Source organism: Hibiscus syriacus, unplaced genomic scaffold (genome assembly GCF_006381635.1).
Source record: "Hibiscus syriacus cultivar Baekdansim isolate YM2019G1 unplaced genomic scaffold, ASM638163v2 tig00003041_pilon, whole genome shotgun sequence".
Taxonomy (NCBI): Eukaryota; Viridiplantae; Streptophyta; class Magnoliopsida; order Malvales; family Malvaceae; genus Hibiscus; species Hibiscus syriacus.
Genome location: NW_024061960.1, coordinates 4,768,944 through 4,913,122, shown reverse-complemented (window position 1 = coordinate 4,913,122; position 144,179 = coordinate 4,768,944). Strand labels below are relative to the sequence as shown.

Genomic DNA, 144,179 nt, shown 5'->3' with positions numbered 1-144,179 from the left:
TTTGATAACTGATTTTATTGGAATATTTTATTCGTATGTTTTTATACATTGTTTGGAGCACACTGAGCTTTTTAACTCATTCTATAGTTTTACCCTTTTTCAGATAACAACAGACTGTAAGCTAGCAGATTTGGCATCAGGGGAGATCAACTACTTATTTTGTACGAACGTATATCTCTATATGTTTTTCAGTTGTGTTTGGTGACATGTATTTGCTATCGTTTTAGATATATTTGTATTATTTATACTTTGTTCTGTATTATATCTAATGTATTAAAAGTTGTTTAAAAAAAATCTCCGAATGGGATATGTGACCACTTAAATTTGGGTCTAACTTATAGACTGAGTCTGGAGGGTTACATTTTTTTATTTTAATTTTAGTATTGACAATTTATGATTTTGTGGGGAAAAAGTAGTGGATTATATTTATTGCAGGTTCTGAAATTAGTTTCTTATTCAATTTAATATTTTTAAACAATTAAAAGATAGAATATTCTTTTATAGATAAGAAATATATGATATAGATTTTTCGATGGACGATTGTAAATCTCGAGATTTCTTTTTCAAATCAAAGAATTTTCTCTAGTAATTAATTCGGAATGAATTACTCAATGTTCAGTAAAAATGATCATATTTTAAATATTGATTCAAATTCAAAATGTCCACCATTTACGACAATGTGTAAGCGACTAAGTACTAATTTTGGGCGTTGGGGGATGTTTATTCTTCCCCGTACGTAATCGATTTTCGAATCCATAAAAATAATTTTTTGGTAAAGCATACTAGTTTTTGTCTTTAAAATTATTTTTAAAATTATTTTAAAAGATACTTTTTGGTATTTGATCTACCTAACCCAAAGGTCGATGGTGACTCCAATTCAAACTAATTCAAAATCCAAATTTTCTTTAAATAAGGCATAATTATTTTTTTAAGACATAAAAAAGATTTTTGAAAAAAATGGCTATGACAAAAAAGATTGTTCTTTTGGAAGCATTAAAAATATCTAAATTTATTATTGTAACTTATAAGATATAGATTATGGTATTTTATAAAATTTGAATGTAGGGATTATTTGAATTTATTATTTATGTTTAGTTAGATTTCAATTTATTTTCTAAATTATTTAAATTGATAAATAAATAAATAAACAAATGATAGGATTTCAAATATGAATAATAATAGTATCCCAATTGAAAGGTATAATTATTATATATTAAAATACCCCTTAAAACCAATACACTTTTTTAAAAACTAAATCTGTTATTTTATTTTTATTATTGATGAATAATTTTAATTTAGGTGTATTTTTCACCTTTTAACTTTCCAATCTTTGAATGTAAATGCAATTTCACCTTTCATTTTTTGTTCATGGATCTTGTATATAAAAATATGATGTACTTTTTTTTAATTAAATTTTTGTCCTACAACTAAATCTGAAACCCTAAATCTTAAATCAGTAAGCATTTAACCCCGCATATATTTTAGGACATATTCTCGAATGTCACTTGACTTTTCTCTTTTCTAACGGAAGAACGAAACGAAATAGTATGGTTCGCAAAAGAAAAATTCATGGTCAAATTGAATCAATTTTCTAATACCAAAATGAAAATAAAATATAATTTTAGGAGTTAAAATACTATTTAACTCTAGTTTTAATAAAATATAATAGTTAAAATTGTAGATTAGTTTTTTTATCAATAAACTCTTTAATATCTAAAACTAGAAAAGATAAAAACTTTTTTATGTTTGTTAAAAAAATTATCATTTTAGTTTGCCACGTTAGCATGAATTGCCAGCTGTTTTACTTTAAAAATAAAAATATGTAACATTTAATTTAAAATAAAATATTTTTTATGAATAAAAATCGGAAGAGTAAGGTATATTGATGATGAACATTGGAGTCTCTTTCTTTGGTGTGAAAACTTACCAATATAGTCTTTGTGCTACGCCCGCAATCTAACTGGTTTGTTTTCTGGCTGAAAGAAGACCACACTGTAAAATATGATTTTATTATTGTTTGTTTCTTCTTAAAATTTAAATTTACTTGTATTTTATTTTTAATTTTCCTGATTGCATCTAAAAGTTTTGGTGTTGCGTTCTCATACTGCAACAAAAAATTGTGAACAAATGTTGTCGCTATAAGTACTTCCTTCAACGTAATTGGTTGTAAAGACATTTTATCATCTTCAATTTCATTCTCAATAGGATTTTCAATAACAATAGTTACAATTTCTTTTAAATTTTAGACCTTTGAACATGTATCATTTTCACCCGGGTGATCCAATAGGTGATTGACATCCATTTTGTTGCGATATCTATCATCGTATCTAGTGCATGAATGTCTTCTTCAATAATTTCCTTCATTCAAATTCCTTGATGCTACCTCATTTTGCGACCAAATTTTACAATTTCGAAAATAACTTGTTATTGTCTCTTGTTGAACATTAAGTTTTAACTAGTACTACAATGAATTTTATTTTTTAGGGGTATGCATTATATTTAATTAGTCACGTTGTACATAAACATCATTCAATTAATTAATACAATATATATATATATATTATTCATGAAGAATGATGTAGGTTCGTTAAATAAAAAAACTCTTTAAATTAATTAATTATTAATTTATCAATTAATTAATACCTCTTTAAATTAAATAAAATTACGTAATCTTGACATTATTAATTTATATAGGTTTTACTGTATAATAAATCCTAAACCCCATCTATCTATATTTGATATAAATTTTTTGAATAAATTTGTGTTATGGATATATTAAATATTAATTTTGTTAAAAATAATTAAAAGATTATCATAATAATATTTTTCTTATTTAAATAAAAAATTATTTAAAATTTGAGCTTAGGAGTCGTCAAAGTGTTGTGGAGATAACCCTATCTTTACCCGTCTCAATTGTTTGGCTTATTTTTTTAACAAAAGAAAATGAAATAAAAAAAATGCTAATAATACATAAAAAATAAAAAAATAATGAAAAAATAGTTGCTATATTGACAATAGAAAATATATATTTGAAACTATAGATAAAATTAGAATTTAGGACATATATGACAACTTTTTATATAATTAAAACCATAAAAATAATTTTTAAAAAATATATTGACAATAGCCTTTGAAAATATTAATTAACTTGGAACTTTTATGACTTTAATTACTATAACACAGCCAGTGTTTCCATTGTTTACTTATTTAATCTGGAAATAAGGGTAGAAGATCAAATGAGAACAAATCAAAGAATAGTCACTGATAATTAGTGATGTGAAGAATTTTGCTGAAAATTCACATGACAAGTGATCCTTTCAAAAATATTATATTCATCGTTCTCTTCATAACCCTAGTACTTTTTTTTTCTTTAGAGTTTATATTATTTTCTGATCAATTTTTTCTTCTTTAATTTTATTTAATTGACAATAACATCAGTTTTGATGTTAGTTGCCCATAGTTGGTTTTCTTCTCTTCTTGTTTCTTTTTTAATAAGAATAATTATGCCTTTATAGCACGTTTTTTGTCTTCATTCTTGGTATTTTGGTTGCTCTTTTTATTTTATGTTGTCACACCCTAAATTCTAATTTAAAATTTATTTAATTTAATTAAGGAACAAAAATAGAAATTTTGAAAAATTTTGGGTCAATTTCGAGCATATAAGAAGTTCATGGACTCATCCCTGAATTTGTCCATTTTGGTCAGTAGAGAAAAAATGAAAAAAAATGAAAAAAATATAGCTAAGGTGGTTTTAACCCATGACTTAAGGTGTGGGCAACCATGCCTTAGCCATTTAAGCTATATTACTATTTAAGATGTAATTAATTAAAATATTTTTTAAAATTGTCAGATTTAGGTTATAACCCTAAAAACCATTTCCCCTATATCATATAGCCAAACCCAAAATCCCCAAAATTTTTAAACCCTAGCTCCAACCCATCGCTTCCCTTCCTCCACCAAATACTTCATTGTCCGGCCACCGTGGTGCGCACCGCCACCCCCTCGTGATCGTCGTCTCGCTTCGACCAAACCTCGAGCACCATCACAGCGAGATTCATCATCGATCGGCATGAATCGACTTTCGAAGCGTTTCCAGAAAGGTCTAAATCCCGCCACTATTTTATTCATTTTTCGGCCGATCCAGTGGATGTTTCATCTCGTCGCCAGCGTTAGTAGATTTCTCACATCATTCCGAGTCAACCGGTGTAGTCCGTTTCATCACCATCATTGTCGTAGACGAGCGTGGTGGTTTCGAAGATCGATCGTGCGATGAGGATGCATTTTCGATGTTCTCTGCCACTCATCATTGCAAACCAAGTTTAGATCAAGGTTTAAAATCACGTGAATTATGATTCTTGAAGTTTTGGTGGTTATTCGACCATCATAGGCCGTCGTATTCTTCGACCCCTACGTGGGGCGTTGTCTGCCACCAAGGGAACATGCTAACCAGTTGAACCGGTCTGGACCGAGCTGCTTGGGTGAGCCGTTGGCCGTTGACCGTTGACCCAATCGTTAACTGTTGACCGATCGTTGACTTTTTTCGAGACCACTTATCGTAATGTTTATCGACGTCCGGAGTCCATTTTTAGGTCCGTTTTACCAAATTTAAACCTGGTAAGATGTTTTCATCATTTTACCTTTTGATTCGACCCATTTTTTGCTATTAAGTTTCGTTCTACTGTAATTTATTTTGTTTATATCTGAGATATTTTTGGGCATTAGATTTAAGTTCGAAAGCGATCGAATGGAGTTTATGTGATCGATCAAAATGGCTCAAAAATCGAGGTAATATATTACTACAATTTACATGCTTTACAAAACATGTTGGTTTTTGTTAATGCATGAATGATTATCTTTGGTCACATGTGTGTAGTAAATCATTTCTAAATTTGATATGAATGCAATTAAAAGCAAGTAAACTGAATAAGGTTGGAATGATTCGGATAAGAAACTAGAATACTAATAAGAAATAATTTCAAGTTCCATGATTAACCGATAAAGCAATCAAACTCAAAATCTTATTCTAGTTATTCTCGCTAAAAGTTTTAATGCTGAAAATACTTGGATAAGAAATTACAAAATTACCCTTAAGAGGTAAAAATGGTCCAAATTGATCATGATAGTGAAAGTATCCTGAGAATTCGTATTTAATCCGATAAATCACTAATTCACCTGTTAAATTCCTAATTTATTTAGCAAATTATTTATAAGTAATCCTTTAGAAAGCAATATACCCTGAGTTTTTGATTTATGAGCAAACACTCGAAGGCTAACTTATCAGAAATACTCTTATTGTTAGAATTGTTTGAAATGAATGGAATAAATGACAAGTACCTCTGGACTGTAAGATGACCAAAATACTCGGAATGCTGAAATGACTGAAATACTTCTAAACTCCAAAATGACCAAAATACCATATAAACCCTAAAATAATCTGAATACCCTTGTATTTCAAAATGAATGAAATACCCTTGAGTCTTGAAATGACTAAATTAACCTCAAGTACCAAAATGACCTAAATACATTCATGGTCTAGAATAAGTGAATGTCCTCGGACAAATTTTAGACATACTGATAAAAATAATAAATAAAGGTTGTATCGCCCCTAAGGGTCAAAACACGTACCAAGCATATATGACATGCTTGCTACTTTTACAATATGAGAATAAATTAAATATAACCTGAATATATGTTCGTCTTCTCAAGATTCGTCCAATGATGATTATGAAGGTGATCAGTTCAACTTTATAGTGCAATCAATAATAAGATATGAATATTCGTGAAGTTACTTTACCTGCATACTTGGTAAGTATAACATTTACTGGGATCGATATAGTTCGATTGGACTTGGAAGCCTGATAAGATTAGGGGTGAGCAAAGCTTGACTCGAAAAATTGAATTTTTTTAAGTTCGAGTTATTCAAGTCAACTCAAAATTTTAATTTCGTTTTTCTAGTTTGAGTCGAGTTCAGATTTTGCCAACTTAAAAAATCGAAAAATCAAAATTTAAAACATCATTTTTCTATTTAGTTTAAATATTTCAAAACTATGACATTTAGTTTTGTAAATCCCTTTGCAGACCACCTTGACCTAACTGGAAACGACCAACAACACCAACATTCACATGAAAGTCAAAATCCCTAAAACTTTTCTCATCCACAGTAATTGATATCTACATTTTTGTTAAGGAAGCCTCACGAATTCAAGTAAGTTGTTGGATGCTTTCCTTTGTTGATTATTAATTAATTTCATTTATATTCAATATTTAATGCCTTTATTTTTTGTTCTCTCTCCCTCTCGCAAACAATATTATGAATCTTTAATATCTCTCGGACATAAACTATAAATGTATTTGATTGTAAAGTAATAGGATAGATAAAAATGGGGTGGAAACACAAATTTTTAAGCGTGATAATTGGGATTAGATAGCAGTTTGGAAAAAAAATTCTGATTTCCATAATGATTAGTTTTTACAAATTGAAAATAGCATATATTCCCCAAACAAAGTTAACTGCACAATTAGTCTTGTATATATATCACAGAATAATTAGCACTAATAATATCCATTATAAATTGAAAAAATTATAAGTTTTTGCTAAACTGGGCCATTATACTATTAAAAGCAAGAGCTCTGCAATATTTGTTTTGTTAGAAACTTTGTCGATATTCACATGTACACACCCAAAATCAGAAATTGTAAAAAAAACTTCCACAAACATATGATTATTGAAGTAATGTGGTTTCAATATTTAACAGGAATATGAATCATTATGATTATGTGAAGTCGTTGGTTGCCTTAGACGGATTTAACCATTGTCCAAACTTAAATTTCTTTCATTGTATAGAGATGTTATACCCCATAAATAAACTAAAAAAGTTTGAAAGTTCAATTAATTGTTATTCTTCCATGAAATTGTTCTTGGTGTGTCCATTGTTTCAAAGAAAAAATTTTGTACAATGTAATTTGATACTACTTTCTTGTTGACGACATAATTTCATATTTTCTTTTATGAATTTCTTGATTCTTTTCCGTGTGTTTAATCATTTGGTTTTATCCTTTTATGTTTTGTATATTCATCACAATTCTTATTTTTTATGATATTGTAGATGAGTGAATCACAAGGGGCTCAAAGCTCACAACCATGTGGTCATAGTTCAACTCAAAGTTCACAAAGTTCCACATGTAAAGTCAATGATCCAACGAGTAATAAAAATGTTCGAAAGAGAAAAAAACCAAGAGCAACATGTTGGAATCATTTAAAAAAATATGCAACTGAAGATGGGAAAATATGGCAAAATGCAATTATTGTGACACAACTTGCTGCATGGAAATTGGGGGTTCTACAACTAGTTTGAACAATCATTTGAAGACATGCTTAAAAAAACCTCAAGGCAACACTTCAGATTCTAGGCAATCTAAAATAACAATACTTCAGTCTGACCTTGAAAGTGAAGTGACAAAACTTTCAACTTGGAAGTTTGAAGAAAATGCTATTAGAAAGGCATTGATTCACATGATAATCGTGGATGAGCCACATTTTCGAATTGTAGAGGGTGAAGGGTTTAAATCATTTCTTTCTTTAACATGCCCAAGATTTCATCTCCCTTCTCGTTTTATTATTAGAAGTGATTATCTCGATTTATTCAACTTCATGAAGAGATTAATGAAGAATGGTTTTGAAAAAGATGAAAGCAAAATTTGTCTGATAACTGACACTTGGACTTCATTGCAAATGGTATCTTATATGGTTCTAACAACACATTGGATAGATGATGAATGGATGTTGCAAAAGAGAATCATAAAATTTTGTCCGATGTTTTCTCATAGAGGTGAAAACATAGGTCAAGCCCTTGAAAAGTGCATCCAGGATTGGGGGATTGAGAGAGTATTCACTATTACAATTGATCATGCATCTGTTAATGGTGTTGGCATTGAATATTTGAGAAAGAAGATGAACTATTGAAATACTTGTGTTGCAAATGGGAAATATATGCATATGAGATGTGTTACACACGTTATTAATCTCATCGTGCAAGAAGCTGTTAAATATGCTTCTTTTTCTGTTGATAAAGTTAGAGCTGTTGTAAGGTGCATAGGAGCATCACCATAAGGATGAAAAATTCTATGATCGAGCAGAAGAAGAAATGATAGACACTAAAGCTCATTTGAATTTAGATGTTCCTATTAGGTGGAACTCAACGTATATGATGTTGAAGGTGGTTGAAAAATATGAGAATACATTTGATTCATATGCTCGTGATGACAATAGTTTTTTTTTCTGGGAAAATGTTCGAAGAATTTTAAAAGTTTTAGATCCTTTTTATGATCTTACATTGAAGGTGTCCGGATCATTACATGTCACCTCTCTTTTCTTTTGAGAAACATTGATAGGCATGTATTGTTTACTTGATGAATGGATAAATTGTGAGGATTTAGAAATAATCTCTATGGCTTAAAAAATGAGGGAGAAATACAACAAATATTGGGGTGATGTCAAGAATATCAACTTCATAGTTTACTTATCCATTATATTAGATCTGCGATGGAAAATGGGCTTTGTGAATTTTAGTGTATACTTGTTTTTTTCCCTAATATTTCTAGCGAGGTTATAAGATGATTGATAAATAATTGCATTGTTTGTTTGATGAATACTATTCCATTGTCGGGAGAACTGTGAGCTCTCATGAAAGTCAATCAAGTATTCCGACAAAAGTGTTCGTGTCTATGGACTTGCATCAATCAAAGGCGAGTTTGGTTGTGCAACAATATTTGTTGAAGAAGTAACAAGCTGGTTTGAAACAAAAGTCTGAGTTGGATAAATATTTAGCTAAAGAGGAAGATGAAAACAACTCGAGTTTATTTGATTTATTATTGTGGTTAAAAATGAATAGTCCAAGATATCATGTTCTTACACAAATGGCTTGAGATGTTTTCTCGATTCCTATTTCGACAGTTGCCTCAGAAAGTGCATTCAGCCCCGGTGGACGTGTTCTAGATGGTTTTAGAAGTTCATTAACTTCGAATATGGTTGAAGCTTTGATTTTTACTCAGGATTGGCTTCGAAAATCTAAGGATCCCATCAACTTGACGAGTATGTTGTGGAACTTCAAGACATGGAAAATGGTAATGTTTTTTTTGATTCGTAATGTTACTTTTTTTTACTTTATTTATAATTTAACTAACATGTTTGTTTTGAACTTTTTTAGATTTATCAAGAATAGTCGATAAAGAAGAAATTTTTTCAAAGTTACCGATAGTGCATAAAGAAGAAGAAGAAGAAGTTTAAGGTCTTTGACAATATAATTTGAGAACTCAAGATGTTGTTTGTTGTTTGACTTTTTAAACTATCATCGTTTTTTTGTATCATTTTGTGATTTTAGATTTTCTAAACTCTGCTATGTAATTGTTCAATTTAGTTATTAACATATTTTAGGGTACTCTTTTCCCTCTTTCCGCTGTCTTTGGTTTTGCTTCAATATGACTTGGATAAGAAGGGGGTTTTAATGAGGCCCATTTTTTAAATGGAAAAAATATTATTTTATAGAGAAACTCAAATAAATCGATTCAAATTTCTTAAACTCGACTCGAAAAAATTCCAAGTCAACTCCAAGTTGTAAAACTCGAAATGTTTTTACTTGACTTGACACTAGTCGATCGAACGCTCATCCTAGATAAGATACTTGAAATTTAAATTATTGTAAATCACTGCTTACCTTTATTATAATCAATTGACTAAAATGCCCTTGTGATTCTAATGGATGGAATCACCCTAAGAATTTATGAATCTTAAGTATTTCTGATGTAACAGTTCCTGAATATCATTTGGATATATCTGAATATTATATGATCATGATGTATCACTTTTCAATAATTAATCTATTAATTATCGATCTCTTTAAAATGGGATCTTATTTCTAAAGTTTGATCAGTTTGTAAAAGTTTCGTGTTTTTCCCGCCTGATAATTACCAAGTACCTCCGGAATATAACTTGATCATCTAATGTGTTCCCTGTGTGTTATATGATTGTTTCATCTGTTCTGAAATGTGATTTGTTATCTGGTTGGTTTACGAATATTTTAATTGTTCGATATTTTGATTTACTAGTTTATTGATTTACCGTTTATGAACTATGGCCATTTGATATATGCTTTTTGGGTACATGTTTCACTGGAAAATATAATTATGTCTGATTTTTGGATCATGGAATTTACTGTTTACCATATGAACTGTTTTATTGGGATACTGTCTGGGTAGGATTCTGGAGTATGGAGCTTCAGCTCTAATCAAGCTGGTAAATCCTTATGGACCTAAGGTGACCCTTGGGTAGGCTCTCATGCCCCCAAGATGCTCTCTTAGGTTGGTTTCTACGCCCAATGGGCCTAGGGTAAGTCCTTATGGATGCAGTTTTGAAAAACTGAATATCGGTGTTCGGTTGGAGGGTATTACTGTGAGTTTAAAAAATTATTTTTAACTACTACTATTTTTAAATGATGGATGCATTTTTCTATGGTTTTGTTGGAACACACTAGACTCCCCAACTCAATCTATTGAATCTGTCTCTCTCAATATTCCTTTGGACTGAAATTTCCTAAGTTACCTTAAGAATTACTTAATGGAATCTGAACTCACAACTAGAACATGTATACACATGAATTACTAAAAAAAATCATGTTTTACCATATGTCTGCTTGGTCTTTGGCATCATGTTTTACTTAATGGAATCTGAACTCACAACTCTATTACTTACTGTTTCAGGTTAAATAGATTGATCGTGTGCCTTTATCGACAATAGTTAGGGGAGTTCCTTCGGTGTTGCTTGCATAGTACGGTGCTCATGTAATTAGGGGGTATGTAGATCACATTTGTTTTTATGTCTGAGCTTGAAACTTGTTTTAGTATTGGATTGAATTCTACTTTTAATACATGAATGAGTTTTTCTGAGTTTGTATTTTTATTTATAAATTGTGTACAGTTCTAAATGGAACAACAAAAAATTAAATTTGTCCAAAAATTTTTAGTGTGGGTCGCTCCGGTGGCCCTAATGTGACACCTTGGATTGATATGATCACTTGTATCAGTTTGAGGGTGCTACAATATTTTCTCAGGGTTTGATTTGACGATACCGCGACTGATCAAGATGACACTAATTTGTAATCCTATCGATCCTCCCTACTATGGACCATCGGATTGAACTTGAATACGTGATTTTGCATTCGTTGATAGTTTCTCATGATGCTCGACTCTGATTTGCAATTCTCAATGGTCTTTCAATAGCTTAATCTCCTTTTGTGGTAAGTTTGCCGATGCAATCAAATTTGTTTATATGTATTTTTTGTTCGAGTCTTTTGATTGAGTTTTTAATCTTTTTCATGTATGGTCCTTATATGATCTAAAGTAACTACTTTCAATATTATAGAAAAACATCCAAATTATGTATTTAGTTTACAAAGATAAATTATAAACCATTTATTGTAATTTTGGAATTTTCCATAATTTTAATAAGACTAGCCGCTTCTATTAAAAAATATTATATTCCACCATTTTATAAACCACGGATTTTACGTAGAAAGAAATATACAATAAATTATTTTAATGCAGATTTTTGTAAAAAAAAAATATTGAAATTAATAGTAAAAATTGATAAATATATTTTAATATTTTTAACTATATATCTATAAAAACTATTTATTATTTCGATTGAATTTAAGATCAGCTTTTAAATTCCTCGCGTTGATGATTGATCTGTCTCCCAATTATTTACTTTGGAATTTGGATGAATAGACAAATATTTTGTCATCGTTTGACTTTATTGGAAAAATAGAAATAATGGGAAGAACCATTCAAATCTTGGCTAATATTGATTAAGATATAATATAACCCCACAATTATATCGCAAAATGTATAATTAGTTTACAGTTTTGGACTGTCTATTAAAATACACCCATGCATATTGACTATGGATTAGCTAGGGTTGAAACTATTATCAAATATTAATTTAAATTAAATTATATAATTTCAGGAAAATAAAAATATTAAAATAAATTAAATTATTTATCTTTTAAAAAATAAAAACTTATTAAATGTTTAAATTTCATAAGTAGAAGAAGAATTAAATGAACTAATATTTAAACTCACATGACCCCTCTTAATGGATACATGGTTCCATCTCTGGTAATGGAGAGTTACGAAATATTCTCTTGCCCGTATCTATTATTTTCTTTATAGAAACAGCTAGTTCTATTTTAAAAAATATATTTAAAATTACAATAAAATTTACAATTATAATTATAAACTAAACACATAACTAAAATATTTTTTTATAATCATTGATACAAGAAACTAATCACTTCAGATCATATAAGGATCATACAAGTAAAATATTAAAAATTCAATCAAAATTACATAAAAAAACTCAAACAAAAGATATATAGATAGATAGATACAAAGAGATCTGACTATATCGGCAAACAAACTACAAAAGATGATCAAACTATTGAAAGATCACCGACAAATCGTAAATAAGAGTCGAACGATGTGAGAAAACTATTCACGAACACAAACCATGTATCGTAATCCTATACGATGGTCCAAAGTAGAGAATATCAACAAGATAACAAATTAATACTTTCTTGATCAGTTGAAGCAATGTCAAATCGAATTCTAAAAATAAGATAAACAAAAATAACAAACAAATAAGCAGAAAATGTCAACATGATAATAAATAAGTGTCTTTCTCTATGGTTAGTGTAATGATTTTAGTTTTATTGATGTTATAAAATAAAAAAGTTAGAGTCACTCATAAAAGAAAATCCAAAAGATTAATTGTATTGAGGGATTTGAGGATTTATGAAAATTATATATACGATTTTTATTAAGATATGTGAAGTGATAATAGATAAAACAACTTATATTAAGATTATTTTATTACTGTAAATATTATGAAATTATATTATTTTATTAGTTCTTAAAAATACTTAATTGAAAAAATTGTTTGAATATGATTGATAGTATGATTACAGTAGTAATAAAATTTAATTTGATTTAAATCACTTCTTGTATTGAAAGTGTAATAATTGATATATCTATAAGTAGTGAAAATTATATATACGATTTAATTGATATTTCTTATTTATATGCATATTCAGTTCTTTGTCCAGTTACAATTCATATTATAACTCAATTTATGTCCGACAATAATCAACACCAATTTTAATTGGTATTAGAGCTTTACAATAGATATATTGATAGAGATCTTATAAGTTGATTCGTGAAACATTAAACAAACTTAAAAATAATGATTAAAAGTTAAAAAGAATATTGCTTTCATAATCGAGACTTCAATTGTGACGGACAATGAAATAAATATGAATATGAGTGTACTGAAAGAGCAAATCATTACCAATGAGGTTGAGTCTAAAAAAAGAAAAAAATCGTGATCAAGATCATATAGATATAGGTTTTGTTGTGGAATTCGGGTTAATTTCCACCAATAATAACAAATTCACCTTGAAAACTATTATCTAGGTGACTAGTGTGAAAACGATTGTACTAAAAATCACACCAAGGTAGATTCCCTGGAAAGATGAGGGGTCACAATGGTCCCTCTTAAAACCCACTTTCCTTAGACAGAACTACCAAGACAAGTAATTTTAATAGGACAATAATTAACAACAATTATACCCGACAATAGCTATTAAATAGACATAAAGAGAACACCAAAATTTAACGAGGTTAGCCCAAAATTTTGCTTACCTCCTCGAACAATACTAAAATAATATTTCACTAATAGAGGAAATATTACAAAGAGAAAGAAAGAGTACAAATTGTAACACCCCCAACCCGTATCCGACCCGGATACGAGTCCGAAGTGTCACATTGACTTTTCAAACATTTATTCATATAAAATAGTGAGTAATTTAAAAACTTTGATAACATTTAACTTATTCAAAACGTTTACAAAATATATCAGATTTCATACAATTTATATCTTTAGACTACATGCCAACTACACTCTATAACCAGTACATATATTTTCTGATCTGACATTTGGTAAAGAGAACTGACATGTCTTGCTCCGCATTACTCTTTACTCTTCTTGAAACCTACGTGTGAAACAATCACACGCTAAGTTGAAGACTTAGTGAGTCATAACAACTTATAATGCACTTATCACATATATCAATACATGCATGTTCTGTTCTATCATGTTATACCAATTCCATGCTTTCTTCGTATCATATAAAATCATATCATTTCTATAACATTTATCATACCACTAACATATATTTGTTCATATCTTTGGATTAGCCCATGTACATATGTGAGAACTATCGATATGTGAGTCTATAGAGGTTGTGCACTAATGCTGTCACCACAGCTCGTATAATTGCACCGAAGTGCCGCGTAGAATTGCACCGTAGTGCCATATAATAATGTCCATAAGGACCACATATTATTCCTTAAGAATCATATACATATACTAGGGATCAAGTATGTGTCTTTCAAGACTTCACACATATTCCACAGAATATATATATATCCCGAAGGACCGCTTAGAATTGCACCGTAGTGCCATATAATAATGTCCATAAGGACCACATATTATTCCTTAAGAATCATATACATATACTAGGGATCAAGTATGTGTCTTTCAAGACATCACACATGTTCCACAGAATATATATATATCCCGAAAGACCGCGTAGAATTGCACCGTAGTGCCATATAATAATGTCCATAAGGACCACATATTATTCCTTAAGAATCATATACATATACTAGGGATCAAGTATGTGTCTTTCAAGACTTCACACATATTCCAAAGAATATACATATGTCCCGAAGGACCGCGTAGACCCTCGACTCTTGGCATGCCAACTATACCCCTAGCTCTCATGACACATAACATGGGCGTTATCATTTATTTCATTTCAAATATTCACATAAACTTGTAATTCACTTTCACATATCACGTATCACATAGCTTCTTTTCATATTATCACATAGTCACATAGTTCACTTACACGTAGATCATTTCCATATAATTCACATGTCACATATATCATGTTTTCATATAATTTCTATCATTTCTCACCCAATCACATTTATTCATGTAAACATACTTATCATATCTTGTTCACATAAGATCATATACTTCATATAACATATAGAAACACCTAGAACACTTTCACGTAGCTTATATCAATTTTCAGAGTCCTTTCATATTACCTGATGACATATATTATATAGATATATAATAACTGATATCATATTATCTACCTTATGCTCCATTTCTTTGTATTCCCTTTTTCATATCAGCATACATTTAAATATTCTTATATGTCCTATCAATATCCTATAAACTTACTCATATTCTCATATATCATATTTTAATATAATTTGTATAGTAATACTCTATAATTGTATCATATAATGATTTTACCCAAGTACTCCTTTATAAAGTTTATATTACATGTTCAATTAGTCTCATGCTATCTTATAAATAATTTCCATTTATTTTATATCATTTTCCTTTTCCACTCACATAAACCATCTATTTATTTAGTTCAATTTCTCATGACTTCCCCAATACTCTTTAATAAAACTTTGTAGCTCTTCACTATAATACATAAACCATAGTTTTCTTTAATTTATCAATCTTCCCTATATTACTTATGTATCCTTATTTATGCCCTCGAATTCATACTATTCTCTTAGAGTCTCCTAACATTTCTCGTATAATCACTTATACCATATCATATAACTTATACTTGATTATCTTATTCTCTCATGTTCATTTCATTTCTTATGACTCTATCATATAACTTATCTCATGTTCTTCCATTATTACATATTAAAGTCTTACATACATCATATAGCATATACAAAGCATATCATTATCTTTAGTCATGCATACATACAATCAATGTAATACAGATAATCACATATAATTATAACCACACATAATCATGTCCATAACTTCATGCATATTACTCTAGGAAATAGACTTATCGCAAGTCTTATTTTCATTAAACACTACATATCACTAGTATGCACTCACCTGGCCTCACTAGTCCATTCCAATCTCTTATCTTCCCTTTTTATCGATCTTACTTGTCAATAATTCCGGAACTCGTTTAGGCTCGATATCTATATAGTAATTCATTGATACTTATCAGTATACTAATTAGTATATTCTAAACTATCATTTCTTAGGCTAAAAGAAAAGCCATTTTCATCTTTTAATGGAGGCATGCATCGATGCACTCCTGATGCATCGATGCACTGAGGGCATTCGATGTTTATTTTATTAGAAATGCATCGATGCACTCCTTATGCATCGATGCACTGACGACATTCGATGTTTGTATTAAAAGTAATGCATCGATGCACCTTCAACAAATTTCTGGGATTTATCATTGATGCATCGGTGCATAATGAATGTACATCGATGCACATTACCCAGAAATGTCATTTAAGCACGAAAATCTCTTCTTACCCTACTTGACACTTTATATTTCCCCTCTTTTAATATCCCTAACTTGCATACTCTTACTTAAACTAATTATTATCCATTAAATACTTCTAAAACTTATAAATCTAATTCTCCATGTAGAATTTAAGAATCTAACCCAAATTCCAACATGTTCTAATTTGAATTCTAACACCTCATACTTCTTAGTTAGCTTACTGACAAGTCAAATTTCACTTCTAATTCTTATTAAGAACCCTATTCCAAAATTTCACTTTTCTACTTCCTTTATTTAATTCTTCATACACTCCTCATCTTGTGGTTTTAAGATAATCTAAGCTTTCCTTAAGCTTAGTTATCAACTAAAGATCAATAAGAAACCTTAAATTCATCAAGAATTTGATCACAAGAAAACTCACCTTTGCTTGGCTTCACACGTGAAGAAGAAGAAGAAAGAAATAAGAGAACTCTGGAAACCTCTAAACTTTCTTTTCCTTCCTTCCACGTGTATCTATATATACCATATATATTATTATTATATTTTTCTTTTCCTTGCAAATGACCATATTATCCTTTCATTCCTCATTCTTTTCAATTTGATCTTACACCTCATTTCTCATATAAGTCTTTAAACCACTCAATTATTTTAATTTAAAATTACCAAATTTTGAAACCTTACGATTTAGTCACTAACCCGGTATTGAGGATGTTACAAATCTCCCCTCCTTATAAGAAAATTCGTCCTCGAATTTTCACTGCACATCTTAATAGGAACATATCTTCTAATGTTCTTATGTTGCTTCCCTGACTTATTCTTTCTTGTCATCATCAGAAACTTACTTTTCAATCCTTTAGTTTTCCAACTATCTTTTTCGTTTATACATTCATCTCTATATCATAAATCCATCTATTTCTTCATAACTCTCTAATTACCTTATAACCATACCAAACTTGTATTTCGTCATCATTTGACCAAAACACAACTTTAAATCTTCTTCAATGTGATTAAACATATACTTTAAGGAGTCAAACAATATTTTCACATCACCTTGCACACTTGTCTTATTTATATATCAAAATTGTCCTCTGTACTTCCATATTTATCGTATCTGATCCTTTAAATCAATCCGTTTCATTTCTTTATTCCTTCTTCATTATACATAAATCATATATTTCCTTTCATGTTCACATACTCTTGTCTTATCACTTATACTCATCTTTATGTACCAATCTTCATTGCATCCTCATTACTCTAATAACCCATTTCTTATACATAACTTCATTCTTTATCATTTCTTATACTTGTATTTTCCTTCCTGAAGGTTCCATGCAAATACTTATCTCTGTTTCTACATCATAGCTATCTGCTCAGAATATACAACTATATTCAAATTCACATCATAATCAATTAACTCCACTTTATCTTCCCTCCAATCTTATAACTCTAGCACCTTTACTCTAACAGCTAGATAATAACTTTTGTTCAATCTAGGGTACAAGCCCTATTATACCAATCATATACATCCTTTCCAATCTAAATTATCTCAAAATTCGCTTACTCAACTTATCAATTTCACCTCTATTCTCATACATCCTGAAATTTCTTTTGCTCAAACTCAACATTCTGACTTCTTGTGTCCTATAATCTGATCATCGATATACACATTCTCAAACTCTTCTTATCAATCCTCAGCTTTACTTAAATATACAAATTCTTACTTCCTTTTCCTTTACTATACCACATTACTATGATCCAAATATGCAACTATATCCAGATCCATTGCAGATCTGGTTATCATATCCTGACAATATCTTATAATCTTATAATTCCAGTACATTTTTATCACATACTCTAGTTAGCCAATGCTAACTCTTTCCATCTTAACTGCAAACCCTTATCATAAACATACTCTTGTTTATGCGCAATACTATCACTTCGTTTCAAACTCATAAGCTCTGACTTTATACATCTTATACACTTGTTACTGATGCACTTATCCTTGAGTTCTTCTATACGTACTCATCACGTCATTAGATCTTTTTAACATTCTTATGGTGACACCTGTTCACCATATTCTATCTTATCCACATAATAACAAAACTACTCTATATCGTGTTTCCGATTCCAAACGATGAAAACTTTCTATCATTATTCAGATATGATTTCAGCTTTCTGAAATCAACTTTTGATCTTACTAGGCATTTCATGAGGTGTCCGCTCTTCATCCTGCCTGGCCAGGGCAGGTGAATAGCTATCACAATCAGGAATATCACCTTTCACTTACTTCGAAATTATCACGATCGGATTTCTACTGTATTAAATTATTCTTATTCTATTAGCACGACAACATATTCCTTACACTATCAGATCAGAAATTTTTCAATCTATGTTGGCATGTACACCTTTTATGACACTTTGGACTTCAGTTTATGCCGAGAATCGGCTAAACCATAGCTCTGATACTATTAAATGTAACACCCCCAACCCGTATCCAACCCGGATACGAGTCCGAAGTGTCACATTGACTTTTCAAACATTTATTCATATAACATAGTGAGTAATTTAAAAACTTTGATAACATTTAACTTATTCAAAACGTTTACAAAATATATCAGAGTTCATACAATTTATATCTTTAGACTACATGCCAACTACACTTTATAACCAGTACATATATTTTCTGATCTGACATTTGGTAAAGAGAACTGACCTGTCTTGCTCCGCATTACTCTTTACTCTTCTTGAAACCTACGTGTGAAACAATCACACGCTAAGTCGAAGAGTTAGTGAGGCATAACAAATTATAATGCACTTATCACATATATCAATACATGCATGTTATGTTCTATCATGTTATACCAATTCCATGCTTTCTTCGTATCATATAAAATCATATCATTTCAATAACATTTATCATACCACTAACATATATTTGTTTATATCTTTGGATTAGCCCATGTACATATGTGAGAACTATCGATATATGAGTCTATAGAGGTTGTGCACTAATTCTGTCACCACAGCTCGTATAATTGCACCGAAGTGCCGCGTAGAATTACACCGTAGTGCCATATAATAATGTCCATAAGGACCATATATTATTCCTTAAGAATCATATACATATACTAGGGATCAAGTATGTGTCTTTCAAGACTTCACACATGTTCCACAGAATATATATATATCCCGAAGGACCGCGTAGAATTGAACCGTAGTGCCATATAATAATGTCCATAAGGACCACATATTATTCCTTAAGAATCATATACATATACTAGGGATCAAGTATGTGTCTTTCAAGACTTCACACATGTTCCACAGAATATATATATATCCCGAAAGACCGCGTAGAATTGCACCGTAGTGCCATATAATAATGTCCATAAGGACCACATATTATTCCTTAAGAATCATATACATATACTAGGGATCAAGTATGTGTCTTTCAAGACTTTACACATATTCCAAAGAATATACATATGTCCCGAAGGACCGCGTAGACCCTCGACTCTTGGCATGCCAACTATACCCCTAGCTCTCATGACACATAACATGGGCGTTATCATTTATTTCATTTCAAATATTCACATAAACTTGTAATTCACTTTCACATATCACGTATCACATAGCTTCTTTTCATATTATCACATAGTCACATAGTTCACTTACACGTAGATCATTTCCATATAATTCACATGTCACATATATCATGTTTTCATATAATTTCTATTATTTCTCACCCAATCACATTTATTCATGTAAACATACTTATCATATCTTGTTCACATAAGATCATATACTTCATATAACATATAGAAACACCTAGAACACTTTCACGTAGCTTATATCAATTTTCAGAGTCCTTTCATATTACCTGATGACATATATTATATAGATATATAATAACTGATATCATATTATCTACCTTATGCTCCATTTCTTTGTATTCCCTTTTTCATATCAGCATACATTTAAATATTCTTATATGTCCTATCAATATCCTATAAACTTACTCATATTCTCATATATCATATTTTAATATAATTTGTATAGTAATACTCTATAATTGTATCATATAATGATTTTACCCAAGTACTCCTTTATAAAGTTTATATTACATGTTCAATTAGTCTCATGATATCTTATAAATAATTTCCATTTATTTTATATCATTTTCCTTTTCCACTCACATAAACCATCTATTTATTTAGTTCAATTTCTCATGACTTCCCCAATACTCTTTAATAAAACTTTGTAGCTCTTCACTATAATACATAAACCATAGTTTCCTTTAATTTATCAATCTTCCCTATATTACTTATGTATCCTTATTTATTCCCTCGAATTCATACTATTCTCTTAGAGTCTCCTAACATTTCTCGTATAATCACTTATACCATATCATATAACTTATACTTGATTATCTTATTCTCTCATGTTCATTTCATTTCTTATGACTCTATCATATAACTTATCTCATGTTCTTCCATTATTACATATTAAAGTCTTACATACATCATATAGCATATACAAAGCATATCATTATCTTTAGTCATGCATACATACAATCAATGTAATACAGATAATCACATATAATTATAACCACACATAATCATGTCCATGACTTCATGCATATTACTCTAGGAAATAGACTCATCGCAAGTCTTATTTTCATTAAACACTACATATCACTAGTATGCACTCACCTGGCCTCACTAGTCCATTCCAATCTCTTATCTTCCCTTTTTATCGATCTTACTTGTCAATGATTCCGGAACTCGTTTAGGCTCGATATCTATATAGTAATTCATTGATACTTATCAGTATACTAATTAGTATATTCTAAACTATCATTTCTTAGGCTAAAAGAAAAGCCATTTTCATCTTTTAATGGAGGCATGCATCGATGCACTCCTGATGCATCGATGCATTGAGGGCATTCGATGTTCATTTTATTAGAAATGCATCGATGCACTCCTTATGCATCGATGCACTGACGACATTCGATGTTTGTATTAAAATTAATGCATCGATCCTTCAACAAATTTCTGGGATTTATCATTGATGCATCGGTGCATAATGAATATGCATCGATGCACATTACCCAGAAATGTCATTTAAGCACGAAAATCTCTTCTTACCCTACTTGACACTTTATATTTCCCCTCTTTTAATATCCCTAACTTGCATACTCTTACTTAAACTAATTATTATCCATTAAATACTTCTAAAACTTATAAATCTAATTCTCCATGTAGAATTTAAGAATCTAACCCAAATTCCAACATGTTCTAATTTGAATTCTAACACCTCATACTTCTTAGTTAGCTTACTGACAAGTCAAATTTCACTTCTAATTCTTATTAAGAACCCTATTCTAAAATTTCACTTTTCTACTTCCTTTATTTAATTCTTCATACACTCCTCATCTTGTGGTTTTAAGATAATCTAAGCTTTCCTTAAGCTTAGTTATCAACTAAAGATCAATAAGAAACCTTAAATTCATCAAGAATTTGATCACAAGAAAACTCACCTTTGCTTGGCTTCACACGTGAAGAAGAAGAAAAAAGAAATAAGAGAACTCTGGAAACCTCTAAACTTTCTTTTCCTTCCTTCCACGTGTATCTATATATACCATATATATTATTATTATATTTTTCTTTTCCTTGCAAATGACCATATTATCCTTTCATTCCTCATTCTTTTCAATTTGATCTTACACCTCATTTCTCATATAAGTCTTTAAACCACTCAATTATTTTAATTTAAAATTACCAAATTTTGAAACCTTACGATTTAGTCACTAACCCGGTATTGAGGATGTTACACAAATAGCCTTTAATAGTGAAGAAGACTTATATTTGTGGGATGCTTAACTAAGGAGGAGAAGGGCTATATTTATAACAAAAGAATTTCCCCTCCTCCTTATACAAAACCAATGTGGGATATTTGCCAAAAACCAACAAATCTCCACCTTGGCAAATTCCACACACGTCTCTCAAAAAATCCAATCTTCAGTAGTGTCTACAAATTCATCTTTCAATTTGTAACAATATTGACCAAGTCTAAACAATGTTTAAACTTGACCACGGTTACCACTTTTGTCAACATATCAGCAGGATTCTCAGTGGTCCGAATCTTCTGGATTATGACTCCACCTTCTTCTAGAATCTCTCGTACAAAGTGATATCGAACATCGATGTGCTTCGTCCTTGCATGGTAAACCTGGTTCTTTGCTAAATGAATAGCACTCTGACTGTCACAGTGCATTTTGATGTGCTTTTGTATCATTCCCAATTCACCAAGCAACCCTTGAAGCCAAATTGCCTCCTTCACAGCCTCTGTAACTGCCATATACTCTGCCTCTGTAGTAGACAAAGCCACTGTTGACTGTAAGGTGGACTTCCAACTGACTGGTGCTTTTGCAAATGTAAACACATAACCAGTAGTTGATCAACGCTTGTCCAAATCACCTCCATAGTCTGAATCACAATACCCAACAACACACTGACCATCTTGTTTGTCCTGCTGAAAGACCAAACCAACATCTACGGTGTTCAGAATATACCACAGAATCCATTTCACAGCTTCCCAATGCTCCTTTCCAGGATCATGCATATACATGCTCACAACCCCAACTGCCTGTGAAATATTGGGTCTCGTACACATCATTGCATACATTAAGCTACCAACAACACTTGCATACGGAACCTTTGACATGTATTCCCGTTCTGCATCATCCTTAGGTGACATGGATGCACCGAGATTGAAATGAGGAGCAAGAGGTGTACTAACTGGTTTTGACTTCTCATTCATGCCAAAATGTTTTAGTACCTTCCTCAGATATTCTTTCTGAGACAAACAAAGCCTCCCCAATTTCTTATCCCTTGATATCTCCATGCCTAGAATCTTCTTTGCTTCACCAAGATCCTTCATCTCAAACTCCCTGTTCAATTGAGTCTTTAGTTTCATAATTTTTGTCTAACTCCTGGAAGCTATCAGCATATCATCAACATAAAGAAGAAGATATATATAGGATCCGTCTTGTAGCTTGCGTAAATACACACAATGATCATATTTGCTTCTTGTGTAATTTTGCCCTATCATAAACTTGTCAAATCTCTTGTGCCACTGCCTTGGAGATTGCTTTAATCCGTATTGCGATTTTTCTAATTTGCACACCATCTCTTCTTTTTCAGCAACTTTGAATCCATCTGGCTGAGTTATGTAGATTTCCTCATCCAAGTCTATGTAAAAATGTAGTTTTTACATCCATCTGAACTAGTTCCAAATCCAATTGTGTTACCAAAGCCAACAAAATTCTGATGGAGAAATATTTTACAACTGGAGAAAATACTTCATTATAATCAACTCCCTCCGTTTGGGCGTAGCCTTTAGCCACCAATCTTTCTTTGTAGCGGATGTTATTCTTGTTAGGAAATCCATCTTTCTTTGTATATACCCACTTGCACCCACTTGCCTTCTTTCCCTTCGGAAGACTAGCTAGTTTCCACGTCTGATTCTTTTGAAGGGATTGCATTTCTTCATTCATGGTGATCCTCCATTTTTTATGTTCTGAACTTTGGACTGCTTCATTAAAAGTGGCAGGAACGTCATCAATTGCAATTGGTGATGCAAAAGAGACCATATCAGCATAACGAGCAGGATGTCTAATGGTCCTCTTTCCCTTTCTGAGTGTAATTGATTCATGTTGCTGTGGAGGTTCTTAGGTCTGAACATCTTCTTCATTTGACTCTTCTTCTACCATAGGAGAGTCAACATCAGTTTCTTTACTGGCTGGGTCAATTCTGCTTCCTTCAAACTCCACCTGTTTGGGAGTTCCATCTGTCTGCTCAAATTTTTCTGAAGTCACCTTTCTCAACATGGTAGATTCATCAAAGGTAACATCCCTACTGAAGATTATTTTCTTTGTTTCTGGACACCAAAGACGATAACCTTTCACACCAGAGGTGATCCCCATAAAGATCGCCTTCTTTGCTCTTGGATCCAGCTTTGACTCCTTAACATCGTAGTATGCAGTGGAACTAAACATATGTAAGGAATCATAATCTGTAGCAGGTACTCCAAACCATTTCTCTAATGGTGTTTTACCACCAATAGCAGTCGATGGTAAACGGTTGACAAGGTAACAAGCATAGACCAAAGCCTCAGCCCAAAATTCTTTGCCTACTGCAGCATTAGATAACATACACCGAACTTTCTCCACTAATGTTCGATTCATACGCTCTGTCACCCCATTCTGTTGTGGTGTACTTCTGACAGTGAAGTGCCTAACAACACCTTATTCTTCATATACTTTCAGAAATGGATCATTTTTGTACTCTCCACCATTGTCTGTATGGAGACGTTTGATTTTTCTGCCTGTTTGAGTCTCCACCATCTTTTTCCATTTAAGGAAAAATCCTAGCACCTCATCCTTTGTCTTCATTGTATACACCCAAACTCTCCGGTAAAAATCATCAACGAAGGTGACATAATAGTGTGTTCCTCCCAATGAAGTTGTCTTGGAAGGCCCCCATACATCTGAATGAACATAATCCAAAATACCTTTAGTATCATGAATTGCTGTTCCAAATTTCACCCTCGTCTTCTTCCCTTTGATGCAATGCTCACAAAAAGCTAATTTGCAAGCCCGAGCACCCTTCAATAATCCTTGATCTATCAGCAATTTCAAGTATTTTTCACCAATATGCCCCAAGCGTATATGCCATAAACTGGTTGTTTCTGACTCCTGTTCATCAGTAGAAGCTGCCACTGCTGCTGTCCCAACAATTGTACTACCCAGAAAGTAATACACATTGTTTCTTTTCCGGATTCCCTTCATTATCACCAGTGCACTAGAGATAATCCTCATAATCTCATCTTTTGCCCTCACTTCTAAACCTTTGACTCTAAGGTTCCCACAGAGATGAGATTTCTCATTAAATCTGGTACATAATGGACACCTGTTAAGGTTCTGATTGATCCATCCTGATTCCTCAAGCGAATTAAACCAATTCCAAGTGTGTCAAGAGGGGAATTATTTGATGTGTAGACAAATCCACATTTTAGTTTTTTAAAATCAAAGAACCATTCTCTATTGGGGGTCATATGGTGGCTACAAGCTGAATCTAACAGCCATGAACTGGAACAGCTGGTTGATGGCGTAGCAGCGAATGCGAAATCTGAATCTGTATCATCATACTCGACCATATTTGATTCTGAGATAGCCTTTCCCCTTTCAGGTTTGCCTTTATTCTTTAGCCTGAGACATTCTTTCTTCCAGTGCCCTTTTTCTTGACAAAAGGCACATTCATCTTTGCTCAATCTAGACTTTGACTTCGATCTCCCTCTCCTTCCTTTATTCTGACTCTTCGAACGGCCTCTAACAACAAGATCTTCTGCTTCGACACTTGTGTTTTCTTGTTTGTCTTTCTTTCTCAATTCATAACTACACAAGGCAGCAGTTACTTCACTGAGAGACACATCAACCTTCCCATGAAGTAGAGTAGTTTCAAGATACTCAAACTCATCAGGAAGTGATCCCATCAACATCAGAGCTAGATCTTCGTCTTCAAAAGTCACGTCTATATTCATCAGATCAGTCACCAGCTGATTAAAGCTAGTAATGTGATCATTCATAGTGGTACATGGTACATAGTTGAAGCGGAACAATCTCTTTTTCATGTAGAGCTTGTTCTGACCGCTTTTCTTCAAAAATTTCTCCTCCAGTGCCTTCCACAATTTACTTGCAGAAGTTTCTTTAGAAAATGCATACTTCTGCTCTCTAGAAATATACGATTGAATAGTACCACATGCCAATCTATTGATCCTCTTCCATTCTTTCTCTTCAACATCATCTGGTTTCTCTCCTTCAATAGCAATGTCTAGACCCTGCTGAAATAGGGCATCTAGAACCTCACTTTGCCACATGCCGAAATGACCGGTGCCATAAAAAATCTCCACTGCAAATCTAACATTTGTCATAGCATTTCTTACGGATGTTTTTGTGTCGTCTTCCATTTCTGCTACAAATTCTATTTAATAGCTGTCAATGCGGAATGTCAATTACCCCAAGGAATTTTTTTCTGATGTGGAAGATCAGCCTAAGCCGCAACCACAGAGCATACTAAAATAAACCAAGAGCGCTGATACCAATTGTTGTGGAATTCGGGTTAATTTCCACCAATAATAATAAATTCACCTTGAAAACTATTATCTAGGTGACTAGTGTGAAAATGATTGTACTAAAAATCACCCCAAGGTAGATTCCCAGGAAAGAGGAGGGGTCACAATGGTCCATCTTAAAACCCACTTTCCTTAGACAGAACTACTAAGACAAGTAATTTTAATAGGACAATAATTAACAACAACTATACCTGACAATAGCTAATAAATATACATAAAGAGAACACCAAAATTTAACGATGTTAGCCCAAAATTATGCTTACCTCCTCGAACAATACTAAAATAATATTTCACTAATAGAGGAAATATTATAAAGAGAAAGAAAGAGTACAAATAGCCTTTAATAGTGAAGAAGACTTATATTTGTGGGATGCTTAACTAAGGAGGAGGACTATATTTATAACAAAAGAATTTCCCCTCCTCCTTATACAAAACAAATGTGAGATATTTGTCAAAAACCAACAGGTTTGTTAAACTGTGTGAATAAACTTTTGATGTCACGATTTTTATTTAATTTTATTGTGGATACTGTTATGAGCACACATACTTTCCACAACTCACCAGAATTCAATTTTTTTAAATAATACATATTTTTAAAACTTCAAGTTGTAATTAGAATCAATATATTTGTATGATTATATTTAGAGTTAATCAATACAACATATACATGAAATGAAGATTACAATCAATACATTCGTATAGTTGCTGTCAGAATCAATTACTATAATAATTGAAGTATATTCAAATTTAAACAACTTTAAAATAAAAAAATTAATATTTATACACAATCAAACCCTAAAGACTAGAAGTCCTAATACCTCAAACTTTTCCGAACACATCCAAAACTCTATTGAGAAATAAGAAGTTAATTTATACAATATAGTTTCATGAATGACATCTTATTCAAATGCTACCAGCTCATGAGTAAATTTGTAAGAGACCAATGCAATGAAAAAGTGTATTCAAGATGGAGATATTGCTGCGGTAATTAAGAAGCTTAACTTATTGTGTCAAACTTGCTTTTTTTAAATAAATAAAAAATTGTTAACAAAATAGCCTGAATAGAGAGAAAAAGGTGACTTATGTGTGTACGCAAACGCAACATGTTGGAGTTTCTGGTTTTCATAATGTTGACGTTGAATCCTTGAGTCTCTTTTGGGTTAAAATTGTATGACACCTGTACAATTAGGCCTAGCTTGTATGAAATCATAAATAGATTGACTTTTACTATAAAATTTTAAGTTTTACTATTAAATTATGTATATGTTTTAATACCAAACCATAATTATTTAAATATCTTTGGGGATAATGTGTTCCGAATTTGAAATTTATAGAAAAATAACTAATTTTTAATTATTTGAGCTAACTCAATTTGTATAATAGAAAACTATAATTTTATACAGAGAAGCAATTATGTTATGTGTGTAATATATAGAATTTTATATTATTTTTAAAAGCAGTCAAGCTTAAGGGATGGAACCAAAGGAAACTTCCTACACTTTATCATTTGAGTACAGTTCATAGCATTTTATAGCGTTCTCACTCGCCCAATAATATTCCCAGTCTTAACATTCCCTAAATAACCCAACGAATTTTTCCACGGTCTTTTCATATATATATATATATACTGCATCTTCATTTTTCTAGTCTTTTCTATAGCTTACCTGAGGGACACAGAAGCCGAAGAGACGATGAGTTGCAGGAACAATGGAATAGTGGAGACGGCTCTCAATAGCCTGGGCAAAGGCTTCGATTTAACGTCGGATTTTCGACTCAAGTATTGCAAAGGCAAAGAGAGGCTGATTTTACTCAACGAAAGCGAGAAGAGAGAGATCACCATACCTGGTTTCGGAGCTTTTGAAGACGTTTCCGTCGATATCAAATGCGATAAAGGCGATCGTACTCGTCATCAGTCCGATATCCTTGATTTCATTCAGGTATGCTTTCGGTGTTGATTTTCAGCGTGTTTGGTTGTCTGTTTTGATGGATGGGAATTGTGTGATTGTAGATGGCGGAGTTTTTCAACCAGAAATGTGGCGTGGGAGGGAAGATTCCATCGGGGGAATTCAATTCAATGTTCGGATTCCAAAGCGGATCGTGGGGGAAAGATGCTGGGAAAATCAAATGCTTAGGACTTGATGGGTATTTCATAATATTGTTCAATCTTCATATCGATCGGTATCCTCTCCTTCTTTCTCATGAAGTTGTCAATGATGTTCCTTCTGCTTGGGATCCTCCTGCCCTAGCCAGGTAACTTTTCATATCACGTTAATAATTATTTAACGATAAGACATCAGCATATAATTTTAAATATATAATTTTTTAAAAATTAAATAACCGAAATAGAAATATGAAAATATATATAAAATAAAATAAATAGTTCACCCTAAAATATAATGACTTTAGTATGAGTTAGATTAACCAAAGAATTATTAAATTCAAGAAGTAATTAATGCGTTAATTGCGTTTTTCATAAATATCATCCTTAGTCAATGCATTAGAAATTAGACAATTTTATAAATTTATTTTTCATTTTAAAATGTACTGATGTGTTTTTTAAACTTAAAAGAATATTTCGATTTGATATGATTTTTCAAAAAGGAATTACAAATGTGATAAGATAATAGGATAATAATAATAATAATAATAATAATAATAATAATAATAATAATAATAATGGATTCTTATTTAATATATATTTGGTGACAAAATAATTTTATAATCAATGTTAAGATGATATTAAATATTATTTTAAATAAATTACAAAATAAAAATAAAACATTTAACATCATCTCAATATTATTTATACAATTATTTTTTAAATATCAATGTATAGATAATAATTTTTTTTAAAAAAAATACATAAGTTAGCAAAAGGGAAAAAAGAGAGAATAAATCATGAAAACCAATTTTAAGGCTATTTAAACGTTTCTAAGATAGAATTCATGAGTTTCAACTATTGCAAAATTACTTTATAGATAGGATTTCAATATTTTATTTATTTATTTAGTTAAATGGGAAGGAATAAAGAGTGGAAGTCTAAGAATTATAAGATTTTAATTAATATTGTAGATGGTATTATACTAATTAAGGATACCCCAAACGAAGACCAACTTCTAAGTAATTTCTCCTTATAATTTTATTTTACTTTTTAACTTTTGGTTTTGCTAAAAAATATTTGTTATTGCATTTTTGTAGTTACAAAGCCTAACCATTGGACAACATAAAAGGACTACATGTTACTGTTTTTTTTTAATTTTGTATTTAAATTTGCATCGTTTTATTTACTTAATTTTGCTTGCCTAATAATAATTTTTTTAAAAAGAACTCCAATATTTTCAACGGAAAACCCCATTTTATTTAGTCTTTTTTTCTGCTCATAAAAAATCGATTTTTTAAAAAAATTTTGGCTTCTAGAAACTAAATAATGCATGAGTTGTTTAGAGTTGCTTTCATTCTAAATCATGAAAATGGGACGTGAAACAACATTATTATTAGCATCATCATTATTATTTTTATTAATTGGTGAAAATTGTACACTGGGTCGCATTAGGTTGACAATTTCAAGTAGCCCATAGAAATAGTTAGTTTATCAATTAGGCAGAATGTCAATGATTTTAATTAATTAATTAAAAAATCAAATATGAAATTGTTAAAATTTGTTGTTAAGCGATGGATGTGCATTTACATTAAATTAATTAGTTTTATTTGAATTGGCAGATTCATAGAGAAATACGGGACTCACATCATAGTGGGGCTAAGCATCGGTGGGCAAGATGTAGTTTTGGTTAGGCAACACAAATCTTCGGATTTACAACCTTCACACCTCAAGAAACATCTCGATGATCTTGGTGACCAATTATTTACCGGCACTTGCTCCTTTAACCCCAATTCCAAAGACCCAAAGCTCAAGGTTCTTCTTTTATCAATTTTTTTAATTCCAATTATTATTATTGTTTTTATATTTATATGCATTTTTTATTCATTTATTTATGTATGGTGTACAGGTACCACAGGCTTTCAATATCTTTGATCAACTGCCTCTTGCTCTCAATAGCTACCCCTCCATCAGTACCAAAGAGGTAGGTTATACCATACTTAGTTTTAGCACAATTAAAAAAAAACTCCTAATATTTGATTAAATAAATATTTTTGTCTATGTTTTTAGAGTATTTGACCCTAATATTTTATTGAGTAAACTACATGATTGATCACTTTCTTTTAAGTTTTGTTCATTTTTCCTCACTAAATTTAAAAAACATAATATTTGATTATTTTTATTTATTTTTATTAAGATTTGATCACATTCATTTTTATTTAATTAAGATATAGTCATTGATGGTTATACCTTTAACAGATTGCTGACGTGGTATAATGAATTTATAAAATTAAACATGGTAAACTACACAAATGTTCATTAATGTTTAAGTTTTTTGTACACCCTATTAATGTTTCAAAAGTAACAAACTGGTCACTAAAACATCAAATAGATCTTTGAACAATAATATTATATCTAATTTATCCCAAAAACTTTCTAATTTTTTTGTTTATGATTCAAAATATTTGATTGCTTCATGTACAAAAAAAGCTAATTTATAAGTTTTATTTTAAAATTTAAAAAGTATAAGTATATATATATATATTGGAAAAAAAAATAGAAAGCTTTGGGTAAATTAGATATAAAATCATTGTTCAATGACCTATTTGATGTTTTAGTGACCTATTTGTTACTTTTGAAACTTCAGTGGAAAAATGGAAATTTACTCAAACATTAATGAACATTTGTGTAGTTTACCCTTTTTAATTTTATAAATTCATTCAATCACGTCAACACTCTGTTAAAGGTCTAACGACAGTTAACTCTAAGTAACCACATCTTAATTAAATAAAAATGAATGTGACAAAATATTATGTTTTTTATTTCACTAAGGAAAAATGTACAAAACTTAAACAAAAATAATAAATCCAGTATTTTATCCTATTTTATTTTAGGGCAAAAATAGTCAACAAAATATTTAAAATATGCAAATAAAATGTTAGATTAGATAATAAAATGTTATTATTTCATCAAATGTCAGTCTTTTTTTGCTCTTAATCAATCCTATAGTTTATCCTATTTTTTTTTAGCATTTTGACACCAAACATTTTATTTTAGAACAAAAAGAATTCTAATATTTGATTAAATAGTCATTTATATCAATTTTTAGATTGGATTTATGAACATATCTATTTACGTATTTAGATTAGATACATGTATGCAAGATGTAAGTATTAGGTAGGTTATAATTATGAAGGTAGAAAAGAGTAAAATAGAAGGGAAGGGTTTTTGCAGGGAATCAGTGTAATATGTTCAAAAAGGGGAGGTGACACAGAAGCTAACAGCCATTGTGAGTGGCTTCCAACAGTTGCTGGAAGGGCCGATGCCATCCACTTTAACTTCATTCCCATTACTTCTCTGCTTAAAGCTGTCCCAGGCAAGGGTTTCTTGTCGCATGCCATCAATTTATACCTTCGATGTAAGTCTACAATACTTTAAGGGTAAACCACACATTTAGTATCTAAACTATTACTTTTATTCTATTTTGATACTTATTTATTTTCTTCAAAATCATATATAACGTTTAATTTAGGTTTCAATTTGGTATCCACCATTAAAAAATTAGCATAACTACTGCCATAACATTTTTAATTTTTTTCCAATGATGATGTAGCAGTATCTTATGGTGGCATGTCAATATCACCGTTAAGTTTTTAACGGCGGGTACCAAAATGAAACCTAAACTAAATGTTAGGTATGATTTTAAAAAAGAGTAAAGTTTAGGTATTAAATTGGAACAAAACTAATAGTTTAGATACTAAATATGTAGTTTACCCGTACTTTAAATACTTGAAAACAAAAGAATAAATAATTAAAATAACATATTCCAAATTAATGCAGACAAGCCACCTATATGCGATCTACAGTACTTTCTGGACTTCCAATCACACAATATTTGGGCTCCCATTCACAATGACCTTCCATTGGGTCCTTCCCCTAAAAGGGCTTCTTCTTCACCAGTCCTTCATTTCAACTTAATGGGTCCTAAGCTTTATGTCAACACTTCTCAGGTACATTATAGTCCCATTTATTGACATTTTCATTCAATTTTTCATGTTTCATATAATGCAAAACTAAATTATATGGAAATCAATTGAATCGAAAACTAATAATCTTATAACTGGATGGGTGTTATTATCAAGGTCATAGTAGGAAGGAGGCCAGTCACTGGGATGCGCTTGTATCTTGAGGGCATGAAATGTAATAGGTATCTTTAAACTAACACTTTTTTTAATGTCAAAAACAAAAATCTTTTTATGTCTTACTAAATAATCATTTCGACTTTTATTCTTTTTTCTTTAATAATTTTTATCTCAATATTTTATTTTAAGGTAAATATGTCTATAATATTTTACTAAATAGTCATTTAACCCTCATTTTTATAGAATATTTTACTCTTAACCTTTTATTTTAGGGAAAAAGACTCGTATTTTGAAGTGTCGACTGTTTGCTGATTAATATTTTCTATTAACGGAAGAGATTATTTTACCCAAAACAAAACGTTATAAGCTAAAATACTCTATAAAATTTATAAGCTAAAATGATTATTTAATCAAACTATAATATTATTTTTTTTGTCATTGTACTTATTTTTTTCAACAGTAAAATTCTGATTCTTTTCTTTAATAATTGCTCAGGCTGGCAATTCACCTTCAATATCTATCTAATCTACCAAAGACATTTGAAAACAAGATGGACGACATCCAATACTGGCATGCATCAGAAGATAGAGCCGATAATGTTCGATTCTTCGAAGCCATTCATCGGAAAAACTTCTCCCATGTTTGCACCGCCCCTGTCAAATACAACCCCAAATGGGCCGCCGCCGTCAAAGACGTCGTTTACATCGTCACCGGCGCTCAGTTGCACGTAAAGAAACACGATTCCAAGAGTGTTCTACATCTTAGGCTGGTGTTTTCAAAGGTGTCGGACTCTTTCATAGTGCAGTCTAGTTGGGCGCAAGCCGAGTCAGGGTTCTCGCAAAAGTCTGGTTTACTTTCAGCGATAAGCCAATCCTTAACCGGAAGTGCATTGAAAGAAAAGGAGGAGGTGGCGGTTGTGGTGGATTCCGCCGTGTACCCAACCGGGCCGCCGGTACCGGTCCAAACACCAAAGCTATTGAAGTTCGTAGAAACGTCGCAGTTATGTAGAGGGCCTGAAGATAGTCCAGGGTATTGGCTGGTAACGGGTGCAAGGTTACAAGTGGAGAAAGGAAAGATAAGTTTGCATGTAAAGTTTTCTTTGATAAATATATGTTCAGCTAAAATATTATAATTTGGCGATTAAATTTCGTATAGAAAAGTATATTTCAATTTTTTTTCATTTTCTTAATGATTTTATTTTTTGGAAAGTTTCTGGTTAATTTTTGTTTTCGCCGCATAAAATTGTATGGAAAGTTGTATATAAACGTGGCTGTGTTTAAAGCATTTAGTAAGACACTATGTTAAATTATCAAGAACAGAAATTAGATTTGAAAATATATTTGAATTTATGGTAAATAAAAAAATCTTAAATTTTTATTTTTGATATTTCGAATTAGCACGAAAATATGTTAGAGAAAGCGTTCTCAATATTTTGAAGATGAAATACAAAGAAAAAAATGTAGTTTGAGGATCATAACCCTAATAAATAATCTAACTCATTAATTTTAATTTTTTGACAGGAAAAATCAGCTAATTTTATTAAGAAAAAATATCTAAAATATAATGAGGGCTTATAATTAGAATCATAAACTAAACACATAATTAGGATATTTTTATATAATCATTAAGACAAAAAGAAAAACTAGCCAATTAAAATCATATACCATACAATGAAAAGGTGAAAATCCCATTTAAAAGACATTAAACAATAGGGATATATGAATAGATCTAACTGCTATGACAAACGAACCACAACATGATATTAAATTATTGAAATACCACCGACAAACGTAAATTAGAGCCAAGCATCGAAGAAAACCATCTATGAATGCTTTTTACGTATCCAAATCTAAGTCGAGGTCCAAAACAGGGAAGATCAGCGGGATAACAAATAAGCTCCATATTGATCAGTTGCGACAACGTCAAATATAACCCTGAGAAAAATAAACGACCAAACGAATGAAAAATAAAACTAAAAAAAGACAGAGAAAACCATGTCATGAAGACAGAAAAAATGGTGTCATAAAAACAAAATTATTAGATTAAAAAAGTAAAAATAAGAAATAAAAATAAGGCAAAAATATTACCTTTGCCCCTGTAGTAGACTCAATTTATCATTTTCACACATCGTATTTTAACCCTCGAAGTTGTTCAATTGCATCATTATATACCCTTTCCCTAACTTAAACCCCTAAATTAAAGGTTTTAAGTTAGGATTTAAGGTTTAGAGTTTATGGCTTAAAGGTTATGGTTTAAGGTTATTAATTTAGGGTTTTAAGTTAGGGATAGTGTATAGAATGATAATTAAACAACTTTGAGAGCTAAAACAACAACAACAACAACAACAACAACAAAACCCTATTCCCATATGCAATGGAGTAAGGGGGAGGTAGGGTAGTAGGCTGCCCCCAACGCCAGGTTGAGAGCAACTTCCGTGAAAGACCTCCAACAATAATAAAGATAAAATGCAATGCATGTATAAATAAATAAATACATAGTTGAAACAGTCTTCATATGCAGTCTTCATATGCTCGTCTGTAATGGGGGTAATCCCTGCAAATAAATCCCTGCTTAAAAATCTCTGCATATATACAGAAAACGTAAGACCCAGCTAAAATTAAAAAGAGAAAACCTGAAGATGAGGATACACAGTAGTCAAGATAGCAAGTTACAATAAGAAATAAAGTCAGATGAGTTAACACCTAAAACTAAGGCAACACTACTCTGCTACCCTGGTTCTAAGCCTTCATAAAATTCAATGAAAGAAACGTATATAAAGTAGAAGTCATGGAAATTACTACAAATGCATTAAAAAGAGGACAGAGATTGTTACACCCTATGGCAATGACCCGTACTACTCGGCTACCCTGGTCTTAAGTCTCCATATTGTCCTATCAGAGGTCATGTCCTCGGTAAGGGCTAAATCCTTCAAATCAGATCTCAAGCAGTCTTCCCACTTTCGCCTTGGTCGTCCTCTCCTTTTGGCACCGTCGACTGTAATCGACTCTACCCTCCTGACTGCATCCGACGGTTTTCGCCTAAGGACATGACCAAACCACCGTAGTCTTCCCTCCCTCAACTTTTCGGATACCAACACCACCCCCAAAGACATCCTAATAGCAGAGTTTGGTGCCATGTCCAACAGCGTCCTACCACATGCCCATCGAAGCATTCTCATTTTTACAGCCTCCATCCTCCTTACATGATCCTTCTTGATTGCCCAACATTCTGATCCATACAGCATCGTTGGTCTTATTGCCATTCTATAAAATTTTCCCTTAAGTTTTTGAGGCACCTTCTTGTCACACAAAACTCCAGTAGCAGCCCTCCACTTTCCATCCCACCTTTATATGGTGTGTAACGTCATCATCTACACCCCCATATTTATGTATCATAGACCCTAGGTACTTGAAACAATCCTTTGAGGGGAGAACGTGTCCTTCTATGCATACTTCTACATCTTCATCGTTTTGGTTCCCAATAAAGTTTGAACATAAATACTTTGTCTTTTCAATATTGACCCTTAGACCTTTTTCTTCCAAAGCAGTCTTCCAGGTAGTCAGTCTACTATTCAGCTCAGTTTTTGTTTCAACAACTAGGACAATTTCGTCTGCGAAAAGCATACACCATGAGACACCGTCTGGTGTCGCAAAAAAGATGTCATCCATAATCAAGGCGAAGATGTAAGGGCTAAGAGTCGACCCCTGGTGGAGTCCGATTTCCACAGGGAATGCCTCAGTGTCACCAGCTGTTGTCCTGACGTAAGTAGTAGATCTACAGTATATATCACGAATCGCCCGGATATAAGCAGTTGGGATCCGTCTTGTTTCCAAGGTATTCCAGATCGTATCGTGTGGGACGCTATCATACGCCTTCTCAAGGTCAATGAACGCCATGTGAATATCTCTATTTTTTTCCCTATATTTCTCCATAAGTCGTCGAAGTAGATGAATCACCTCCGTAGTCGACCTGCCTGGCATAAAACCAAATTGGTTTTCCGAAACCCTAGTAACCTGTCTTAACCTAGCCTCTATCACCCTTTCCCATAGCTTCATGGTATGACTTAGTAGTTTAATACCTCTGTAGTTGCCACAACGTTGGGGATCTCCTTTATTCTTAAAGATTGGTATCACCGTAGACTCTCTCTCCACTCCTATGGCATCTTGGCAGTCTCTAAAATAATATTAAAGATGTTTGTCAACCACTTAACTCCCTCTTCTCCTAGGGTCAACCACACAATGATAGGAATTTGATCTAGGCCCACAGCTTTATCCCTCCCCATCTTTCTAAGAGCCATTTTGACTTTCTCAAACTCAATCCTACTTGTAGGGCAATTATTGGTCGTAGTATAATGGTTGGCTGACCCATCAACGACCATATCTCTACAGGGCGAGGCACCGTCATTAAATAAGCCAAAGAAGTAACTACTCCAAACCCTCTTAATATCATGGTCTTTCATTAAAAGAACACACCATTGTTGTCCTTAAACCTAAAAGTAAAAAAAATTTAATACAATGTCTCAAACATTATTTAATTATTAAAATCCAATTAATCTTAACAGTATTATACCATTTTAATATGGGCTAGTCCTTTTATAATAATAAATAACATATAACTATTGGGCTCAAAAGTTTATTATTACAACCGAAAGGTATATCGAACAATTTTATCTCAGTCATGTGAACATAGAATCAAGACAACTTTTATTATAATAGAAAATAACTTCAGTGACCGAAAATGTCTTATAATATACGATTTTAACCAATTTTTTTTGGATTTGAGAAAATAACTAACAAATTGGCAACGGGAACTCCAATTTCTCAACCCAGTTTCCAAATTCGCAACGCGAATATGTAAATCGTAACACAGAAGTCAAATTCGCAACGCGATTTCCAAATTCGCAACACTGAATTTCAAATTCGCAACTGAATTTCAAATTCGCAACTGAATTTCAAATTCGCAACTCGATTTTTGAATTCGCAACACGAATTTAATTTCGCAACAGGTTTTAGTTTCGCAACACAAATGTTTTGAGTATATAACTACGCAGCAGCAACAACTCATAACCTAAATCCCTAAATCACAACTCATTCCATCTCCATCTATCACTCTCTCCGGCGACATCCGTTCCTATATCCAACAACATCCTTCTCCATCTCTAATTTTTTTACATAATTTTATTTATATATAATTTTTCAATAATTTCTCTCCCAAATTATCAACTATCAACTTAATAAAGGTATGTTTTTCTCTAAGTTAGTGATGATATGTAGTTTATAGCTCGTTTGTTTAGTAAATTAATTTACAATTTGTAGAATGAAATCATCTAATGTTGATCATGTTTGGATAGATTTGTGTTTTGGAGGGTCATGAGAGAATGTTTATGGTGTTTTACAATATGTGTCTTTACCCATGAATCTTCAACTAAAACTGTCATTAAAAAGTTAACTTATAAAACTCTAATGTTACGTGTTGCAAAGAAATTGAATTTAGAGCCTCTAAGTGGATTTAGGCTATCTTATCAGAGAAAATGTAAAGTTTATTTGCTAACCGACAATGAAGATGTTGAACGATTCATTGCTTACATTAGTGTTTCGCAAGAAGATGATGTTACATTGTATGTTGTTGAACCTAGAAGTAGTGAAGTTGTGTCAGTAGCGGGTAGTAATCAACTAAGTTCTTCAACCCCAGTTTATGGTGCTCACAATGTACATTGTTGTTATCAACCTCAAAATTTAATGGTTCCACCACAATTTCATCACCAAAAAATTTTTGTTTCACCACATTTCCAATACCAAACACAATATCAAACATAATCTCAAAACCCACAACATTTCCCTAATCCAAATCCCAATCAACTTTCAGCACCAAATTCCGATTTTCGTATTGACCAGTTAGACGATGATGAGCCAACAGAAAAAATTGTGAGTTCTAGTCAGTATTCGAAATTTGATCTTGGTCAATACCCGGACTTTGATCTTGGTCAATACTCGAATTCTGTATTGCGAATTTGACTTTTGTGTTGCGAATTTAACTTCTGTGTTGCGATTTACAAATTCGCGTTGCGAATTTGGAAACTAGGTTGCAAAATTGGAGTTCGCGTTACGAATTTGTTGGTCATTTTCGCAAATCCAAAAAATGTTGGTTAAAATTATATATTATAAGGTATTTTCGATCACTAAGGTTATTTTCTCTTATTATAACTATCGCAGCTAAATCGTTTCCAATAATAATAATAATAATAAACTCTATAAATGCTCAATTAGATACCTTCTCCCATTGAACGTGGAATATAAGTCCAACCTTTACGTTTCCATCCCCATAAACTTGCCAATCTTTCATATAATTACTCGTATAAGGGTCAAACTTTTTAAATCGGTCAAATAAGGGTCTAATATTTTTCGTATTTACTCAAATAAACACTTAACCTTTCAAAACAGTCAAATAGAAGTCTAACATTTTCGAATTTTCTCAAATAAAAGCCTAAGCTTTTGAAAATATTTTTAAATAAAGACTTGCATTTGAACATACATGAAAAAGTTGGATCCTTATTTGGTCAGACTCGAAAACGTTATAGGTAATATCAGACCCTTATATGAGTAGCTGTTGTTCGATTGTTTTGAAAGATTAAACCCTTATATGAGTAGCCCCTAAAAAAAGACCTTATTGCTCATCTAGATGAATCTATATCATATCAAACTTGATATTGGAAAATAAGGAGAGAAGATTGACCACTTATGTTGACTATCAAATTAAGAAAAGAAGTTTTTTCTTTTTGGGACATAACCTGCTAAGTTTAGAGACTAATAATATTAGTGAAACTTTGAGCATACAATCAACAAAGCAAATCATGTAACATTGCAAAGAACAAAAGGGAAGTTTCCAACACTCTTTCAACAATTCATCTAGTTTATGGAGGAGAAACAATTGGAAATGTAGATAAACCAGAAGATTATGCAAATAAGCAACAACAGCCAACATAAGTTGAAATCATATTAATGGGAGAGAAGCAAGCTTTAAAAGTTCGGGGAATCCGAGTTTTCTTCAATCGCTTTCACTGAGAAAAATAAGCAGCCCCTCATCTGTAATTGCTCCCTTCTCCATAGCCCTATCTAATGAACTAAACCCCCCACCGTCTCTAATCGAAGACCGTGCACCTCTGCACATTATTGACAAATTAAAATCATTTATCCAAGAGACATGAGTGTATGAGACTAAGTAAAGCACTGCATTGAATTTTAAAAGGGAATCTGTATCCTATCATTTCATTAAATCCTTTTATCAAGCGCTATAGAAGCAAAGTAATCATAAATCATGTAATACTTTGACACTATGAAATCATAAACTGAATCCTGAAACCGCCAGACCCCGCATGGTGGTCGTCTGATAAGGTTGTCAAAAATTGGCCAACGGAGCTAGCCTAGAGCAATCTTCGACTTGTATATAGGATAATCACTTCACCTAATAGGTTATTCCTTTGGGTTGGGAAGTACTCTTATCATTTAGGCTTAAGACATGCTTAGATGGTGTCATCTATTTTCATGAAGTACCAGATTTCTTACGGATAAGCAGAAAAATATGCAACTTACCTTCTCAGTAGATGCTTCGCCATTGTGTTCTTGCCTGTAGCAATGCAATGGTGCAAAGGAGTCCTGCCGTGGAAATCGCGCATATTTATATCGGCACCAAATAGCAGCAACAACTCAACCATCACAGGGTTGTCACTTTGGCATGCCAGATGCAATAGTGAACAACCTTGTAGACAATTCCTCGGGTCACCTGAATTCTTGATTCTCTGACAGGCTGATGGATCATTTTGTATCCACTGCTCAGAAAGGGTGTCAATTGGTTTTTCGGGAGCATCAACATGGTGATACCACTCGATGCTGAAGACATCATCAAAGGTGATATTTACAATATTGATGTTTGACACTGCAATTAGACGATATACTTCTCGTAAATTTTCAGTCTTAACTGCTTGCCAGATGTTTACGTAGTTTGGAGACATTCCATGTTGCTCTGGATCTCTGATGATTAGCAATTTCTTTACATACTGGTTAAGAGAGGAATAATGTTAGGCTTTGTATTGGAAATCACAGCATTTCTAAAATTAGCATTGTGAGAGATAAAAGACTAATCTAAACAGCATGAAATTTTGCAATCATGAAAAATGACAATTATGTAAATGGGACAGATATGCATGTGTACAAGTACACCTGCTTTTCAGCCTTGAATATTACTTTGGGCATAAAGAGAAAAAGAAACCAACAGGAAATGATCTTTCTATATGAAGAACAGCACATCATATCCTGGAGTGATCTATTCCCTTCTTGCATCAGAAGCTAAACAATTCGCTGATCAATTTAGAGAATGACTAAAGGTAGTAGAAGACTAATATAGTCATAATTTCTCAAAGGGGGCAACAATAATAATGTAGAAGGATGTTTCCTGCTTAATGAAACGACAAACCAACTGCCCCATGGGACAATGCAAGGAATAGTAGGAATGAAGAAATGCATGGATGGTGAAATAATGCAATTTGATGCATGAACATCAAGAGAAAAAAATCCAACTAAATACCTTAGCGTTAATATATTTATCTTTTTCGCAAATTGAATCTTTGGGACATGGTTTTGTTATTGATGTGCTAATAGCGTTTGATTCATCCACTCTGCAAATACATTGCATTGAACAGGAAAGAGAGAAATTATCGTAGTGCTAGCTACTAGATACAAAATTAAGCTATCAGCTTAACCACTTATAGATCATCAGCTCAATTCTAGAACTGCTTTCAAATTTATGCATTTGGAACTTATCGATTATCATGCTAAGTATACTGTTTTCTTGGGGGGGGGGGGAAATGGCACAAGTGTGCAACAAGGGGAAGAATAGGACAAAAAGAAAGACCACCAAGTTTTAGAGGATTTGTATATGTCCTCCAAATTAAGACGTTACATTAACCTAATTTAAACTATTTAGAGATGATTTCGAAATATCACATAGAACATACGAAAGGCTAAGTACAAATTTCATTTCCGAGAACAATAATTAGATAAAGACAAAGCCTCAATCATACTCAATATTAACGAAAGCACATTGTCTTCCTTACCCGGTCTTCTATAGGTACCATATATGCTAATGAGAAATCAAAAATTACAGTTTAGCGTACAGAAATGGCATTACAAATTAACAGAGCACCTACTAGCAAACAAGCACAAACACATTATTTTCAACCTGTGGATCTCTTACCTCTCGTCCTGAAGGAGCGAACCTTCCCATATAGAGTTACAATAAGAATTGCCCAGAGTACGAAACAATTCCACAACTGAAGGTTCCCACACTTTGACATCTAATGTCAAAGATCTCACCTGCAAACAGAAGTATTATTTTATTGAAGACGCTTAAAATAAAGGAGAGATCATGATATCAATTTCTATCTACCAGTTTCCTCCCTCTTAATTGTTCTTTTGGCTCTTAAATTTTCTTATTTCACTAAAGTAAACTTTCTTTCAACTTGTACATATTTTCACAGGCAAAACTACTTGTAAGTCAATGGCAGCAAAGTCATACGTAAGTATAACAGTTGGTATGAAACGGTACAACAGATTCTCCCAATAGCCTGCTGCTGCACCCATAATGAAATGAAGGGAACTAAATGTATTTTCTGAATATATATCATATGGCGTCAAAGCTGGTTTGTGTTGTACAACAGACTGGTGCAACACCCAAGTGTTGGAAATGAAGGGAACTAAATACTTTAAGAGAATAATGAGGAATGCAATTCAACAATATAATAGATATAATCTGAAATGGAGGAATTCTTATCTGGGTGCAAAAACTGTACAGCTACTAATAATTATGCATGATTTACAATCCATCATGCAGTTTAATGAAAATTGAGGTGGCAAGTATTAAATGTAAACTAAACAAATAGTAAGAAACCCTTGCTGCAACGTAATAGTCTTGAATGTAGACCTTAAACTGGCTGAAGACCAAAAATAGATTACTAACTAATTACAATAAGCTTATAATCGGGGTGGGGGGGGGTTAGGCCCATAAGGTCTGTCTCTTTTCTGAAGAATAAATTGCACCTTTGAAATGTGTACACCGAGATTACGGTGAACACCAGAGCATTCGATGCATAATAATATGCCTAGATTAAGAGATGCCCAGTCAGGTTCCTGGGCATTGCACTCTGCGCAAACATCATTTCCAGGAATTTCTCGGAGGACTGCAGAAACAGGCTCTGGTCTGTTGCCTATCTGATTATCTGAAGTACCTTGGTTATTAGGTAACAGAACATTAGAAGAAGCTCTGTGAGCATGATCATTATTCTCCACATGCTTTTTTTCCGGATGCAGACACAACAGACAAACAAATCACTATTAGTAGAAATTTAATGAGAATTGATATTTCAACATTGCAAACATAGGAAAAATACGTCTTAGAGGCAAAAAAGAACCTGCTGCTGGATATGATTGTTCAAAAGTGATGTAATAACTGCAGTTATTTTATTAACCCAATCCATTCTATCCCCCGAATTTTCAGCCTGCCCAAACCAATGAAAAAGTATCAGCACAATCATCGTGAAGAAAATATTATAGTCTAGCTTAATTTAGATTTTAGACAGTTTGAAAATATTGCCCTTTGTTCGAGCAACATTCTCTGCAAGGTGTGCATCAGTTTTATCCAGGGTTAACAAATAGTACCGTATTAAAGATGTTCAAAAGAAATTATCTAATACAAATATAACTGTAATAATTGTTTCACACTTACGTTTGTACAAGAGAATTTGACACATGCTTCGTTCTCTTTCTAGGGGCTAGATAATGCAAAGTAGCGAGTGCAAAACTATAGGCAAGAATGAATAAAACTATTGGTTTCAACTTTGATTTTAAAGGGCATGTCATTGTTGGAAATAGAATGTTGTGTTTTGGGAAGTTTCATTGCTACTTTTTCTAGGTAATTATTCGGATTTAATTATACATTAAAGTACCCAATAATTTAGTGACAAATATAGGCATCAAGAAATAGCTACTCCAAAAAACTTTAAATGCCGCTGCCTTATCATATTAACTAATTTATTTCAATAGATTTCAATATTTTCAAAAAAACACACTCACAGACAGCTTTACATGCATTTATAAATATATAATGAATATTAATTATCTTCAAAAGGAAAAAAGAAACTGGCGGAGAAGAATGGAGGAAGCCATGAGACTTGAAACGGACCCCTTAGAAAAGAATGGGACATGAGAAGTAGTAAATGGAAAGAAAGGAGTTGGGTGTAAAAGGGTGTTTTCTCTGAAATTTAAAGTTGATGGCTCATTGAAATGTTACACGGCAAGATTTTTTGCTAAGGGATACACACAAACATATGAATTATCAAAAAACTTTTGCAATGGTTGCAAAAATGACATGGTGAGAATCTTGTTGTCTCTAGTAGCCAGTTCTAATTAGGAGTTACGATAGTATGATGTGAAGAACATTTTTCTTCATGGAGACATAGAGGAAGAAATATATATGAACATTTAACTTATATTTGGAGAAGTCACAGGGATTAAGGTATGAAAATTAAAGAAAGACTTATATGGCTTGAAACAATCATCTCGTGTTTGGTTTGGAAGATTTACAAAGGTTATGCTAGCTACAGGATATAAACAAAGCCAAGGAGACCACACCTTGTTCATCAAACATTAGACTTCAAGGGGAGTAATGACTTTGACAGTCTATGTAGATGACATTATTGTAGCCAAGAATGATGAAAGAGAGAAGCAAATCCTTCAAATATGTCTAACCAGACAATTCGAGATCAAGATTAAGGGTGCTTATTCTAAACAAAGGATCTTTATTTTACCGCACAAGTATGTCATTAATCTTCTCATGGAAACAAGAATTCCTAGAAGCGAGCCAGTCAACACCAGTAGAGCTTAATCATAAACTTGGAGAGGCTATTGAAGACCAAATCGTAGACAATGAAATGTATCAAAACATGTTGGAAAACTCATCTATCTTACTCACACTCAACCAAACATAGCACAACTTGTAAGTGTTATAAGTCGATACATGCATAATTCCAAGAGAATTCCTCTTCAAGTTGTCTATTGTGTGCTACGGTACCTGAAAACTAATCGTGGAAAAGGAAGATTCATAAGATAAATTCTAAACTTATCCTTGAAGTCTATACAGGTGCAGATTATGTTAGGTCTCTTATATATTGAAGGTCTACTTCAAGTAACTATATGTTTCTTGGAGGTAACTTAGTGACATGATAGAATAAGAAACATAACGCTGTGGCTTGATCAAGTGTAGAAGCTTACTTTAGAGCAATGACACAAGATATTCGTGAGTTGTTATGATTGAAGAATAGAATGGACCAATGAAGTTATAATGTGACAATAAATCAACCATTAGTATTACACGTAACCTAGTGCAACATGAGCTAATTAAGCATATTAAGGAGACTATTTTGTCAAAGAAAAGCTAGAGAGTGAGCTGATTTGTACACCATATATTCTTTTGAAGGATCAACTAGCAGATGTCTCTGCAAAAGGACTTGACAATAACAATTTCCATGGAATTATCACAAAGTTGGAAATGGATGATACCCATTCACTAGCTTGAGGGGAATGTGGAAATTCCATGTATTATTATCTTTCCTTTTCTTGTGTATATCATGCAAATATCTTTCTCTTAAAGTTAAGAGGTTAGATCAATTATTTTTTGGTAGAGTTTAGTTCCTTCTTTTTTTATCCCTTTATCTATGTACTTTTAGTTTATAAAATAGATGTGTAACTCAAGAAATAATATTGTTGTAATGTAAATAATCTTAGGATTTGCTTGAGCTTAATATTATACTTAAAATCATGATTTATTGGCCGTAAATATTTTTGTAGATTGTAGCCAAATAAATTAGAGTTTGATTGTAATTTAAATATTAGAGTTTTATTATTTACTTTATACTCTGCATCTTATCTTATTAAGAGATTAGATTAGATAGAATATTAGTTCAATTAAGTTAACCTTTAATAAGACTCTAAGTTAGAGTTGTATACCTATTGTAAATCTGCCTATATAAGGCCTAATCTATGTAGTCATTTTCAATGAGAAAAATTACAAAGAATATATTCTTCTCTGTTCCAAACCGTTTTATCTATTTTCTACATAGTATCAGGCTAGGTTTCACACCTAAATCTACTCCACGATGAATCCTACTACCTTATCATCGAAAGTCAGTTCAGGATCTGAACAAAATCCTTTCCAAACCAGTCTAGTTGAGACGTCACCCTCCCCCTATCGCCTGCCACAAACCTAATAGAGCAAGGCAGGCGAGGGACAACCACACAAACTTCACTGACGTTCCAAATGATGGTAGTAGCAGCACGATCTTCAGCAAATAACATATTGAAGAACTTCAGAGAATATTTGAAAACATGAGAAGTGATCATCATACTTATCTAACAACCTTCTCCAAACATGCCTTGAATCCTTGATTCAGGTGCTTTCAATCATATTTCTAATAATAAAATCTTTTTTCTATCCTTACTTCCTCTAAAGTTATCTTAGTTAATGGATCTCAAATAACGGTTAAAGAAATAAGAAAAAATTGTCATCTCTCTTCTCTGTCTTTAATTTTAGTTTCATATGCCCAAAATGTTCATATAACCTTACTTCCATTAGAAAACTGTATAAACGAAGATGATTGATGATGGAAATGAGTCACATAGATTATAGTACTACCTATACATCCTTACTACACCAATAGTCATAGATTGTGCTACTTATCTATCCTTACTACACCAATAGTCATAGATTATACATTTATACTACCTATCTATCCTTACTAAACCAATAGTCATAGATTATACATTTATACTACCTATCTATCCTTACTACACCAATAGCCCTTGCTTATTCTATTTCTGTGTATCTTTTCCATAGTCATCTCAGTCATTCCAATCTCTCTAAACTTTAGAAGACGATTCACGATCTTTCAACTTTCCATTGAATGTGAGTCTTGTCAACTTGAGAAACATAATCATGCTTCTTTCTCAAAACGAATAAATTCTAGAACTTCTTTATTTAGTTTTGTTCGTTCAGACATTCAAGGTTCAAGTCGTATCAATATGGTATTTATGTTAAAATCTAGTGCATCGATGATGCATGAGAATACAATGTATCCCTTCCTTTACAAGAATTTATGAGTTCTCAAGGAATCATCCATTAAACTTCTTGTTCTTATACATCACTACAAAATGGTGTGACCGATCGTCATCTCATCGAAGCCGCTCGCACTGTTCTTATTCATAATAAAGTATCAGTTTGTTTTGGGGAATGTTTTGACTGCTAGTTACCCTATGAGTCGTATGCCACCTTCTATTCTGCAAAACCAAAGTCCTCATTCTATTTTTTTGGGGTCAACGACTACATCTTTCTACATGTGTGTTTGGTTGCACTTATTTTGTTCACAATCACACTCTAGGAAAGACAATCTTCTTCCAAAATCCATTAGATGTATCTTCTTGAGGTATTCACATCATCAAAAAGGGTCAAATGCCACGATCCAATTACCAATAAATACTTTATTTTTGAAAATGTAACCTTTTTTAGATATCTCCCTAATTTTCTTCTTAACCCGTGTATCAAAAAGATGTTGAAGAAACACTTTTGGTTCTTATCTTTCCTATTACTAATAATGCACCTTCAAAAACTCTTTAGGTCTACACCAAATGATCCTCTATACATCATTCTACTAATCCTACTACAAGTACAAAACAGGAGTTTGGTCCGAGTAACTCGTTTCCCCAACTACCACCTCATCCAACTCTTATCATGCCTCCAGCAAACAAACCTAATGCCCTTATAAAAGGAATTCATTCTTCTCGTAATGCACATCCTATTTATACTTTTTTGAGTTATAATCAACTGCCATTCTCATATTACGCTTCTACCTCAAATTTATTCATTGTTCATTCCTAAGATTGTTAGTATAGTAAAGACAGATCCTAGATGGCAACAAGCTATGGTGGAGGCACTAGAATCTTCATCAATTATAACCACTGAAAATAAATGTCACCAACATAAGGACAGACTAATATCAAGCTTAATGTTTCAAAAAATTCCATTCTAGAAATTTGGTAGAAATATTGATTGCATTATCCAAAATATTTTTAAATCCTAAATATATTGAAATGATATATTGTAAATTCTTTGACACCTTGCAAAAGCTAGGTAGCAGAATATTGTTAAGTGCCTAATATACCTTCATCTACCTTTATGAATCATAAAATCATGAGTTCAAACTTTAGTCAATCTTAAATGGCTAGAATTAAGGTTTCATAAGATATTAATAGTACATAAAGTCCCAAGCAAAAATCCAATGGGTCATAGTAAGAACACAGAACTAACCTCCTTTCATACTATATGTAGTCAACTAAATGTGTGATATAGAGACTTAGCAGTAACTTAACCATATTGTTGACATTTTAAGAAAAAGTGAAGAATCCAATGACAAGTAAATATCACCTGAAATGTGTAAGTTTTAAGTGGAGATATGATCCTAAAGCAAAGTCGTAAATCTGTATCTTCAGCATCCATCTTTATTGTTGAAGTACAAAGATCAACAGTATGACAGCCCAGATTTTCATTAGATGGTGACTTATACTTGGAACGAAATCTAGAAAATACACCGCTATTATGGTCAACTGCAGTTACTGCACCAGTATAGTGATGGAGAAAACTCTGGAAGTAAAACATATAAACACTTAAGTATCTCAGTCGCACACCCTCAAATATGTCAAAACCAAAAATTAGCAAGCACCAAGACGAAAATCCAGTAATAATTATGTCCCATCATCCATAATCATAATTAGGAAGCAATATGTTTCAACCTATATAATTAAACTTGAACAATCAAGAACAGGAAAAAGTAATACTACATACCGTTGGTTTGATACCCTTATTCCTATAATAGTATAGTGTTCCTTGACTATCAAGTACAAAGAACCTCCTCTTCCAATCTCCCCTCAAACTTGAAGAACGTTTCAATAAATATCCTTGTTTGATTGTCTGGACCTGTAAAATGAATGATTTTATCATCTCTCCCAGAGAAAAAATAAATACAATGCTTAAAAATACCAGCACAACAATATATATATAGTGAGAGAGACTAGTTTCAATGGCAGTAGCTACGAAATATTATCAAAATTATAATATAGTATATTAATTTAAAAGTTCTAATAGAAATATGATAAAATTAAACATATATTTTTAGTATAAAATTTTAGATTCAAAATATAAACAAATTTGAAAAGTTAAGATGCAATATCAATAGAAAAATAAATATATAATTTTTCTCAATTTTATTTTTATCTAAATTTACACATAAATTTTTAAAATATGAATACTAGAACATTTTAAAATAAATTTTAATAATTAATTTGATGTATAATTTTAGATCAAAATATGTTGGCAGGCTCTACACTTAGACAAAGTATGAGATTCAATCCATTTACTTGAAAAGTTTAAAATTAAAGTCTTACTTTTTAGATTTAAAAATCTTAGTCCAATGGTAAACAACGTTAGTATTTACAGTCAAAATTATCAGGTATGCTTACTGAGTTCATAATGATTAGCTTCTAAAGTTGGTAAGATTGCATGCATGTACTGATAACAAAATTTGACGAAAAATACTTATAGTGACAATGATTGAACTAAGTATTTCAAATTAAAAAAAGTAAGAGGATCTAGTTTTGATCTTTTTAAGAATAGGGACTAAATCATGATTTTATTCAAGTATAAGGACCGACAGTATATTTAAAACAAAAAATTTAAATTATATAATTGATAACTTAATTGTAGGTTATTTTTCAAAATTATAATTGAAAAGGTAAAAGAATTTAAAATGTACATGTGATATTATCAAATTATACTATAGTACATTAATTTTAAAATTCTAATAAAAAGAAATAAACTTTATTATATTACATTAGTACAAAATTTTAAAATATAAATAATATAAAATTAACACTTTATGTCACTAGAACATAAATATATATTTTTTCTCTAGTTTATTTCTTTCTATATGCAATTGCACATATATTTTTTAGAATATGAATAGGCTTATATTATCAACAGAAATTCTCAAAAGAAAATTTTGAGATACCAAAATGTAATTTATTTATTTTATAAAAATAATTAAAAAAACCATAATTCTCTATCGACATTGTCACAACATGTTATCTTGGTAATGTCATTTCACGTCTGATGGGTTTTGTTACATAGTCATGTCATCTAATAATTTGTAACTAAATACTAAGTAATCAAATTTCTAGTGTTCTTTACTTTAGTGCTGAAATTGATCGTTTTAATAGTTAGATGGTCAAATAAAACTTTATGCATAATTGAATGATCATTATATATGTAATTTACTTTTTCAAGCATATGCTACTCATACTAATTTATCAGTAGGTTTACCTCTAATATTATTAATGGCTTATCACTACCATTTTTCTATTATTTGTTAGTTATAGAAAAATGAACTAGTACTTCTATTCTCAATAGATTTACAATATTAGAAACATGCAATTTAATGATCTGTATGTTTGGGGTTTGATTTGTTAACTTGATATAGCTTAAAATCTAAATTGATGTTACAATAATGATTACATTTGTAAATTTATAAATACTTATTAATAACATGTATATTTTTACATTTTAATGATGAAACTTGTAACTATTATCTTATCTGTCACAAGTTACTACTATGGTATGAATTGTTAATTATCATGTCATCTATTATTTATTACAATATTATTAATATGACAATGTAATATTTTTTAAATTATTTATTAGTATATTAATAATTTAATGAAGTTTTATTAATTTAAATCTTTTGGCTTATATTTATTTCACATGTTGATTGGGACTTAATAATATAAGTTGAAACAATTTCAAAACTTAAAAGTATAATAATGGAGTAATATTTTGCTATGAACAAATTGATATATGTAAATCTGAAAGTTGTTCTATTTTTATTAATATTTTATATTACTTTTACCATTATAATTATGAAATTGAAAATTATGTTGTCAATTATTTAATATTTTCTTGTATATCATTTTAATTAATAATTTTTATAATAAAGGAATTTTAAAACAAGTTATGTAGACTTAATTATAAATTATCCTACTAAATTATTAACTTAAATATATAATGATAATTATATACTAAAGATGATTATGTTCTATTGACTGTTTATACAAAAAATTTAAATTATAAATAATTATTTTATTATGTATTCATTTATTATCATTTTACATAAGTATTAAATGTCCAAAAAAATTGTAACAAATTTGATTTTTTTTTAAAAAAAAAATCAATCTAAAAGTTTAAAATTTAATGTCTTAATTATAAGTTAACCTAATATATTTTAATTACAATTATGTACTTTATTTTTTATATTTATATAACTTTAAACAAAATAACAAAAATTGTAAACTTATATTGAGAAAAATTAATTAATTTTAAATTTAAATAAACTAATAAGAAGTACATATTTAAATACTATTAATTTTAACATAGTTTAACATTACATGAACTCTTTTTTTTTAAATATTTATTAAATCAATAAAATTACATATCTACATATAATAACTTAGTCAATTTTAAAAATTTAAAGAATATTTTCGTAATTCACTTTTAGTAGTCAATTTGCTGTATATATATGTGTGTGTGTGTATTTGTGTAGATGAAATGAAGATCACTCACTCACCTCCCCTTTCATTGAGGACTGCATGATGGCTTCTATGTTTTTGTCTGAATTCATGCCCTTAACACCAATGGCACCAGAACTTGTTGAAGGGTCTATGTTACTTGAAGCTCTTAGAGTGTCAATCTCAGCTTGGGTTCTGAATTCTTGAATACGTTTTTCAAGACTACACTGCTCAGCATTTGCTAATTCTTTTGCTTGTTGAGCATATGCATATACCTATTATAAAAGAAATCAATTCTGCCATCAAGTGAAACCACATTAACAATCCAACCAAATCAGATTAAGTTAAACTTAATAAAACGGACGGACAAGGTAAGGACATGGGATCCCAAAGCCACCTGTTTTAAATGATAAGTGTGCACACAATCTGCAGTCAATGTCAAGGTCTAACAGAGATACACCTTTAACCTGAGCATTTATATAAGCCAGAATATAGATGCATATATCATGTTGCAATCAGGAGATTGATTTCTTAATTAAAAAATCTCAAAGGATGAACTATGCAACCAGATGGTTCTTATGATATGATATATTCATATCGATTGGCATGACAATAAGAAACTCTTTGACATGGTAACTCCAAAAAACACACTGAATATCTCTTGTATGTGCCTGTCTATCTATTTATACTTTGTAATTGAAAATACTTGCACCTAATAATATGCTAGATAAAAAAAACGATAATAGAAAGAGGTGTGCAAATTATATTTATACTAAAGAATCTAAAAGAATACATAATATTCCTATAACTGCATGGATTATTTTGGCTGATCAAAATACTTTTTTAATTGCCAACACTGAGGTCATAGGATCAGTAATTTGCAATGCCAACTTCTCTGAGGATGAAACTTCTAGAAATTATTAATTCCACTGATTAAACGTCAATAACTTGTTTTTAAAATCATGGGGTAGATCAACCTTCATTAAATATTTAATCCAGTTAATCGGACAGTAGTAGTCAACACCTTTCTAACTTCCTCTGATTCACTTTTTTTCTATACACAAAAGGGGAAAAAGTGTGTAAAATATTACCTGGTGAATAAATGGTTCCAACTGCTTCAATAATTCATACCCCTGTAACGAAAATCATATTCAGTTTACACAAGACTTGTCAACTATATCATCTAATGAAAAAAATTAAGAAATATATCTTAAAAGGAAATACAAACCAGCTTAAAATATTTAAGATGGCTATCCATAATTGCACTTATAGATTCCATAAACTCATACTTCTTTTTTGCTTCAATATTCATTAGCGCATTTACCTGTGTTCCTTAAACCACAAAGAAAAGTCACCAAATGAAGCATGAAATAATACAGAAACATAATCTTAACAGAAATAAACAGGGATTTGCAGCTACAGCAAACATACTAAATTGAAGCGGCTTCTCTCAAAAGTAGATTTTGAATTTTGTAGATCCTGTCACAAAAAGTCCAAACTCACCCAGGGATTTGCAGCCAGGTAAGTTTTTTTTTAAAAGAAAAATAAATAAGACAACTGCACCCTACAGACAAGTTAGAAACTGGAAAGTGTCGATAAAATATAAGAGATGTGAACAACGATATGGTATAATCTGGACAAATGATGCCTTCATTAGCCCAAAAAAAAAAGACAATTCCATCTTTAATATAAGCCTGACTAGTTAGTTAGATTCTCAATTCTTCAAGCAAATGAGGTAATTACACAACTACAGTTGTGAGTTTGTGACGTGTTTGGACCACCATTGTAATTAATGAGTCCCACTGAATTGATTGTAAATGGAGGCCCCCCAATTACACTCTTCAATTCCAATATTAGGAAAGGGTAGTAATTACATTTTTATGCAATTTAACTGTGGTATCCAAACACATCCTTATTCTTCTTCGGAGAAATTAGATAGGACACTTAATAAAAGAAATTGTTTTATCATTCTTAGTAGAAGTTAATTGTTTAGAACTCTTAGAATAGAAGTTGTGTGTTTTTAGGACTTTTTTTTAGCGATATACTTCCTTTAATTATTGTAATATCTTTTTGAAGGGACAAATGGAATAATGAAAGAAGCATAATTTTTATCAGTAACAGAAACGAAAGAAATGTTTCATTATTCTTAGGAGAAGTTAATTGTTTTAGGACTCTTAGAATAGTTGTGTTTTTGTAGGACTTTATTAAGCGATATACTTTCTTTAATTATTGTAATCTCTTTTTAAAGGGACATATGGAATAATGAAAGATAGGAATAACTTTTATCAGTAAAATAAGAGATCTAAGTCTCTCTCTAACAAGCCCTAAGGTTTCAGTCTCCCTTCAACGAGCTGAATTATCAAATCCCAAACGCACAGGCATAACAGATATCTAAGCAGATGTAAACATTCCATACAAGTGACTCAAAACATACTCTCTTCAGACAAAGGTAAGTGAAGAGAATGAATGAGCCTCATAAGTTTTCAAGAAAAAGGAACAGATCTGGATGTACAGTTCAGAAACAAAGAGGAGTATAATGACTACTGGCTAAATTAATATCAGATCCATGGTTCCATGGTCCAGAGAAACAGGTTTTGTTTCTTTTTGATGGTTCTGAAAGAGGTAAATATTTTCTAACAAGTGAACCAGATTCCATACAGCAGAACAATGAGAAAACTAACAAAACATACAGAGCATAGTATAAGAATGTCATCTCTCAGCCTTCTTATAAACATGAGAGAAGTCAATAATTACATAAGGAAAGAGAATACCTCTTCTAGCTCAGCAACAACATCTTCTGGTGTATTCTTCTTCAAAGACACATACTTTTCACGTGCCTGCTAGTAAAGAACATTACGGCATTATATTTTACGGGAATCAAGGAATACGATGCTGTTTTATTATGCTTTATAGGTGACTTTTCATAAAATGCTAGGAAATATCAGCACTTGTATTAAAATCAATTGGAGAACAACATTTGAACTGTGACATCTTCAGCAATGTTTTCAGCAAGAAATATTCAGGTTTCAGGACATGTCATCAACTTTCTGATTTGAATTCTCTGCTACTCATTTCTATTGAATAGCTCTTGATTCAGAAGATTTCTGAATGGTATCATATACAGCAATAATATGTTTTTACCTAATAATTGGATAGTTCAAAAGTTTACTGCTGACGACCTCACAGGCAAGAGAGAGGGAGAGAAACAATGAAGGAGATTCAAAATGTCATTAAGACCCAAACCCAATAATTATCTTCATGCCAGAAAGTAAGTTTACATATTATTTAATACCTGGTCATATGCACTTATAGCTTTGTCAAACCGTCGACGAGACTCCTGCAGAATTCAGAGGACAAAAGCAGCGGGACAAATTGAGAAGGGATGAATAGAGCTAAGCTTTTAACTCTAACCTAATTAGAAAGAAAAAAAAAAACTATTAAAAATGTTGAGCTCTTCAACAATGAATTGTAATGTTATATTTTCTCATCTGATTTATTAACCACCCAAGCTCCCATCATAAGAATTTATTATATTCTAAGGAGACATCTCATCCTATCTTGCAATTATTTGGCTTCCACAGTTATCAACATGTAGATTCAAAATGTTCATCCACAATGAGTTCTTAATAGGGTGATATACAATCCCTCCAGAAGACTTCATAATGTCCATGACTCAGATAAGAAAAACTGCAATATGTCCCATTCAAAAAGGAACATGATATGGTTCCACGTTTGATTTTCTACTCATTTGAGGGTCCTATATTTTCTAAACATTCTGAATTTCAGATTCCAAGATGCACTACTCGGTTTTAGTAGAAGTGTGGCAATCATTAACAACCCCCTATTGCAAGCACTCAACCAAGTTTTTTTTTTCTTTTTCCCCTGCTCAGTAGCACACAACAAAGTTTCATAGAAAAAACTCTACAAGGAGTGATTGTATTTGTGTTCATCTCTCAGTAACTCAGTTTCAGTTAAAAAAAAAAGAGCTGGAAGTGGGCTAGTTAGTAACAATTTCAATAAACTGATGAACAAAACAGCCACTTTCGAAAACAAAATTTAGAGCTAGCTCCTAAATTGTATTTACCTTTGCATCTTGCAGATCAACAGTCATAAAGTGCATTAGCCGATCAATTAACACATGGTCCACCTGTAATTGATATTCAAATCTCAAAAAAAAAAAATTGAACGTCCAAAATAAAATATGCAAAATATATGTTCCAATTCTCTAGGTCGTGTAGATGGCCAAGAGGAAAATGTTAAAGTTGACTCTCAAATATATGAAGTTTTTTTAAGAAATTTTGCTTATCTGAACTTATGCAGCAGGTAGCCTCGAGATTGTTAGCGTTCACGTGCAACAAATATGTTAACGTTTACTTATGCTATTACATTAAAAAGTAACTAACCAGGTTGAAATAAAAGCATATGATAGAAAATGAAGAATTTATAATTACCTATGCAGAAATTAAAATGTTAAATGCTGTCTTGGGTAAAGCTACTTCCAATGTCCTTTAAGCTACTTCCGTAGGTTGAAAGTTATGAAGGGGGTTTTTAATGAGGCCTTTTATTTTTATCAAAAAAAATGATGTCTTGGGTAAAGCTACGACCTGGTCACGTAAATCTATTTTCAGCAGAAAATCAAATGTCATAAGACTGTTTGCAAAAGGTGCACCTGTGTCAACTTCAAAAGACAAATTGCAAAGGTCCCTGGGTTCATTATATGGCTGCTTATTTCCTTATTAAAAGCTGGTGAAAGGGGTCGATACCTTGATTTGACAAATATTCTATGCCATTACAAAGACACAGTTTTAATAGTACATGATATCTACCATCCAGAAGCTCGTCTTCTGATCATGTCTTTCAAACTCATTTTATGAGTAAAGGTAAGGTGATTATGATCCGATACAAATATTTTCCGATTGATAAATTCTTCATGCATGGTTAACTACTTCACGCAACTTAGAAAAGAGTCATGCATATCCATTCATAGAGATGTAAATATGAATAAAGCAACAAACACCAATGGTCTTATATTAAAGTTGGGCCCTCCACCTATTACCAACTAGATTTAGGTTGGATGCTTAACATGGTATCGAAGCTCAGGTTTTCCATATTATCTCATTTGAGGTTCAAAAACCTTAGTGAGGTTGTCCACTGATAGGTATTAGGTTTTCTGTGATCTTAAATTAAAGTTGGCCCCTCGACCTACTACCAATTTTTTTTTTAGGTTGGATCCTTAATAAAAAGGAATTTTGTATGGGGGAATAGAAAATACCATTTAGTAAAGTGTCAAAACTGGTACATTTACAATAGGCAATAAGAAAAATGCTACTTATCCCCGTCTTATTCAATTGTATAAGAAAAATTTGCTTTCTTTAGATGGTAAACTGACACTCACTTGTGAACGTAGCAACTCTTTATAGCTGGCCAGCTCACGAAAAGCTTTGATGAACTTGGACATGATTGGCCCTACAAAAAATTTTACAAGTACCACCAGGAGTTAACCCAATTATTCTAGCTTTATTAACGAGACTGTAGCTTCTTACATGCAAAAAAGAAAAAAAAAAAGACCAACAACAACAACACAAGCTTCATTGGTAGTTAATAACGGTATAATAGGTTTCTCTTCCATCCTCCAGACAATATGCAATCTGTATATAAGAATCAGAAATGCAAAATCTAACTTTATAGAAGCTTCTCATTATTATTATACTCACCCTATAGTTCAGCTGCATCACAGCATGTCTTTCTGTCACATATTTTAAACAAGTCGCACAACTCCATGACAAATTACTAGAATAATTTTCTAAGTCTAAAACCTCAATTTATTCGCCTAACTTTAAGTCAGGAGTGGGAGACATCTTTAGTGAGCTAGAATATTCTGAGATGAGTGGAGAGCTACATGTATCCATATATTGTCTGGTCTTGTTCAGACTTCAGACCCAAGGCCTCTCCTTTTAAAGTAAAAAAAAATTAAAACATCAAATATGTTTTTCCTGTCTACATCTACTACTCTGACTAAACATAATTACTTCTAAGTATTCACCGAGTGACCTGAATAACTTCATATTCCACCCAATGAAATCTCCAAACACTATTTCCTTATGTCTTAAATACACAAGACTAAATAAGATTAATATAAGACCCTTTAAAACCATACAGGGAAAACTCAATTGCCACTTGATAGCATTTGTTCTGCAAAAAGCAAATTTCTCGAATAGTTAAAGCTTTCTACCATTGATTGAAAACAGGAATTTGCAAGACATATGTTAAATGCACATATGTTATTTGTTTCATCTACAAAAATTCGCAAAACTTGCAAGTTGCAACACTAGAACCAAATCACTAAACCTAATCAAAATTCTTAACATTAACTAGTAAAATGGGTTTTGTAGTTAAAAAAAGTTTAAGATGACACCTTGGCAACCTCCTACGGATAAACTAACAGGATCATCCTTCCCACTACCAAATGCTTCTAAAGAGTCAGCAAAGCTATTTTCTCCATTATGTGCTTCTACAAGGGCTGCCCTGCAAAAGCAGCAGAGAGAGAGCAAAATAAAAAAGCATGCATACATGGAATGAAAGAGGGGAAGAGAGATAAAGAGAGTCAGATCTTCAATAATTCATTTTTGTATTTTACAACTTGAGTTACTAACGAGAGTACTTGCTCTCTGCCTTCTTTTATTGGGTCTCGGGCAATTAACTTAATCATACCCTATGCATTATTGGAGCTGGAATTATGTCATAGTAGGGGAGAGAGCAAATTCAAGGTCAGATGTTCAGGGTCCAAGGCAAAAAGATACATTTGCATTAGAGATCAAATTTTGAATCCAAGATCTTGCTACAAAGCTGATGAGCATGGAGAGTACAACATACTGAGAACATGTTGTCGGTTAGTTCTGAGGGAAGCAATAATATATTTAACAATGAAAAAACAAAGAATAAAATTTCATATTTTAAAAAAAACTTATAGTCAAAAAACTTTACCTCAATAAATCATTATTAACAATAACTGAATCTAAGCATTTACATTATGAGTAAAAAAAAAGAATACGTAAATTTAGAAATAGAAAGATACATACAGAAACTTTTTGCTTCCTTTGTATAGTATTTGACATCGGTTTTTCAAATCGTCAGCCGTGAGCTCTAAAGAAAATATCTGTTCAATTAACCAACGTATTAGAATCATATTTTTTTAATCAATTAAACAAATATAAACATAATCCCAAAGAACATGGAAATATAAAAATAAGTCATAAGTTCATGCAATGCATATTTTCATGAAATAAGATTCAAACGAATTTTGATCCTTCACTATTCAGTAAAACAAAATGGAATATATATATATATATATATATATATATATATATATATATATATATATATATATCCAAATAAAACGGTAAGCCGAGTATCACATTTCGATTCAAAAAGGAAGAAGAATGCTTTTCAGGCAGCATTGGATAAGGAATCAACCGGAAAAAAAATAATGATCGGGAAACACAAATGTAGAAGAGTGAAGATGTAGAGAATTTTGGAATTACCTGCTTTTGAAACATAGGCGAATCTTCAAGCTTCAAAAAGGTCGCCATTGCTAATTTGCTTTCGGTTTCTTCTTTATTTTTCGAAATTCAATCCCGTGAGATCGCAAGGACTCTGTCTCGGATCCAAAATGATAATAATGGAAACCAAATGATTAATGAAGGTGTTTGATTTATTAGTTCCTTCGATTAAAGACAGGCTAATTTTAGTGGCGCGCCACGAACTGGAAATCTATGCCAACTACGCACTAGCTGGGTTCGTGGGCGACCTAGGGCCAGGGGTATCTATCTGGGCTCTCTGAGTTTGACACTAAAACCCACTAAACTAGATCCAACAAAATATTTATTTCCTTTCACTACTTTTTGACAATTATAGGGGAAAAACATGATACCATTTTTAGTTTTTGCTTATAATTTTTAAAATATCTTTAAATTTTATAAAAAAAAAATTAATTTTTTCATAGTTCCATAAAAAACTATAATTATCGAAAAAATTTGACAAAATCGATCAAATAAGGTAATGGAAAACATTCTTCATATATTGCACCCTTGAGATTATTTTTATAATCTCTTAAATAAGGTACTTTAAATAATAACACAGGAAAAGCGGCAAAACTGCCCAAATAATGCGGTTTGGAATATTTTTTTCCCCAGAATAATCCACTTCCCATATTATTTCCCCATCTAGTGTGTTTTCTACAGTATAAGGCTAAAGTCTCCACGAAATCTCGGCGTCTTCAGGCAAAACCAGGAAGACTCCAAGATTTCTCAACGTCTTCAGGCCAACCAGGAAGACTTCATGATTTATCGATTTCTCGGCGTCTTCAGGCAATCTTCAGGCAACTCAGAAGACCTTGGGAAATCATGGCGTCTTCATCTTTATTTCATTCTGAACCAAAGCAACAAAATTTGCTGCATGCCATGGAAAGCAACGCTGCATGCATGCGTTGGGTTCTTTTTTATCTTCTTTTACCCCAAAAGTGATCGTTCTGACAGGCCACGTGAATGGTCTCCATTCTAAAAGCCGGACATTAACACACAGCAGGTTAAGTTTTAAACGTTTCGCATGGTGCTGCATCATACGCATAGTAGTTAGCATGCTATGTTATTGTTGCGTAGAAGACTTTTTTGTCTATAATATGAGCTTTATTATCATTAGTTGGTGTTACCATATAGGTCATTGATCATGTAGTACTTTTTTTGCAAAGAAATGAAAGCATTCAACTTATTTGGATCATATATTGAGTTGCCTGATAGTATTGTGTTTTAGGCTTAACTGAAAAATAAGTGTCAAAGTTATCTCTTTTTTTGCTTTATGAACTTCAGGATGTCATTTTAAACGTAATGTCTATAATAGACATTTTATCTTTTCAAACTCATTTTTGAAAGTAATTATAAAAAAAAATTAAATGTACTTTTGTACAACACTTTTGTAAATACATGCCCACCACCACTCTGTTATCCCACTTGAGGACAAATACTCATATTTGACATCATAGATGTCATCTGATCAAAATCATATGTTGCTCCAAACATGTGAGATAACATGGGTGATTGATGAGGAATAAGCTGAGTGTAGGACGTAACACCAAAATCACCAAACACTTGATGAAATGATCCTGTACCACCAAAAGATTCTGGTGGGATAGTATCTATTGCCGCTTGTTCTGCTTCATAGTGAGATGAACTCCCACTCTCACTCCTTCTTGGTTTCTCGACTTTACCAATTTTTTTCTTATACTGTATAAATTATTGTATTTCTCTGTTCGTTGTCAATAACAGCTTTCTATGTTCCCAATAATAATTCAGCTAATCCGAGTTCTGGAAGTCAAAGTCATCCGCTTGTATGAGAGTGAGCGTTGGCAAGTATGAAGTTGTTGTTCCAACAATTGATATCGTTGGCATGCCTCACAGCCCAATCCTCATCGTGCCTACCCCGCCCATCTAATCTGTGGAGAGAGTCACGATTCTCTGGAATTCGCAGAATAGGTTGGTGGAAGTCGAATTGCCTCAACACTTTATCGGAAAATTTGAACTCATTAAAAGTGAAATGGATCAATGGTGTAACAGCACACCAATAATTGACAACCCTCGCAGACACATTGCAGTATACACGACATAATTTCTCCATCATCGTACGACCTCCAACTTCTTACTTTTAGCCTTAAGACGATCAATTGACTGTCTCAGCTCCTTCACTCAAGTATCAACTTTGGAAATCATGGACTGCAAAAACAAATAGTAGGATTATAACATTTGTATGGACTGAAGTGCTCCATTTTCGGGTGTAAATAAAAAGAAACAGTAGGAAAAATATAATAAAGCAATGATTAAAAGAAAATAAAAATAAAGAAAACCATTAGAATTAGAAGAGGTATAGAAGTATTACATTATATTATGTTGAATCTAACTAAAAATCAAAATTTGCAGGGCCCACAAGCAACAATGTCCATCACTGGACATTAAAGAATATGGAATTGTTCAATTGCAAACAACAATACAATAGAAGGCATATTATTTTCTAGTAGCAAGAACATGTTAAATATCGTACAAAGCTTAAACTAAACTTATATGGAAAAAAACCACCATTTCATGTAAGTAAAAGCTTCAGTCATTGAGAAGCAATAAAACGTAATGAAATCAATTAAAAGAGAAAGAAAAAGTGCAAACAAGTGGAAGTCTTCCACAAATGCATATTCTAAAAATAAGAGGAAAACTTAAGACCCCAACAGGTGGTCCACACAGTTTCAATAGCTGTAAACAAAACTTGCCCTTAACAACCAATGTACAAATTCATAACAGAAAGTAATTCTAACACTTTTGTATCTCAAAAACCTTCAATGGAGACAAAGAGAGGGTCAAGTCAACCAACAAATTCAGTAAATGTGTTGCGGAAGAACACACTATAAGCATCATAACCTTAAAAACAAACAAATGTAATTTTTTTTTGACAAACCCAAAAAAGTAGAACATAGTAAATGAAGCAAACAACACAAGTTTCAAAGTGGGGGAAAACTTTAGAAGTAAATATACCAACATGAGAAGGCAAGCAAGATACATTCCAGCCAGAACTAAAGTCTCAGCTAACAAAGCTTTATTTGGTGCGTAGGGGAGGGATTGACCTTTCTAACGCATATTCAGTCGTACCGGCATTGCCCCACTGATTTGTTTTCGATCGGAGCTTCATGCATCGCCACCCGGTTCTACTTTACTAAGCCCCGTGCTCGTCCAAGGAGGGAGTTTGCTTTACCCAACTCTTTCTGATAACAAGGCAGAAACCCCCGACCCGAAATTCATTAGTTTCGAATGAAGAATGAAGAATTCCCTGCCCCAACAGGCACCTACTCCTATCAAAACAAAATGAAAAGCTTGATTTTACTAAACAAGCAAGAATAGCCCTATATATTCTATTAGTAAAGCCTAAACGCCCTTGTTGCTTTGTGATAATGTCCGGCTTTTAGAATGGAGACCATTCACGGGCTGTTAGAACGATCACTATTAGAGTAAAAGAAGAAGAAAAAAAGAACCCAACGCATGCATGCATGCAGCGTTGCTTTCCAAGCCATGCAGCAGATTTTGCTGCTTTGGTTCAGAATGAAAGATGAAGACGCCATGATTTCCCAATGTCTTCTGAGTTGCCTGAAGATTGCCTGAAGACGCCGAGAAATTGATAAATCCTTAAGTCTTCCTGGTTGGCCTGAAGACGCCGAGAAATCTTGGAGTCTTCCTGGTTTACCTGAAGTCGCCGAGATTTATTGGAGACTTTAGCCTTGTATTGTAGAAAACACACTAGATGGGGAAATAATATGGGAAGTGGATTATTCTGGAAAAAAAATATTCCAAACCGCATTATTTTGGCAGTTTTGCCCAAGAAAAGCATATGGAGCGGTCGACGTTTTCTACATTGTTCGAAGACGTACAAAATAATGGATGTCTTTTACATAAACTAAGAAGATATGAATATGCATCGATTATGGGAACATGAGAAAGATATCACGGTTTTCCATGTATTTTATGAAGACATAAGATGATACAATCGTCTTCTCCCATTCATTACTTATTTAACTCTAATTAAGAAAATAATTTCTCATACAACTGAGACTATTCACTTTTTCCCGCCAGGTTATTTCGGCAGTTTTACTTGAAAAAAATAAATACACCCATCAGAAAAGTGCGGGAGGCGGCGCCTTGCTGCGGTGGCCAAACAGAGCGGGAACACCGATCGATTTCTCTTACAACTCCAAATACCCAAATTCAATCAATACATTAACCAACATCATCCCAAAATCCATCGGAAATAAAAAAAAATGGCCAAAACACTTACCCACGCCGGCGACGGAGGGAAATCGACGACGTTGACGTGACCCACCAGTCGGGTTTTGAGCGGAACCCATCAGGGAACACGGTGCTGGAGGCAGTGAGGTTGAACAACCACCAGATCGGTTGAAAATTCTCGACGGCGATGGAGATTTTCAACGGGTTTTCTGGCAGTTTTTTACGACAAACAGCACCGATTTACGATGGGATAAGGGGCAGGTTTTGTTCACCATTCAATGGTGAGTCTTTTAGTAGTGGTGTCTCGAGCTGAAGTGATCGGACGCCGGATTTGGCCGGTAAAGGGGGGTCGGTGGGGAAGGGAATTGGGAGTTTAGTGATTTTAATTTTAGTTTTTTTATTCGAGTTGTTAATGGGGTTTAATTTTTCATTGGGTAACAAAATGGGTAAATTCAGGTTCACGCCCCTTGATTTTCCTATAACTTCTTAAAAAGCCTATAAATTTTGGAATCTTTCATTTTGATTCCCAATTTTTCCTTGTTACTACCTTAAATCGATACTTAAAATTAATAAATTCTTGGCCCTAATTTAGGGTGTGACTAAAATAATTCAATTTGCAAAATTCAATGAGTAAATTAGAAAAAAAAAATTAAAAGTTCAATAAGTTCAATAGGAAAAAAATAAAATTAAGTGATAAATAATGTAATTTACCTAATTAATAAATGGCTTGTTCAAATGAATCTTCCCTGACAAGAAAGAAAAAGAAGAAACCGGAAACGCTCGTTTCCTGATTAATGTAAGAAAAGGATACCCCATTTGCGCCGAATTCTAAACGACTGACCGGAGCCGTTTGATTTTGCTTTTGGATGTTGTCGATGGAGAGCCTAAGGTACGTTAAAACCCCTTAACCAGTTTCTTTTTTTAAAAAGAAAAAAATCCTGATTTCGTTCAGTTTCGTTATATATAATCCTTCTTATATTATTGTTATGGTTTGATTCTTGATCAACGCTTTGAATTTATTCAGTTTCCCTCCCTCAAGTGTAGGAAGAACTTTTAAAAGAAGAAAATGAAGGAATTGAATCGTCGTACTAATTTGAATTTTGGGGTTAACTATTGTCATTTTTAATTGGCGTCTAATTCTATTAATTTTCACTGCCTTACTTTTTTATGTTTTCAGTTGTTAAAAGAATCAGTTCTGTCAGAAAACTGTTCCTTAATTTTGTTCCATTTTTTTTTGTTTTTAGTGGAAGTCATTTTGTTGGTTTCAAGTTTCTCCCTTTGGGGAAGTTAGTCAACAAGATGCACCATCTGATAATGGAGCTGCTTCTGCTACAAAATTGAGTACTTGTCTTCAGGAAAAACAAGTTCGGGAGCCTTCTCATCGGCGAAAAAGGAAAGCAACAAATGGTAGGTCGGGAAGTGGCAGGGACAGTAAAACCCTATCTCCATTTGACGATGGCGAGGAACTGACTCCGGAAGATTTGGTGAGCATTGCTGAAGAGGTAATCAGCTTGCTGAAAACGTTCAGGATTTCTTCTTGTCTTTAATCTTTAATAATCTGTAATGAAGATCTCAGTTGCATATTGTTTATGTACAGTATGTCAAAGCTGATAAGAACGCAGGGCTGCAAGAGTTATCAACTAGGGAATGTGATTTTGCAAGGCAATTATCAACTGCAGCCTCTCCCAAAGCCGATTCGGAAAGTTCTCTCATTGCCATTGATGGTAACCAGAAATCACCGGCTGATGAAACAACTTCTGATTCAACCCGAGGTCCAAAAGATGACAAATATTTTATCAATACCAACAGAACAGGAGATCCTACTCAGGACATGCTGGATCTGTTTTTAGGTCCTTTATTAAAGAAAACTGTGGAGGAGAAGATGAGTGAATTCGTTCCGAGGACATTTTCCAATGAATTGGAAAAGGGAAGTCAGAATGACGTTAAAGAAGAAACACTCCCATTGACAAAGAAGAGGTGCACACTCAGGGACAAGGTAGCCATGCTACTTGATTAGTAAGAACTAAAGGCCTGTTAATAATGATCATATGGTGAATTAAACATGAAATTCAAGGCTAATTCCGATCTTCTTGATCTGTAACTTATGCAGCTTGGTATTCTGCGTTTTTCTATTTAGCTGATGTACTGGAGTGATTGTGTATAAATTTTCCGTTTAGAACAAGCCTTTTCCAGGTATCATTGTGTAAGATCTGGTCATTCATGCTGCTAAATCTTGTTTCAATTGTAAAGATTTGATGAGAATAAAAATATGGTCATGCCCAATATGCAAAGAATTGATCATTTTCCCCTTGTAGTATGTTGGGTTCACTTCAGCTAATCATGGAAATGATGCCTTCAAAGCTTTTTTTTATTGCCCTTTTAGTTCCTTAGAGTTTTATCTTGATTAATTTAGATCGATTCGTGTCGCGCATCTGATTTTGGTAGGTGAGTCTCTCAACATACATTTTTTACATGCACAAGTTTTGACTTTGTTGAAACGTGGCTGAATATAAATGATTCAATTGAATGGGTTTTCCCCCTCCCCAAATATGCATGTAATCGAATTTTGTTAAGTGAAATAACATCAATACTTGTCTCGAAAGAGATATTAAGTGGAATAATACAGATACTTGTTTCGGAGTAGATGTCAACTTTGTTATCGTCTTCAAAACACAAATTTTTATTGGTAGTTGTCGGATTAAAAAAGTTGTGTAATTGATTTTGTTTTTTTATACTGGTGATTGAGTAAATGTCCGTTGAATAAAAGCACTAATTAGATTATAATTTTTTAACACTATTTTATTGGTTATCAAAATACGAGTTTTTTTAGAATTATTTTATCTTGAATAACGTGCTTTTAAGATAAATATAAAGTTTATTTTATAAAATTCTTATTGATTTGGAAATTGGAAAGTTTGGGTTAGTCTATCACGAAGTTTATTTATTTGATTAAATTTTTATTCAAAAATAATAAATTTAATACACTTTAATGAGATCTTTCTAGAAGATAATTATAATATATTTGTTTTTCAAAAAATATTATTCGATAAAATAAAAAATTATCTTGTAAAGTTTACTTATTTAACAAGCAACAACATTTCCTTGTTGCTCATATATAGAAAATTTCGGGTTCGAATTGGAACTTGAAAGTGGATTTTAAGGATTTTTAATATATTATTTGAGATTACTTTATTATTAAAGCACATATTATTCATAAAAAACACATATTAGTTTAATAAAAAATATTTTAAGTGTGAAATTGGGGGTTTTGCAATTTGTGTTTATAGTTAAAGTTTAAGATTTGTGCCTCTTGTATTGAGTATATTATGATGATTTTTTTTTTCTTGAGCAAGAATCTATAGAGATAAAATCATTAATCGATCCATATTATATAAACAAATTCTCTATCTTAGTTAACAATTTAATTTTTTTTCAATGATTCAAATAGCAACAGTTACTTGAGCAACAATTAAAACTGATTAATTAATGGTCAAATCAACCACTCTAGTTAGTTCATACAGTAACTGAAAATTAATAGTCAAAACGCTCATATAATTTAACAAATACTGAAATGTTCACGCACACACGAAAATAACCTATAAATACCAGAGAAGTTTTTTCATTCAAGATTAAATCTTTTAGAAAATCATCCAAATTTTCGGAAAAATATTACATTTGCATAGTACATGTCGAAAACACATAATCACTACGAAACCACATACTCACCGACGGTGACGGTGCATACTTACAAGGAACATATGCACCAATACTCGACCCAAAAAATAATAATAATAATATATAAATTATCACATCTTCCTTTTCTTATTCCATAAGATTAAACTTTATAAATTCATTAGCATTTTTAACCAACTAAAATTGAAATACTAAACCATCGCAAGTTTATAAGTAATTTGCCTACCCAGTAATTAGGCCTTATTAAGTGCCATATTGAAATAAATGTCGATCATTGGTGTACTGTGCCATTAACTAGAAACCTTGGAAGGCCAACCTTGTAGCCGGTTTTTCTTACATCTTCTTGAACTTGGTCTCTGTATTCCCCGAAAGTAAATTTCCGGTACATCGACGGTTGTTCGAAGCTCCCGATCACAGAATCGTACGACGGGCACAGGAAATAAGCTATGGAATATCTCTCCATCTTGGCATTAGTCACCACCTTGTGCTCCACGCTTTTGTAAACACCATTGCTCCATGCCTGTAGAATTTTTAGTGGTGAATTAGATAACTATATACATACACAAGTGATTGAAATGTTGATTACACTCTCATTGGATATTTTTACTTTAGTTTTTTAAATTAAATTCAAAATAATTATATCTCTTATTTACTTTAAATATTAAACTTTTTTGTCAATGCATGTGTTTAATGTTTCAAAATTATCATTTAAGTTATCTAGCCATTAACAGTTAATTTTTTTTTATTCAATCCCTAAATCTCAAATGTCACATCAAAATCAATCATTATTGACCATTCATTCTATCATCACACCCACTAATCGATCGTACCCTGGTCGCTAACTGAAATTGCACGTCGTCGCTAAAATCCATTGGGCAAAATTATTTTTTCACTTGGTCATAATCTTTTCGTCATTGTCAGTGAGACTATATCATTACTTGAATCACCGACCACTGTTTGCCTCTTGATCTCCGATCTTTAAGGGAATTTGGAGATCTAAGAATTTGTGGATTAGAGATTTAACTGGTTTGAGAAAATTAAAAAAAAAAGTTTTTTAATTTTTTTTTGAAACTAAGTGCTTCTTTTTGTTTTGGATATTTAATATTAATAAGAAATAAGTGTGAGTGTCACATGTCAAGTAACTATTCATTTGTGGGGTTTTTTAATGGTAGTGGAACGAGTAACCTTAAATTATAACAAAATGAAATTATAAGTACCTTAAATGATAATATAATGAAACTTTATGTACCTTAAATAGTATTAAAATAAACATTAAATATTTTCGTTCACCAAAAAAAACTTTAAACTTTAAATAAAAAATAAAAAATATAATTTAAATATTTATTCTTTTAATTAAAATTTCTTTTTACCTGGAATAGGTCGCCAATGTTGACTATAAGAGCGTCTTGGTTAGGTTTGACAGATACCCACTTGGAGTCCTTCATGACTTGAAGTCCTCCTACCTGATCTTGACATAGAATTGTTAGGAAATCACTGTCGGTGTGTGCCACTAAACCCAATATCCCCGGAGATATCAGACATGCCGGGTAGTGATTCAGGCGAAGGAAGCAGGTGTTTTCGTCGCATAATTTGCTGATCACTTCTTTCCCGTACCCCAAATTCTCTGTCAAAACCCCTCCTAGTAGTCTAGCCAACTTTGACATCTCAGCCGCAAATTCCGTCATCACTTCCCTGTATAAAACCAGAGGAAAACATTTTATCCGTTAGCACTTCGGGCACGACATGGTGTTACGGTCGTTATTTTATCGATGTTACCGTAAAGATATAAACTCTCCATAACAAGCTTCATCCGAAACCTTGGTAAGAGGGACATGGAAAGCCTCGGACCAGGAGAATTGTTTAGGACAAGTAGCCCTTGGATTTCCCCACCTGTAGGAATTATTCAATAGTCCACTACTAGCTTTCCTTTCAAAGGGTGTTGTGAACAACTTCACTTGTTCACTTCTCATTTTCTCAATTAGTCTAGGGCTAATCCCATGGTTCAACACTTGGAAGAATCCCCATTCCGATGATGCTCGACAAATGGTAGATACACAAGCTCGGCGAACCGTTCCGTCTCGACTACTTAGACCACTCAAGTCGATCGAAGGAAGTCGGCATTCTTCGATAACGAGTCGGGTTTGAGGTTCGTCACATCGAGTCGAGTGGCTCGAAGGTGCTACATAATGGTTAAGGAGAGGTGGGTCTGAGTTGGTCATTGCTATTGAATTGAAGATATATGGTTCTTAAGCTTGAAGGGGAAACTGTCATTATATATGGTTAGTGGCGAGAATTGAGGGAGAAGCTACCGGATGTTGACAGATGTCGGAAGGAGAGCGTTTCACTCTCTAATTGTCTGAAAGAGAATCACAAGTCCAAGTTGATTGAATTATAGTATTAAGCTTTTGAGCAGGTGGGATAAAGATCGTCACTCTGTTCTCCAATTGGTGATGGGAAATTTTTAATATGTTGTATCGATTTTTTAAAACATTTATTTATGTCATATTTTCGAGAATATAATTTTATCTCTCGAGATATGGTTTCTCCATCAAACTATTAAGATCACCTCTAAAGGAATTCGATAAAATTCAAGAGTCCTTGACAAGACTCTCGATGAATTTAAAAGACTTATCTAAATCAAATCTTTTAATTTATGGTTGTATTTATATATTTGTTAGTCTATACGTAACAATCATGATATTATACTTAATAAAAACATATCTAAAGAGTCTGCATATAAATTTTAATATCATACATAAGAGAGATTATTTCTTAAACTACTTTTTCTTTTACTATTTTTTTTTTGATAAAATAAAGATGAAGAAGTTACACAAATTAAAACTCTGTTGTCAAAACACAATCAACAGCTTCCTGTTGCACCAAGTTGACGACTTCCATTGGCGAAGTGGTGAAAATCATGTGGACTTCGCCCCTCGCTGTAGCTAACTTCGCTAACGTATCAGCCACCTTGTTTGCAGACCGATGAATATGCTTTAAAACATTCCAATCCCGATGTAACAACCCCTTAACACAATCTAGGAGCATGATGATTTAAAGCTCTTTTATAACTTTTCTGCAACATTCGAACAACCTCCAAACAATCAGTTTCCACCATTACTTGCCTCTCCCCAAGATTCCAAGCATGACAAAGTCATTCATGAATACCCCACAATTCTGCTTCAACAATAAAGAAAATTCCGATCGCTTTAGAGAATCCAAGCATCCAACCACCATTCAAGGATCTAATAACACCCCCACATGTAGCAAACCTGTCACCTATTTTTCAGGAACCATCGATATTAATCTTACACCAATTGAGAGGAGGCGGAAACCAAGGATCAATCATATTCAACAAACGACGAGAAGATTGAGCTAATGATAAGGCTGAGTCTAATGCACTACTAGCTTCACGGCTTAATCGCCAACCCCGCACTAGTATGGAATCATTCTCAATGTACTCTGGGTAAAAAATCCTCCTATTCCGATCCTTCCAAATTAACCACAGAATCGAACCAAACAATAAATCCCATTCTCCTTCTTTTCTCGCATTAAACCCCGAGGAAGCGATATTAATATGCACCCATTCTATAAGATCTATTGTGAAAAAATCATCTAATTTTTTGGGTTTAATTAAAGATGCCCAAATTACCATGGATGATTGACATTGGCGAAATAGATAATCCGTTGTTTCACCTGAACGCCCGCAAATTCCATAGCAAGAATGAGTGGCCATATGTCGTCTTACCTTTTCTGTATTCGTAAGTAATCGATCATTAACCATAAGAAGATCTTAGTCCTTTGTAGCCCTCGATACTTCGCTATAACCTCCCATACCTTGTGCGTATTGTCACCTTGACAATCTCGCTTTAACTCGTATGTTGATTTGATTAAGAAGTGTCGATCAACACTCCAATTCCAGCCCAGCGTATCTATTCTACAATTCTGCTGAGGAGGCATCGTTGCTTCCAGTCTATGCACAATATCGCTTGGTAATTTATCGATAATATCCTCCCATCGCCATTTCCCATGCCTTTCGACCATAGCAGCTACCGGCCTATTTGGAAGATTAGCTCTCTTTGTTTGATTCACAATATACTTTTCCAAAGGCCCCACATCGCTAAGCCAATCATCCCACCAAAAATTCACATTACGCCCATTACCAATATTCCAAACCAAACTCTGTCGTACATCTTTCCACACGTGAGAGATGCCCCTCCAAAGATGCGAACTGCCTGTACGGTTAATGGTTTCGGGAAGCAAATCCACCCATTTATACTTAGCTCTTAGCACTCTAGCCCACAATTGGTCGGGATTAACTACCAATTTATAATCTAATTTCATGAGAAAAGTATACTTTTTAATGCTTAATTTCTTCATCCCGAGGCCACCATTGATGATTGGATTACAAACATTCTCCCACTGAACAAGAGATACTCCTCCTCCGGACTCAGTACGATCCTAAATAAAACCCTGAATTAGTCTTTCGATCTCTTCACAAATCCCTTTCGGAAGTTTATTTGATTGCATGGAATAAGAAGGGATCGCCGATAGTACTGCTTTTGCCAATGTGATCCTTCCGGCCAAAGACATAAATTTTGCCTTCCAACCTGTGAGCTTATCTCGAACTCTCGAAACAATATAACTATACGAAGCCCTCGTAATCCTAGAGTACAGAAGAGGTACTCCAAGATACTTCCCCAAGTTTTGAACTTCTTGGAAACCGAAAGCTGAGTTGAGGGAAGTTCTCAAATCTGATACCACATTCTTCGAGTAATATATAGTAGATTTCTGGATGTTTATTCTCTGACCCGAGAACTTGCAGAATAGGTCCAAAATTTCCCGAATAACATTACATTACTCAATTGAAGCCTCCGCAAAAAGCACCAAATCATTCGCAAAGAAAAGATGAGAGAGAGCAGGCCCATGTAGGCATAGACGTATAGACTTCTATTCCCCATTATTGACCGCTCTCGATATCGCATGTGCCAACCTCTCCATGTACAACACGAACAAATAAGGTGAAAGCGGATCCCCCTGACGTAGTCCTCTTGTGGGAGTAAAAGAATTAGACATAGCACCATTCCAAAGTACCTGGGTCGAGACAGAAGTTACACAACGCATAATAAATAGCCTTAGGTTATCCGGTATGTGAAGCTCTCTTAGTATATCTTCGATGAAAGGCCATTCCAGGCGGTTATAAGTTTATTCTAGATCATTTTTATGGCCATATAGTCGATCCTTCATTTCTTTAATCTCATGGAGTGCACTACCTCTTGCGCAACAATAATATTATCAGTGATTGACTTGCCCGAAACAAAGCTCGTCTGGGTCTCCGATATCTAGTGGCTCATCAGAGGCTTCAGCCGATTCACAATAATCTTTGTAACCTACTTATATAATACAGAGCATAGACTAATAGGGCGGAATTGATTAAAATATTTTGGTGCTTTAACTTTTGGTATTAACACCAAAAGAGTGCGATTGAGTTCATTATCAAACTACCCTCCTGCAAAAATATTTTGAATCAATTAACAAACATTGAAATTGACTATATCACAATTCTTTTGGTAGAAAAAAACATGTAACCCATCTACTCCAGGTACCTTTAGCTGACTCATGCTAAAAAGGACGTCACAAATTTCTTCCTTGAATAATGGTCTCGTAAGGCCGCTCAACTTATAATCAGAAATTATCGGGAAATACCCCTGGATCTAGTACTCAACCTCATATCCATTGGTACTAGTGAATAACTCCTTATAAAATTTAACCGCCATCGAACAAAGCGTTTGTTGATCCGACACCCAATTATCATCCAATGTTCTGAAAGCACCAACGTAATTATACCGATGTCTCATTGTAGCATCCTCAATATCGGGTTAGTGACTAAATTGAAATATTTTCGAATTTTTTGTCAAAATAGATAAATTGAAAATTTTGGGGACTTATATGAAAAATGTTGTGTATGATTTAATTATAAAGAGGGAAGAATTAAAGGACAAAATGGTCATTTGGTAGGAAAGATAATTTAATTGAGAGAGGATATATATATATATATATATATATATATATATGATTCCACGTGTAGAGGGGAAGGAAAAATATCAAGTCTCCAGAGCTTTCTTTCTTCTTCATTCTTTCAGCCGTGAGTTCAAGCTTGATAAGGTGAGTTTTTTTATTACCTAATTTCTTGTTGAATTTAAGTTTGAGTTATGATCATTAGATGATAACTAAGCCTAAGGAAAGCTTAAGTTATCTTAAAATCAAAAGATGAAGGAGTTAGGAGAGATTAAAGATTAGAAGTTCTTGAGTGAAATCTTGAAATAGAGTTCATAATTAAAATTTGAGGTTGGATTTGACTTGTCATCAACTTAATTAAAAAGTATTAAGTGTTAGAATTTAATTTAGAACATGTTGAAATTTGAGTATAATTCATGAATTTCATATGGAGGATGAGAGTTGGAAGTTAAAGAGGTGTTGAATGAGTATGAAGTGGTTTAAGTAGGTGTATGTAAGTTAAGGATATGAAAGGGGTTGAAATACGACACAATTACGTTAGAATGAAGTAATTTTCGTGCGTAAATTGGAATTCTGGGCTAGTGTACATCGGTACACATTCAACATGTACCGATGCATCAAGGGTAAATTTCTAGAAATTATTCAGTGTGTATCGATGCACAGGAAGTGTATTGATGCACCCCTTAAAATGAAAACATTGAAAGTAATTTGTGTATCGATGCATAATTAGTGCATCGATACACATGTTAAGGAATGTATCGATGCACTACAGACTTTACCGATGCCTACCTTAAATAAAAGATGTAATCAACCTTTCTTTTAGTCTAAGGAGTAAACAATTAGAGTATATCAATTAGAATACTGATATGGATCCATGTATTATTGTGTAGATATAGAACGTAATCCCGTTCTGGAACAATTGAATGACTAGGATTGATTCAAAGGAAACAAGGCTAAGGTGAGTGTGTAATACCCCAAAAATTTAGATAATTACCAAAATGCAAATTTTGGAAGTTTGATGGACAAAATAGAAAATTGGGAAAAAGTTTAGGGAATTAAGTGATAATTTCATAAAAATAATTTATTTCATAAATAGATAGTTTACTCTTGAGAGTGGGGTTTTATAGAAATCATATTTTTGGATTTGGAATTTTAGTGAAGAAAAAAAATTAGAAAATAGTTAAAGCCGATAAGGAATTGATAATTCAGATCGAATTGGAATTTTTCAAAAATTTGAAGGATCTTATAAAATGGTTGGAAATATTATTTTAATATTTTGGATAAGAGAAATTTGGTTTGGAAATGTGCAATTTTTCAGATTTGACTGAAACAGTGGAATTTAGTGACTAAAACACAATTTTTGAAAATTCATGGTCAATTTCGTGAGTCAAAGTCAAAATAATTCATCTTTGACTTTGAAAGATGATAAGGATGAGTTGTCATGGTTTTATGGTGAATATGGAGATTCATTAATGGCAAAAATGGAATTTTCTATTGAATTGAATAAAATATTCCATTATACTATATTAAGCCATGTGCTAGATTATTTAACATTAGAATATCAATGATGGTGGAGCATTTTCAGCTCATCTTCTTCTCCAAGCTGCCGTGGGTGTTCTTCAAAGGTGAGAGAAAACTTCAACTCAATTTTCAAGCAATCTACTTAGAATTTTGAGTAAGTTGTAAAAAGAAAATTGTTATATGCGAAAAACGCTATCTTTTGGTACCAATATTGTATGATAATCTTGTTGGTGTTCAAAGATCCCAAATCTAAGGGTTTGTGTTCATATAAGGGATCATGAAATTGATGATGGAACTTGATGTTTGTGAGGTAGTAGATTCATATTTAAGAATGTGTGATGATTAGAACATGTTTAATCTTTCTAGAACTTGTTCTTTAAGTTTTGGCCATGGATTGTTTGAGTGAGAAAAATTATGGAAAAATTATATATGGGTTGAAAATAAGGAAGAAAGTATTTTACAAGTCTTAGAAAAATTGGGGACCATTTCATAAATTTTGAAAAGTTGGGAGATCAATTCATAAATTCTGTAAAATTGATGGGTTGTTGTGTAAGTGTTGTATAATTGATGTACTATGCTGGAAATTGTTGTTTGGGAATTAAAATGAGTGTTAGAATGTGAAATATGACTATTTTAGAAGTTTGAAAAGATTAGTGATTTAAGTACAACAATTTCATAGTTGGGGTACTTAAATGTAATTATGCTTTTGTAAAAGCATTTGAATGGAAATAATTTCAATGCCGAAATTATTAGTATTAAGAATTTAAGTGGTAAAATGATGAATGACCATTTTGTGTAAATTGGAAAACTTGGTTCCAATGTTAAAAGGAATTATTAAGTTTTGAGTATTTTGATAGAAAATGAGTTTCAAGTATGATTATGGAATTTATTTGGAAATGTATTTATGTTAGTACAATATTAACATATATATGGATATGAATCTATATTTTGTACAGATCGTGATTTACCCGGTGTTCAAAACGATTCGAGTATAAAAGAAAAGAGTTATTGTGGATAATAGTGAGGCTCATATTTTGGAAAATTATAAAGTGTCAAGGTGAGTGCAATACATGCATGACATTATACATGGATGTTTTATACATCATCAGGAAGATTTGCGATAAGTCGACCTTGTTTATGTTGGCATGATATTTATGTTATTTATCATATATTTGATATATTCTAAATATGTCAAAGGTTGAAAATTAAATGCATTGATCACTGATTTTTATATATGATGTTATCATGAACATTTATGATTTTTTATCATGAATGTTATTTCGGGTATGAACTGCCCAATGTTAAATATTGATAATATACTTTGTCATGGATGGATCAAATAAAATAGACTGTACGCCCAAGTAAGTCATTGAGGGACAGGGTATAGTTGGCATGCCATAGAGTCTAGCAACAGACTGCATACGGGATACACTAAAGGATACCTAGTGTATAAGGTGGGTACAACCTTATGTGCCATACATGACTGTACTTAAGGATACCTAGTACAGATGGTGGACACGACCTTATGTGTTATACAGGTTAGCACTAAGGTGCTTATATTTAACTCGTGTACCCAGGGTCCTCAGGGTTGTATATTGGGCTATTGTCTATGGTATATGGTTATAAAAAAAATGGCAAGTGTATTGGTAAAATAAGCTTACGAGCTTATGGAATAAATGGTAAGTATATTGGTACAAATAAGCTTACGAGCTTATGGAATAAATGGTAAGTATATTGATAAAATAAGTTTACAAGGTTATGGTATTAAATGGTAAGTATTTTGGTAAAATAAGCTTACGAGCTTATGGGATAAAGGGTAAGAGATTTTATATTATTTTGATCATGGTAAAATATTGGATATGTTAGTAACATGATTTTATGGCATTTTGATTTGGACATTGAAATTCATGCATGAATTGTATTTCACTGTTTATTGTCTTAAAGTGTCTTACTAAGTATATACTTAGCGTGTGATGATTTTCACGCTTAGGTAAAAAGTCAGTAGTAGAATAAAGAGTTCGGAATGACATCGAGCATCGAGGAGTATATTTCAATATCAATAAGACATCCTATGGTGTAATGTTGATTTTATTAGTGGCATGTATTTATTAATGTTCAATTTGCTTTGTTGAATAAATTTGGAAACAAAATGGTAAATTTATAGTGATGAAAGGTTACTTTTTATGAATTTATATGTATTTTCGAAAGTTATTGTAGTAGTTATTGTAGCAGTTACAGTAGCAGTTACAGTAGCAGTTACTATAACAGTTATTGTAGCAATGAACAGTTCCCACGTTTTAAGAAAATTTCCAGATTGCTTAAGGGGTACCGATTCCCCTGCTACAGGAACCGATTCCCCCACTGTTCACTCTTCACTGTTCACGGTACTATTCATAAAAAATCTTTTGAATTAAATTTGTTTATAACGAAATATAAATTATGTGATATGATATTTTTATAATATCAGTTACCATTTTAAGAAAATAAATTTTAAATCGATTTTGAAATGCAAATGGTTTTAGAAATTCGGGTGACATCTATAATCTGTATAGGTATAATTATACAGGTTATGGGTGTTACATTTATTGGTATCAGAGCTACAGGTTTAGCCAATTCTAGGACTAAACCGAGTTTGTTTTGAGTTAAAAAGTATATACTTGTCACTAGGATGTCAAAAGTTACTGATAGTTGTATATATATTGTGATGATGCTTATTGAGAGTAAAGTTACTCTTTAATAATGTATGATGATTCTGACTATGTTCAGATGTTGGAACTAAAGAAAAAGGTTGAGATTGAAATCGACCAAAATTGGGACCCAACATGACTTATGTAAAACACCTTAGAATGGTGGATGTTGTTTTTTCTCCATTTTGTGGAAGAAATGCTCCAACTTTTAATGAAGATTTTGAATTAGAAAATCGATTAAAAAGTTTAAATGGATTACAAGAAAAGTCGAATCGTATGAGGATCTTGGGGAGATTTCTGAATCTAGTGATGATTATGAGGTTCTCCAGGTAAGCTTAAATAATTGAGAAATATTTAAGCTAAGCATTAAATTTTTTAAATCATTGTTGATTTGAGTAAGAGAAATTGAGTAAGCGGTAAATATGATTTCCGCTAAAAGTTTACAGAAAGTTGAGTTAATAGTGAATCAAATGGTTATAAGTTGGATTGAGAATAGATATCAAGTCTATAAAATTGGATAGAGTTACCTTGTGAAGGTAAATATGCGAAAATGGATTGTCTAGCCTTCCATGCTAAAATGAATTATTGTTTAGATTGAGATGGATTCTCAATAACTTGAAAAGTTTCAAGTTTGTAGTAAATTGCTTGATAGTGTGATTTTAGCATTAACTGCTATGAAGTTATTGCTACAAATTTATCAAGTTTTCTTATTGAACGATGTGGACATTTAGACTATCATTTGAGATAGAAAATGTTTCAACTGCTCGAGAATATTTTCTATGGATCTGGATAAATTATACATATTTCCTTAAGATGAAATAAGGAATTCCAAAGTAGAAATATTCATTTCTACTTGATATTGAGTGATATTATAGCGGAAGACCCATAGGTCACGGTCATGATACAAGTGTTAGTCGGATAAATAGTAAATGTCCGATAAAGATGTTGAGTTAATCTATCGTCGGAATCGGCCAAGAGGGGGTGAATTGGCAATTAAAAATTTCGTGGAAGCTTTTGCAGAAAAATTGAAAGTAATTGCACATCGATTTACAGTGGTTCGACTTTCTCAAACAAAGTCTACGTCCACTACCTTAGCTATCCACACTAAGGATTTTCCAACAAATTCACTAATTTGTTCTTTCTTTTGAGGCCAAAGGGATAACCTTACAAAATCCCTCAAGAGTATACCCCAACTCTTGAGAACACTTTTTTTCCCAAAGAGAAGATTACAAATTTGCAAACTTACAAGAAAACCTCACAAGGTAAGATGTTTGCACAATTCTAGAACAAGAAAAGAACACTCAAAGATAATTACAAATGAGCACAAATGGTGTTCTTGAAAGCAAAATGAATATTGAAAGGAAAATTGGCTTGATTTGCACAAACTTGGTGTTTGATGCTTTCTCTCTTGTTTCTATATGATTTCTTGTTGATCAAGGGCTTCAGAACTTGTTTAAATAAACCTTGAATCTCTTCTGAACGTTGGGGATGATTAGTGAAGATCATATAGCCGTTTTAGTGTGAAAACAATTAATAAAACAGTTTGGAGCGTGGGGGGAATCGGTAGCCCCTATGGGGAATCGGTTCCCTAAGTGTAAAATTCAAATATTTCGACCTTTGAACAGGGGGGAATCGGTACCCCCTATGGGGGAATCGGTTCCCTCCGAGCATTCTGGAAATCTCGGAGCCAAACCATTCAGGGGGGAATCGGTACCCCCTTGGGGGGGAATCGGTTCCCTCTGAGCAATCTGGAATTTTTGGCTTTGAAATGGTTCGAAATACTTTGAAAGATTATTTTGAAATTGTTTTCAGATTAAAACTTAATTTTACACTTAAGTAAGGATTAAAAATGATTTTTGAAATATTTTGAGTAATGTTTTGATATTCGAATAATATATCGAATATACTTAGAAATCATTTTGGAAAATCTTAAAATTCATTTAACTTAATTTGTTATATCGCAATATCAAAATGTTTTCAACAATCTCCCACTTTTGATATAAAAAAAATTTTAGTAATTTTAAGATTTTGAAATCAAGTTTTGAAATTCCCCCTTACTTTAACACTTCTCCCATTTATCATTTTAAAAACACACTTAAAACACACTTCTCCCCTTTTTGTTAAATCAAAAAGATTCAAATAAATGTGAAAAATATTAAGCCAATTGATTAGGTATATGTATGCATAAGCTGCTAAGATCACAATTAAGAGAAACGTTAGCCATTAGTTCCGTAATCAATATTCATAAATAATGTGATATGGCAAAATTGGTCATATTACTAATAATGATGTAAATGATGCAATAATAAATAAATCACACCAAACATATAAGTTCAAACCATCCATAAATCCAAACAAATTCATAATCCTCAAATTCAAACATCCCAAAATATTCAAAATGTTAAAACAATAAGTTTGGAAAACAAAGTAAAACATTTAATCATATATCCGGATTAGGAGGAGGAAAACGAGCTCGCATAGCGGCCATTTCGTTAGTGAGGTCATTAATACGTGCGCTGGTTGCTTCATTATTTGCACGCATTTCCCGAAGAATTTCTAATTGTTGAGCTCCCATTGTGGATAAATGGGACTCTATAGAAATAAAGCGCGAATCCATGGTCGCATATCGGTAATCAAATGTCTCCATAAAAGATTGAAAATATGGAGGCATTTGAGTCGATTGTTGTGCTTGCTCTTCGGGCTGCTCCTCGGCCTGCTCAGGTTCAGCTTCATCGATGTCTCGCATTAGTTGCTCAAGCTCAAGATCTTCGTCAGCTTCGGGTGGAGCTTGTGAAGAACTAGCTCCCGGAGTAGTTGCAGAAGTTCGAACCCATTCCCGGTTTCCTTATCCTTAATCCATCCCGTTCGTTAAGGAAAGAAGGTTAATTGTTCTTAAGAGGAAAAACGGCATCTAGACTGACTCTAAGCCCAGCTTTGGAAAACAGATTACTCAAAATACAACCGTAAACAAGAGATGAACAAAGTTTTTTATTAGGAACAAGATTACGGTTTCAACAATTTCAGCAAAATAATCTGAGGTAGGTTGATTTTAATATTGTTTTCGAAACAATGTAACCACCAAAGATCTAAGGCTCTAAGAGTAGAATAACAACCTCCAGATGGTCGAAACCACCAAGAAATCATTAGATGAAGAAAACGTTCATGAAGGTCTAGGACACTTGCACTATCCCTTCTTTTATAACGAGATCCTAAAACCTGTTTTTCATTTGAAATCGCTTCATTATCTAATCCGAATGTATTGGCTATGTAAGCCGAGTCAATATATAAGAATTGTCCTAGAAGGTAGGAACGAATTCCTATGGTTTCGGTTTCAGTTTGGTCTTTAACACAAACGGCATTAGAATAGAAAATACGAACAAGTTGATGGTAAACGATGGGTTCAAGGTCAAAGAGTTTATCAAATTTCCACTCTTGTAAAAGAGGAAGATATTTAAAATTGATAGCTAACATAGCTTGACGAGAAGGAATACGTTCTTCCCGGATTTTGTAAGAGTCGAAATATTGATAATACCAAAAATGATGATTTCTAGGACCAGGATGATTGAAACACAAATTTTGGATAGTCAAATTAGGATCAATAGGATTAGGATTAGAAATTGGAATAGGTGGAGGATTTGGAGGTGGATTTGGTTGTCGGTGTGAACGACTAGATGAAGACCTAGCACGTTTAGGATTAGACATGGTGAAGGAAATCGAAATAGATTGGATAACCTGCAATTTAAAAAAAAAAATGTATGCAATTCAATTAATCCCAAAACTCAATTGAGTCCTAAATATTTCAAGGTTCTCTAAATCAATCCTAATGGGCAAAGTTTTTGAAAACCTTTTGAAAAAATATGGTTTTGAGAAACAATATATGTATAGTTTTCATAACAATAACATAATTTAATCAAAACACAATGATTTGAAAAACAACAATTGTTTTTTTTTTAATTTCGAAAATTTAAAATTTTTGGAAAATTTTTGTGTTTTTGATGAAATTAGTTGTAACATCTAGTTTCTAATCACTAAACAATCAATGCCCGATCACTATTTCAACCTAGAACTAATTAAAACTAATCCTATGTTCAAAATCAATGAAATAGAGAGTTTAGAAAAATTTACCTTGAAAGATGAAGATTGAGGGGATTTAGATGTTGTTTGCACGATTTTAATGATGATTGCAAGTTTAGGAGATGATATTTGAAGTGATTTCCGATTAAAATCAATGATTTGAGGCAAGAATGGAGATTTGAGTGTTTGAGGGAGAGAAACGGCGGAATAGGTTTTGAGGTTTTGGGGTTTTAGGTGTTCTTGCCCGATTTTAATCGATTCCCCTGTGGGGGGAATCGGTTCCCCTTCAAAGGGGGAATCGGTTCCCTCATGGGGGGATCGATTCCCTCTACACCAAAATGCTAAAATCCGACTTTTAAGCACATAAAATGCTAAATTAATCTTCTCTAGTGGTATAGGCAACTCATATATATTGAAAAATAATTATGTTCAAACAATTAAATTAATCTTTAAACATTATTTGAACATAAAATTAATTTTCACTAAGAATCATAAACTCCCCCTAACTAATAGCAAGAATGCAATCAAAAATTATTATTATAAGCATTTTTCAGTATTTATTAAAAGTGCTAAATTATTTTAAACACTAAGTGAAGATAGGTTAGTTAAACCTAATTCTCTTCTAAGTGTCCAAAACCTTTCCTTGTCTAAGGGTTTTGTAAAGATATCCGCTAATTGATGCAAAGTATCAACATATTCTAGAACTACATCTTCCTTAGTGACATGGTCTCTAATGAAGTGATGTCTTATTTCAATGTGCTTAGTTCTAGAGTGTTGGATGGGATTTTTAGTGAGACAAATAGCACTAGTATTGTCACACTTGATAGGAATGGTACCTACTTCAATTCCATAATCAAAAAGTTGTTGTTTCATCCATAAAACTTGTGCACAACAACTACCGGCTGAAATGTATTCCGCTTCAGTGGTAGATAATGCAACACAATTTTGTTTCTTTGAAAACCAAGAAATCATCATATTTCCAAGGAATTGGCAAGTACCGAAGGTGCTTTTCCTATCTAATTTGCATCCTCTATAATCCGCATCAGAAAAGGCATGCAAGCTAAAGCTAGAGTCTCTAGGATACCAAAGTCCTAAACTAGGAGTGTCCTTAAGGTATCTAAAGATTTCTCTTAACAGCTAGTAAATGTGATTCTTTAGGACATGATTGAAACCTAGCACACAAGCAAACACTAAACATAATATCCGGTCTACTTGTGGTTAGATAAAGCAAAGAGCCAATCATTGACCTATATAATTTAACATCTACACATTTACCTCCTTCATCTAAGTCAAGCTTTGTTGAAGAGCTCATTGGAGTGTTATGAGGTTTCCCATTTTCCAGTCCAAACTTCTTGAGCATATCTTTGACGTACTTAGCTTGATTAATGAAGATGCCATCTTTTCTTTGCTTGATTTGGAGTCCCAAGAAAAATGAGAGCTCCCCCATCATGCTCATCTCAAACTCACTTTGCATTAGCTTAGAAAATTCTTGGCAAAGAACATCATTAGTAGAACCAAATATTATATCATCAACATAAATTTGAACTACTAATAAATCTTTACATTTTCTCTTTAAAAACAATGTAGTGTCAACCTTTCCTTTTAAAAAACCTTTTTCAATTAAAAAATTTGACAATCTTTCATACCAAGCTCTAGGAGCTTGTTTTAAACCATAAAGAGCTTTTGTCAATTTTAAAACATGATCCGGAAAATTGAATCTTCAAAACCTGGAGGTTGTTCCACGACTTTTCTTTTATAAAACCATTTAAAAATGCACTTTTAACATCCATTTGATATAATTTAAATTCATTGAAACATGCAAATGCTAATAACATTCTAATTGCTTCCATCCTAGCTACGGGAGCATATGTTTCATCATAGTCTATGCCCTCTTCTTGAGTATAGCCTTGAGCAACAAGTCTAGCCTTGTTCCTCACTATATTACCACTTTCATCAAGTTTTTCTAAAAACCATCTAGTACCTACAGTAGATTTATTAATAGGCCTTTCAACTAATGACCATACTTTACTTCTCTCAAATTGATTTAATTCTTCTTGCATAGCCATAATCCAATGTTCATCTTTTAATGCTTCTTTGATGTTGTTAGGCTCTATGCATGAAATAAATGCAACATAATTACAGATATTTCTAAGAGAAGATCGAGTAGTTACCCCTTTTGATGGATCACCTATAATTTCACCATCCTTGACATAGTTGTACTCTCTTGGAAAAGATACTTCCCTTTCTTCACTGGTTGGATTCTCGAGGGGATCATTAGTTTCCTCATCTTTTGTTTCTTCCTTTGATGATGATTCTCCAACGTCATGTCTAACGTCATTTGCTTGTACAATACCTACATCATCATTAACAGAAGAATCCTTCCTCGGAAGGGGATTATCATCGAAAACATGTAAACTCTTACCTACATCATCATTAACAGAAGAATCCTTCCTCGAAGGGGATTATCATCGAAAACAACATGTATAAACTCTCTACAAACTAAAGTTCTTTTATTAATACACGATAGCTTTAGAATTTAAGGAATAACCTAGAAAAATTCCTTCATCACTTTTAGCATCAAATTTGCCAAGGTTTCTTTACCGTTGTTTAAACAAAACATTTACATCCAAAAGGATGAAAATAGCTAATGTTAGGCTTTTTATTTTTGAGAATTTCATATGGAGTTTTCTTTAAAATTTGCCTAATCATTACTCGATTTACAACATAACAAGCGGTATTCCGCCCAAAAATATTTTGGCAATTATTTTCACAAAGCATGGTTCTAGCCATTTCTTCTAAAGTTCGATTTTCCTCTCAACAACTCCATTTTGTTGAGGGTTCTAGGTGCTGAAAAATTATGGCTAATACCATTAGAATTACAAAACTCATAAATCCAGATTTTCAAATCAGTTCCATGATCACTTCTAACACTAGTGATAGAGTAACCTTTTCATTTGGATTATTTTTGAAAATGTGATGAAATTTTCTAATGCTTCATCTTTAGTACTTAAGAATAGAACCCAAGTGTATCTAGAATAGTCATCTACCAAGACAAATGCATATTGTTTTCCTCCAAGCTAGTAGTTCTAGTTGGCCCAAAAAGATCTAAATAGATCAATTGTAATACTCTACTAGTTGATACATCATTAATAGATTTAAAAGAAACTCGTTTTGTTTCCTTTAGCACAGCATCACATATTTTATCATTATCAAATTTAAGCTTAGGCAACCCTCTTACTAAGTCTCCTTGAATTAACCATTGCAAAACACTCATACTAGCATGACCTAGTCTCCTATGCCATAACCAACTATCATGCTCATCCTTAGCAACTAGGCATAAATTAGTCATATCAATAGAATCTAAATGCACCATGTAGTTTCCTATTCTATGACCACAAGCATAATCCGATTAGATGCAATGTCAATGACTTACAACCATTAATTTCAAATAAGACATTGAATCCTTTATCGCATAATTGACTAATACTCAATAGATTATGCTTTAATCCATTCACATATAAAACATTCTTAATTTGTATGGAAGAGGTATTACCTATTGTACCAATACCTTCAATGACCTTTTGAATTGTCTCCAAAAGTCACTTCTCCTCCATTTTTGGCGTTAAGCTCAAGAACCGGCTTTTGTCTCCGGTCATATGTCTTGAGCATCCACTATCAGGTACCATGAATTTGAATTTGTTTTCCCGTGCCTTGTAGCAATGCTCCTTTCCCTAGAAACATAGATTAATTTTTGATTTTTGGTACCCAAATTCTTTTGGGTCCATATTCATTAGTTTCCAAAATCCTAGTCCCATTTGTGTAGGATATTTTTATCTTTAGTAGTAATGAGTTCTTTAGGAACCCACATCTTCTAATGATTTTTCCATTAGAGGTTCTTTGGGGACCTCTATGATTGTAGTTTCTAAAACTTTTTCTAACAAAGTTGGATTTTGAATTTCCACCTTTTTCAAAATGTTTTGTTCCAACTTTATCAAAAGAAGTTTTAAGATCATCAATTTTCTTTTGATGATCATCATTGATCTTTGAAAGTAAATTTTGCAAATCTAAAATTTTCTTTTCAAACTCTTCTAGTTTGATTTGCAAATCTTTGATTTTACTTTCAAGATCGTTGTTGGTTTTGGATATGAGTTTGTTTTCATTTTTCAATTTTGAAACATCATTTTTATATTTTTAAAACAATTTCTCATAATCCGAAGCCAACCCATTGTACTCCTCAAATAACTCATCATAAGATAAATCATCAAAATCGGATGAGTTAGAGGTTACCTTAGAATCTACCCCGAATGCCATCAAGCACAAGTTTGCTACTTCTTGTTCCTCTTCATCGGAACTTTCTTCTCATCGCTCCATGTAGCCACATGAGCCTTGTGCTTATTCTTTGATTGACCCTTTTTCTTCAATTGGGCAATCATATTTGACATGCTCCGGCTTTTTGCATTCATAGCAAATGATTGGGTCCTTCTCTTTTGGTTCATTTTTGAGGCCTTCGTTTCGTTTGAATTTTCTTCCTTGGTAAGGTCTCATCATTTTTCTGAACCGTTTGGCAAACAATGTCATTTCCTCCTCGTCATCATCATCATTATTAGAATCACTCTCATCTTTTGTGGATTTGAGAGCAACTCCAATATTTTTCTTCTTCTCCTTTTCCTTTGGTGTCTCTTCAACTTTATCAAGGTCCACCTCATCTTCAAGCATCATCTCATGAGTGAGGAGTGAACCGATAAGTTCTTCAAGAGTTAAGGACGATAGGTCCTTAGACTCGATGATTGCCGTCTTCTTTGATTGCCATGATTTTGGGAGGGAGTAGACTAACTTCCTCACAAGCTTTTCATTTGAGATGATCTCTCCATATGATTTGAGACCATTGGCAATCGTTGAAAATCTATCCGTCATAGCTTTGATGTCTTCATTTGGTTTCATCCTGAAATTTTCATAGCTATGCGTTAAAATACTAATTTTTGATTTCTTTACCTCATCTGTACCTTCATGTGTGACTTGAAGCTTGTCCCATATTTCTTTGGCGGTTGTACTCGATGAAACTCTTCCGTATTCATCTGGTCCAAGAGCACAAAAATAATATGCTTTTGGAGTTGAGCTGGAACATTCTTGTCTCTCCTTCACTCCACAACCTTAGATGAGTGAGAGGTTTGATGTATCCTTCTTCTACAGCATTCCATGCTCCCATGTCACTTGCTTGAATGAAGTACATCATTCTATTCTTCCAATAGGCATAGTTAGCTCCATTGAAGAAAGGAGGCTTGTTAACGGGCATCGAATCAAGACCGGAGTCGAAGTTTGAAGCGGAGGCCATTGATGACTTTAATAATCGATATAACTCTTCCCAAATCGACTCAAGAGGCGATTAAACCTTCAAATGAGTTAGGCTCTGATGCCAATTGTTGAGTTAATCGATCGACGGAATCGGCCAAGAGGGGGGGTGAATTGACAATTAAAAATTTCGTGGAAGCTTTTGCAGAAAAATTGAAAGTAATTGCACAGCGATTTACAGTGGTTCGACTTTCTCAAATAAAGTCTACGTCCACTACCTTAGCTATCCACACTAAGGATTTTACAACAAATTCACTAATTTGTTCTTTCTTTTGAGGCCAAAGAGATAACCTTACAAAATCCCTCAAGAGTATACCCTAACTCTTGAGAACACTCTTTTTCCCAAAGAGAAGATTACAAATTTGCAAACTTACAAGAAAACCTCACAAGGTAAGATGTTTGCACAATTCTAGAACAAGAAAATAACACTCAAAGATAATTACAAATGAGCACAAATGGTGTTCTTGAAAGCAAAATGAATATTGAAAGGAAAATTGGCTTGATTTGCACAAACTTGGTGTTTGATGCTTTCTCTCTTGTTTCTCTATGATTTCTTGTTGATCAAGGGCTTCAGAACTTGTTTAAATACACCTTGAATCTCTTCTGAACGTTGGGGATGATTAGTGAAGATCATATAGCTGTTTTAGTGTGAAAACAATTAATAAAATAGTTTAGAGCGTGGGGGGAATCGGTTCCCTAAGTGTAAAATTCAAATATTTTGACCATTGAACAGGGGGAATTGATACCCCCTATGGGGGAATCGGTTCCCTCCGAGCATTCTGGAAATCTCGGAGCCAAACCATTCAGGGGGGAATCGGTACCCCCTTGGGGGGGAATCGATTCCCTCTGAGAAATCTGGAATTTTTAGCTTTGAAATGGTTCGAAATACTTTGAAAGATTATTTTGAAATTGTTTTAAGATTAAAACTTAATTTTACACTTAAGTAAGGATTAAAAATGATTTTTGAAATATTTTTGAGTAATGTTTTGATATTCGAATAATTATATCGAATATACTTAGAAAATCATTTTGGAAAATCTTAAAATTCATTTAACTTAATTTGTTATATCGAAATATCAAAATGTTTTCAACAAAAGATTTAGGAGCTTATGTTCCTGGTGAATTTTATGGGATTATCATTAATGAGTTTAAGATCATTTTGATCATGAGTTGGTTGTCTCTGCATTAAGGTTGGGTTAATGGTCGCAGGAAGCGATTAATTTAGAAAAATGCAGAGAAATTTCAAATTTTAATGATTGATAAAAAAAGTGAAATCATCACTAACGTGATATCAACAATGGTTGCGATTTAGATGAGGCAAAAAGGATGAATAACTTTTGTAGCTAAGGTGATAGATGCTTAAGTATCTAAAATAAGATCATATGATATTTCCATAACTCGGGAATTTACATATGTCTTTCTAGATTTATTATTTGGGTTACCTCTAGATTGAGAGGTGGAATTTAATATTGATGGTTATCAAGGCATTAATTCTGTATCTATAGGTTCGTATCGAATGGTTGTGATTGAGTTAAGAGAATAAAAAACTAATTGCAAGAATTAATAGATTGAGGATGCATGAGATCGAGTAGTTTACATTAGGGTGAACCGGTGTTGTTTATAAAAAAAATGGGTAGGTGCGGTTATGCATAAATTATCGATAGTTAAACAGAGTAACTATAAAAAACAAATATCCTATTTTGAGGATTGATGACTTGTTTGATTAGCTTAAAAGGAGCATCAATGTTTTCTAAAATTGATATTCGAATGGGATATCACCAGTTAAATATTAAAGAGGAAGATGTTCCAAAGATAGTTTTCAGAAACTGCAAGAATTAATAGATTGAGGATGCATGAGATCGAGTAGTTTACATTAGGGTGAACCGGTTGTTTATAAAAAAAATGGGTAGGTGCGGTTATGCATATTATCGATAGTTAAACAGGTAACTATAAAAAACAAATATCCTATTTTGAGGATTGATGACTTGTTTGATTAGCTTAAAAGGAGCATCAATGTTTTCTAAAATTGATATTCGAATGGGATATCACCAGTTAAATATTAAAGAGGAAGATGTTCCAAAGATAGTTTTCAGAAACTGGTATAGACACTACGAGTTCGTAGTAATGTCGTTTAGGTTGAAAATGCTCTGGCAATATTCATGGATTTGATGAATCGACTATTTCAATTTTATTTAGATCAGTTTGAAGTGGTTTGTATTGATGACATTCTGGTATACTCGAAGACAAAGATAGAGCATGATGTTCATCTTCGTATTGTTTTGAGATACTTAAGGATAAAAAGTTATATGCTAAACTATCAAGGTGTGAGTTTTGGCTATCAGAAGTTGATCTTCTTAGTCATGTTGTCTCGACATATGGCATAAGAGCTAAAAAATATAATATAAGAAAAAAAAAGAAACAGAAAAAGAAAGAAGAAAAAGAAAAAAAGAAAAAAAGAAAAAGAAAAAGAAAAAAAAAAAAATAGAAAAAGAAAGGAAAAGAAAAAAAGAGAAAAAAAATGAGAGATGAGAAAAATAATAATATTTCATTTATGAAAAATGCGAGACTAAAGAATTTGAAGTCAATTATGATGAATGTCTATTTTACCGAGGAAGAACTTGTATTCCTCATAATGATGAGTTGAAGAAAAATATTCTTTCTCAGGTATATTATTGTCCACTGACTATGCATACAAGTGGGAACAAAATGTATCAGGATGTAAAGAGTCATTTTGGTGGCCAGGTATGAAAATACACATTACTGAGTTTGTTGCTACATGTATGACATGTCAACAAGTAAAAGCTGAGCATAAAGTGCTTTTGTAATTATTGCAACTGATTTATATTACGGAGTGGAATTAGTAAAGAGTCACTATGGATTTTATTACAGGGTTACCTTTGACATGTGTGATAGATTCCAAGGAATCATGGGAAAAGAAAAGTATTTGATGTTAGTAGAATTTATCTACAACAATAGTTATTAATTGAGTATCAAGATGGCTCAGTATGAAACTTTATATGGGAGAAAATACCAAACACCATTGAATGGGTTCAAGTTAAAAGATCAGAATCTTGTTGGCCCAGATTTATTGAAAGAGGTTGAGGATAAAGTAAAGATAATCTCAAGATGATATTTGATCGGAAAAAGTCTTATGTAGACTTGAAGTGAAAAGAGATTGAATTTCATGAAGGTGATAAAGTTTTTTTCTTAAGGTATCGCATTGGAAAAAAAATTTGCACCCAAAACACAAAGGGAAATTAAATCCAAGATTCATTGGATCTTATGAGATATTAAAAAGAGTTAAATTGATGGCTTATCAGTTAACATTAACTATGGAGGTAATTGAGATCTAGAGTTGGACAAAGTATGCATATTTTTCATGTGTCGATGCTTAGAAAGTATCGATTGGATCTTTTATATGTCATTTTATCAGAGGAAATTGAGATCTGACCAGATTTGATTTTTGAAGAAGAATCAATTCGGATCTTAGCTTGAGAAATCAAAGAACTGCGTAGCAAGACGATTCCTCTAGTCAAAGTGATTTAGCAAAATTATAATGTCGAGGAAATTACTTTGGGAAAGAGCGAATGATATGAAAATGTGTAGATATTTTCATATCAAGTTGAAGATTTGGATTAAACATGTTCAAAATATAATGATTTGCATGATCTTCACAAAATTCCCAAATGAAGGAGGAAAAATTGGAATTCAAGAAGTGGCAAGACCAGAAGAGGTTTTTGTATAAGGTGTAGGCACGGATTATTCATTTTGAGCTATCGCAGAAGATGTTTATGGTTAAGGCGTGGGTATGTCTTACCAGTTCGTACAACCACATAAATTATGGTTATGAATTTACAATGGAAAGTGCAATCCTTATAAAAGGGAGTTAGGGTTTTCATAGAAAGTTCTAAAAATTCGAGGACAAATTTTTTTAAGGAGGGGAGAATTGTAATACCCCAAAAATTTAGATAATGACCAAAATGCAAATTTTGAAAGTTTGATGGACAAAGTAGAAAATTGGGAAAAAGTTTAGGGAATTAAGTGATAATTTCCTAAAATTAATTTATTTCATAAATAGATAGTTTACTCTTGAGAGTGGGGTTTTATAGAAATCATATTTTTGGATTTGGAATTTTAGTAAAGAAAAAAATTAGAAAAGGGTTAAAGTGATAAAGAATTGGTAATTCGGATCGAATTGGAATTTTACAAAAATTTGAAGGATGTTATAAAATGGTTGGAAATATTATTTTAATATTTTGGATCAGAGAAATTTGGTTTGGAAATGTGCAATTTTTCAGATTTGACTGAAACAGTGGAATTTAGTGAATAAAACGCAATTTTTGAAAATTCATGGGCAATTTTGTGAGTCAAAGTCAAAATAATTCATCTTTGACTTTGAAAGATGATAAGGATGAGTTGTCATGGTTTTATGGTGAATATGGAGATTCATTAATGGCAAAAATGGAATTTCCTATTGAATTGAATAAAAAATTCCATTATAATATATTAAGCCCTATGCTAGATTATTTAACATTAGAATATCAATGATGGTGGAGCATTTTCAGCTCATCTTCTTCTCCAAGCTGTCGTGGGTGTTCTTCAAAGGTGAGTGAAAACTTCAACTCAATTTTCAAGCAATTTACTTAGGATTTTGAGTAAGTTGTAAAAAGAAAATTGTTATATGTGAAAAACGCTATCTTTTGGTACCAATATTGTATGATAATCTTGTTGGTGTTCAAAGATCCCAAATCTAAGGGTTTGTGTTCATATAAGGGATCATGAAATTGATGATGGATCTTGATGTTTGTGAGGTAGTAGATTCATATTCAAGAATGTGTGATGATTAGAACATGTTTAATCTTTCTAGAACTTGTTCTTTAAGTTTTGGCCATGGATTGTTTGAGTAAGAAAAATTATGGAAAAATTATATATGGTTTGGAAATGATGAAGGAAGTATTTTACAAGTCTTAGAAAAATTGGGGACCATTTCGTAAATTTTGAAAAGTTGGGAGATCAATTCGTAAATTCTGGAAAATTGATGGGTTGTTGTAAGTGTTGTATAATTGATGTACTATGCTGGAAATTGTTGTTTAGGAATTAAAATGAGTGTTAGAATGTGAAATATGACTAGTTTAGAAGTTTGAAAAGATTAGTGATTTAAGTACAATAATTTCATAGTTGGGGTACTTAAATGTAATTATGCTTTTGTAAAAGCATTTGAATGGAAATAATTTCAATGCTGGAATTATTAGTATTAAGAATTTAAGTGGTAAAATGGTGAATGACCATTTTGTATAAATACGAAAACTTGGTTTTAATGTTAAAAGGAATTATTAAGTATTGAGTATTTTGATAGAAAATGAGTTTCAAGTATGATTATGGAATTTATTTGGAAATGTATTTATGTTAGTACAATACTAACATAGATATGGATATGAATCTATATTTTGTACAGATCATGATTTACTCAGTGTTCAAAACGATTCGAGTTTAAAAGAAAAGAGTTATTGTGGACAATAGTGAGGCTCATATTTTGGGAAATTATAAAGTGTCAAGGTGAGTGCAATACATGTATGACATTATACATGGATGTTTTATACATCATCAGGAAGACTTGCGATAAGTTAACCTTGTTTATGTTGACATGATATTTATGTCATTTATCATATATTTGATATATTCTAAATATGTCAAAGGTTGAAAATAAAATGCATTGATCCCTGATTTTTGTATATGATGTTATCATGAACATATATGATTTTTATCATGAATGTTATTTCGGGTATGAACTGCCCAATGTTAAATATTGATAATAAACTTTGTCATGGATGGATCAAATAAAATATATTGTACGCCCAAGTAAGTCATTGAGGGACAGGGTATAGTTGACATGCCATAGAATCTAGCAACAGGCTGCATACGGGATACACTAAAGGATACCTAGTGTATATGGTGGGTACGACCTTATATGCCATACGGGACTGTATTTAAGGATACCTAGTACAGATGGTGGACATGACCTTATGTGTCATACAGGTTAGCACTACGGTGCTTATATTTGACTCGTGTACCCAGGGTCCTCAGGGTTGTATATTGGGCTATTGTCTATGGTATATGGTTATGAAAAAAATGGCAAGTGTACTGGTAAAATAAGCTTACGAGCTTATTGAATAAATGGTAAGTATATTGGTACAAATAAGCTTAAGAGCTTATGGAATAAATGGTAAGTATATTGATAAAATAAGCTTACGAGCTTATGGTATTAAATGGTAAGTATTTTGGTAAAATAAGCTTACGAGCTTATGGGATAAAGGGTAAGAGATTTTATATTATTTTGATCATAGTAAAATATTGTATATGTTGGTAACATGATTTTATGGCATTTTGATTTGGACATTGAAATTCATGCATGAATTGTATTGCACTGTTTATTGTCTTAAATTGCCTCACTAAGTATATACTTAGCGTGTGATGATTTTCACGCGTAGGTAAAAAGTCAGTAGTAGAATAAAGAGTTCGGAATGACATCGAGCATCGAGGAGTATATTTCAATATCTGTAAGACATCCTATGATGTAATGTTGATTTTATTTGTGGCATGTATTTATTAATGTTCAATTTGATTTGTTGAATAAATTTGGAAACAAAATGGTAAATTTATAGTGATGAAAGGTTAATTTTTATGAATTTATATGTATTTTCGAAAGTTATTGTAGTAGTTATTGTAGCAGTTACTGTAGCAATGAACAATTCCCACGTTTTAAGAAAATTTCCAGATTTCTTAAGGGGTACCGATTCCCCTGCTACAGGAACCGATTCCCCTGCTACAAGAATCGATTCCCCCACTGTCACTCTTCACTGTTCACTGTTCATGGTACTATTCATAAAAAAATCTTTTGAATTAAATTTGTTTATAACGAAATATAAATTATATGATATGATATTTTTATAATATCAGTTACCATTTTAAGAAAATAAATTTTAAATCGATTTTGAAATGCAAATGGTTTTAGAAATTCGGGTGACATCTATAATATGTATAGGTATAATCATACGGGTTATGGGTGTTACAGAGTGCATACTAGAGATGTAGTTCAAAGGAATTATGACTTGTGATAAGTCTATTCCTATGATTAGTAGTTATAGTATAGTCATTATGAACATGCATACATGATGGTTACTATAAATATATGCCTAAGTCAAATATGTTATATATATATATATAGTAATTGTTAAATGTTATATGATTCATATGAATAGATGAAAGTACATATGTTATATGATACGAAATGGATAATTATATGTACATGTGCTCTGTGATAAAAGAAAAGACATATGTGAATACAGGAGTAATGATATGAATCCATGAACGTATGAATAATAACAATAATGCCCATGTTATGTGATATGAGAGCTAGGGGTATAGTTGGCATGCCAAGAGTCGAGGTTTCATAGGTCCTTCGGGATAAATTTCACATGCACCTAGTGGGACCCCATACAAGCTGTGGTGACAGCATAGTGCACAACCTCAATGTACTCACATACCTTAAGTTCTCAAGAATATACATGGGCCTATAAAAGATATCAAATGTATTTACATTAGTATATGTTACTACATTATTATTGTTTATACTGTATCATAATTGTGACATGATTAATTTTATTACATGATTATTACATGAGTAATTACTTCCATGTTCATATTCATAGGAAATGCATTATTATATTATTCTATGCCTCACTAAGTCTATGACTTAGCGTGTAAGTGACTTACACGTAGGTATCGAAAAGCAAGAGATCAGCCTTAGGATTGGCGGAGTAGCATATCTTCACTCAAGGATCAGATCAGAAGTAAATTAATAGTATGTGTTTTGTTAAGTTAAAAGTTTTGGCATGTAAAATGAAAAAGGGTAATTTACGCATGCTCTGATCGATTTTGTAATGTGTCGAACTCAGTCATGTAAATATGGTTTTTATGTTAATAAAAGTTTAAAATTTCGTATAGTTTTTATGGATGTACAAGTTTTGAAAAGTCAATGTGGCACCTCGGACTCGTATCTGGGTCGAGTACGGGTTGGGGGTGTTATATTCATCATCGTGCATGCATGAAAGAATTTTGTGTTTTTATCCCCATGGAGAACCCATTCATTTCTAGACTTCTAAAACCACAAACTTTTCTTATTTTGAATGACCTCTTCCAGTTCACTTTTCAACTTGAATTGCAATTCCACTAATTGCCGAGAATAACCCGAGTTTAGGTCTTTATCAATACCTCGTATTCATGCTAGTAGTTCTCTTTTCTTCCTCTCTATATGCCCAAACACCTCCAAGTTCCATTCGGTAGCTTTTCTCTTGAAAGAATTGATATTGGTTAAGACATCTACATCTCTATTCCAAGCTTCTGAAATAAGGCTCTTGAATTGAGGATGATCTTGTCATGCGACAATAAAGCAAAACGGCCTGATCCCATGTATCCTCGTGATACTCTGTATATGCAGAAGGAGGGGACAATGATCTGAACCCACTCTGTCAAGGTGCAACACCATAGTACCCGGGAATCCATCAGCCCAACAATTATTCATAAGACAAAGATCTAACCGTTTACCAAGATTGCATCTCCTTCACGTAAACGGAGATCCCTTATAGTCCACTTCGATTAATCCCATATCAAAAATAAAATCTGCAAACGACTTATTAACTCCTGATCCACGACTAGAGCCTACATCCCTCTCATCAAGGCGAAGAATGGAATTAAAATCACCGCCCATGATCCAAGCTTCATTCTCTCCTTGAGCAAGGTTCCTAAGATGCCTCCATAATAAGCGTCGTTTCTCCACTTGAGGTCTCGCATAAACTGCCGTAAAATATAACCATCGGGCTACTTCAGCATACCAACATCTACCATGAATAGATTGATGCGAAACTGTTATAATTTCAACATCTATCATGTCTTTCCAAAGGATCCAAATTCCAACACTAAACCCATGAGCTTCAACTCTAAAAGAATTTTGAAAACCGAATGCCCGAACAGCTTTATCTGCAGTCGTTCCACAAATCCGAGTTTCCAGCAAAGCAACAATTCCAGGTCGACTTGTCCGACAATGTTCACGAAAATAACGTCTAATATTAGAGCTTTCAGCTCCTTGACAATTCCAAAATAGAAACTTAACCATTAAAGAAGAAAAACCAAGAGCACACCATATTATCTATTGATCGTCATTATCTGGTAATTAATTGTGATTTTACATCTAAATTAAAAGAAATAAATCGTTCAAAATTGATATAATTAATTAATTCGAAATAATAAACTTTTTCAAATAAATGTATTATCATTTGGAATGGAGTTGATTTTTTTTATATACCTACGCCTACCCCACCAAAGCCGACATTCATGGAATCAAATAAGAATAGAATTGTATACTAATTCTTGAATGAAGAATCCAAGTTACGAGTATCACACAATAGAAAAAGCAAAGGATTTAATATAAAAGATTTTTGTTTCTGGGGTTGATTCTTGCACCACAAGGAAGAATATTTAGGTTCTTTATCAATTTGCAATAAAAAATTATGTACATACCACGACGGATATTATCAAGTTAGTTAAATGTCGATATATATGGATTTTTTAGAAACGTAAAGTTTTCATTTAAAAATGCGTTTTAAATGTCGATATTATCTAAGGTTATATATGATTAAACACTTATAACGTAAACTTTTTTTTAAAAGAAAAGTTTTTGAAAGTTCTCTTCTAAAAAAGATTATTTTAAAGTCTACGTTTGAAAACCAGAGAAAAATTAAACCGAGTTCGAGAATTAATTGCACATAAGAAAGAATGAGCACCCTCACGACGTCTAAAATTAATATCTCATTGATTACCTATTATCTTTATATTTGAAAATTACAATTTTGCATTTAACTATAAATTATGATCTTTTTGATATATGGATACATATTTAAATAATAGAATGAATTTTATTTGAAAATAAAATATTTAATAGATTTAAACAAAAAAAAAAGTTTAACACCATAATTCATTTTTGCTTTCTCTCTCATTAATTCATTTACTTTTAACACTATTTCGAGCAAGAATGGTAACATGGAAGTTTTACAGTGCGACACCTTTAATATATAATTAAAAAAGGTATTATCGGTTTTGTTGTTATTTAAATAATAAAACTGATAAAAAATTACCTAAAACATTATATTTTTACCTAAAACATCAATGTTTTTTAACATTTCCGGTAAAATGCCAAACAATAACAAAATCAGTAGAAAAAAATAACAAAACAGGTAGAAATAATAATATTTCTAGTAATTTTTTTACCGATTTTGTTATTTAAATAATAACAAAACCAGTAACGCCTTTTTTAAACTGTATATTAAAACTGTCGCACGTTATCATTTCCAATAGTAACATGTAAAAGAAGTTTGAGAAATATTAGAGTGATGTGAATGATATTATGGATGATGACACATTTCTAGACCAAAGATGCAAAATGACATTATTGAAATACTACTTTAATAATATTTATATTACTGAATATAAATTTCAAAGAATTATATAATTATATTGGGATTTGATTATACATAAATACATGTTAGTTTTTGATGTCATAATTATACCAGTATTATAATTTAATTAATTTTTTATTATACTAATATTTATGTAATCAAACGAGAAAAAACATGGAACAGAAAAGTAAATATAAAAGAAAAATAGAAGGTATTAAAAGGAAAAGAAAATTAATTTTGGTTTACTTTTGCTAAGAAGTTTTACAGTGTGACACTTTAATATAAGGTTAAAATAAGGTATTAACCGTTTTGTTATTGTTTAAATAATAAAATCAGTAAAAAATTATTTAAAATATTATTATTTTTATACCTAAAACATCAATTTTTTTAACATTTCCAGTAAAAATGCCCAACAATAATAAAACCGATAGCGTCTAATAATGTTTCTGGTCATTTTTACCAAATCCGATAAAACACCCAATAATAACAAAACCGATAGCGCTAATAATGTTTCCAGTCATTTTTTATCGATTTTTTATTTAAACAATAATAAAATCGATATCACATTTTTTTAATCGTATATTAAAACTACCGCACGTGAGCATTTTCCACTTTTGCTTCTTCATACGTAGAAATATAGATAAGATGGGCTCTTGGTACTAAATGTTATGGCCATTGTTTGCTTCTTCATATTTAGATTTCAGCCCATCTGAAAAATCAATATCATATACTATTTTAAGCAATGGAATTATTAAAATTATTTTTAAAATAGGGGTAAAGTACACAAATGCTCTCCGGATAATAGGATAATGGTTTGTTGAGTCTATCGACTATTAAAAATTATAAATAATCCCCAACTATAGGGAGTTACTTTGTTGAGTCCCTCGACTATTAAAAGTTACAAAATGGTCACTGACTTTTCATTAGGTTTGAAACTCATTATTTTTCGTTAAAAAAATTAACAACAGTCTGAACTAGACGTTAACCTGCTAACTGAGATATGATAAAATCTGATATCATAATCTCAAACGACTAACATACCTCAGTTAGCGTCCAACTTAAACGATCGTTAATTTTTTAACATAAAAATACGACTTTGGAATATAATGAATAGTCGGGGTGGCCATTTTGTAACTTTTGATAGTCGAGGGACTCAACAAATCAACTCTCTATAGTCTGAGGACTACTTTATAACTTTTAATAGTCAAAGACTCAACAAAATAATATTATATTATCGGAGGACTATTTTTGTACTTTATCCTAAAAAAATACAATAAAGTATTATTAAGGGTCGACCTAATTTTCATTGTTAAAAAAAGTTGAGAAATGTACTATTTTAACAGTATCTTCAACTTGAACTTTTTTTTGGGGGTAATATAAACCAGGCATTCCATGCAACTTGAGATGCCTGCTTTTTCTTTCCATGGAAAATCAAACCTAAAGTAAAATAACAATGAAAAAGAAGTTTATGCAAAAAAAAAAAATTTGAAAAGTTTTAAATATTCTAAAGCTATTTATATTGTTTTAAAATTTATAATAAATATTATATTATATTTTTATAATTAAATTAGATTTTGTATATTATTTTTTATTTAAAAATTTTATTTTTCTCTTTTTCTTCAATTCAATTCAATTCAATCCAATCATTAATGTTTAATCTAACAACTATAAAAAATAAAATAATTTTTATTAATTATTTTAAATTATTTTAAGCTTAGACAATTAAAAAGATATATTATCCATCTAATAATAAATTTATTTATTTTTAAATAGTAAAAATTAGAATAATTAAATTGCACAATCGGAGTGAAAATCGTGAAGTTTGGTATTTGGTTTGCTGGAATGTTTATGAGAGAATTGGAATCTGTGAAGGAATTGAAATCTGTCAGAAATTAAAATCCAATTCCATATTCTGTTTGGTTGACAGGAAATGGAATTGGAATCCAATTCCATATTCTGTTTGGTTTGCAGACATGTCAGATGAATTTGATTTCAGTAATGTAAAATGACAGAATTATCCTTCTTGTTTTTTTTGCTTTATTTTAGTTTGTTTTACAACTTATATGTAGTAATATATTATAAAAAATTAAAAAATATTAAATTTTCATTTTATTGATTGATTATTTATTTTAATAAATTATAAAAATCATGCTAATAAACATCATAAGTTAAAATCATCGCAATCAAAATATGTTAATAAGTTACAAAAAGATAGAGCAATATTTCGATACATTCCAATCGGAGTATGTTAATTAGTTACCAAAAAATATACAAAAAACTATTTTTATTCAATATATGAATTAGAAACCCGACCCGACATGAAACAAAATAATAATAAAATATTTTTATTCAATAAAAACATTGACTTAATTGAAAAAAATATAGAGGGTATTATTGTAATTATTCTTAAATATATAAGGTAAAATTATATATTTTTTCGGGTCGGTCCGGTTTTTTTCACCCTAAACCCGAACCCGACCCGACCCGAATATCACACTTAAAAAACCCCGACCCGACCCGAATATCACACTTAAAAAACCCAACCCGACTTGAACAAAATAAAGTTTCACCCGACCCTACCCGAATATATGAATTAGAAATCAAACCCGACCCGACCCAAAATAATAAAAAATTATTTTTATTCAATAAAAACAGTGACTTAATTGAAAAAAAATATATATAGAGAGGGGTATTATTATAATTATTCCTAAATATATAAGGTAAAATTATATATATTTTCGGGTCCGGAATTTTTCACCCTAAACCCGAAATCGGCCCAACCCGAATACACACTTAAAAAAACCGACCCGACCAAAATAAAGTTTCACCCGACCCGACCCGAATATATGAACCCGACCCGACCCGAAATAATAAAAAATATTTTTATTCAATATAAGAATAAGTTATCAAAAGATTGATGAGTGTAGCATGGTCAAATTTCAATTCCCTCCAACAAGGGAATTGAATTCCATCCATTCTTGGATGGAATTCACTTTCCCTCATTTGATGGAAAGTTGAAGCCATGAGGGATTCCAATTCCGTTGGAAAACTTGAACCAAACATGGAAAAGTGGTGGAATTTGATTCCAATTCCCCCCAATTTCAAAGGATTCACCTTAATCTTTTTCTTGACCGCAAACTTCAATCATCTTCCACCGTTAAAAGTTATATCTTCTATTATAAATCAAATTATATAATTAATATTATATAAAATAATTCACTTTAATTTAAAAATAAATTATATAAAAATAATTTTAATTTAAGAATTCTACATATTTAAATCAAATTAAAATAGAAATATAATAAAAAAGAAAGGAAAAGTGGAAAGTCTACAATAATTGGCATCAAATGCTTACACGGATTCGCACTGTTGCTCAATTCCAATTTCAGCAAATATGAATTACATATAAAAATTAAATTCACTTTATCAAAAAAATATCCCCGAACTTCTTTTTGTTTTGCTTTGAATCCCTTTCATTGCTTTGCTTTGCAAAACTTTGCTTTTCCATTGGGTGGAGCCATGAAGGTGTAAGCTAATCCTTTGTTCTCTCCGCAAGAAAATGGTGATATTAAGCAAAACCAAAGAACCCCACACCCAAAAAAATAGCACTAATTGGCTAATTGCAGTAGCCTAGCATATTGTGAACGAAAGAAAAGCAAAACCAACTCTCGAAAAGGTAACCTTCCGCCCTCTCTTTTACTTTTGTTTGTTGCTGTCATTTCTTATTGATGTGTTTTTTTTGTTTTCAGGATTCGGTTTTGGTTGAATTTTCGAGATTGATATGCTATTTTGGATTCTCCTTTTGGATTTGTTCTTCCGAGCTAAAAATGAACCATGATGAGACTATGAGGCATAGTGGAGTTATGAGTGAAATCGTGTGAGGAAAAGAAAGGGAAAAAAATGAAAACAGAAGCGCACAGTGGGTTTAATCCTGAAGATAGTTTAAGTCCTATAATGAATCGACAGGCTGTATCTTTCCAGTCAGCTGCTATTGACAGTAGCTCTGAGGTGATTCCGATGAGTGGATACTTTGCACCGCCGGCCATGATATTGCATGGGAATTCCGGTGTGATTACAAGTCCCCCTTCATTAGTCCAACCCGGGTCTTCCCTACTTGTTGATTCAGTTTCAGGGCACAAACATGATGCAGGGTTTGCTGCCGAATGGTCTGTTGACGAACAGTATATACTGGAAGACAGTCTTGAAAGGTATGTCTTAATTAATTATTCTTGCATTTTATTCGAAGCCTTTTGTAGACGTATTCAGCTTCTTACTGTATATGCAAGTGTTATAAAATTGTGCTACTAATATAGGTAAATTAATCCAAGTTATCATAGTTAATATTATGTAGTAGCTAGTAGCTACCCTGATGATTTTACTAGAATTGCTGTGTGTTTTTGCTTATGCTTGTTATGGTAGAACCTGTTTTTGAGGAGGTACTCATCAGGTATGTCTTCTTTTGGAAATGAGATTAAGTGCTGATTTTTATTTTGATGTACATGTATATAGGTATAAAGACGAACCAAATATTATCAAGTACATAAAGATTGCAGCTACCTTGCCTGATAAAACTGTACGTGATGTTGCGTTGAGGTGTAGGTGGATGCAAGTAAGCTCCTTTATTTAATGATGCCTTTCTTTCATTGTTTGTTCTATTTTTGATCTTTTTTTCATGTGGTCTAATATGAAAAAGTGGCGTGCAAAAGTATTAGTTTTGGTATGCTGGCGGCAATGTTCAATTATTTGTTTTGGCATTGACTTCAGCTAGTTGAATCCAACCAATCTGTTAATGTGCTTCTATACATTTTATTTTATAGACATTATATTTGTACATTTAAAATCTGTAAATTCATCTTCTTTAAGAGATAAAGTTATATTTGGAATTTGGCAGAGAAAGCGAAGGAAACCTGAAGAACTTAATACAGGAAAGAAGGTGAACAACAGGAAGGTACGGTGATAAATTATGTAAATTTATACAATACTTAATATTGATTTCTTTCTTCTTTTTCTCCCTATGGTTTTAAAAATGTTAGTTAAGTTTATTGTGAAGAAGTTCATAGAATGGTAGGCTCCATGAGATTCCTTAGTTACTTTGTATAAAATGCTTTTTTGTCATCAGTATCAGCTATAACAATCTCTTGTTCAGAGACTGTTCTGTGTGTACTGTGCTCACTGGGCCCTAAGAATATTGTCTTAAGCTCAGTGATGCAGTCCTAAGTGAAGCTACATTCTGAGAAACCCATTTCTATTCAATCTTGTTCACTAATCCATTGAGCACTTCTCTCACACCTCTGGCTGTGAAGCTTTATCCGTTTTTGTTGGAAAGAACTACAGTTTCTCTCAATTCCTTTCTTTCCTTCAAGTCAAATTACAAACAAAACCGCTAATTATGACCAAAAATCAACTCAAGTAAATTCTCTGTGCCTGAAATAGCTAAGATGAATCCCATAACTGGAATTCCTGTTTTGATTCCATGATAATACCTTTAGGATGTAACGTGATTGAAAAACCAGTATTCTAAAGTTCATTCTTCTTCAGGGTAAGCAAGTAGAATCGTCCTCAACTGTGAATATAACTTCAGCACTGCCACAGAACATGGCTTCATATCCTCTCGTGATGCACCATCTGGATCAGAATGGAAGAATGCCTTCTGAAGGTTTGTATTTTATATTACCATCTAGAAGCATTGATATCTTTCTTTTGGTGGTAATTGCTTTTGATTATACAAACTTTTGGGGCAATCTTCCAAGATGATGTTTATGATGGATTTAGGTTGAAGAAATTATGATTTTGAGGTTGAGTTTTAATATTTAGTGGTTTACAGTTATTGATGAATTAGATGGACATTAGCTATCAAATTGGTGCTTAATTATGAGATTGATATGTAATCTTCTGAAAAAGCTGGCAAAATTTGGAAATGTTACAAGCATATGTGCTGATAAGGTTTACCTGGGAAAAAGTTTCAATTCTTGTCTCCATGAATATGGGACTAGGGGTCAATGAGGTTGATTATTTGGTATTTAAAGTTAACAAAGTTGGGGAAATGAAAAAGTTGACAAGCAACATAATTTGATGAAAGCAATCTAGATAGAAAAGGTTTTGGTTGGAAGTATTTAATCAAATTGTAGCACAATATGTCAAAGTCAACATTTGTATTCGTTATATCTTTTCTTTCTGGGATATTAACTATATTATTCTAAAATGAGTGTGGTGAGCAGGCCAGTGCATTTAGAACTTGATTGAGGAGTGACTTCAAACACAATAGAGTTCACGAGACAAGGTAAAACAATTTTTCTGGAGGATAAGCTTGAACTTAACAGCATTGCTATGTGTTTGTTGTGAATTTTCAGGAATAACTGGCACAACTATGCAACTTTTGAAGCAAAATTCTCAAGCTTTTAGTCAAATCACATCTAACCTTTCTGCATATAAGGTGAGTATATCATGCCTTAATTTACAGCAATCGGTCTTTGGAAAATATGAAAGCATACAGTAAATTATAGGTGTAAGATGAGTTGAATACCTTGTCTTCTTGTTTGTCCTATATTTCAATGGTGTCTGCTGGTTATGTCAGTTTTTTGTGTCAAGTTCAAGAGATTAAATAAGGTGACAACTATTCCTTTAAATAATAAATATTAGGAATTTGCATATAAAAAGTAATTATTCTTGTTCAAGAGGTTAGATAGATTGACAACTATTCCATTTAATGATGAATGAAATAATTTGCACATGATAAGGATGTCACAGTTCTTATTGAAGAGGTTAAGTAAGGTGACAATTATTCCCTTAAATGATGAATGGATTTACATATAATAAAAAAGTCATGGTTCTTGTTCAAGAATCAGGATAGACACCTTTTAAAGCTGTCTTACGTATAGATAGTTCAATTTATTCTTGTTCTTTTTACGTGCTTATGTAAATCTTGTATGTGATCACCTCATAACATATATGGGCTCTTTTTGAAAGTCTTCTGAGGCTGGCTCATTAAGTACAGTTTGTATGAACAGTTGCAGGAAAATATTAATCTCTTTTATCACACAAGGAACAATATTACCGCCATTCTAAATGAGTACGTGGATCTTTATAATTATTAGTTGGTGATTGATGCTCTGTGGCAATCATTTTGGTTTTGTTTTGTGTTCATTGTTGCCTAAGCTTCAGGTTTTTAATTTCTACAATGACTTTTTGCAGCATGAGATGTATGCCGGGTTTAATGAGCCAGATGCCACCATTGCCTGTATCTGTTAATGATGATTTAGCAAATTGCATCTTGCCTGCTGCAACTCAGGTAGGTTACATTTAAATTTATATAGTTTTCATTCAAAGCCTATATATGCTGGTTGAGAGTGTAACCTTTCTACGTTGACCTGTACTTATATGTAACTGCAAATAGAACATCCTGTATGCTCTTCCAAAATGATTAAAATTTAACTCCCCTACTCCCATTCTAGTGAGGATCTGCCATCTTCATCGCTTGTGTCCCTTTGTCCTTTCTGTTGCAGGTATCTTCTATTTCCACAAGAATTCACTTTCAATTGCCTATTCACCGAACATCTTGGCATGATCATGAACGTGTTACCCTAGTGTGAAGCAGTCTATCCCTTCATATAAAATATCAATATTGTTTAGTGTTTTATTGTCTTGCATTCAATTTTGCATTAGCCTGTTTCTGGCATTCAAACTTCATTTCTGAGCATGACTACTATTTTGACCTTGTAGTATCACCTTTCTACCTAAGTATATCACAGGTATCTGGTTAATCCTTTTCCTGGTTTTATATCATGTTACTGCAAGTGCTGCAAATCTCGTTTTCCTCGACCAGCTCATTGTTCTATAAATTCTTCTAATCAAACACATATAGTATTGCATGCCATCTCAATTGTTACATCTGCAACTGCAGTATCTTCTAATTGTTGGCTAGCATGTCAGCTGGCAAAGTATCCTTCTTGTCATTCCCCATCGTTCCAGTAGCGTCATGGTTTTGTCTCTTTGTTGATGAACCTGGCATCTAGTCATCTTAGTGTGTAATTTGATCAGATAAAGTGGATACTTGACTGCATTATAGAATTTTGTTGTTCATCTTACATTTGAACAAAGGTGTAGGGGGTGGGGTTAAATTTTAAATCTCGAGTTCAACCCTCGATTCGGTTCCTCATAATCATCTATTATTAGATTTAATGTCTGGAAACTAGTTGCCCTGCAAATGTTTGAGAAATTAAGCAATGATTATAAAATGATCTACTCAATCCCTAAGAGATTAAAAAACTGTATTTTATGATACATACTTGTCTACATTTTTGTGTTACCTTGTTTTATTTTTCTCCTATATCCAGTCGAGGATTTTTAGCTCACCAAGCGGGATTGATCTCATGCCGGAGTCAAGATGATGTAGGGGATAGTTGAGATTGAGGTTGGATATATCTGATCTATATAAATTACAAACAATTTTCTGATGATAGATCCATAAGAAGCTGGTAGGATATGTTCTTCCTTTTGTGTACACAAACGCTCATAACACTGGATGCCACGATGGAAAATTTGCAGACTCCATTTTTGGAACCCAAAATTTTCACCCTCCAGATTTGAAATCCAAGCAGCATATAAGACGAACTCAGATACTTATAATCTCTTAACAGATTCGGCTGAATTGTGCATTGAAGCTTCATGCGTATAATTTTTATAATTTGCTATACCTTGGGGTAGATCCTATTTGTTTCTTGATTAATCAGTGTTTGAGTTAATATCTTCCTGTACCCGTACTAAATCAATTAGAATGATTGATCAGATCAATTTCAGCTGGGCTTTCGTTAATCAGTAGGCTTCATTTTTGTAGTTTCTTACATTCTACATCCATAGCTATGCATTATACTCATGAAACCTGGAGATTATAGCAAATTGAAAACCAAAGCTTGGGTTAAAGAGGTGGCAAAATCTGGCTAGACACGAAAATAAAAATCTTAGTTCACCATAACCTGCGGTAGCATTTAGAGGAAGGCATTTTCTACTACAATGCACAAAACCTTGAACTGACAAGCGTAAGATACCACAATTGTCTGCATATGGGATTTTCATTCAGGGCAATGCACAAAAAAAGGGGGGGGGAAGGAAAAAAAACAATTATAGTTGACAGTTAACAGTCAAGCTGAGTGCAAAGAATGAACTCTGGCTGCAGCTCTTTCTAGTGCTTTTAACCTATTAGCTTCCATGCGAGCACGCTGCTCTTCTGTGATTCCAACACTAGAGGCAGCTGCAGCTCTCTCCCGTGCCTTAACCTTGTTAGCTTCCATCCGAGCTCTCTGTTCTTCTGTAATATGAATTTCAGTAGAGCAATTAGTTTCCTTATTTGGCATTTGCTCATGTGGCCCGGAGTCACCAGCTGCAAGTGCTTCAGCGGCAACCGTAGGGGTGTGTATGTCATGAGATGGTTCCTATGGTCAATGACAAGAATATAGTATCGTTTAACATTAGCATCACATCCAGAATTAAAAAGATAGCAACAGTCCATAACATATCATTATTAAACTAGGATCTTATAAAATGAATTAACTCGTCCACAAGCAGCAGCATCTTTAAATGACCTGAAAGAATTGTGAAGCGAAATGGCCGTGTATATATATATGGCAAGATCCACTCGCACGGTATAAAACGTTTTTACACATTTTTAAGGTCGTTAGACGAATAAAAATAGATAACTGAGATTAATAGTAAAAAATGAAAAAAATATTCAATGGAAAAAAAACAGAGATAATCTCAACCGTCTATTTTCACTCATCCATCGATCCAGGTCCGTTATATTTAACCATTAGGTAGAATCGTGAATTAACCTAATAAAACATTTCTACTGGCAGCCAGGTCGTATTAGGCACAATGATGTATATTCTCAGCATATATGAACATAAATACTTCCTTATAGCTAAAAGACTACTTCCATTTAATGTAAAAATTGCATTGATATACGGGTATTCTGTATACAAATTCGACAATTAACAGGCTTGACAAACACAAATCTCAAAGCAGCAATCTAATAAAAGAAAAACAGTCACCAAAGCCATAGGAAGCATACCATCAATTATTGCTTTATTAGTATTTTGCTATTGATATCTAGGGTACATAGTAACGATTTTCCTTTATAATTCTTCAATAAAGAGCTCAACACTACTAACTATGGACTTGAGAAGTGACTGCACAACTATAACTAGAAGAACCAAAGCTAAAAGCAATATGGTTACCTCAGAAACCTTCTGGTAAATCTCATTAAGCATACTCATACTTTCTTGAATCTCATCAACATGATCTCCTTCATGGTGGTCATGAGTTTGTCCCCCAGTCCGTCCGGCCACTACAACTAAAAACGGATGCTTAGTTTGTTCCCTTTAAGCACAATATAATATTTATGCCTCGAGCAATGAAATAAGCGACATGGAAATAGAATGTGTTAAAAACAAAAGAATTGCTAGCGTACCTTGCTCATCAGTGGGAGGGTTAAACTCATCTGGACTTTCATGCAATTTTGTAGGATCCCTTCCTCTAGCAACTCGTTCTCTCAAGTCTTTAATACAATTCTGCCCAAAAGATATGCAGCAAATGAAGTATGTGTATATATGCTTCAGAATTAACTCCGCTACCAGTGTAAGCGGATCCTAAAGCAAATTCCAACACATAATGATATTTAAGTTTACAGTTCATCTAAGTCTGCCTATAGCTTAGGAGAACTCTCAATCGGTAATATTTCAATAACCCAAAGCTACGAGGTAGATAATCACGTAAATTTTGGCACTTTAAACCCTTGAAACAAAAAATTAAGTACCCTAATTTCAGTAACAAGTCATTAAACACTACAATTAAAGGTTGAATGATTTACCTTAACACGTTTGGAAGAAGCAACTTTATCCACTTTATGTACAAACTGATCGAAAGAGTAATATGGGATCAAATGCTTGTGCCATTCTCTGAACAACTCAATTAAGTTTCCCAAATCACTGACCTAAAAACAAAAAACAAAATAAAAGCTTAATTAAATGTCCCCCAAATTTGGTAAAATGAAGAACAATCATTTCGATTTAATAGAAAGACGATTAATCTAGTATTCTACCTCGTGACCGCGACCACGATACCTAAAAGCCCGAGGGAAGTGGCGAAGGAGGTAACCGAGACCATCATCGGAGAGGAGAAGTTCGGGTGTGAGCTTGGGTCGGGTTCTGCTTTTGGCTACTTTCTTGGGCTTTTCGGGTCTAGGAAGCGGATTCGAAGTAAAGTCGGTGCCGGAGGAAGCGTTGAGATTGGGTTGATCGGGTTTAGCGATACCGGGGCAGTCACGTGCCCAGTGTCCCGGTCTTCCGCACTTGTAGCAACCCTTTCCGACGGAATTTGGATTGTCGGAGCCGACTCTTCTGGGATTGAGATGGTCCGATTTGAGGGCGTCGGGGCAGTCATGAGACCAGTGGCCGGTTCTTCCGCATTTGTAGCAACCAGTCGGAGCTGAATTCGCATTCTCCATCTGGATCTTCTCTACAATGTTTAGGTTTTCATTTGGTATTATATATTTACTGTCTCGTAAGTGGCGGGAGAAATCGGAGGGAAAGTCTCGGCATGGTCCGAAAATACACACTTTTATGCCTTTTTTAAAATATTTTTTAAACAGTAAAGCCTCACACCTTAGCATCTTTGTCACTGTGGAGGCTCCCATCCGGTGGAACTAACACGTATAGATGATTTTGGTGATAAAGAAATTATTATTTTTTGAAGTTTTGGGTTCGAGCATCATGTATGTTAAGGGTGTAAGTGTTTAATTTCAAATGGTTAAAATTAATCTTTGAATAGACAGTCTTGTATTTATCAAGATTAATAAAAAAACATGCACGTACGTGGATAATATTGAGCAGCCTACAAAGTGTGGTGACTTCATGGTTCAAGGAGTTGCTCAGCGGGATGAAAATAAGGTCTGCCAGACTTTTCAAGAACATGATGCAAAGTTGATTTTGGGCATTATTATCACCCCCAAGTGGGAGATCAACTCTTATGGGAGCATCATAATTCAAGCCTCTACTCCTCTAAATCCGGGTACAACTGGTTGCTATTGAAAGCTGGAACCGAAAAGAATCGATCTCTGATATGGAAGATTATTTCGAAGTTGCCCATGTTGTCGAAAATCAAACTTCTTGGATGACGTGCGTGCCATGAAGCACTGCCCACTGGCTTCAAACTCTCGGCAGAGACAGTGAGGTAGAGACAGTAATCTACGCTCTCAAAGATTGCTCAAAGGTGAAGGAGATTTTGGCACTTTTGGGGTTAAACCGTGGAGATGTGGAGATGCAAGCTTCTTCAAGTAAAGCATGGCCTGAAGGCTTGGTGCTCATTCTTGATAGGGAAGGGTTTTCAACGCTTCCCAGCTCCTGGGGGAGCATCTGAAATCGACATAATAAATGAGTGCATGACAAGGAGCTCTCTAGAGATGTGGTGAATATGGCGTGGACTTTAGGAACCGAATTCAAGAAGGCACACGACAAAGCTCAAAATTTCAGCAAGATTCAAACGAGACCACATAGACTTTGGACAAAGCCTATGACTGGAACCGTTAAGATAAATGTTGACGGGGCTTTTCTTTCGGTTACCGGTGAAACAATCATTGGAGTGGTCGCAAGAGACCGTCACGAAATGATTATTTGTGGGGTGGCGCAGAAGTTAACTGCTACTCACACAGCTGAATCAGTGGAGGCTGTCGAATTCACTATGGATATCCGCATGGTTGCTAAGAATGATTGGGACTCCGCGACTATTGAAGGGGATGCCATTTCCATTGTTAATTACTTGATTAGGCCAAATAGGAACATTTCGATATTCGAATTGATGCTCAACAAGGCACGCATTTTTCTTGCTTCTTCCCGAAGTTCATAGTTTAATATGTTCACCAAGAAGTTAACCGAGTGGCACATAAACTTACTCATGGGACTTTGTCAAGAACCGATCCGATGTGGTTATAATTAATAATCCGATGTTATTGATATTTAATATACTTCTCCATTTTTGAACAAAATAAGTTAAACGAAACTCAATTTAGTTAAAAAATCAAAATTTTCAATATGACGTTAAAAACTGACTCTACCTAATTTGAATTAAAAGAATTAAATAGTTTGAAGTTATAAATATGACTCGAATAATTCAAAAAAATTAGTGATTAATAAATTAATTTTTAAGTTCAAGTGGAATCTTACATATAAAAAATATATATTATTATAGAAAATCATTTAAATTCTCCACCTTACATATAAAAAAATATAAAAATTATATATATATATATATTATAGACAATTATTTAATTTTAAATCAATTGATATCATATCATATCAATTTTATAATTAAATTTTAATAAAATCTTAAACAATTTATAACTTAATTCAAATTTTGTAAACTAAATTCAAATAAAATTTTAATTACAAAATAAAACTCATACTCATCTAACTCACAAACTAAATTCAACTTTAAATTATAAAATGGAACACAAACTCAACTTTAATTATAAAATAATTGTAAGACTTTACCAGAAATTCTCAAAGGCTAGAGCTGAACCCAGGTTTAAGAGGGGGTTTGGAAATAGTTTTCAACCAGAGCAATAGACACACATTGTTAGAACCTCATTAGCTGCTTTATTGCCCCAAGCGCAAAAATAGCTTGACATACTCCCTTTTATAATAGTTGCAAGCATTGTCAATTTATTCTCCACCCGATGTGGGATGCACTCCTAAGAGCCTAGAACAAACTCTCGTTCGAGGTCATTAAACTTTGAGGTTTATTCTAATATGACCTCTAGACTTTCAGAATATCCAATATAACCCCTAAAGTTTAAGTTCATTTATCAATATAACCTCTAGTCTTAAGTTGAGAGTTGGCAGTGTTGATGATGATGATGGGTTTTGTATTGTTGATTGTGGCATGCTGATGAGTGAAGATGGTGGAAGTTGAAATTAAGGGAACGTTTGGTTCACATAAAATGTCATTATTGGATTCTATTTTTTAAAAAAAGTTATTTTATGTTTGATTTCAATAGTTTAGAGTGATTCTCACCATAAGAAGAAGATCATTACCAACGACAAGATTCTTTTTATACAAATGGTGATAATATCATTTCCATCAATTTCTTAAGTATTTGTCAATTTTAATTAAATTGGACGATATTGCCTATAAGATAACGAGTCTTTTAAAGAGTTAAAGTATAAAAACTAAAATTTATTTTTTGAGGAATTTAAATAAAAATGCAAAATATATGTTATACAAATTTAAAGAGTTAATGTGCGATGTCAATTTATCATTGTATCTTTTAAAGAGTTAACGTAATAGTTATGACACAACTCTCACTTCCATGATTTCAACTTTCAAATGTCGTTGGAAAAAAAAAAGTTTAAACATGCCAAGAGCTCTTCCTTCTTTCCTATCTAACAAAACACATTGTTGGAATTCATATAATATATTATATATATATATATATATAATTCCTGCCTTTGAAGCCTTTGCTGAAGGCCGGAAACTGGTCCCTCATTAGACCTTTAAAACTCTTCCATTCATTATAGTTGCAGCTTCGTTCTATTGTTTTGTTCCAGTGATCGCATTTCATCTCCAAAAAAAAAATGGTTCAACAACGAACAATCTTAAATAAGGTTGGGGAGTTATAAATTACCAGACCAATCATAATCCTGGTACACGATGTTAATAGGGCCTCCATCAGCCGAGAGATGCATCAAAAGCCCCGCCTTGGTTGAATCCACGTAATTCATCACCCACTTCAGCACATCTTTCTCGGCTCCAAAATCTGCGCTAAACCTGTGTCAAGGTGAAAAAAAAGGGATGCCTGGGGTCAATTTCGATGCCACCGATTTAACTCGTGCGTCTCGAAACTGTATACTCGTGTCGGACATATATCGGAAACTTACCACTTGATGATCCGAGTTAAATAAACTATTCTCCTGTCCAAATTGATCTGTATGGCTCCATTCTGGAAGTACTCCCTTGCAGCAGATCTTAGCTCACCTTCGACACCCTGAGCAGTGAAAAACCTAACTGGGGAGCTTGACCTTGTTCCATTGCATAGTCCAAAATGGATCAACGGATTAACTTTATCTGGAGCAAACTATCAATTTAAGAAGACAAAGAAGAGCCAAGTCAATCATGCATTGGTTTATGAAGCGAAAAAGTGAGGCAGATTATCTAAGGGGGGTTACCTGTAAGCGCCTATCTCCATTGCCAAAGGGCCTGACTAAGGAATAAGGCGATTTTCTATTGTTTCTGAGGATCCCATTCTGTATAATGCTGAGGGAGTAAGGGTACCCTCCGATTACATATTGGAAATCACTAAAAAATGCTCTTCTATCAAGTATTCCTTCAGGATGTCCGATGGCAACTACAGCATGGATGACCATGGCATTGTATAGGTTCAAGAAGAAGGCTAGTTTCTCTTCTGGAGCTAGTAATTGGAGATCGACCCTTTGTAGATCTCGAGTCAAATTTAAGTATCTGCATCAAAGGCATGGAGAATCGATGATTTTTACATGTTAATGTTTAAGTAATCTGAAAAAGGAGGAAATATATATATATATATAAACCTGCGGAATTCTTCACTTTTGCCGATTCTGTAATAGTCAACATGGCGCCTGTCATCAGATGCATATGCTTCGAGTATGGCGGACATCAACTTGGCAAGCCTGTCAGCTAGAAAAGATGGCGATTTGGGCTCGCTATCGTTTATTGCGGTTCGGAAGTTGAAGCATGCTGTAATAAATTGCTCATGCTCCAGGAAACGATAAAAATGTCTCCCGTCTTCAAAATAATTTTCCCTGCACCATGTGATAAAATAAAAATCATATACAAGTGCAAAATTATAATCATCAAGTATTTTTATATAGAATGTTGTAAAAGCAAATGTTGTTTTCCTTAGAGGTTCTGAATTCTAGTAGTTGTGTCAGTAAGTTATGTGTGCATTGTTAATAATTAAGAAAGATTCTGAAGAAATACTACATTATAATTACCTCAGTCGATTCAAAGAAAAAGTATGTTATATCGAATAAATTTCAAATATGAATATATGTCTGATACAAATATTTAATGGTGACATAAATGATTGGAAGTAGAGTGAGACAGAGGATGTTTGTACCCAAAAACGTGTTTGATGAAATGCTTCCGGGCAATATGTTTGGCAGTTTCGACTCCCTGTAAAATGAGAAAAGTAGAACAAGTAATTCAATTTAGGACCACTAAAATGATGAAAGAAAAAGCCTAGAACTTTGGTATTTAAATCGAGTAGGGCCTCTGTGAACATCCAACTGCGAAAGAAATAATTGTCATTCGTTGGATATAAACGTGGATTCGATTTTACCCAGATTTCTGCTTCAAACATTAAACGAATGGGTAAAAGATAGTAATTCATAGAGAAAAATAAAATAAAATAAAAAATGCTATGTACAGTTTTTGCCTTGACTAAACGCTTTTGAGCAATGTTTGTATTTGACATGAATTTGATGAGTTCCAATTTATCTTAAGTTTATAGGATAACTTTAAAAAAAAAAAATCAAATTGTATCGATTTTTTTAAATAATTTGAATCAAGTTTGGATTTAAGGAAAAAAAATTCCGACTTGATCCATACGGAGATAATATTATAATTATCTTTTATGCATTTTAAGATAATTATAATAATATCTCTATTATTTTTTAATTAAGTCCATATCCTATCTAACAAAAATAGAATTATGTCTAGTCGGATGTGAGATTTTATTCTAAAATATAGATCAAATTTTAAGTTAATTAAAATTTCTCTAAACTCAAATCAAAACGAATATAAACGAAAAAATATAATATCCGAACCAAATTTAAATACATCAAAAGTCCGACATATTTCGACTCATAACTATCCCTAAATGTACCCAATCTCCATGCTTTGTAATCATACGAATGCTCCCAAGCAACACACGCTTGATATTATATATATACACACATACAAATCTACTTATGAGATAAGAGAGAGATGCCATGCATGTAAAAAGACCTATTAAGCAAAACTCAAGGCATGTTGCTAACCTATTATAATGAGTGCTTAATATGTAGTATAATCAATAATAATTATCATCATCATCTCATCCCTCTTCAACAATAATAGTTATAAAACTTTGTTAAACAATATTTTTAGAATATTAAATATGAAAAAATATTTGTTTTTTAATTTTGTAATAACAAATTAGATAAATGATGATGATTTAAGAGTTGTGGGCGAGTGCGATCATAGTTGCACACACCTCCCATCGTGCAATCCATCATTAGTGTCGTATGTGGTTTAACGTGTTGGTCTGCTCTATAGATAAAATAAAATATATATCAATAATATATAGTTTTAAGTTAATTGAATCAAATGTCCTCAAAGTATGACCCTTATTTTAATATTGGTTTTTAAACTTGTCAATGTACCGATTTCATCCTTAAACTATGATTATCATCCTAAATTAGTCCTCAAGCGTTTGAATATATCAATTTCATCCCAAAATTATAACCTTAATTCTAAATTGCTCTTCACACTTTTTAAATATTCCAATTTTATCCTAAATTATATGTATATACTAATCACATCCCTTGTTAATAAAATCGTTAGTCCAAGTTATATTGTTATATGTTTGAAAAAAACAAAATTTAGGTTAAATTATGGTTGAAACTAATTACGTATTTGGATAATTTGGGGATAAAATTAGAATGTTCAAAAGTTTAGGGACCAATTTAGTAAGAGAGTCATAGTTTAAGGATGACAATAGAAGAATATTCAAAAGTTTAAGGATTAATTTAAAATGAGTGTCATAGTTTGGGGGTGAAATTAGAATATTAAAAAAATTAAAGATCAATCAAAATAAAAGTTATAGTTTGAAAATATATGATGCAATTAACTCATAAATTAATATGATAATTATATCTAATTTATTTTCACTATTTATTATCAAATATAGTGGTTTCATTTAAGTGAGAATTCAAATACTAATCAAGCAAAAGATAATTGAGAAATAAATAAATAAATTACCTTTCTTCTGCCGCAGTCAAGATGGTGAATGATGGCTTCCAACATATCATCACCGGCGAAGCAATTCTTGACGATCTTCATCTTAATCAAACGGTCCTGAATCGGCAAACTCTGTCTCAGCATCTTCACAATCCCCAGCAATTCATCGTTCTCTTCTTCTTCTTCATCGTCATCGAATCCATAAACCGGAATTTTCGGAGCTGAATCAGGACATTTCTGGCTCAACAATTCCCTCATTCTCTTCTCCAACTCCCCACTATTCCTCAACGAATTCAACGTCACCAATCCGCCCAGCAACTTATCGTTAAAAAATATCGGGGGCACTTCAGATTTCCCCGTTCTCTCGATCAACTCCTTCGCCCTTTTGGGGAATACGTCGATGTTTATTTCGACGTACGGTAGCCTTTTCTCTCTGAAGAATTTCCGAACGGCGGTGCAGTCTCGACAATTAGACCTCGAGAAAAACGTTATTCGACCTTTTAAATCGAATCTATCGTCTTCGCTTTTCAGTTTCACTATGACTTTGACCCCGGGGATTTGAACCTCCGTCACCTCGAAGTTTAACGAATCGTTTTTCACAACAATATCCTCGCCGTCTTCCTTTAACGACGATAAACGTTTCATGATAGCCGCCGAGAAAGTGCTGCTTCGGTCTCTGATGTATTTCCCTAAGCTGGGCATGCTTTCGGTTAGGGATACCGACTGTGTAGGCACCTCCGACGGTGGCTGCGGTTTCGGGAACTGAGCTTGAGCCTTGATGGATGGTATGTAATTGCTATAGCCATTACTACCATTGAGATTAACCTCCTGCTTAGCGTTGGAGTGGTTGATTTTGTTAACCTCAGAATCAGAACTAAAATCTTCCTTCTCCTTTCCACAGCTGTTCGTATCAATCTGGACATCAGAGAATTCAACTCCGAGTCGATCATCCGTCGTGGCGGGTCCATCAACATTGGTCTTCCGATCATCATCGACGGCGACGTCTTTCGGTGGGTCGGGGTTCATTTCTTTTTTTAGAAAAAAGGAAAGAAATTATAATAAAGGAAGAAAGAAAAGAAGCAGAGCGATGAAAACGGAGCGATTGGATGGAAACAAAATATACAGAAAGAAATGAAAACAGAAAAGGAACTATATAAAAAAAGATTCAAGAGGAGGTCAAAAAACGTGACCAAAGAGGCTTCCTTTTGATTTGGTTAAGATTACTTACCATAATCAATGGTGGAATTGGCAATGGGAGTTGACTAGGCTATTCGACTCGGTTAAAAATTTTTAAATTATATTTTATAATTTGACTCGAATTTAATTTTTTTAATTAATTTAAATTTATAAAATTACAAATAAATTCAAGTTAAACCAAAATTTTTAATATCGAATAGAAAATTCAATTTTTTTAATCGAGTTGATTTCGCTCGCCCTAGAATTGAGACTTTGACAACGAGTGGCCGTAGTTTAAGGGGGAAGTGGATTTGGGCTTTAGTCAAAGGGGTTTACGAAAAGTCCTTCTGCTTTTGGAGAATAGCCGAATCAAAGCAAGTGGCATTTGCTTGAGTCAAGATGGAACAGAAGCCGTCCAACACAGTTATAGATTAACTGACATAAACAATACGATAAAAACTTGCTTTAGGGGTTGTTGAATGAATCTCTAATTGTTTAAACACGAAATTTAAGTTGACTTTGTTGTTTACGTCGTCTTCAGGACATGCATGATCTTAGTGTTATGGCGTCGGCAAAAATCCCTCTCCTTTCATGCCTTCCATTATTGGAGTACTAATATTATCCCAACTACCAGAACTTCTTTGTTTACAAGAAACGTGGGGATTGGATTTGAATTTAGACCTCTTCCGGATAGGATTGGGTTGGGTTTAGTTTTACATTGTGTAATAAGATCATATTTCATATAGAGTTTGATTTTACTCACACGATGTAGAATTCTTGTAGTTATATATAAATTTAGGACGTCGAATAAGTGCAAATAGATGGTTGAGATTAAATTCTTATTTTTATTTTATAGTGAATATCTTCTCATTTCTAAGAGTTAATCTCAACTATCTATTTTCATTCATCTAAAGGTCCTAAAAATCTTTGTAAAACTTAAAGGGTTTTATAATGTGCAATAAGATTCTATCTCATATATGTTAGGTTCTACTTACACAATGTAAACTTATTTTAGTTTCACACAGATTTAGGACGTTGAATAAGTGAAAATAAATAGCAAAGATTAACTCCTTGTTTTTTTCCCACTGAATATATTCTCATTTTTACTGTTAATATCAATAATCGATTTCCACTCATTCAACTATCTTAAATCTATATAAAACTAAAAGAGTTTTACATTTTGTAATAAGATCTTATCTCATATATATATATATATATATATATATATATATATATATATATATATATATATACTATTAAAGTAATATTAGTTTTAGGACCTTTTCAGTTTTTAAATAAAATTATATCTCGATCTCTAATTTTTTTTAGTTTAAATAAATATTCTTTAAGATCCTTCAATTTTAAAAATAATGAAATTAAACTATAACTCCTTTAAATTTTATAGTTTATTCAATTTTAAAGATCTTATTTATTTTATAATTAAATTATTTACCCCTCATTGTTTAATTCTGGCTCCGTCATGCCGACGCCCCTGTTAAGAACATATACCTAGATGGATCAAACGCCTTAGCCCTTTAAAGATATTTCATATCAACTCAGGTGAGGCTTTGAGCTAGTAAATATAGATGTCTAATCCTCCAAGGATATCTCTCATTGGCAACCTATAGGAGAAGCAAAACACTTCAACACGTTGCAATACAATTGAATTTTTGCATTCAAAGCAAAAACAAGATGAAAATTTTGAACACTGAAAAGAAATTTCTTTCCTAAAGGAAACATTTTTATTAATTATAAGACGAAGAATACATAGGAAGAGTGTCAATTTATGAACTTCAAAAACCCTTATAAATAGAAGAAAAAACATAGTATCTTTTATATTGGTGCAAGATTTATTTGAAAAGAAAGCAATGCCTTTACTTAAGCACAAAACAGACCTAATTATCTAAATTAAATAATGGAAAATTTTGGGATAAATTTAATTATAAATGATCAATACAATAATTAAATAATTATAATAATTTAAAAAATATTGTGTTGGACCGTATCAAGTTTTTTGCATACAATTTTTTCATTAAAATGGACACATCTCGAGTTCTTAATATTCAGGCAAAATATTTTAAGATACGCTAAAAAATTAACTGAATTCGAAACATGAGAAGACCTATTAATCTAGAAATACATCAATTCCTTTTGAAAAATCATCACAAGTCAATTCATGTTCTAAACTTAAAAAATTAACTTTAAAAAATTATCTAAAATAAATTACAATTTACCTCTGTTATGCTTGTAACATTCTCTCACCTCTAAAAAAATCATAGTCAAATTTAAAATGACAAATCAATCTCTAAAAAAAATCGTTATCATCGATGGAGTAATTTAATTGAAATTATTTCAATAGTTCAATAAAGTCCTGCATAAACAAATTCTCTCATTTTCTTTTGCACATCTCTCAAATTTTAACTAATGTATCGAAGAATATGTCGTATTTTTATATCGATTTTGAAAAATGATTTTAAAAGTATAGTAAAAAAGTACATTTAAAAATATTTTAAAAAAATATAATTTAAAATTTAATTGTTTGAAATTATTGTTAAAAATAATTTTAAAAAGATAAAATGTTTATTTTAGATATTATGTTGTAAATTGGAAATATTATATTTGAAGATAAAAATATAATTTCATCCAAAAGAAATTTTCCACGACAAAAGCTAGAAATTTAGCTTATGAAGTTAGGTTAAAAATCATTTTTCCAACCATGATATTTGTAACACTCATAGCTCGTAAACATCTAAGAATACGAGCCATAGATGTCACCTCAACTGACTATTATTCACTATCCACATTTGCTTAAAATTTAGTTTCTTTTAAAACATTCATATTTTCAACTTTTAAACCTATTTATATCTACTTGAACTTACGTAACACAATTTATGTATATCAAATACTGATAAACGAAATTAGTCAAATTAAATAGTCTTAATTTACTATTATAGACCATTTAGTCAAAACTGATAAAGCAGACTGATAACATAAATATGCATGCAACTACTAGTAAAAGAAACATCAACGATGTCTTACTGATACTGGTATTATAGATGATATGCAAATGATGCTTGGGAGGCTCCTCACAAAACGTCTGTATCTCAATCAGTCCCTACGCATGAAAATCATCACGCGCTAAGTATAACTTAGTGAGACAATAATATTAAAGGTGAGAACAAATAAATAAAATATTGACATATACAAAATTATTTAAAATAAAACAGATAGAACTTTTAGAATATTCAAACCAGACATCTCAAGCTGATCCTTTTATCAGAAACATGAAGAAAATCATCTGATGATTTTCACAAAATCATAATAAATTAGACCAGACAGAATAATTAGTCAACATTCTTTTATAGTCAAACACTTTTTCAGAACTTTCATATTTCATTTTTATATCACAAAGTATATTTTAAGAGAATATAAGGTACGTGAGTCAGACGAGTGTGCGCAACACAGATGTTAGTGCCATCATTAGAATCGGAACAGATAAGCACACACAATGCTACCAGATCAGAAATAACAATATGCACACAAAGTGCATTCATATCAGAATATATATACTAGTGTACACTTCGGTACACCACAATATATCAGAATCAAAACAGATAATCACTCCATCTCATGGTATGTCAATTGTACATTTGACTCTCCATATAACATACAGTGGGCTTTTAGTTCATTACGTAATCATTTGATAAAAATCATATCAGAATCAAAAATATATTTAAACATATTTGTAAAACATGACATTGGCATGTTGAGTTAATCGATCGACGAATATGGCAAAGAGGGAGGTGAATTGGCAATTAAAATTTCGGTGGAAGATTTTGTAGAAAATTGAAAATATTTGTACAACGATTTAGAGTGGTTCGACTTTCTCAACCAAAGTCTACGTCCACTACCTTAGCTATCCACACTAAGGATTTTCCACAAATTCACTAATTTGTCTTTCTTTTGAGGACAAAGAGTAACCTTACAAATCCCTCAAGAATTATACCCCAAATTCTTGAGCACACTCTCTCCCAAAGAGAACAATACAAATTTTGCAAACTTACAAGAAAATCCTCACAAGGCAAGATGTTTGCACAATTCTAGAACAAATAAAGAACACTCAAGAATAATACAATTGAGCACAATAAGTGTTCTTGAAAGAAAAAATGAATATTGAATGAAATAGGCTTGAAAATGCTTAAACTTGAGGTTTGATGCTTTCTCTCTTGATTCTTGTTTCTTGTTGTTTCTTCTTATTGATCAATGGCTTCTAAGCTTGCTTAAATAATCCTTCAATTGATTCTGAACGTTGGGGATGATTAGTGGAGTCAATAGATCCGTTTAAGTGTGAAAACAATTAATAAAACAGGTGGGAGCGTATGGTGCATCGATGCATAGGGCTAGTGCATCGGTACACTATGTGTAAAATTCAAATATTTCGAGCGTTGGAAGACTTAGTGCATCGGCACATTGTGGGTGTATCGATGCATAAAATACATTCGGTGTTTTAAAATAGCCTGAGTGCATCGATGCATAGCTTGTGCATCGGTGCATTGAATGCATTTGATGTTTCTATTTGTTCAAGAGTGCATTGATGCATAGAGAGTGCATCGGTACACTAAATGCATTCAAAATTCAATTTAATTGAGAGTGTATCGATGCATGGACTAGTGCATCGATGCATGGACTAGTGCATCAGTACATCTCTTTGAAAATTGAATTTTTGGCTCATTTTTTGTTCGAAATACTTTGTGAAAATTGTTTAAAAAACATTTTAAGATTAAAACACAACTTTACACTTTAGTAAGGATTGAAATTAAACTTTGAAAGACTTGGAGTAATATTTTGATATTTGAATAAATATGTCGAATATACTTTAGAAAATCTATTGTAAAATCTTAAAATTCATTTAACTTAATTTATTATATCGAAATATCAAAATGTCAAAATATTTGAATAAATATGTCATATGCTAAATGATGCAACAATTAAGATAAAAATTCAAACACACTAAATATGCATTAAGTTCAAATATCCAAGCATCCAAAACATAAATCCAAACATATAATCATCCAAAATCAAACAACCAAAGAACATCAAAATGTTTATCAATCCAAGTTCTAAATCGAAGAAAGCATGGCAAATAAAGATCTACTCCATCGGAGGATCGGGAGGAGGAGGATAATGTGCTCGTACTTCAAGAGTGAGAGCATCCATACGTTCACGCATCTCCCATTGAAACTCAGTCAGTTGAGATTCCATGGAGGCAAACCTCAGATCAAATGACTCCATAAATGAACGAAAATATAGAGGCATTTGTTCCTCTTGCTATGCTGGTTTTGGAGCAGGCTCATCGTCTGGTACGTGATCATCAATATCTTGCATAAGCTGTTGAAGCTCGGGATCATTGTCATCAGCCGGTGCCGGAGGAGGTGGAGCATGAGAAGAGCTAGGTGTAGAAGGAACTTGTGAAGAACTAGCTCCCGGAGTTTGCTTATTGGGTCAAAAAACCCATTGACCAGTTTCCTCGTCCTGTTTCTAATCAGCTTTCTTCAAAGAAGTGAGATTGATTTGGTTTTGAAGAGGGATGAGATTATCAAGAGAAATTATAAGACCAAGTTTGATAAAAAGATTACTAAGTAGACACCCATAAACTAAAGTTTCTACATGTTTGGATGTGACTACATTTATGGTATCTACTAGTTCACTAAAAATGATTTTTGGAAAATTTATCTTTCTGTTATGCTGGATACAATGTATCCACCATAAATCTCTGACACGAAGAGTGGAGAACCTACCTCTGGCTGGTCTAAACCACCAAGAGATCATCAAATGAAGGAATCGATCATGATGAGACCGTAAAGTACTAACACTAGCATTGGGAAGATAGGGATATGCCACAATCTCTTTCTCATTATATAAATCATTGTCATCTAGCCCAAAGTGAGTAGCGATTGTCTTTACTGTTGTTTAAAACAAAACATTTACATCCAAAAGGATGAAAATAGCTAATATTAGGCTTTTTATTTTTAAAAAGTTCATATGGAGTTTTCTTCAAAATTGACCTAATCATTACTTGATTAATAACATAACAAGCGGTATTTGTGGCTTCCACCCAAAAATATTTTGGGAAATTGTTTTCATAAAGCATGGTTCTAGCCATTTCTTCTAAAGTTCGATTTTTCCTCTCAACAACTCCATTTTGTTGATGGGTTCTAGGTGCTGAAAAATTATGGCTAATACCATTAGAATTACAAAATTCAGTAAGTCCAAGATTTTCAAATTCAATTCCATGATCACTCCTAACACTAGTTATAGAGTAACCTTTTTCGTTTTGGATTACTTTTGAAAATGTGATGAATTTTTCTAATGCTTCATCTTTAGTACTTACGAATAGAACCCAAGTATATCTAGAATAGTCATCTACCAATACAAATGCATATTGTTTTCCACCCAAGCTAGTAGTCCTAGATGGCCCAAAAAGATCTAAATTGATCAATTGTAATACTCTACTAGTGGATACGTCATTAATGGATTTAAAAGAAACTCGATTTTGTTTTCCTTTAGCACAAGCATCACAGATTTTATCATTATCAAATTTTAGTTTAGGCAACCCTCGAACTAAATCTCCTTGAATTAACCGTTGCAAAACACTCATACTAGTATGTCCTAGTCTCCTATGCCATAACCAACTATCATGCTCATCCTTAGCAACTAGGCATAAATTTTTCATATCTATAGAATCTAAATGCACCATGTAAATGTTTCCTATTCTATGACCAATAAGCATAATCCGATTAGATGCAATGTCAATGACTTTACAACCATTAGTATCAAACATGACATTGAATCCCTTATCGCACAATTGACTAATACTCAATAGATTATGCTTTAATCCATTCACATATAAGACATTTTTAATTTGTATGGAAGAGATATTACCTATTGTGCCTATACCTTCAATGTGACATTTTGAGTTATCACTAAAAGTCACAGCTCCTCCATTTTTGGCGTTGAGCCCTATGAACCAGTTTTTTTCTCCGATCATGTGTCTTGAGCATCCACTATCAAGGTACCATGAGTTTGAATTTGTTTCGCGTGCCTTGTAGCAATGCTCATTTTCCTACAAACATAAATTAATTTTTGATTTTTGGTACCCAAATTCTTTTTGGTCCATATTAATTAGTTTCCAAAATCCTAGTCCCCTTAGGTATCCACTTGTGCATGATATCCTTATCTTTAGTAGTAATGAGTTCTTTAGGAACCCATATACTTCTAATGATTTTTCCATTAGAGGTTCTTCAGGGATCTCTATGATTGTAATTTTTAAAACTTTTTCTAACAAAGTTGGTTTTAGAATTTTCTCATTTTTCAAAACGTTTGATCCAACTTTATCAAAAGAAGCTTTAAGATCATCAATTTTCTTTCGATGATCATCATTGACTCTTGAAAGTAGATTATGTAAATCAATATTTTTCTTTTCAAATTTATTTAATTTGATTTGCAATTCTTTGATCTTACTTTCAAGATCATTGTTGGTTTTGGACATAAGACTATTTTCACTTTTTAGTTTTGAAATATCATTTTTGTATTTTGAAAATAAAGTCTTATAATCCGAAGCCAACCCATTATAATCCTCTAATAACTCATCATAAGATAATTCATCTGAATCGAATGAGTTAGAGGTTACCTTATAATCTTCCCCGAATGCCATCAAACACAAGTTTGCTACTTCTTGTTCATCTTCATCGGAACCTTCTTCATCACTCCATGTAGCCACATGAGCCTTATGCTTATTCTTTGATTGACCCTTTCTCTTCAATTGTGGGCAATCATATTTGACATGCCCCGACTTTTTGCATTCATAGCAAATGATCGGGTCCTTCTCTTTTGGTTCATTATTGAAGCCTTCATTTCATTTGAATTTTCTTCCTTGGTTTGGCCTCATTAATTTTCTGAACTGTTTGGAAAACAATGCCATTTCCTCGTCATCGTCATCTTCATCCGAATTACTCTTATCCTTTGTTGATTTGAGAACAACTCTAACATTTTTCTTTTTCTCCTTCTCCTTTGGCGTCTCATCAATCTTATCGAGGTCTACCTCATCTTGAAGCATCATTTCATGAGTGAGGAGTGAACCGATTAGTTCTTCAAGGGTTAAGGACTTTAAGTTCTTAGCCTCGATGATTGTCGTCTTCTTTGATTGCCACGATTTTGGAAGTGAGTAAACCAACTTCCTCATAAGCTTTTCATTTGAAATGATCTCTCCATATGATTTGAGACCATTGACAATCGTGGAAAATCTATCCGTCATAGCTTTAATGTCATCATCCGGTTTCATCTTGAAATTTTCATAGCTATGAGTTAGAAGACTAATTTTAGATTCTTTTACCTCATCGGTGCCTTCATGATTGACTTGTAGTTTGTCCCATATCTCTGTAGCGGTTGTACAAGATGAAACTCTCCCGTATTCATTCGGTCCAAGAGCATAAAAGATAATATGGATGGCTTTGGAGTTGAGATGGAACATCTTTGTTTCTCCTTCACTCCACAATCTTGGATGAGTGGAATGTTTGATATATCCATCTTCTATAATATTCCGTGTTCCCATGTCACTTGCTTGAATGAAATACATCATCCTATTTTTTCAATAAGCATAATTAGCTCCATTAAAGAAATGAGGCTTGTTAACGGGCAATGAATCAAGACCAAAGTCGGAGTTTGGAGTGGAGGCCATTGATGACTTGATTATCGATGTAACTCTTCCTGGATCTACTCAAGAGGCGATTAAACCTTCAAATGAATCAAGCTCTGATACCAATTATTGAGTTAATCGATCGACGAATATGGCCAAGAGGGGGTGAATTGACAATTAAAATTTCGGTGGAAACTTTTACAGAAAATTGAAAATATTTGCACAACGATTTAGAGTGGTTCGACTTTCTCAACCAAAGTTTATGTCCACTACCTTAGCTATCCACACTAAGGATTTTCCACATATTCACTAATTTGTCTTTTTTTTTAGGACAAAGAGTAACCTTACAAATTCCTCAAGAATTATACCCTAAATTCTTGAGAACACTCTCTCCCAAAGAGAACAATACAAATTTTGCAAACTTATAAGAAAATCCTCACAATGCAAGATGTTTGCACAATTCTAGAACAAAGAAAGAATACTCAAGAATAATACAATTGATCACAATAAGTGTTCTTAAAAGCAAAAATGAATATTGAATGAAATAGGCTTAAAAATGCTCAAACTTGAGGTTTGATGCTTTTTCTTTGATTCTCTATTGATTCTTGTTTCTCGTTGTTTCTTCTTATTGATCAATGACTTCTAAGCTTGCTTAAATACTCATTCAATTGATTCTGAATGTTGGGGATGATTACTGGAGTCAATAGAGCTGTTTAAGTGTGAAAACAATTAATAAAACATGTGAGAGCGAATGGTGCATCGATGCATAGGGCTAGTGCATCGGTACACTATGTGTAAAATTCAAATATTTTGACCGTTGGAAGACTTAGTGCATCGATATATTGAGGGTGCATCGATGTATAAAATACATTCGGTGTTTTAAAATAGCCTGAGTGCATCGATGCATAGCTTGTGCATCGGTGCATTGAATGCATTCGATGTTTCTATTTGTTCAAGAGTGCATTGATGCATAGAGAGTGCATCGGTACACTAAATGCATTCAAAATTCAATTTATTTGAGAGTGCATCGATGCATGGACTAGTGCATCGGTACATCTCTTTGAAAATTGAATTTTTGGCTCATTTTTAGTTCGAAATACTCTGTGAAAATTGTTTCAAAAACATTTTAAGATTAAAACACAACTTTGCACTTTAGTAAGGATTGAAATCGAACTTTGAAAGACTTGGAGTAATATTTTGATATTCGAATAAATATGTCGAATATACTTTAGAAAATATTTTGTAAAATCTTAAAATTCATTTAACTTAATTTGTTATATTGAAACATCAAAATGTTTTCAACAGGGCAGTTCATACCCAAAATCATTCATAAAACTTATTAAAAATATTACGAATATAATTCAATAATTAAAACATAATTCATATCTTTGAAATATATAATGTGAGGTTGACTTATCGCAAGTCGTCCTCGATCGAAATAATTAAATAAATAAACTACACTCACATAGTAATGACTCACTAGTAATCTTACTTAGCGTTCCTAACTTTACTCTTGAACTTTTTCTTTACCTTTAAGCTTTCTTTGATCCCGATCTTCACGTTCGTCATTTATACATTACATACATTTCAAAGCATATATTAGTATTTTACTAACATGGACACAATCTAGTAGTAAAATTCATAAAAATTCTATCGATATTTATTCGGTATTAAACCCATTTCAACATGTCAACACTAACCATAATACTTAAAATATAACTTCAATCCTATTAACATTCATGTCAACTCATAACTCAATTGATTTTTTCAAATTTCATCATCTAACCATTAAAATGAATTCTTTTAGAATTGTTCTCAACATTTCCATTTATTCAAAATGGTCTCTTGCCATTTAACTTAAATTTCAAGCATCCAAAAATATACTTAAACATATAAACATTACTCTTTAGTTTCTAATCTATTTTTATAGAATTTATGGTGATCTTTCAAACTCACTGTCATATTCAAAAATCTAAATTGTTTTCATTATTTTGCATCCTTAGTTTCTTTATTAATTATTACAACTTGCATCTTGATCGTTCATTATTTTTAATGTATTCAAATCAATCTCAAAAATTCTAGTATTGTAAAAATATATTCAATTCAGTACCTTCGCATTTGCGTAATTATAATTCCATCCCTTATTTCCTAATTCATTAGAATTCAACCATCACACTTAACCAAATTTGCAATTTGATCTTATGTCAACATTCTGACATAAAATTCAACACCCAAATATTAAATTTCAACATTGAATCCTCATAATTGAAAATTTTCACTTCAATATCTCATAATTCCCAAAACTTCTTCCTTTTTATATTTTGGTTCCTAAACCTTCATAAGCTTCCAAATTGCTCCAAACAACTTTCCAAAGCCTACAAAATCATTCATTCATCATTTCTAGCCTTAGGGAAATTTTAACATATTTTCCCCTAATTCATTCACCATGGTCGAATATAAAAGGTCACCTAAGGCTTGATTTCCAACTTGATTCAAACATGAATTTAACTTCCAAACATCATTTTTAATCATCTACAATCAATTCTATATCAATTTCAATTCAAACAATAATTCTCCATAAAACCCTAAGTTGGCCGAATTTAGTACTTTAATTTCCAAGTAGTTTTAATCATCACACAAGCATGAAAATGATTCTCCAACATCAACTACACCTTAATCAAGCCTTAGTTCATCAAAACCTAACATCCCCTTCATCCATCAATTTCAAGAATTCAATGTTCTAAGGGTGGAAAACATGAAATAATGGTACCAAATGATAGAGAATTTCAAGTAGAACAATTTTCTATTTCATGTCTTCATCCAAATTCCTAATAAATTGGCTTGAAAAATCAAAAGAAATTTTTTTTCTTACCTTGGCAAGGCTCACGGCAAAGCTTGGAGAAGATGAAGAAATTCTCTTGAAATTTCTTCATCTTTCTTTATTAAATAATGAATTAAAAATTCATTAAATGCTAAATTACCAATTTACCTTTAAAATTGAAATATCTTTACTAATTTACCCTTAATGAAACTTGATATTTACCTTAATACCAATCCACATAAACCTTATTATCTTCCAAAGTCAAAGATGGACAAAATATTTTGCCCTTTACAACTTTTCCCTTGCCATTTTTCAAAAGTTTCAATCTTGTCATTTTTCATCCAACGGTCCAAATTGAACATAGAATAAATTCTCAAATCCAATGCTCCATATTATTTTCCACCATTTTAAAATGTGGAAATAACATTTCTTAGATTAATTTATTATCCTGCAAAATTTTCTAATAATTCGATTCGATCCAATTATCTGAAATTTTTCTGAACTTTATCACTTTATAGCTTTTAATACAAAATCCGTACAAAAAAATCTGATTCCCACAGAAACTCATTATTGGGGGTGAACTATTCATTTACGGGAACGGATTGCATAACTTTTTAAAATTATACTTTAGTCCCTAAACTTTTCCAAAATTTATACTTTAAACACTAAACTTTCAAAATTTATATTTTGGTCACCAGACAAAATTTAGGGTATTACAATATTAAATCAATTTTTTATGTTTACCATTGCTTATGATGTGGTTTCCTTTGCTACAAATATTCCCAAACTGGTTATACGATTAAATTATAGTTTTATTTGAGATTAAATTAGAGTTTATTTGTAATAAAAAAACCAACTAAATAAATATAATAATTTAATTAGAGTTTTTAGATTCATATTCCTTAATATTTTAAATAAAAAAGATATTTTAATATATTACATTTATATTTTTTGAAACATTACAAGTAAAATAAAATAAAAGGTCTTTATATATAAAATAAAATAAAAGGTCCATCGAGTGAAACTGGTGCTCAACCCATTAAGAGAAAAACATACAATAAAATAAAAGAACACTGGTTCTAGTGGACCAAAACGTCAAAGTGAGCCCAAAATCAAAAGCGGTTCGTTTTGGGTCTATATCCTATATTATCTATTTATATTATCACCAATTTCTATAAAAAGTAAAAGAGATTGTTTAGAACTGAACTTAGGTTCTAATGTAAATAAAGGATAACTTATTTTTTCGTTATTTTTTATTATTAATTTCATCTATTAATTTTTATTATTTAACTATTAAAAATATATAAAATTTAAAAATTTTACATTAGATAAAACTTCGGTTACCATTCACTATTTCCTGCACAATCCTCAAGCTTATATGCATATTGTCACGCCTATAGAGTTTTGGTCTAGCAAGACGTGTGACCCCTTAGACTCTTCTTGATCAGTTGAGTGTCTAAGTAAGTCTAAAAATACACCTTGTGAGAACTTAAACTCATCAAAGGCCATAAAAAATCCTCAAGGCTTCGATAAATGTAGAAGCTTAAACACCTATGGGGCTACTCTAGACACCAAGAAAGGCAACAAGAAAGAAAAGAACAATGAATAAAGTGACAAAAGAGAACTTACAGTAAAATGTTCTTCTATTACCCTAAGAGTAAAGAATTGATGGAATGGATACAAATGAAATGAGGAGTATTTATTTATAGATGAACTCCCACATAATTAATGGCCTAGATCGATTTACATCTATGACTAAAATAAGTCTTAATCCCCTAATCTAATAAAATCGCATCTAATCATATCTAGTCACATTAATCAGTAGGAGACAATGTGAATGAGATCTCTACCATTCTCCAAGTGATGGGTCAAGTCTGGTGGTCTTGACAAGCCCTATACTCTGCACATAACCTCTTTGACAGATACTTGCACACATGTCCCATAACTAAATTCGTGGGTCGTGACACTCTCCCCCACTAATCCTAGCAATGTCCTCGTCACTCTACTAGAATGAACTTGGACCGGATCACATTGGATATTCTTTGATGCCTTGACTCGTTGCGATTCCCCCATATGAACTGCTTGCCTCGGCTTCTGTCACCATGTAGCATCGTGATCCTTCATGCCATTTTTCACATCACTTGGGTTGCTCTCCGACACCTCGGCTTGTTCATATCTCCCCATAAAGACTTGTCTCCCCATGAGGACTACTCGCCTTGGCTCATGCCACCAAGCGATGCCACACTCTAACACGCTATTGGGTACATCTCCATTGTAGGAACTCCTTCATATCAATCTTGACTTGCTTCAATTTGGATCCTCTTAATCCTTTAGAAAAGGCTTGTAAGTCTTCATATTGAACACCAGTGGCATCCTCAGAGTCATTAACAACTTCCTTTTGTCTTTAAGAATTTTCAAAAATATTGTATGTCACTTCCAACCTTTGTCTCCCCCATACTGAAAGGTTAGGTCTTACTCAACCAACATTCATCGAAGATGGCAAATCAAATTAAAAAAAAATACTAGAATTGTATTTGAGATGTGCCTTCCTCTCGGGCGCATCTACTCTAAAATGTGTCAGTCATTCTTTCTTCACTAAATTTGACACCCCTCGTATCAATCCTTCTTCCATATAGTTTGTTGTGTTACATCAACCCTACTTCGAAACGAAAAGGAAACAAAGGAAATCGAAAGCTCAATATACAAAAACTTATGAAAAAAAGAGAGAAAGAAGAATTAGAAAATAATAAGTAAGAATGAAAAAACAAAGAACTTTACCTATCATTTGGAAAGATCCAGAGCTTATTTTCACGAATTCCAACAATGGGGGCATGGGGGTAGCGAGAGGGGAAACACACTAAGAAAAAAATCTAACAGTGACCAACAACGAACAAAAAAGTAAAGATTAAAGTTTTTTTAGATCTACTAAAATTGGTTGATTTTTTTAAGATGACATATTTTTCATGTTCTTAAAAAATTTAAGGCAATATAATTATATCAAGATACTTGATGAGATGGTCTCCTATATTTGGGTTGATATTTTATTAATTATTCGTGATAGAAGGACAATTTTCGTAAAATTTGTTGAACATTTTTCAAAAGTTTTCTCCATCGAGAGTCAACGAAAATGTTTTGCTTTCAAAAGCTTCACCTCAAGTTTGCATTCATCATATTTTGAATTTTAATTCGTATTCATAATTTTTTTTTGAAATCGAGACAACATATGATTTTTAAAAAGTACTAATTTTGAACTTTTTGGAATGCTTTAACTTTCTCCTATACGTAATCGATTCATGAATTTAATTTTACTTCAATTTTAAATGCAAACATATGAATTTTCCTCTTCAAAGAGAATTTATTATCACATTCTTTCAAAAAGATAATTTTAGAGTATTCAATTGTATATAGTTCAAAACGATTGAGGACGATTTTATTTTGTCAAAATATACATATTGTCAAAGAAAAAATTACTCTTGAACCTAAAACAATTTTGATATATATATATATATATATATTTGTGATGTTAAGTACTTTCTTAAAGTTGTGATTGAAATGTTTATAATTAGTATAATGTTTAAAATTTAATGATGATATTGATGTGTTAATTTGATTGGAGAAAAAAATACAACTACAACTAAGGAATCTTCTTCACTTATTTATTGGCTAGGGTTGTGGATTATTGAACTTCAAATCTTCATTGTTTTTTTTTTGTGTGCTTAAAATAATTTATAAAATAATATTAGCACCATAAAAAGTTGAAATAAATCAAAGTTGGGTTGCGTTTATATATATTTACAAACCAAACTATCAGATCACCTTTACTTTGTGCAGCCAAATGATCACAAACTTCTCTAGTGGATGTAATAAAAAATTTCAGCCTTTCCTTTTTATTTATAGTGTTAGACTTAGTGGATGGTGTGTTCTTCACTTATTCTCCAGAAAAAAGAAGAATAAGCTGTTATAATTTTTACACAGTTCATGCACAGAATAATTAAACAAAGAGTTAATTATACTATATGTATTTAAACTATGATTCTCATTCTAAATTAATCTTTAAATTTTTAAATATTTTAATTTCATTCCCACGAATCTCATCCCGATTTAATCCCAAACTTTCAAACATTTCAAATTCATCCTCAAATTATGATCCTAATTCTATATTGGTCCGCACATTTTTAAATATTTAAATTTCATCCAAACTTTTGAATGATTTTGGGGACATTATCACAATGTTTAAAAGTTTGGGGTCCTAAAGATAATGATTCACAAAACCACAAATAAAATAAAATAAGTCAAATGGTGGGGGGTTTTTTTTTATATAACTTAATGCTCCATCATTTTACATAAAGAGAGATGCGTAGCACTAAAACTAATATACTATATTTTGGGTTAGTTGACGAGCACTAGATTTATCTCTGCAGTGGTTTTCCGTTTCTGAATCACAGAAGATCAAAGTACAAGTTTTTGTTAAACTTTTAAATGTGCTAATTTAATATCATTTTTTTTACATTTACCAAATCTGATTCAACCTTAAGCTTGATTCCCAGAAGTTTCAGCTCATTCCTCCAATTTTTTTCCTTCATTTTTTTCTTCTGAATTCCATGTCATTGCATATAGGAATGGACACATAATTTTATGATAGGAGAGTAGATTTTTAAAATTTTATGAGAGAATAGTCATATAAAATTTTAAAGGACGAAAATAAATTATCAATAAAAAAATAAATGATAATTTAAAATTTTTAGAATGATGATTGCTTCTCGTCATCCCTTCTGTTCGTTCCTGATTGCATCCATGTAAAATATGGTGTTATATTACTATTCAAGGAGTTTGATATATTTTTTTTTCTTTCTTTCTTTTTTTCAGATAATGCGAGGGAAATAAGGTTGTCAGAATCAGAAATTGATTCTTCACATGCACGTTGCTAAGAGGATTTTTCACAAGTTAGACGGTGGGGGAAGTAATAACGATAATAAAAATGATAATGCTGACCCCATTCATGAATTAAGTACTTACACTAAAAACCGTTTTATCCTCCGTTAATTTTAAATATAAAACAAAATAAATATAATTTAATAAATGAAACTTAATCCTAACTCAATATAACCTATTAACAATTTAAAACAAATTATTGCATTTTCCTTAAATAAAACCTTAATGCTAGTCAAAACAAACATATTAAAAATTACTTTGAAGATAAAATTTAAATAGATAAAATTACAATAATATTAGTTAGATTTTTTATCGATATTAAACTAAATTTATTATTTTAGATTAATTATCTCTTAATTGTATTATTTTTTTGCATGGAGGGTCTCTCTAGTTTGATTCGGCCGACAATGCTTCGAGGCTCTTTGCATGGATTTGTGTCAATTGTCGAGATCTTTCCTTAGATCTAACATTGTTCGGCGACGACTGATAGATCTTTCGCAATGTCGCATTACTACGGTTGAAATTCGAGATTTGATATGCACTTTCATATCTTGTGTGAGGGATAATTCATAGTCATAAGATTGTTATGACAATAATTCGATAGTGGATCGAGTGGATGCGGTCGTGAGTTAATAAAAAAATCTGAAGAATGATAACGAAGGATCTATCAAGAAAATAATCTCGTTTGGGACATTCTAATATCTACTGATGTTATAGTTAATAAGTTTTTTTTTAATTTTTAGAAGAAAGTGATATGGCGTTAGTCTCCACCATCTCTCTCACCTTGAACTAGCAAGTGCAATTATCATGGTGTAAACGACATTCTCCTAGGCTCATATAAGGCTTATGTGTGTAAGCATTGAAACAAAGTGAATAGTATAATGTCTCACTAGGACAAATACGTAGGACAATTTAGGGCCAACGAGGAATGAGCCTCATATCGCACTCTTGGTTAAGGAGTGGGGTTGCACTCTAGTATTTGCTATGTCCTGCGGGATCTCATATCTATGAGTACTTATGGCTTTAGGATTATATTGTGAGTTTCGTGGAGAACTAATCCTAGGAGAAAAAAGAGGAATGAAATGTGAATGTTTTAATATCAATTTTGTTGCGAAAAATGATTAGTGATAGGAAGTGATTGGCTGTTGGTGGTGACAAAAAAATACAATGCCAAAAAATAAATTATCGTGAGTACTTATGGCTTTAGGATTATATTGTGAGTTTCGCGGAGAACTAATCCTAGGAGAAGAAAGAGGAATGAAATGTGAATGTTTTAATACCAATTTTACTGCGAAAAATGATCAGTGATAGGAAGTGATTGGTTGTTGGTGGTGACAAAAAAATACAATGCCAAAAAATAAATTATTTAAAAATTCAGTGGCAAATTAATATACCCTTAATGTCAAGTGTCTAAAATGACGTCATTTTGATGTGACAGGCCACATCATAAACTGTTAGCTATGTCATCATCTCGTTATTGACTTAACATCGGAGTGGAATAATTGAATATAAAACTAAAATTGTGTTTTTAATTGAAAAAATCGAAAGTTCAATGTTATAAACGAGTCAACGAACAAAATTCAATGATATTTGGTGTGATTTACCCTAATTAAAATTAGAAAGATAAATGTGTTATTATCTCGATTAAGATCAACATAATCAATTATGTTGAAACTTAACAAAAGATGATTCCCATCAGGATTAAAGTTTAGTGATTTAATTGACAATGTTTTTAGTTTAATGATCAAAATGAAACTGTATTCATAATTTAGTGATCCAGAAGTAGTTTTACCCAGAAAATCAATAAAGAAATGCTAAGATTTAATATAACGGTTGAAACTCGGGAGAGATATTAATACAGAAAAGCAATGCAAAAGGCAAAGCCGAAAGGCCCGAAAATCCCCCGTATGGCATATGGCCATACCCGTGTTGAAGTCAAAGCCACCATTTTTATTTTTCTTTCCCTTCCTCTTCATCTCTTCTCCTTGTCAAAACCAATCCACCCTTTTGATTTCATCTTTTTTCTCTCTCTCTCTTATTTGTTCTAAAAACGAAAACCCACATCGGAAAATTTGTATTTGGTGAAGATTTTTGCTTGTTTTTTCATCTTCAGCTTATAAAGTTTCTATCTTCATTGTTGTTGCTTGTTTGTTAATATGGGTGCTCAAGATTGTTGGGTTCTGGTTGCTATTCTTGGGTTCTTATTGCAAGCTCAGGTACTTGTCTCTCAGAACCAGACATGCAATCCGGAGGACTTGACTGCTCTTCAATATTTCATGGGAAATTTGACAACGAAACTCGAAGGTTGGACCATGGATTCATCGACCGATTGTTGTGGCTGGGAAGGGATAACTTGTGAGCCTTTATCTGCCGGTAGAGTAATCAAGTTGGAACTTCAGAAGAAAAGATTGTCAGGCAAATTATCCGATGCTTTGGCTGGTTTAGATCAGCTTAAAACTCTCAATCTTTCCCGCAATTTCCTTAAAGATTCATTGCCACTGTCTTTGTTTCATATGCCGAATCTGGAGCAACTTGACTTGAGCAGTAATGATTTTTCTGGACCAATCCCGGAGAGCATCAATCTTCCTTCAATTCGAAGTTTTGAAATTTCTTGGAATTACTTTAATGGTTCTTTTCCTTCCCATATATGTGTTAATTCTTCTCGGATTCGGTTCCTTAATCTGGCAGTGAACTATTTCTCTGGTGATATTTTATCTGGGCTTGGACAATGTTCTTTCTTGGAAGAACTTAATCTTGGCACAAATGTTCTCACCGGTGGGATAGCTGAAGACATCTTTCAGCTCCAGAATTTGAAGCTTTTGGGCCTTCAATATAACAATCTTGGTGGGAAGCTTAGTCCTGGTATTGCTAATCTCTATAACCTTGTTCGTTTCGATATTTCTTCAAATAATTTTTCTGGAGAGATCCCGGATGTCTTTGGTCGGCTGAAGAGTTTTCAGTTTCTTGTAGCTCATTCAAATAAATTTAGTGGTAGAATTCCCAGTTCAGTATCCAATTCTCCAACCATTAGTTTGCTGAATTTGAGGAATAATTCATTGGAGGGCTTTATATATCTTAATTGCTCAGCTATGGTTGCTTTGAATTCTCTGGATTTGGCTACCAACAAGTTCACCGGGCCTGTGCCTGATAATCTTCCCTTGTGCAGACAACTGAGGAATGTCAATCTTGCCAGGAATAATTTCAGTGGCCAAATCCCTGAGAGCTTCAGAGGATTTCATAGCCTTGCTTATCTTTCGTTATCGAATTCGAGCCTCCGTAATATCTCCTCTTCTCTTCAAACTCTGCAGCAGTGTAGGAACCTAACTGCTTTGGTTCTCACCTTGAATTTCCCCGGCGAGACTGTACCGAATGATCCTAATCTGCGTTTTGAAAAGTTGAAGGTTCTTGTTATTGCGAGCTGCAAGCTTAAAGGTTCTATTCCACAATGGTTGAGAAGTATTACTGCTCTGCAGTTGTTGGATTTGTCTTGGAATCATCTGGATGGAACGATTCCCCCGTGGCTTGGAAGCTATAGAGATCTGTTTTACTTGGACTTATCAAACAATTCATTAACCGGAGAGATCCCGAAGAGTTTAACTGAATTACCAAGCCTCATTAATGGAAATATCTCACTGGAGGAACCTTCACCAGATTTTCCTTTCTTCATGAGAAGGAATGAAAGTGGGAGGGGATTGCAGTATAATCAAATTAGCAGTTTTCCACCAACACTTGAAATTGGCCATAACTCTCTTCGGGGACCGATTTGGCCTGAGTTTGGGAATCTGATAAAGCTCATTGTTTTTGATTTGAAGTTCAATAATTTCTCTGGATCGATTCCAGGAAATTTATCCGAGATGATCAGCTTGGAGATTCTTGATCTATCACATAATGACTTATCAGAGACCATACCACTTTCACTGGAAAGACTCAGTTTTTTGTCTGTCTTTAATGTTGCCTACAATCGGCTTCGTGGGAAGATCCCCTCTGGAGGTCAGTTTCAGACATTTCCAAATTCAAGCTTTGAAGGAAACAATCTTTGTGGTGGTCATCGGTTCAATTGTCAAGATAATGCAAGTGAAGGTCGTCATGAGTCCCCAAAAAGATCAAGGAGCAAAAATATCATCATTGGCATGGTTGTCGGAGTCATACTCGGGACAACATTTCTAATTGGCCTTCTTTATCAGCTTGTTTTGCGTACACATAAATGCAATGAAGTTGATCCAGAGAAAGAGGAGCCTGGCACCAATGATAAAGATTTAGAAGAACTCAGTTCAAGGCTAGTGATGCTCTTCCAAAATTGGGAACCCTACAAAGAGCTTTGCATTGATGACCTTCTTGAATCAGCCAACAATTTTGACCAAGCAAATATCATTGGTTGTGGGGGTTTTGGTCTGGTTTATAGAGGCACTCTCCCTGATGGTCGTAAGGTTGCCATTAAACGGCTTTCTGATGATTGTGGTCAGATGGATAGAGAATTCCACGCTGAAGTGGAAGCACTTTCAAGAGCTCAGCATCCAAATCTAGTCCATCTACAAGGCTACTGCATGCATAAAAATGACAGGCTCTTAATATACTCTTACATGGAAAATGGTAGTTTAGACTATTGGTTGCATGAGAAGGTTGATGGACCTTCCATGCTTGATTGGGAAACAAGGCTGCAAATCGCACAAGGGGCTGCTAGGGGTCTAGCTTATTTGCACCAGTCATGCGAGCCTCATATTCTTCACAGAGATATAAAGTCGAGTAACATTCTTTTAGACGGGAACTTTAAAGCCCACTTAGCCGATTTTGGCCTCGCAAGGCTCATACTTCCCTATGATACCCACGTAACCACTGATCTGGTAGGGACATTAGGCTACATTCCTCCCGAATACGGACAAGCTTCGGTTGCAACCTATAAAGGTGATGTGTACAGTTTCGGAGTAGTGCTTTTGGAGCTTCTGACCGGGAAAAGGCCAATGGATATGTGCAAGCCAAAGGATACCTGGGATATAATCTCTTGGGTGATGCGCATGAATATGGAAAACAAGGAGAGTGAGGTTTTTGATCCATTAATCTATGGCAAGCAGCATGATAAGGAAATGTTGCGGGTTCTTGAAATCGCATGCCTTTGTTTAAGCGAAAGTCCGAAAGTTAGGCCTACAACTCGGCAGCTAGTTTCTTGGCTCGACAAAGTGACGTTGATATCTAACGTTTGAATTATATTGTCTTAATTTCTTATATATTTAGAGAATTCTTTTTTGTATATTTTTATTAAGAAATATAATATTAAAATTTGTAAACTGTGCTGTGACCACTTAATTATGGATTAATTTTAATCTAATAATTGGTTTTTTTTTAATTTTGTCAATCAAATCATTTAACTATTTAAATATTGTCAATCAAATTACATGTCACTAACATTTGATGGAAGAGCTGACTTAGAAGTTAACACAATTAGTATAATATACATTTGATCCTCGTTACTTACACATTCTATTAATTTTATGGTTATGAGTGACATGTGTAAGTAATTTATTAAATTAAATTAAAATTAGGATAAAATTGATAAAATATGTAAATACTAAGGACCAAATATGTAATTATATTAATTTTATTAACTATCACATTAATTCTTCCGTCAACTTCATTTAGATAAATAAGTGGTATGATCGATAAAATTAAAACATCGGTGATTATATTGAAATACCCCATCATGAGTTAAAATTTACCCTATTAAAAATTTGTAATTTGTTAAATATAAGAAATCAAGTAAATAATTAGCAACTCAGCCCAAAAATCAAGCTCATAGATCACAAAAGGAGGTTTCAAATAAGATTGAAAGTTGAAAAAAATAATCTGTTCAAGGATTACGTTAACAACTTTGTTGAAAAGATTAATACAAAATGTGGACATTATTTTCGAGATTCATCGGATCCTTGTTAAAGTTGGTTAACTACTCATATCAAATGGTATTTTTAAAGAGAAAATAACCTCATTGACCAAAAATACTTTATAATATACGATTTTAATTAATTTTTTTTGGATTTGCTAAAATGACCAACTAAATCGCAATGCGATCGATAATTCGCAACGCGATCTCCGGTATCGCAAATTAGTTTCCAGATTCGCAACGCGAACTTTGACTATCGCAATGCGAACTTGCGAACTTGGACTAACATTGTATTGGAAACAAGTGTTGGTAATGCTCAATCCCACATAGTATTGGAAACACTATTGAGAATGGTATTTAAGGTTTGGCTTTCCCACTTCCTTGTTGAGTGATAGAGAACAAGGGGGACTCTCGCGTGCCGCCGCCGTCCGTCTCGTGTCGTGTCGTGTCGTGGTCGTGGTCGTGGTCGTGGTAATGGTAATACGTGTCTTCGACACGTCCGCGCGAATACTATATTTTTAGAGAAAATTCTTAAGAAACAAATGCAATACCACAAGTCGTTACGATTTTGGACTATCGCAACGAATTTGGAATAAATCGCAATGCGATAGTCGACTATCGCAATGCGAACTTGGACTATCGCAACGCGAACTTCGACTATCGCATTGCGATTTACATATTCGCATTGCGATAGTCCAAGTTCGCAAGTTCGCATTGCGATAGTCGAAGTTCGCATTGCGATAGTCGACTATCGCATTGCGATTTACATATTCGCATTGCGATTTACATATTTGCATTGCGATAGTCCAAGTTCGCATTGCGATAGTCGAAGTTCGCATTGCGATAGTCGAAGTTCGCGTTGCGAATCTGGAAACTGATTTGCGATACCGGAGATTGCGTTGCGAATTATCGATCACATTGCGATTTAGTTGGTCATTTTAGCAAATCCAAAAAAAATTGATTAAAATCGTATATTATAAGACATTTTTGGTCACTGAGGTTATTTTTTCTTTTTTAAATTAAATCACTGGTAAAAAATTCTCCAGACAATGCTTAATTTTCATGCATGGAACTAAATTCTTACCATTCTGTCCTGTTTGGTTTGAATGATTCAAAGAAAATATAATGCTTGAAATTCATTTGTTAGTATCTGATTGCACAAGGAAACAAATAGAATGAAGTAGGAACAGGGGGAAAATCTTACGTGCAGTAGGTTTTATATACGGTTAAAGAAAGACGCTATCGGTTTTATTATTATTTTTTTAATAAAATTGGTAAAAATTTACCGGAAACATTATTATTTTTACCGGTTTTGTTATTATTAGACACTTTACCGGTTGTACTAACATATCCGGTAAAACGTTACCGGTTTTGTTATTATTGAGTATTTTACCGAAAATGTTAAAAAACATTAATATTTTAAGTAGAAATAATAATGTTTTAAGTAAAAATTTTTTTACCAATTTTATTAAAAAATAATAACAAAATCAATAACATATTTTTTTAACCGTATATTAAGATTATTGTACGGTAGAACTTTCCAAAACAGGTAATCTGACCTTTTGGAATTATCAAACACCTAATTGCATTGTCAATCTATGGGAACCTCTATCTGTCAGTTGCATCAGCATCAAAGTCTTATCTCAGGTTGAATTTAATTTTTAATACTATATTCATGTTTGTTTATTTTTAAAGATATTTATATTCAATTCATTTAAAATTTATTATCATTTATATATTCATCAACATAACTATTTAAAATTCGTGAGTATATTCGTTTATATAATTAAATAAACAAACAACATTAAATAAAATATATTTGATTCGAGAGAGTTTAGCACGATTTTCAAGGTGGTTTATAACTTGTATAATACTTAGGCAAAATGGGATTGTCTCAGGAATGACAGACTAATATACGGTTAATATATGTCGTTACCGGATATATTAAAAGATATTTAATAAATTCGGTTTAGCGCTACCGGAAATGTTGAGTAATAATAATGTTGTAGGTGGAAATCATGAAGAAATATTAAAAAATTTGGCAACCGAAAAACTTAGCTTGTCGGTATGTATCGATACAAATAAAAATGTATCGATCCATAATAATATAACAGGTAAAAATATGATCAAATCGGTTTCATTATGACAAAATCGGTAAAACGATACCTAATATGTTGAAAGTATTGATTCTATTGAAATAAGTATCAATACTTTTGGAATTTAAAAGAGAAGTAGTAATAGCGCCTATAAAGTATCGATACAAATAAAAATGTATCGATCCATAACAATATAACATGTAAAATATGACCAAACCGGTTTCATTATGACAAAACCGGTAAAGTGCTACCTAATATGTTGAAAGTATCGATTCAATTAAAATAAGTATCAACACTTTTGGAATTTAAAAGAGAAGCAGTAATAGCGCCTATAAAGTATCGATACAAATAAAAATGTATCGATCCATAACAATATAACAGGTAAAATATGACCAAACCGGTTTCATTATGACAAAATCGGTAAAGTGCTACATAATATGTTGAAAGTATTGATTCCATTGAAATAAGTATCAATACTTTTGGAATTTAAAAGAGAAGCAGTAATAACGCCAATAAAGTGTCCATACAAATAAAAATGTATCGATCCATAACCGGAAGAAATATACCGGTTTTATGAGAAAATAGGTCTACATAATGTATAGACACTTTCGAAATCTGTGTCGATACTTTTTGTCTAGAATGAATACCCAACGAGGTGCACGCATAAAGTGTCGATACATTTAAAATTGTATCGATCCCAAAAAATCAAAACCTATAATTATAATGTAATAGGTAAATTTACAATGTAACCGGTAGAAATATACCGGTTTTATGAGAAAATAGGTCTACATAATGTATCGACACTTTTTAAATTTGTGTCGATATTTTTTGTCCATAATGAATGCCCAACGAGGTGCACGCATAAAGTGTTGATACATTTAAAATTGTATCGATCCCAAAAACATCAAAACCGATAATTATAATGTAATAGGTAAATTTACAATGTAACCGATAGAAATATACCTGTTAATTAGAAAATATGTCAACATAATGTATCGATACTTTTTAATTTGTGTCGATACCTTTTTTCCAGAATAAACGCTAAACGAGTGCACGCATAAAGTGTCGATACATTTATTAAAAGTATCGATCCAAAAAACATCGAAACCCATAATTATAATATAATAGGTAAATTTACAATGTAACCGGTAGAAATATACCGGTTAATTAGAAAATAGGTCAACATAATGTATCAATACATTTTTAAATTGTGTCGATACTTTTTGTCCAGAATGAATGCCAAACGAGGTGCACGCATAAAGTGTCGATACATTTATTAAAAGTATCGATCCCAAAAACATCGAAACCCATAATTATAATGTAATAGGTAAATTTACAATGTAACCGGTAGAAATATGCCGATTTAATTAGAAAATAGGTTAACATAATGTATCGAAACTTTTTAAATTCGTATCGATATTTTTTTTAAATTACGCGTTTTTTTTCCCTTCATTATTTATATGTGTTAAAAGCGTCGATACAAACCCCAAATCAAAAAACCCTAAAGGCAGAATAGAACTTTTCCACTTCGACGAATACCAACGTTCATAATAGTTACGATCAGATCTTTATGTAAATTTATCGATATTGTAGTATTCAAATTAGGTTTTGATTTAGACACTTTTTTTCCTTGATGTGTTCGATAGGTATGTTGTCGAAACCCTAATTTTTTAGAATTTTAGTCTTCGGAAATAGGGGTTAGGTTTTAAAGTTCGCTGGTTTCGAATGGACCTATTATATGTTGAAAGTTCAATATTTGTTCGCGAAGATGATGACCTTCAAATGGAGCCCCAACGTATCAACATTGAAGAAAATCGAAATCGACCAATAAGTATCAATGTATTCATGTAATTGTTCTTGAAATGGTAATTGGATTAAAGTATTTAAGAACTTTTAATTGATTACAAATTTCAAATCTCTACAGTCTGACTGAATGTCAAAGGGTAAAGGAAGCTCATAATCATGTTGATTGCATAGCCAATAAAACCCCCTTGCAGGGTCCAAATGGTAAGCTAGGAATTGGTAAGGCAATATTCCTTTGAGGGTTTAGGGACTGAATCCCTTAAACGTAAGGAGTGCATGATTGAACATTACATATAATAGTTGTATTTAGTTATTGAAGAATTGTTCTTCATTTTATATAAGGATAGTTGTAATGATATCCGTTCACGTTTCGGGACCAATTAGTTAGATAAGTGCAATACCCTATATCCTCGAGGCAGAGCACAAGAAATCTGGCACTTAAAGATTTACCAAGAGCGGTAGCTTTTGCTCTGTATGAAGACCGAACCTAGAATCAACTTTGCAATTATGCCTATACTGCTGAAGAGAACCTGCTGAATGATAGGATTTGTACACAACTGCAAGCATTTTAAACCCTAAACCCAACTATTATGCTAAAATTATGCAACAGAGATCTCATGGTTTCCCATAAAATGCTTGCAGTTGTGTGCAAATCCTATCATTCAGCAGGTTCTCTTCAACATCATAGGCATAATTGTAAAGTTGATTCTAGGTTCGGTCTTCATACATAACAAAAGCTACCACTCTTGGTAAATCTTTAAGTGCCAGATTTCTTGTGCTCTGCCTCGAGGATATAGGGTACTGCACGCATCTAACTAATTTGTCCCGAAACGTGAACGTATATCATTACAACTATCCTTATATAAAATGAATAATAATTCTTCAACAACTGAATACAACTATTAAATGTAATGTTCAATCATGTACTCCTTACGTTGGAGGGATTCAGTCCCTAAACCCTCAAAGGAAGCTTGTATTACCAATTCCTAGTTTACCATTTGGACCCCCAGGTTTTATTGGCTATGCAGTCAACATGATTAACCTGGATAGTCCCAGTTACAAAACTGATTCCGGCCATGATTTGCGGGAGACTCTATTCTACAGATTGTTTGGCAAGGTTAAAGTATCAGAGTATCCAAGTACCGGTTAAAAGTAAGCAGTAATTGCACTGACACCCAATTGACAATTTCCTTTGCTTAACATCTTTCAAGTGCATTGTATATGTCTTTGTGTAAATCCAACATTCTTATAACTCTTTATGAGCTTTGTATAAGTAATAGTTAAATTTACAAGGTACACGGTAAAATTATACCGATATAATGATAATATCATAAACGTTTATATATGTATCAATACTTTTAAGTAATTCCATATTTATAATTCTGAAACCTATTACTTTTAAGTAATAGGTTAATTGACAATGAAAACGGTTTAATTCATTTGGTATCGTGAAAATATAAGTAAACAATGTACAAGGTTCTAAG

At 32.5% G+C, this 144,179-nt stretch overlaps 9 protein-coding genes and 1 pseudogene across 15 annotated transcripts; 4 read left to right on the top strand and 6 right to left on the bottom strand.

Annotated features, from left to right (window-relative positions):
• The first annotated feature begins 28,323 nt into the window (after positions 1-28,323).
• LOC120169689 (MACPF domain-containing protein At1g14780-like) lies at positions 28,324-34,080 on the top strand. 2 transcript variants are annotated; one of them, XM_039177818.1, is made up of 8 exons: positions 28,324-28,597; positions 28,690-28,910; positions 30,381-30,573; positions 30,668-30,742; positions 31,993-32,176; positions 32,599-32,768; positions 32,901-32,965; positions 33,396-34,080. In XM_039177818.1, the coding sequence occupies exons 1-8, from the start codon at positions 28,352-28,354 to the stop codon at positions 34,030-34,032; spliced, it is 1,791 nt and encodes a 596-aa protein (XP_039033749.1). In that variant the 5' UTR covers positions 28,324-28,351; the 3' UTR covers positions 34,033-34,080. The 2 variants fall into 2 exon arrangements, with proteins under 2 accessions (XP_039033749.1, XP_039033742.1); XM_039177811.1 differs by having other exon boundaries at positions 28,669-28,910.
• A 5,682-nt stretch (positions 34,081-39,762) lies between these two features.
• On the bottom strand, positions 39,763-59,339 carry LOC120169668 (ADP-ribosylation factor GTPase-activating protein AGD2-like). Of its 3 annotated transcripts, XM_039177784.1 has the most exons (19): positions 59,155-59,338; positions 58,693-58,769; positions 58,029-58,138; positions 57,009-57,079; positions 55,698-55,760; positions 54,906-54,950; positions 54,385-54,450; positions 53,045-53,092; positions 52,842-52,937; positions 52,705-52,746; positions 51,673-51,888; positions 48,843-48,974; positions 48,426-48,641; positions 43,363-43,449; positions 42,992-43,243; positions 42,150-42,268; positions 41,481-41,571; positions 40,490-40,953; positions 39,763-40,059 (listed from the first exon to the last, which is right to left on the bottom strand). In XM_039177784.1, exons 1-19 carry the CDS (start codon positions 59,200-59,202, stop codon positions 39,945-39,947), a joined length of 2,358 nt encoding a protein of 785 aa, XP_039033715.1. In that variant the 5' UTR covers positions 59,203-59,338; the 3' UTR covers positions 39,763-39,944. The 3 variants fall into 3 exon arrangements, with proteins under 3 accessions (XP_039033715.1, XP_039033722.1, XP_039033732.1); XM_039177791.1 differs by lacking the exon at positions 43,363-43,449 and having other exon boundaries at positions 59,155-59,337; XM_039177801.1 differs by lacking the exons at positions 39,763-40,059; positions 41,481-41,571 and having other exon boundaries at positions 40,867-40,953; positions 59,155-59,339.
• Positions 59,340-63,613: 4,274 nt separating this feature from the next.
• Positions 63,614-65,519, top strand: LOC120173414. The gene is made up of 3 exons (XM_039180599.1): positions 63,614-63,707; positions 64,696-64,928; positions 65,024-65,519. Exons 1-3 carry the CDS (start codon positions 63,614-63,616, stop codon positions 65,441-65,443), a joined length of 747 nt encoding a protein of 248 aa, XP_039036530.1. The 3' UTR covers positions 65,444-65,519.
• A 1,825-nt stretch (positions 65,520-67,344) lies between these two features.
• LOC120166892 (gibberellin 2-beta-dioxygenase 6-like) lies at positions 67,345-69,418 on the bottom strand. The gene is made up of 3 exons (XM_039176071.1): positions 68,896-69,418; positions 68,490-68,811; positions 67,345-67,639 (listed from the first exon to the last, which is right to left on the bottom strand). Exons 1-3 carry the CDS (start codon positions 69,336-69,338, stop codon positions 67,391-67,393), a joined length of 1,014 nt encoding a protein of 337 aa, XP_039032002.1. The 5' UTR covers positions 69,339-69,418; the 3' UTR covers positions 67,345-67,390.
• Positions 69,419-95,385: 25,967 nt separating this feature from the next.
• On the bottom strand, positions 95,386-95,937 carry LOC120173403. Its single transcript, XM_039180590.1, has one exon. It carries the CDS (start codon positions 95,935-95,937, stop codon positions 95,386-95,388), a length of 552 nt encoding a protein of 183 aa, XP_039036521.1.
• Positions 95,938-100,743: 4,806 nt separating this feature from the next.
• LOC120169650 lies at positions 100,744-105,925 on the top strand. Of its 3 annotated transcripts, XM_039177773.1 has the most exons (10): positions 100,747-100,952; positions 101,026-101,484; positions 101,786-101,885; positions 102,168-102,224; positions 102,815-102,932; positions 103,627-103,709; positions 104,284-104,345; positions 104,468-104,564; positions 104,728-104,778; positions 105,610-105,925. In XM_039177773.1, exons 2-9 carry the CDS (start codon positions 101,177-101,179, stop codon positions 104,728-104,730), a joined length of 828 nt encoding a protein of 275 aa, XP_039033704.1. In that variant the 5' UTR covers positions 100,747-100,952; positions 101,026-101,176; the 3' UTR covers positions 104,731-104,778; positions 105,610-105,925. The 3 variants fall into 3 exon arrangements, with proteins under 3 accessions (XP_039033689.1, XP_039033704.1, XP_039033697.1); XM_039177758.1 differs by lacking the exons at positions 104,728-104,778; positions 105,610-105,925 and adding an exon at positions 104,779-105,056 and having other exon boundaries at positions 100,744-100,952; XM_039177766.1 differs by lacking the exon at positions 104,728-104,778 and having other exon boundaries at positions 100,750-100,952; positions 105,610-105,696.
• Positions 105,926-106,331: 406 nt separating this feature from the next.
• Positions 106,332-108,870, bottom strand: LOC120169634 (TIMELESS-interacting protein-like). Of its 2 annotated transcripts, none has more exons than XM_039177743.1 (5): positions 108,369-108,870; positions 108,138-108,260; positions 107,739-107,838; positions 107,506-107,621; positions 106,332-106,704 (listed from the first exon to the last, which is right to left on the bottom strand). In XM_039177743.1, exons 1-5 carry the CDS (start codon positions 108,771-108,773, stop codon positions 106,414-106,416), a joined length of 1,035 nt encoding a protein of 344 aa, XP_039033674.1. In that variant the 5' UTR covers positions 108,774-108,870; the 3' UTR covers positions 106,332-106,413. The 2 variants fall into 2 exon arrangements, with proteins under 2 accessions (XP_039033674.1, XP_039033679.1); XM_039177748.1 differs by having other exon boundaries at positions 106,333-106,704; positions 107,506-107,615.
• A 1,928-nt stretch (positions 108,871-110,798) lies between these two features.
• On the bottom strand, positions 110,799-110,941 carry LOC120174263 (annotated as a pseudogene).
• A 918-nt stretch (positions 110,942-111,859) lies between these two features.
• LOC120169621 lies at positions 111,860-116,341 on the bottom strand. The gene is made up of 6 exons (XM_039177736.1): positions 115,322-116,341; positions 113,418-113,473; positions 112,870-113,100; positions 112,489-112,780; positions 112,201-112,397; positions 111,860-112,090 (listed from the first exon to the last, which is right to left on the bottom strand). Exons 1-6 carry the CDS (start codon positions 116,324-116,326, stop codon positions 111,937-111,939), a joined length of 1,935 nt encoding a protein of 644 aa, XP_039033667.1. The 5' UTR covers positions 116,327-116,341; the 3' UTR covers positions 111,860-111,936.
• Positions 116,342-134,818: 18,477 nt separating this feature from the next.
• On the top strand, positions 134,819-138,122 carry LOC120169601 (phytosulfokine receptor 1-like). Its single transcript, XM_039177720.1, has one exon. It carries the CDS (start codon positions 135,081-135,083, stop codon positions 138,120-138,122), a length of 3,042 nt encoding a protein of 1,013 aa, XP_039033651.1. The 5' UTR covers positions 134,819-135,080.
• Positions 138,123-144,179: the final 6,057 nt, after the last annotated feature.

Excerpts from the sequence above, each read along its gene's own strand:
- LOC120173403 (XM_039180590.1), bottom strand. The coding sequence starts at position 95,937 with ATGGTTAAGTTTCTATTTTGGAATTGTCAAGGAGCTGAAAGCTCTAAT.
- LOC120169601 (XM_039177720.1), top strand. The coding sequence starts at position 135,081 with ATGGGTGCTCAAGATTGTTGGGTTCTGGTTGCTATTCTTGGGTTCTTA.
- LOC120169689 (XM_039177811.1), top strand. The coding sequence starts at position 28,352 with ATGAGTTGCAGGAACAATGGAATAGTGGAGACGGCTCTCAATAGCCTG. Across the intron at positions 28,911-30,380 it reads GATCCTCCTGCCCTAGCCAG|ATTCATAGAGAAATACGGGA; the intron begins GTAACTTTTCAT and ends TTGAATTGGCAG. Across the intron at positions 30,743-31,992 it reads CCTCCATCAGTACCAAAGAG|GGAATCAGTGTAATATGTTC; the intron begins GTAGGTTATACC and ends GGGTTTTTGCAG.
- LOC120173414 (XM_039180599.1), top strand. The coding sequence starts at position 63,614 with ATGGAGATTTTCAACGGGTTTTCTGGCAGTTTTTTACGACAAACAGCA. Across the intron at positions 63,708-64,695 it reads GTTTTGTTCACCATTCAATG|TTTCTCCCTTTGGGGAAGTT; the intron begins GTGAGTCTTTTA and ends GTTGGTTTCAAG. Across the intron at positions 64,929-65,023 it reads TGGTGAGCATTGCTGAAGAG|TATGTCAAAGCTGATAAGAA; the intron begins GTAATCAGCTTG and ends GTTTATGTACAG.
- LOC120169634 (XM_039177743.1), bottom strand. The coding sequence starts at position 108,773 with ATGGAGAATGCGAATTCAGCTCCGACTGGTTGCTACAAATGCGGAAGA. Across the intron at positions 108,261-108,368 it reads ATCGTGGTCGCGGTCACGAG|GTCAGTGATTTGGGAAACTT; the intron begins GTAGAATACTAG and ends TTTTGTTTTTAG. Across the intron at positions 107,839-108,137 it reads CTTCTTCCAAACGTGTTAAG|AATTGTATTAAAGACTTGAG; the intron begins GTAAATCATTCA and ends TCTTTTGGGCAG.
- LOC120169668 (XM_039177784.1), bottom strand. The coding sequence starts at position 59,202 with ATGGCGACCTTTTTGAAGCTTGAAGATTCGCCTATGTTTCAAAAGCAG. Across the intron at positions 58,770-59,154 it reads CGCCTATGTTTCAAAAGCAG|ATATTTTCTTTAGAGCTCAC; the intron begins GTAATTCCAAAA and ends TTAATTGAACAG. Across the intron at positions 54,951-55,697 it reads TTGATCTGCAAGATGCAAAG|GAGTCTCGTCGACGGTTTGA; the intron begins GTAAATACAATT and ends TGAATTCTGCAG.
- LOC120166892 (XM_039176071.1), bottom strand. The coding sequence starts at position 69,338 with ATGACCAACTCAGACCCACCTCTCCTTAACCATTATGTAGCACCTTCG. Across the intron at positions 68,812-68,895 it reads GGAGAGTTTATATCTTTACG|GGAAGTGATGACGGAATTTG; the intron begins GTAACATCGATA and ends GGTTTTATACAG. Across the intron at positions 67,640-68,489 it reads ACATTGGCGACCTATTCCAG|GCATGGAGCAATGGTGTTTA; the intron begins GTAAAAAGAAAT and ends AAAATTCTACAG.
- LOC120169650 (XM_039177758.1), top strand. The coding sequence starts at position 101,177 with ATGAAAACAGAAGCGCACAGTGGGTTTAATCCTGAAGATAGTTTAAGT. Across the intron at positions 101,886-102,167 it reads TGAGGTGTAGGTGGATGCAA|AGAAAGCGAAGGAAACCTGA; the intron begins GTAAGCTCCTTT and ends GGAATTTGGCAG. Across the intron at positions 102,933-103,626 it reads TGGAAGAATGCCTTCTGAAG|GAATAACTGGCACAACTATG; the intron begins GTTTGTATTTTA and ends GTGAATTTTCAG.
- LOC120169621 (XM_039177736.1), bottom strand. The coding sequence starts at position 116,326 with ATGAACCCCGACCCACCGAAAGACGTCGCCGTCGATGATGATCGGAAG. Across the intron at positions 113,101-113,417 it reads TTCATCAAACACGTTTTTGG|GGAAAATTATTTTGAAGACG; the intron begins GTACAAACATCC and ends CACATGGTGCAG. Across the intron at positions 112,091-112,200 it reads TTAACTCGGATCATCAAGTG|GTTTAGCGCAGATTTTGGAG; the intron begins GTAAGTTTCCGA and ends ACCTTGACACAG.